Genomic DNA, 144,179 nt, shown 5'->3' with positions numbered 1-144,179 from the left:
GTAGCGCACGAAACACGGCCACCTTCGTTGGGGGGGATAAAAGCCTGCTGCCCCCGGGACGATTCCTATCCTAGGAGCGGGGAAAGCAGCACGAGGAGAAGAATCATTGAAGAAGGAGCCAGGACCGAAGTATCCTATTGGGACCGTGCTGCAGGAGGAGGTGTCGCCGGCCGCGCCGCCAACTGGACCCAGGACCGAGCGTCGCACCAGAGGGGCTAGGAAAGTGGCGTCATCTGGCCGGGAGAGGAGACAAACGGACCCAGAACAGAGCGTTGGGATCACCCGGGTGACTTGGAGGAGCGTGGAAATCGGTGTCATCGGACCGGGAGCGGAGCCAAGCCGCGACGAGCACCACCAGGTACCCCCTGATACTCCCCCTCCCCCCGCAAAGCCGAGCAGCAATGCCTGGGCCTGACTCGACACGATGAAGGAGCGGCACGAGCAGCAAAGAGAGCGCCGCCCACCCTCCTCAGGCATCCGGCATCGAGAGAAAGCAGCGGGCCGGGGAAGCAGTTTGGCCGAAGCGGGCCCAGGCACAGAAAACAAGCCTTTGGGGAGCGAGGGGCCAGAGCAACCCGGGTGACCGGCAGTCCGGGAAACAGGGGGAGGCATACAAACAAGGAAGGGGGCCTCGCATTTAAACAAGCCCCCCGGCACAGCTTACCATTGTTGAAGACAGAGCAGGTGGTAGGAACAACCAACCAAGCACGACGCGGACGGGCGAGCAAGCGGCTAGTTAAGCCCAGCCCACCCCGAATGAAGCCAAGGGAGAGAGAGTAGAACAAGCATAAATGACCGTCAGAAGAGTAAAAAAAAAAAAAAAAAAAGGAACAGTAACACTTGCCAGCTTAGTGCATATCAGGACGCGGCAGCACCCCTCAGGCGTGTGCTTTTGTTGCACAGTTGAAGCAGCAGCACCCAGCAGGCAGTTTGGTGCACCTTTGAGGCGGAAAACACCCCACAGGCAGTCTTTGGTGCATCTTTGAGGTGGCAGCACCCCACAGGCAGTCTTTGGTGCATCTTTGAGGAGGCAGCACCCCGCAGGCAGTGGGTAGTGCACACTTGAGGAGACAGCACCCCGCAGTCCCCGTGCCCAGGCAGCAGGAAGACCTGCTTAAAAGAATGCGAGCGGCATCGCGGGAGCATGGAAGCAATTGGATGGACCAGTTTGAGGCCAGTGATGACAGCGACGAGGGGCCAAGCGGGCGGCACCAGAAGTATACCACACCACAGCCCGCCAAGAGGACAAGGAAGACGCCAGCCAAGCTCGCGGAGGCGGCACCATCAAGAAAGGCCCCCCCAGAAGAAGGCCCGACCACCTGGAGCCAAAACGGCGGCGGCGGGACCCAGCACTGAGACCAGGACTGCCGCAACAGAGGGTGAGCACATTAGCGAAATTGTAAAGGAATGCATAAAATCAAGGACACCACTATTGTTGCAAAGTTTCAGTGCAGGCAGTGGTGGGGCGACCACACAAGGGGAGGTCACAGGACAGCCGTGGCACCTCCTAGAGCCAGGGCAGGCACAGGCACAGGCGCTCAGGGGACAGGGCACAGCGGCTCCCGGGGGAGACGACAGGGCGCCACTAGCGGCTTGGGTGGACACAAACGCACTAAGCAGCAACATAACAACTCCCACAGCAACCGACCCTTACAAGAGGCCCTCACCTGGCCCAGCGTCAATGACCACGAGAGCGGCAGGGTTGGCCTGCCTCATACCACTAGCAATAAAAGAGAGAATATGGAGGAAAGAGTTTATAGACATATTTTCCCTGCTAGAAATACAGCTGGAGGGGCTGGACCTGATGACATGCGATAAGAAGGATGAGGACAGAAGGGAGAAGCGAAGGGAACGCAAGGAAAGGAATTTTGACAACTGGCTAGATGCGTTCAGGATCATGGCATGCATAATAGTTGAAAAACTCCTGCGTTGCGCAGCAGACCTATGGCTCTATGAGGCTAACATCCACAGGGCCCAGGGGCAATTCCCGGTCGTCGCCTGGCTTGAGTATGACAAGGGCTTTAGGTTTATGATGCAGACACACCCGGAGATGGAGTGGAATGAGGAAGATGTATCAGGCTTTATCCATAAAATGATGGTGGCTAAAGATGCTAGGTCATGGGCAGGGAAGAGCGAGCAGCCCTTTCGGGCAGCTTTCCACAAGGGGAAAGGGCGCCTCTTTCAGAGGTCCAGACAAGCCACCACGTGGAAGACAGGGCATGCTAGCGGGACGCCAGCAATATGCTGGAAGTTTGAGGTGAACGAATGTACTTATGGAGCGACATGGAAATTCCAGCACTCATGCTCGTCATGCGGGGTGGGGGGCACCCAGCAGTGGCATGCAAGCATAGAAGGGAGCGAAAAGGAGACAAGAACGAGCCAAAGAAGCAGTAGGGAGCCCGCAGGGGCGACTGGGGGGACCAGGCCAGGTCGGCCTACAAGCTAGCATGGTCCCCGATCAACACTCACCGGCTTCGCAGGCTAGCTAATAGGTACCACAACAAAACCGACGCTAGAACACTAGTACAGGGCTTTGAGACAGGCTTCCCCATCCCGTTTTCGGGCACCCCACCCCACCCCAGGGCAGCACCAGGAACCTAAAATCAGCATTGCTTCACCCAGAGGTTGTGGCTAAAAAATTGGAAAAAGAAAAAGCCCTAGGTAGAATAGAACGCCCCCTCTCCCCCGAGGGGCGCAAGGGTGTGGTCATCTCCCCGTTGGGAGTAGTACCCAAGAAAGAATCAGGACAATTCCGGCTAATACACCACCTATCCTACCCCGACGGCGAGTCAGTAAATGACGGGATTGACGCCGGTGTATGCTCAGTGAGCTATATATCAATAGACGACGCCATCGACCTAGTTAGTGCAACCGGGCAAGGGGCGCTCATGGCAAAGGCAGACTTAGAGTCTGCCTTTCGTCTGCTCCCCGTCCACCCCAATAGCTTCTACCTGCTAGGCTTCCAATGGGAGGAGCAGGTCTATTTTGACAAAGCCATGCCAATGCGGTACTCAGTAGCATGTGCTTACTTCGAAATGTTCAGCACCTTTGTAGAGTGGGCCCTCCATGACAGACACCCTACGGGCAGGAAGCTGCACTACCTGGACGACTTCCTATTCACAGGGATAGCAGGATCAACAGAATGCGAGAGCACACGGGCAGCATTTCAAGGCTTAGCAAGCGAGCTGGGCATCCCACTGTCAGCAGAGAAGACGGCGGGCCCAGCGACAACCATAACATTCTTAGGAATAGAGTTAGACACCCTCGCCGGGACAGCCAGACTCCCCCCCAGAGAAGGTGGCAGACGTCAGGGCAGAAAACAAAGGCCTCTGCGGACGCGAAAAGGCCACCCTTAGGGAGCTACAAAGTCTCATAGGCAAACTGAATTTTGCAGTCAGGGTGATTCCGGCAGGCAGGGCATTCGCCAGGCACTTAACACAGCTAACAAGTGGAGTGACCCACAAACACCGCCATGTCAGGTTAGGGGGGGCGGTCAAGAAGGACCTGCTCATGTGGGACACCTTTCTGAAAGACTTCAATGGGACTCTGATTTGGAGGGAAGGGTGGGTGACCAGCAAACAGATTGCACTGTTCACGGACGCTTCAGGCAGCACAGGCTTCGGCGCGTTATTAAGCGACAAGTGGTGCGCAGAGCAATGGCCCACCAGTTGGCACAGGGAGGGAGTAACCCGCAATATCACGTTCCTAGAGCTATTCCCCATCTTAGTGGCACTCACCATATGGAAGCGCTCCCTGCGAAATATGAAGCTGGCACTCTGGTCTGACAACAAGGGGGTGGTTCAAGCCATCAACAGATACATTGAGACTAATGCGCCGACTGGTTAAATTGCAGTTGGAGGGCAACATAGACGTGAGGGCCCGCCATGTCCTGGGAATAGACAACGAAGCCGCGGACGCCTTATCCAGAGCACGAATGGGGAGGTTCAGAGAGCTAGCCCCCAGCGCGGATCAGAACATGACCCCCTTTCCGGACCAACTGTGGGACCTGGCGGGATCGACCTGTCAGAATTATTCAGCCAAGCCCTCGCTCCAGAGGCAGCCAAGAGGTACAAAAAATACACCGCCACAGTGATGAAAATAGGCGGCATCCAGTCACTGACCAACGCGGGGGCAATGAACAGGGCAGCTGAGGTATTCATAAGGTAGGCTTTCGACGCCAACAAATCCAGGTCATGGGCCGGCGCCCACCTTTCCGCGATAGCGCACTACAGCAGATTAACAATAGGACACGACCCAAGGGCATCCCACTACGTTAAAATGGCCATGAAGGGCTGGCGACGCACCGAGGGAACAAAGAAGGACAGCCGGTGCCCAATAGATTACAACAAGCTGGGCAGGATGCTACGGGCATTAGAGGGCATCGCAAGAGAAACATTTGAGCTCCGCTTACTGAAGGCGGCATTTACCACAGCGTTTTTCGGGGCATTTTGAATCAGCGAGCTGGTGGCCCCCGCCAAAACGGGGGCAGCTGGCCACTGCCTACAGGCAGGCGACGCTGCACCAGGGACAGCGGAAATAGAGATCTTCCTCAGGCGATCAAAAACAGACCAGGCAGGCAAGGGTGCACTAGTAAGACTGCGCTACATCAGGGACCAGACCTGCTGCACCATGTGTTGCCTGTTAGCCTACATGGCTAAACACCAAGACGGGTCTCACCTCAGCAGATTTCAATTCAAAGCGGTCCTGCACATCGCGCTCAGCAAGGCAGGGCTGCCACCCAAAGGCTTCGGGTCCCACTCTTTCAGGATAGGTGCAGCCACGACAGCCGCACAACAGGGCATGAGCGAGGTAGTGAGAAGATGGCGGTCAAGGGCATACCACCCATATGTGAGGCCCCTACTAGTATAGGAGAGCGGGACTGGCTAGGGGCTGGGAGGAAGAGGCGCACCACCAAGTGACAGATTTGTATGTCCTCTCCCCAGCAGGGAAAAGACCGCGGCTAGTGTGGGTAGTGGGCCACTCCTACATAAGCAGGATGCACAGCTGGTGGCGAGAAGGGGGCCACAAGCGGGAGGGGCGGCCAGTGGATACGTGCGTGTGGTGGTACGGCCGACCTTGGATGAGATGGGACCAGCTCCCAGCGACCCTGATGGAGCTGCTGGGGGAAGTGGCCCGGCGGCCGGATGTACTGATCATCCACCTTGGGGGAAACGACCTGGCCAGGTTAGGGAGGTGAGCCCTCCTCCACGACATCCAGAGGTACCTCACGGAGGCTGCCAGAGCCTTCAAGCACACGACAGTGATCTGGGCAGAGCTAATCAGCCGAAGGGCATGGCAAGGCGCAGAAGCCGCGAAAGCAGTCCAGAACTCACAGAAGTAGTTGAATCTCACCGTGAGCAAATTCTGCAGGACCAATGGGCTGGAGGCAATCAGGCACGGGCTCATCAACACAGGCCGACCAGAGTTCTACGCACGGGACGGAGTGCACCAGTCCGAGGCCAGCATGCAAATGTTCTGGAGCAATCTGTGGGGCGCTATGGCCTTGGCAGGATGCAGATAAGGCGAGCTAAGGGAAGGGGGAGCCCCCAGGAAGACGGAAGCCTCCCTGGCGGCATGGCGAGAAACAACTGGGAAAATGGTTGGCACAGAAGCACACCGGAGGGCGGTGTGCTGAGACAGGACCACTTACCTTAAGATTCCTCATGGCTGGGCGAGGGGACCGAAGGACAGTGGGTAGGACCGTTCACCTTATGATGCCTCACGGCTGGGTGAGTCGGACTACCAAGAGGGGTAGCAAATGGAGACGGCGCTCGCAGCTCAGCCCCCGTCGGTTGGCAGGGCACAACAGGAGTTCAACAGGCAGCGAGTTGGGCCAAACCCCGGGACAAAGCTACACCACCCCTCCTTCAAGCCGATATCAAAGTGATATGTACAATATGTCATGCCACACTGCCATCGACAGCTGAATAAAGGGGTACTGAGTACCCAGAATTGATGTGTAACCCTAATAAAAACTGTGGCCAACAAATGACCACAACAAGAACGTGTATATTGGCTTATTTGCAAAATAAGGTGCAGGGATCAGAGGGAACACAAAGGGGGAGAGTGGGGCCAGTGCGGGAGTTATGTAATGCCGGAATCGGCAACTACATCAAAGCGAGCCGCGTACGCCGTCTCGAGTCCTGATGAGGCTCAGGGCTAAAAAGGGGAAACATACAGGGTAAATTAGCCAATGCTGTTTGAGCAGCAAGCCCACAAACCGGCGTGCAGGGTTCGCGTGCTTACAGATTTGGATTCCAGTCATGTCACAGCGTCTGCTTCCAGTCACAATGTGAAATGAAGCTGGGCTGTAGAATTTAAGGAATTTGGATTGGCGGAGAAGCAGTCAGGTGACCGGGATTGAAGGGGTTAGGGATTGAATGTGAGATGGATGCAATTATGGTGGCTATCTTGGAAGGGGAGAGAGTTAAAATTATACACTAAACAAAAAGGATTAGACATGAAGGACACAGAGTGTGTGATTTAGATGTAGAAGAGGCGAGAATACGACAGTTGCAGCATGGCAAATTAGAAGGCATAGAGACGGTAACAATTGTTGTAATGTGAAAGCTACATTTCTTAAAAACCAATATAGTCCTGATGAAAACATAAAAATACATAAAAGAACAATTAAAACGGTGGCAAAAATCAGATCAGAGAGGTCCAGTCCTCCAGACGGTTAAGTCCAGTCTGAATACTGCCAGTCCTCAAAATCCGTTTTAGCTCCTCATTGATAAGGAGTTGGGTAATGTCAGCGCCCCTGGGTGGCAGTTGATTATGCTGATAATTGTCCATCTAATATCTTGTTCAGTATGTCCTGCTGCCTGGAAGTGATCAACAAGCAGGGCATTTGGAGCGTTGAAGCGTACACGGCTGAGGTGCTGACATATCCGTATTCTTGCCTTCTGTGTGGTCTGACCAACGTAGATTTTGTTACAGGGGCATAAAATTGCATAAATGACATTACAAGTGTTGCAATTTGAGAAGGATTTACGTTCAATTTAGATTTTATCATAGACAAACTCTTTACCTTCGATCGTGCTTTGGCAAACAATACAATCTCCACATTTGGCATGTCCTGTTAAAGGTGATAAACCCCAGAGTTCATTGAGTGTACCTGTAGCTTTTATAGATGGTAAGGCGGCACGTACTAGGTGGTCTTTAATGTTTTTGTCTTTGGGGAATACGAACAAGGGACGTTCTAACTTGAGTATCCCTGCATTCAAAACTCCCCAGTGCTTGATGATACTCTTACGAATAGCATGTGAGACTGGTGAAAAAGTTGTGACAAGGACCATCCGGTTCTGTGGTAGTTTCTCTTTGGGTTTCAGGAGTACCTCCCTAGGACAGTACCATGCTCTCTTGAGCGAGTTGAGGAACAACCCGCGGGGATAGCGTCTTGATGTTAGTTTATTGATGAGGATTTTGGCCTCATGAAAATAATCCTCCTTTAGTGCACAATTTCTTCTAATTCGGAGAAACTGGGAATAAGGGAGTGAGTCCCTGAGGGCATGGGGATGATGACTATCATATCTAAGGAGTGTGTTACGCTCTGTGGGTTTCCTGAATAAACTAGTTATCAGTATTCCATCCTTGTGTTGAATATTGAAGTTGAGAAAAGGAATGGTGGTTTTATTGTGTGCCAAAGTGAAATTCAGCCTTTCGCAGTTGTTATTGAGCCAATGAAGGAACTGTTCTATGGCTGTGTCAGAATCTTACCAAATCATAAAAATGTTGTCTATGTATCTCCTCCACAATGCAGTGCAATTGTAAAAGGAGTTCAAAGGCAACAGTATACGACTGGTTTTGAGGTCATCCATATAGAGTATGTCAAGGTGTGGAGAAAAGACGGCCCCCATAGATGTTCCCTTGACTTGCTCATAGCATTGGTCATCAAAGAGGAAGAAGTTCTTAGTGAGGCAAATTTATAGAAGCTGGAGTATAAAGATGGTTGGTACTGCGTGTGGACGGGGACGTCTATTCAGGACTCGTTTAACAACGAGGATGAAGTCAAATTGGGGTGTATTAGTGTAAAGGGACTCCACATCCAATGTGCACAAGGTGTTGGATGTGGAGTGGAATGGGTATTCTTTGATTAGATTTATCATGGCCATACTGTCACGTATGTACGAATGGGTTTCAGGTACAAAATACTAAATGAAAAAATCAACATACTGTCCCAGTGGTTCTAAAATAGAACTGGAGCCCGATATAATGGGGTGGCCCCGGGGTCTGTCTTGGTTTTTGTGTATCTTAGGTAGAGTGTAAATTACGGGTGTGCGAGGTGATTTGGTATTTAAAAATTCATGTTCATGTTTACTAAGAAACCCATGTTCTAAGCCTTCATAAGTTACTTGAAGGATGAGTTTCTGTTGATCCGAAGTCTGGTTGGTCGGAAGTCTACAGTAATGATCAGTATTTGCCAGCTCTCTCAAAATTTCATTTTTATATTCATCTCTTTCTTGGAGGACAATGCCTCCCCCTTTGTCAGCGGGTTTTATGACAAGGGTGGTGTTGGTTGTCTGAGTGGAAAGTGCGTTTTTCTCCTCCATCAAGATATTGTATGGGATGAAACACTGTTGCGTTTCCATTTGGGTCACATCTTTGAGAACTAGTTTCTCGTATGTGAATATTTCGCCTGGAATCATGTTGGCAAAGGGCGAAAAGGTAGAGGGTGGCCTCAGCGGGGTGTGAGGATTTTTGCTGGGTTTGGGATTGAGTAGGAAGTGTCTATATAGCCTTATTTTCCTAAAGTACCTAAGTAGTTCCGTCTGCAAATTAAGGAAGTTGGGGCGAATAGTAGGCACAAATGGAAGTCCCTTAGTTAGTAAGGACTGTTCAGGGTCAGATAGTTGGTGCATGGATAAGTTAAAGATGGGTAGTATAGAGCTATTGCATTTGGATGGTTCAGAAGCAAGTATCAACACTTATATTAGTTGACTGTCAAAAGACAATTTAAAGTAATCAAAAAAGTTAAAAAAATTACTTAAGCATTAAAACATTTTTTTAACTTTTATTTATTAAGATTTCTGCAATATACATAGGTACAGCATAATATCCTTCAAGAGACAAATTCTCAAATATTCTCAGATTGTTGCTTTAGAACACCAAATGAAATTCAAACAACAAGACATATACAGAGTGCTTCCCCAATACAAGTATTAACAGTCCTAGCCATACATCATGTTCAGACAGTCTGTCAATTATTATCCAATTATTTGGCATATATCACATGTTTAGTCCCCTACGGCAGCTGAGGCAACATAAAATGGGTATCATAAGATGTGTTATGGTCCACAACCACTCTCCCAACCGGAGTCTCTTCACTAGTATAGAGCCAGGCCCCAGATTGCCTGCATGCATCTCCCTCCCTCCCAACCAATATATTACATCAGCAACAGCAAAGGACAACATATGGTTATGAATCTCACCCCGTCTCCTGGGATAATACCGCAATTCAATATCTGTACAGAAGTTGTAGTCCCTCTAGGGGATGTGTCTGCAAGTAGGTCTTTAGAGGTTACCAGATGTCATTCGGGCATTCAGTTGGTGGTTACAGAGTGGCATATATTTCACTTGTGGTCTCACAATATATCAGGTCACGGATCGAGGGCTTCACAGTGGTCTGCACACTACCCCTATGCAGGGAGACCTGCTGTTTCGCAATAAGCAGGGCAATTACAGTAAACCACCACACTCTTTTCTGTAAAGGCTTAAAATACCCCTGCATGGCCATCAGTGGTGCAGGGTGTATTGTATGTTCAATCATCAGGGACAATTTTTGGAAGACCTCCCCTCAATATGCCAGTATGGGCCCACAGTGCCAGGCCAGGTGTGAGAAACCCTCTTCATCTGTAGCGTGTCTGGTGCATGTATGTGGGATGCTGGGACCCGTTTTTTCAAAAAGATACGATGTGATGCATGCACGATACAGATATTTAAATTGTAGCAGTTTATGACAGTGGTTGTTTGATACTTACCACGTTTATTTGCAGCAGTAAAACCACACCCGGTCTGTCAGTGGGAGGCCTCAGTCCTGTTCCCAGGCTTGGCGTGCTTTAGCTCTTGACGCTGGGTGGAATGCCAGGGATGAGTGGTTGGTAAAGACGCAATACCAAGTGCGCTACATCTGACACTGTGAAACTTAATTTAAGCGGTGGAAAATCTGGTGGTTCAGTTGCTGCAGTTGGGAGTGCCCTCTTTAAGGAACATTGGGGCATATTATCAAGGACAGGCGATACATTATTGCCGCTTTTATCGTCAGGAAACTGCCGATAAAGCGGCGATAATGGCCTTGATAATATGCTCTATGAATTCCAATCGAAGCCCATGTTAGATGTGAATGTTAGATGTGAATTTCCTCCCAATAAGAGCGGCGATAATGTATCGCCTGTCCTTGATACTATGCCCCATTGTGCTCTGTGTAGGAGTAATCTCTACTAGAGGTGAGATCCTTTACAGTTCATAATTGGGAATCTTCAAAAAGGTCACCATGGTGCGCAGTCTGTATCGGGCTAAGGTGTGTTTAGTGAGAGTTTCTGTTGCGGGGTTAGCCAAGGATTATGAGCTAATGGTATGTGCGGGGACGCTTCTGTCTTTGCCTTTGTCACCCCCAGTCAACTGATCTGGGTTTAATCCATCATCATTCTTTAGCTCACTCCACCACTCCAGTTCAGATATGGCGATATGCAATTCAGTCTGACCCTGTGCCTTGAATCCAGTGGCAAAGTGAGCAAGGGACCCACGTCTGGGCATACCCTGCCAACTACGGGCGAACAAAGCGATACCAAACGGGATGATGGATGGAGTGTTTGAGAAAATCAAACACTCACCCCCAGTCAACTGATCTGGGTTTAATCCATCATCATTCTTTAGCTCACTCCACCACCCCAGTTCAGACATGGCCATATGCAAATAAGTCTGACCCTGTGCCTCATGGGAACAGTCCAGCCCGAACTGCCAAGCCATGCCTTCCCTGGACCGGAAACAAGCATCCTGGGACCGTTTTTGGGTTCATAATCCTCATCAGCCAGGCTATCTTGAAACCAGTGGCAAGTGAGCAAGGGAGCCACGTCTGGGCATGCTCTGTCAACTTTGGGCAAACAAACAATACCAAAGGGGATGATGGATGGAGTGTTTGAGCAAATCAAACACTCACCCCCAGTTAACTGATTTGGGTTTAATCCATCATCATTCTTCCGCTCACTCCACCACCCCAGTTCAGACATGGCCATATGCAAATCAGTCTGACCCTGTGCTTCAATGGAACAGCCCAGCCCGAACTGCCAAGCCATGTCTTTCCTGGACCGGAAACAAGCATCCAGGGACCGGTTTTGGGTTCATAACCCTCATCAGCCATGCTATCTTGAATCCAGTGGCAAAATGAGCAAGGGACCCACCTCTGGGCATACCCTGCCAACTTCGGGTGAACAAAGCGATACCAAAGGGGATGATGGACGGAGTGTTTGAGCAAATCAAACATTCACCTCTAATCAACTGATCTGGGTTTAATCCATCATCATTCTTTAGCTCACTCCACTACCCCACTTCAGACATGGCCATATGCAACTCAGTCTGACCCTGTTCCTCATGGGAACAGTTCAGCCTGAACTGCCAAACCATGTCTTCTCTGATCCAGAAACAAGCATCCTGGGACCGGTTTCGGGTTCATAACCCTCCTCGGCCAGGTTATCTTGAATCCAGTGGCAAAGTGAGCAAGGGATCCACATCTGGGCATACCCTGCCAACTTCGTTTGAACAAAGCAATACCAAAGGGGATGATGGATGGAGTGTTTGAGCAAATCAGACACTCACCCCAGTCAACTGATCTGGGTTTAATCCATCATCATTCTTTAGCTCATTCCACCACCCCAGTTCAGACAGGGCCATATGCAAATCAGACCGACCCTGTGCCTCATGGGAACAGTCCTGCCCAAACTGCCAAGCCATGTCTTCCATGGACCGGAAACAAGCATCCTGGGACCGGTTTCGGGTTCATAACCCTCATCAGCCAGGCTATCTTGAATCCAGTGGCAAAGTGAGCAAGGGGGTGGCACTTCATCATCTCAGCGCTTAAAGGGCAATCTCTCCCAACACGGCGCAGTACTCGCTAGGGCTGCTCCTCGGCAATGCCCAGGCCAAGGGCGGACCCGTCTAAGCCCATCCAAGCCTGGAGGAGGCTGAGCCCCCTTTTTTGGCTTGTGGACCCAGAAAACGCTGAACACCTGCCAAACTGGAGCACATTGTGGGCAATGAAAGACTCTACTGTCCTGGAACTTTAAGTAAGGTCTTTTTGTTCTGAACATCGTGAAGATCAAAGGGCATGGTTATTATTGACACCAACAAGTTGTCGATCTATTTCAGTTGAAAGTCTAAGTACGTAAATTTGTAGTACTGTATTGTTTTACCAGTGGCCACCCAGTTCTCAGGGTAACGTAGGTGTCTTTGTTGAACTATAACTTCTGGGTGAATCAATTTTGTTAAGGATGGGCAAGAGAAAGATTACCGTTAGTCATTCACCCAAACCCTTTAGTAAGTCCAAGGGAGCAGGTTTAACTTTGCTCAATTATGACACTGTAGGATCTTCTAGGTTTACTATCTGGAATGTGCGTGGACTTGGGGCAATACAGAAGTGACATCGAATACATTCCTTCCTACTTAGACACCAAACGCAGGTCGCTTTGCTCCAGGAATCCCACCTCACTGCGTCAGAAGCTCTAAAGCTGAGGAAAAATGGAAGGGTACTATTTACTCTACGACATACTCTGCCTTTTCCAGAGGGGCGACTATCTGGGTCAGACATGGTACACCATTTGAAGAGTTTGAGCGAAAGGTGGATGAGCAGGGCCCATTCATATTGGTGAAGGGCACCCTAGATCGTGCACTGATAGTGCTTAGTTGTATCTATGCCCCGAATTTTGATCAGGATACATTTTTTACTTCAGTAGGCCTGGCGCTCGCAGATTGGGCGGGAATCCCCTGGGTCCTAGGGGGCGACTGGAACATGGTTCTGGACTTGGGCCGGGACAGATCACACCCCCCCCTACAAATGGACGGAGTCTCTCGACTGACTGAGGTGTTTCTGACATGGCCAGAAGGCTGGGGTCTGACAGGTATATGGTGAGCCTTATACCCGGAGCTAAAGGAATACTCTTACTACTCACACATACACTTGTTGCACACTAGGATTGACAGATTCATGTGTTCTGGGTCATTGGTCTTGAAGGTATGGAACCCAGAGTACTTGGCTTAAACCTTTTCAGATCACAGACCTCTGTTGTTCAGTCTCCTCTGGGGCCGAGTTCTGACCCCGGTCACTACCTGGTGGCTAAACCCGCTCGTGCTGGAGGACGGCCCCTTCCGGGCGACCTTGTCTGATACTCTGAGTAAATACTTTACAGAAAATTGGGACTCCGCCACCTCCAATCTAGTGGTGTGGGACGCCATGAAAGTGGTGGTGCGGGGCACAGCCATAGGCCAGTTAGTGGGAGCCAGACAGGAAATCCACCAAAAGCTCTGCGAGATAGAGGATCGGCTAAAGTTACTTGAGAGGGAAGCGAGTGAGGATCCCGAGAAGAAGGGGGAGTTGCAAAAATGGAATATAGATCAAGCCGATACATTGGAAACGTTGAGGGTCATAGACCACAAAGAATACCTTCGCCGACAACATACGTAGGCGGATAGATCGGGGGCCTTATTGGCCCGCCTAGTACGAGACCAACCCGACCCTCCGGTGATAACCCAAACACGTACCCAGTCGGGTGACCTAGTTCTCACACAATTTGAGATCAACAGAGCGTTCCATGACCATCTGAAATGGCTGTATGCGCCTTCTGACCAAGAGGATCCGGACCGGGTGTCCGGGTTCATCTGCGACCTCCCTTTCCCAGCTTTGATGGCTGACGTCCAGCGGGAACTAGAAGGGCCCATCACACAGAGTTAAATACGGACCGCCATCAAATCCCTTAACAGCAATAAAACACCGGGTATAGACGGGCTCCCCGTGGAGTTTTACACAACCTACTCTGACACCCTGGTGCCTGTTCTAGAAAAAGTATATCAGACGGCGCTTGAGGAGGGACACTTACCTGAATCAACGATGCAGGCACTGGTTATCTTTATACCCAAACCTGGCAGAGATACCTTGGACATGACGAACTATAGGCACCTGTTGATGCTCTCCACGGAGTATAAAATACTTAGCAAGGCAATAGCATTAAGATTACAACCCTATCTTCCTACCCTAGTCCATCGTGACCAGTGCGAGTTTTTCCCTGGATGGAGCACCTCCTTGAACACACGGAGGTTGCATGCACTCATGACAACCACGCCGCAGGAATACCCCAGAGCTGGATGTGTAGCGCTGGATCTTAGACAAGCATTTGACTATTTGTCTTGGTCATTTATGTTTGCAACCCTGAAGAGATTCGGGCTTCAAGATTCCTTCTTAGCATGGATCAGATTGCTTTACACAGATCCTTCGGCTAGGGCGCGCACAGAACGGCACGTCTCTGACAGCTATTCAGTACACCGATGCACCCGGCAGGGCTGCCACCTGTCCCCACTCTTATTCGTCCTGGTCCTCGAGCCCCTGGCCATAGCCTTACGTGCCCATGGAGAGCAGAAGGGCATCCCAATTCGGGGAACGCATAACTTGATATCGAACTACGCAGATGATATCTTATTGTACTTCAAGGACCTAGAGGCGGATCACACTGCTATATACGATATCTTTAACAACTTTGAGGAGATTTTGGGTTTGGTTATTAACCCAGAAAAATCACATAGTTTTTATTTCAGAGAAACACCAGGTCCTGTTTACGTTCCTTTTGGAGCTTACATAATCCCAGTAGCCCAGATCACATTCAATTACCTGGGGATCCAAGTGTATAGGTCACCAGAAGACCAAATTGACGGGAATATTAAGCGAGCTATTACACGTCTTTGTAATACTGTGGGCTTCTGGACTTCTTTGCCCCTGTCTGTCATGGGCAGAGTTACAGTATCTAAGATGGTTATGTTACCCCACATGCTGTATTTCTTCATCAATCTCCCTGTAATTCTACCTCAACAAGTGTTTGATACACTGAATGGTCTCTTAATCAGCCTCATTTTGGGTGTAGGTAGGAGATGGATTAGCCTGCATAAGCTGCAACTAGGGACTAGATTGGGAGGCCTAGGAGCCCCGGACTTCTGGGGCTATTACTATGCTAGTCAACTCCAATGGCTATCCCACTGGACGGCAGGTAGGAATCTCCACAAAATGTACTATACACCGGAAAGAATTGGACAGGGAGAGCTACACGCCCTGCTGCTCCCAAAGAGTCGAATTTCCACAGAATGTCACCCGCTTCTGCGCAGGGCTCTGGTGTGCTGGACGAAAGCCCTGGCTTACACTTCACCGGCTGTACCATAAGCAGCAAACATCCCCCTACTAGGAATCCCGATGCCACAGGGTAGGCTCACGGAAAGGGTATTACGCCCCTGGGTGACGGCCAGGATAACAGGGGTGGGCGCCTTTTTCGAAGACGTAACTTATTAGACCATGACACCTGGGGGGGGCGTTCAGGCCATGAACGCCCCCCCCAGACTCTATCTGTTTCACGCCACGGTCACACATTACATTAGAACCATGTGGGCGCCACAACGACTCCAACCGGCGCAAAATGAACTGGTTCATTTGTTATATTATATGGGAGTAGGGGTTACTTAGTCCGGTGGCTGTACACAGGGGTAAGAACACACGCATTAATCTCAATCATGACACTTAGGGACACCTGGGCTCAAGACACAGGCACGATGCTAACTGATAAAAAGTGGCAGATGATCCTGGTACACCCTAGGCGGGTTTCACGAAACGTTAAGTTCAGATTAATTCAGGTGATGGTCTTGCACAGAGCCTATTTGACCCCTAAAAGGCTACACAAAATGTTTCCGAACTCCTCTCACTGTTGCCCACGTTGTGGAGAGGACGAGGCCGGGTTCCTCCACATGGTCTGGTCCTGTACACGCATACAGGGGTATTGGTCGGAGGTATGCCAAACATTACGGACAGTCACTCATTTACCAGTACCAGAAGAAGACTGCCCAGTCTAATAGGGTCTCGTAGGCGATCTAAGACACTGAAGGCCCAACTGAAATTCCTTGATTTGGCACTCCTACTGGCAGTCAGAGCATTGACGATGAGGTGGAAGTCTCCCAGACCACCGGGGACACCACTATGGCAGATGGAACTAGTGAGGTGGGGGCAAGCAGAAGGGACAGCTCTCTGACGGGAGGAGACGCGAGGTCATAGGAAATATCCCATATCACAAGAATGCTTTGATTTGTTCTGCATTCCATTCATCAATTGTGTGTCTTTCACTACTGTAAACCAGTCTAACATTGTTCTTCTTTCTGTCTTTCTGCGCAGTTTTATATAGAGCGCCAACACCACCCGAAGGTATTGGAGCACCTTACATGAGCACCAGTTCCTGTACACAAGCACACATTAATTTTTGTAGGCATGGGGAGATGAAGTGATTTGCCCAGAATCAAGCATGTTAAGCCAACGTGGAAACTCAAACCCGGTTTCCAAGCTCCACATTTGGCAGCTGTGAGCCTTTGACCACATACTCTCCCAAGAGCACCCAACAATGTCTCCCTAGCTCTGGCCTCAGATCCACATTTTGTGATTTTGGCCAAATCACTTAATTTCCCTGTAGCATCTCACATTTGCTCTTAATTGCCCATCCACCTTACACCAGTCGTTGCTTGCCCCTCTGAACTCCATTGCATAGATCCCCTCTTCCCCGACTCTGCTTTTCACAATTATTTTAGTGGTTTATAATATATAGCTGGAACGTCACTCGAATGTATTGGAGCACTTTACATTAGAACCTCTTACTTTTTTGGGCAGTTTTCAAAAGCACAAACAATACTTAAAGGTTTTAGAGCATGTTATATTAACACCAGTTACTTTTCATGAGGACACCGTAAATGTAGGCAAATCACTTAATGTCCCCGTGGCAGCCCGCATTTGTAGTTGATTGTCCGTCAACCTCCTGTCTGTCACTGCTTCTCCACGCCGAACTGCCATTACACAGATCCCACTTCCCCCAGGGATCCTCCTCCATGAAATCTGCTTTTCACATTTTGTTTTGCAGTTGTATGCAGCGCAAACACCACCTGGAGGTACTGGAACACTTCACATAAGCACCAGTTAAATTTTTTTGAGTGCAGTTTCATATAGCACCAAACACCACCTGAAGGTATTGGCGCTCTTTCCATTAGCACCAATTACACAAGGACACAATAATTTTTGGAAGCACAGAGAGATTAAGTGATTTGCATGGGATGAAGGATGTTAAGTCGATGCCAAAACTGAAACACTGTGTTCCAGCTCCATAGTCGGCAGCTCTGGCCCTTGCGCCACATCGCTCCCAAAAGGACACCACATTGTCTCCCTAGCCTCGGCCTCAGTTCCACATTTTGCGATTATGGGCAAATCATTTAATCTCACCATGGCTGCCTGCACTTGCTCCTGGTTGCCCGTCGCTGCTTGTCCCCGCTGATCTCCATTGCACAGTCTCCTTCTACAACGACTCTATTTTTCTCATTTTTTTGTGCAGTTTTATGTTGCGCCAACACCCCCAAAGGTATTGGAGAGCTGTGCATAAGCACCAGTTACTTTTTTTGTGTGCAGTTTTATATAGCACCAACACCACCCAAAGGTATTTGAATGCTTTACATTAGCACCAGTTACTTTTTCTGTGCAGTTTTATATAGCGTCAACACCACCCAAAGGAATAGGAGCACTTTAAATTAGCATATTACCAACATACCACGTATTAGTTTACACAAGGACACATTCGTTTTTGTAGGCACAGCAAGATTTAGTGATTTATCCAAAATCAAGGATGTTAAGACGACACCAAAGCTCAAACCCTGTTTACCAGCTCCATAGTCGGCAGCTCAGGTCCTTTTGCCACATACTTTCCCAATCGGATGCAATATCATCTCCCTAGCCTCTGCCTCAGTTCCACATTTTGTGATTACAGATAAAAGACATAGCAGGATATGTACAAGGAAGTGACGGAGCGCAGCGTTAGCCTTCTTGGCTTAACGAAGCGCTCCGCCACTTCTGAAAGGCAAGGCTGCACCATATTTTAAAAATGTATTGCAGTCTTGCATTACCCCCTGCGATACCACTACATTTAGCAACTTAGCGCCAATGCAGGCATAGAGCAAGGGTGTCTGCGTGCAGGGGAGGATTGTATATGTGTAGGAAGGTATCCCTTCCTGCACATAAACAATACTAAAATGGCATTCTGTTACTTTCATGTGTGCTGCTTCATGCAGTCCACATAAAAGTGACAAAATGCCATTTTTTCTAAAGGTTTGTTTATGTACAGGAAAGGACACCTTCCTGTACATAAACAAACCATGGCATTTGTGAATGGCTTGCACAAGGCAGCACACATTGAAAAAGCAAAAACGAGGAGAAATAATGCATTTTTACTCGTTTCGCCAACTTAAGACCAGGGTTGCCTGGTCTTAATTTTGGCGCTGCCTCCTGTGTATGCCACCCTTGTACATAGGGTCAGCCTCAGATGGAATGGGAGTCACGGTGGAACGCCCACTGCAACATCCACTGCCCACCCCTTTCATACTAACCATAGCATGAAGGGGAGCCTTAAGCCCTGTTAAGTAGCTTAACGCTGCCTTGTACATAAGGCTCATCCCCTATTGCCACAACATTGGTAAAAGTGACATTGTGGTGGTGATAAGGGCATGTACATATGCCCCTTAATCTCCCAGTTTCTAACCACAACAAGCATTGGCTAAGCCAGTAGGTTTCACCTGTGTAAAATCTATTATTTTTAGGTCTCGGCTATACAGCGTGTAGTCTGCTAAGCTAGACTGTGCATGCACTCTCTCAAAGAGACATGTCTTGTGCTATCTGAGGGTGCACAGGACACCCATCTTCAAGCATTGGTAAGCTTCAGCATCGTTCGCATTTTTTTTTATACCATTCATTATGGGATGTGGGTGTCATGCCTGTGAGAAGTTGGCCTGGCATATGCTGTCCACTATTCTAGTGGGCACCTTGCACCAGTCCAAACGACCCTTGATTGTAGGTTTAAGACAACCTTTATAGAAAGCTATCCTAGTGGTAGTTGTGGAGAAAAGCCTTCAGGCTAAGTCTTGAAGCAATGTAAAGCAGCTTGTTTTACCAGTCTATAATCTTGTGAATGACCAAATGAAAGGAGATTTTAAAAAAAACAAGGGGGGGAGAAAGATAGGGGGTGGATTCCTTCTCCCGGATAATATAAATAAACAACAAGAATCCACCAGATTTGGGTGGTGTGTTCCCTAGAGTGGTAGGGAGCACATAGTGTTTTTAAAATACCCCTCATACACCAAAAGGACCCTTGATGTCATGCTTCATCATTGGGGTAACGCACCCCTCCACAGGATGCGGCGTGCTGCAACCTACGACTACGCGGGAGCACTGATATTTTGACTATGCGTGGTGCATGTGAGGGTTAGGTGTGAGTATGTGGTGAGGTAATATGAGTGAGTGAATGTTTAAAAAGTGCCTGGCTCGGAGGGTAGGTCAGAACTATTTTAATGAGACCCCGGGCTAGTACTATTAAAATGGGTGGAGATTGAGGTGATTATCTGATATTAAGCACATCACCTCTTGGGTGCGTCGGCATGTTTCGGATTTCAACTCCTTCTTCAGGACAGGGTGCACCACACCCCACCTTATTCACGTTTTCTTATGTAAAAAAGTGTATTTATAAAAAGAGTGGAGATGTAGTACTATTATGTTCCTACAAATTTGAATGAAGTTCTTTGCTAATATGAATTATCCTAAAAGGAAAAAAAGAAAAAGAAGACCACAAATGTAGAAATCCACTCCTTAATATTGTACAAGGTACAGTGACCTGTAATAAATATATAAAAGGTGTGGGTCACTAGACAAAATTGATGTCATGCTACTTGTGCAGGTGACCCTGTAAAAAAAGGACAAAATACAGTACAAACACACACATAACATGAAACACACACTCTAGAGCGTTAGATTGCTTGTGCCTTTGGGGCATAACTTTATAGGGTGAAAAGATAGAGTTATAGAGGGTAAAAAATGCATACTTCTTGTCCTAGGTACACTGCCCCATGAGCCTCCAAACGTTGGGGGTTGCTCTGGCCCAATAGCTCCTGTAAATAATACAGAGTATAGCAGTTGTTGGTACTTACAGGCTGGAGAAATACAATGGCCCCATCTCTCTATGAACATTTACTCACGAAATACAGCAATCGTAATGTCCTTTTTCCCCCGAACGCGGCTCCGCGGTGAATGCGGTAGAGCGTCCTGGGGGCAGTATTTATAGTGATTGGAGATCTCCTTTGTCAGGTTAATTGGTAAGTTAATTGGCAGAAGAGCCTAATATGGGTATTCCGCTTGCCAGTGATATTTGCGATATGATCGAAGTAGTGCCTAGTAGTTCGGGAGTATTAAGGGCTCATGCGTGATGCTCTCATGGCGGCGTCTATGGAGTGCGCATGCGCGTTAGTGTATTAGAGCTGCACATGCGCGAGAGAGACGTCTCTCCCGCGTTCCTTAGTTTTTTCAAACTTAGGGGTCTGTGGTAGCGTATTATAGCCGCACATGCGCGAGAGAGAGACGTCTCTCTCGCGTTCCTTAGTTTTTGCCAACCGAGGGGTCCGCCCAGCTGGAATATTTCCCGGGTAGATTTTAATATATAAATACCTGGGGGCATATTACCAAGCAATAGCGATAATTATCGCTATTGCTTGGTTAGCGGGAAAAATTTACCGCTGAGCTGTGGCGATTTTTACCGCAAATAAACCTTGCTATTACCAAGGTTTAACGCAAATGCGATAAAAATCGCCGCAAAGCATGAATATCGCTGAAAAGTCAGCGATATTCATGCATTACCGAGCTAATGCTCTTAGCCATGTTATCCACCTCCGATTGGATAACATGGCTAAGAACTGCTCAGGGCAGGTGTTAGCTTTTGGAGATATTCACGCTTAGCGCGAATATCTCCAAAAGTTGGTAATAGGAGATAGCGATGTTAGCAACTGTTTTTAGTCGCTAACATCTTGGCACGCCCACTTTGCATCTCATTAGTGATAAATATCACTGACATGCAAAGCGGGGCCCAAAATGGTCGCTATCTCCTACTAGCTGTCACTAACTGGTGTTAGCGACAGCTAGGTAATAGGGAGATAATTTTATCTCCGCTTTCTTGGCTTTTAAAGCCAAAAAAATGGAGATAAAACCCCTTGATAATATGCCCCCTGGTGCATAATAATTTCAGCTCGATAGAGAAGGTAATGAAAAAATAGTTATGCAAAAATTGGGAGCCCAAAAAACTATATACCAAAACAGAAGATGGAGAATCTTCATTTTCTAGTTTTGGAGCTGTATAGTTCAGTTTTGTAGGAGGCAGAAAAACGGAGGTGAATAATCCCATAGTCAGATTTTGGATAGTCATTCAAGTGACTTGGCCCCAATGGGTGTCATCATTGAGTCCGTCAGTGTGTGTTCCCAGACGGAAAACCCAACGTTGTTCCTTTTGGAACAGGCCCCTATCCGTTGGTAGTTGTTCAATCACTGTCCATTTGATGTCATTTACACAGTGTTTTGCTTTTAAAAAATGCGTTGCCATTTTTGTAGTACTTTTTTTACACATGATATTGCTCTTGTGCTCATTTATACGCGTTTTGATTGCTCTGGATGTCATTCCCACGTACTCCAATGCACAAGGGCATGTAATCATGTAAATTAAATTTTTGCTGTTGCAGGTTGTGAGACTCCTTTGTTCCCATGTTGTTCCGTTTTTGAAGGTTAGGTGTTTGCTCTTGCTGGTGAGGTGGTAACTGCTACAATTCCCACATGGGAAATGTCCATGTATTCCATGCAAAGAGGGTGTGGATGGTTGGCGCTCTTTTGGTCGAGTATGGTCCAAAATGTCTTTGAGATTCCTCCTACGTTTGCGGGCGAACATAGGTTTTTACAAAAATCAGTTTGCCGCAGGTCAGGATTCGTCAGTTCTTAATAATGATTTTAGTGACCTCATTTGAGTGTGTGTTGTTCCTTACCCGTTTCATCGCGGTGTCAATTACACGGTCTGGATATTGCCTGTGTTGTAATTTTGTTTTGAGGTCCTTTGCTTGTGTCTTAAACTGGGCAACGTCAGTGCAATTACGCCTGAGGCGGATAAATTGGCCATATGGTAAGTTTGTTCGTAGGTGCGAGGATGGAAACTGTCAAACCTCAGTAGGCAGTTCCTGGCAGTTGGCTTAAAGTGGGTAGTTGTCTTAAGTGTGCCTGCTTCTGGGTATATGTTCAGATCTAGAAACACTAGGGACAGAGCTCGTGAATTTGAGGAAGGCATTCTGATTGTTGAGCCATGTCATGAAGTCAGAAACTGACTGCAAATCACCTTCCCAGATTACAAAGACATCGTCTATGTATCTCCTCCAGATGAGGATCTTGTCTCTGAAGAGGTTGGTCGGATTTAAGATCTTATTGGTTTCCAAATGGTAGTGACTTATAGGTTTATATGTGTCAGTGATTAAAGGTAGATATAGGTAGCGTATATCTTAGTAAGTGGTGCATGCAGCACCTTACCCAGGCTGCAGTAGCAGACCTGTGGTGCCATTTTGGAAGGCTTCCCAGGGGTGGCATCATACCTGCTTCAGTCCCTGGCAGGCTTCTGGGGTACCTATGCCCTTAGTACCTAAGACACCATATACTAGGGACTCACAAGGGTAACCCAGTAACCAATCTGGAGTGTACCTAAAGTACATGCAATCAATTTAGAGAGGAAGCAGCTAGGCTGGGGTCCTGGTTGGCAGGGCTACATCCAGACTAAAGTCGAGAAACAGTGAAACACCAGCAAAAAGTGGGGGTAACCATAGTAGGCCGATCCTACTCTCCTACAATGCCCGTGTCTTGTATTTGGAGCTCCCATAGCACATGGACCAAGTACATGTCTCCTTGCACTTTTCCTGGTTTGAGAATCTATTTTTTCTTTGTTTTCAAGCACAGACAGTGGGACTGGTAACTTTCAGAGACTGGAACCCCCATCTATCCTTGCGCCAAGAGGACCTCACAGAGGTTCTCTTGCCCTTCTGCAAGCGCTTATTAGGGCATTCAACCTTCTGCTGCACGGGACACGCACTGCAGGGCCGTTGACTTTCAGGAACTGCAACCCCCAACTATCCTTGCCCCGGGAGGCACCCACAGCAATTCTTCTGACCTTCTGGCTCTACTCATTAGCGCATTACCCATCTTGCTGTGCTGGACACAGACAATGTTATTTACAACAAGGGGTGGTGAGGGACAGAGTCTCTGAATTAAACAGAATACTCTCACCCAGTCAAGAGATCAGGGCTAGATCCAACACCGTTTTTTAGCTCACTGCACCATCCCAGTTTCAGAACCTGGCTGTATGCAAATTAGTCTGTTCCTGTCCCAGTGCATGATGGGAACAGGGCAAACCAAACTACAAAAGCCAATTCTTACACTGGGAAGGAAACAAGCTACCGGGGACCGGTTTTTGGCATTTCAGCCTCTTCGGCCCGGCTTGCTTGAATCCTGATGGTGCAATGAGCAAGGGACTCACATCTGAGTATACCCTTCCACGCTTAGGGTGGACAAAAATATTTACAACAAGGGGTGGTGAGGGACAGAGTCTCTGAATTAAACAGAATACTCTCACCCAGTCAAGAGATCAGGGCTAGATCCAACACCGTTTTTTAGCTCACTGCACCATCCCAGTTTCAGAACCTGGCTGTATGCAAATTAGTCTGTTCCTGTCCCAGTGCATGATGGGAACAGGGCAAACCAAACTACAAAAGCCAATTCTTACACTGGGAAGGAAACAAGCTACCGGGGACCGGTTTCTGGCATTTCAGCCTCTTCGGCCCGGCTTGCTTGAATCCTGATGGTGCAATGAGCAAGGGACTCACATCTGAGTATACCCTTCCACGCTTAGGGTGGACAAAAATATTTACAACAAGGGGTGGTGAGGGACAGAGTCTCTGAATTAAACAGAATACTCTCACCCAGTCAAGAGATCAGGGCTAGATCCAACACCGTTTTTTAGCTCACTGCACCATCCCAGTTTCAGAACCTGGCTGTATGCAAATTAGTCTGTTCCTGTCCCAGTGCATGATGGGAACAGGGCAAACCAAACTACAAAAGCCAATTCTTACACTGGGAAGGAAACAAGCTACCGGGGACCGGTTTCTGGCATTTCAGCCTCTTCGGCCCGGCTTGCTTGAATCCTGATGGTGCAATGAGCAAGGGACTCACATCTGAGTATACCCTTCCACGCTTAGGGTGGACAAAAATATTTACAACAAGGGGTGGTGAGGGACAGAGTCTCTGAATTAAACAGAATACTCTCACCCAGTCAAGAGATCAGGGCTAGATCCAACACCGTTTTTTAGCTCACTGCACCATCCCAGTTTCAGAACCTGGCTGTATGCAAATTAGTCTGTTCCTGTCCCAGTGCATGATGGGAACAGGGCAAACCAAACTACAAAAGCCAATTCTTACACTGGGAAGGAAACAAGCTACCTGGTAAAGAATTGGCTTGGTAGTTTAGTCTGCCCTGTTCCCATGATGCACTGGGCCAGGGACAGACTGATTTGCATATAGCCATGTTCTGAGCTGGGATGGGGCAGTGAGATAAATAACGGTGATGGATCAAGCCCTGATCTTTGGACTGGGTAAGAGTGGTCTGCTCAATTCAGACACTCTGTTCATCACCACCCCCTTTTGTAAATCGATTTTGGCCACTATAGGTGTGGCAGGGTATACTCAGACATGAGTCCCTTTCTCACTGCTCCATCAGGATTCAAGCAAGCCGGGCTGAAGAGGCTGAAATGCCAGAAACCGGTCCCCGGTAGCTTGTCTCCTTTCTGGTAAAGAATTGGCTTGGTAGTTTAGTCTGCCCTGTTCCCATGATGCACTGGGCCAGGGACAGACTGATTTGCATATAGCCATGTTCTGAGCTGGGATGGGGCAGTGAGATAAATAACGGTGATGGATCAAGCCCTGATCTTTGGACTGGGTAAGAGTGGTCTGCTCAATTCAGACACTCTGTTCATCACCACCCCCTTTTGTAAATCGATTTTGGCCACTATAGGTGTGGCAGGGTATACTCAGACATGAGTCCCTTTCTCACTGCTCCATCAGGATTCAAGCAAGCCGGGCCGAAGAGGCTGAAATGCCAGAAACCGGTCCCCGGTAGCTTGTCTCCTTTCTGGTAAAGAATTGGCTTGGTAGTTTAGTCTGCCCTGTTCCCATGATGCACTGGGCCAGGGACAGACTGATTTGCATATAGCCATGTTCTGAGCTGGGATGGGGCAGTGAGATAAATAACGGTGATGGATCAAGCCCTGATCTTTGGACTGGGTAAGAGTGGTCTGCTCAATTCAGACACTCTGTTCATCACCACCCCCTTTTGTAAATGGACACAGACAATGTGGCTTTCGGGGACTGCAACCTTCAGCTATCCTTGCCCCAGAGGGAGCCCATGACAGTTCTCCCGCCATTCTGAATGCACTTATTAGCACATTCACCCTCCCATCTGTGCCCGCCCACTGCCGGCCAAGGCAGGGCTGCGCCACTCCCTAAAATCTGACCTTTGGGGTGAGTTACATTTTCTGTGCTTTCCTACCCAGAGAAATATTTTCACGGTGTTCCTGGCTACCAATAGTTCTTTCTCAGAAGACTTTCATTTGTGTTAGGATGGGTGAGAGAAAAGGGTATGCTGTAAACGCAGTGGAAAAGAGGCAGAGAACTCACAACTTGATTCTGATTTTTTCAAATAATGGTGTTGGGGTAATATCGTAGGACATCACGTAGGTAGAAGATCAATTAGCCTCCTTTTTCTCAAATGCTAACACTATGGTAACCTGTCCTTGATGTCTGCCGAGATTTCCACAATGACATCTTGTATTAGGAGGGCTTAAGAAGAGGTGCGTTCGGAAGAGTCAGACCCTGCGACTTGCGGCACCCAAATATCACTCAGGCAGCTGTCCCAAAAGTGAGTGAAAGACTAAAGAATATGACGGACTCCATTGGTTAAGAAAACTGGTAAAAAAAGCAAGAAGTTAACTGTCAAAGATGCAGTTTCTGTGGTCCCTGTTAGCATTCAAACACTTTTACAGGATATTGCCTCAAAATTCTTGGGCTCTGTTGAGACCCTTGATGCTTGTCTGACTAGTCTTGAGGATAGGATGCTATAGATGGAGAGGGCACTGGGCAATATTGCTATTTTGGTTGAGAAATTGCAGTGTGGAATTTGCCATTTGCCATTTGCCTTTACCGTTTAGCACCCCCAGAGGTTCTCAATACACAGCACCAGGGGACACAAACTGTTCAAATCGCTAGAGGCCCCTCAGTCCCCAGAGAAAAGGCTATTTGTCATGATGTTTTACCACAGAGTGTTCAGGAAGACTTTCAAAGTTCAAATACTCAGCACACTGCAGGAAAAGTATCTTGTCCTCAAATAACAACATCCCCATCTGGGTCCCTGTAGCTCCCAGTGCTTCTGAGTCAAATGGAGGGGGATGTTCTCAAAACCCTACCTGCAATTCTTTATGAGAGCACATATCTTGCACTTACATCTCAAATGCCTCAACTCCCTCAAAGGTTGTTTTACAATTGCCCTGTGTTTCAACACCCAATGTCTTTGTGAAGGTCACTGTGCGGCCTCTTACAGGGGGGGGTGGAAAGCATTTTATCCAGATTAAAAATAAGGTGTTTCACTGGCTCTTGACCCGGTTTGGACTTTCACTTTCCTCTTATCCACAGAGATCACCATGGTTTTCTGAGTGGGCAGGATTGGGACACCATTAGACATGGGTCTGACAATTGTATTGTGGTTAATTTCTGAAACCCTAAATTGGTGGAACAGATTCTATTCAATAGCGAGCCTAAATTGTTAACGTGGACTGATATTTTACTCCGCCCCCTGTAGTCCTGGCCCATTGATATACCTATGAAAAAACACTGTCCAGAGATTTTCATTTTGCATTTGTGTTTTTGTATCATTAGAGAAGTATTTCGCTTGGCTAGACATTGCTAATCCAGGTCGATTTTTTTCTGGACAACATTTTTAAAAATTGTGAATCTGTTCCAGTCTTGATTTAATACTTCAGGAACCATGAGACCTATATACTTCATTTTGGTGCCAGAACATAGGTTGTGGGGGTCAAGTAGTCTTATAGAGATATAAAATAACTCCTCAGAACAAACCTTCTGCCATTTTTCAAAACAGGGGGTCAAAATTATGTGTTTTAGAAATCCTATTGGCAATTTGTTTTAATACAATTTTTGTTTTAGGTTTTCCGTTGATTCAATGCGTAAACATGAGTGAGGCAGGTGTTAGCAGAGGATCTTTACCTCCTGACAGAGCGTTGCTTACTACAAAATCTGAGGACTCCTTCAGAAAAATGTGCCTTATGCTAAACTAATCCAAAAAAAAGCTTACATCTTCTGCGGCTGGAAAGAAGAGAGTTTGAGATGCTATAGAAATATGTCAAGACGAAGTTCACAAAAGATTGATACTGATGGGTGAAGAGGATCTTATATTTTATCTTTGTAACCCCATGTGCTACAAGCCTTATACAATGGAAAAATTCTGGAAAACGTGTAAAAAAAATAGCAGAAACCAGTGAATCACAAAAAGATTCAGGGCCATATGTATCATACAAATTTGCATTCGCAAAGGCTGAAATTCGCAGAATTTCGGCCATTGTGAATGCAAATTTGGTAAAGGGGATGTATGAATGAAAATCCGGTGCAAAATAAGGAATCGCAAAATTTGCGATTCCTTATTTTGCAATTGCATTTAAGGAATCGCAAATTTTGCGATTCCTTAAATGCAATGTATGAAGCTAAAAAAAATTGCTAATTGTCCGTAAGGAATCGCAAATTACCACAAACTTCAAGTTGGTGGTAATTTGCGAATTTCTTGAAAAATGCCCATTTTTGCATTTTTTAAAGTGCCATGTGATGCACATACATGCCCTTAGGGCATGTATATGAACCACATGTGCAACCATACTTATTTCAGGGGTGCAACAGGGTGTCCTTGCACCCTCGAAATTATTCTCAATTTGCGATTAGCAAATTGCGAATCACAAAATTGAGAATAAATTCCCATTCCTTCCTATGGGCCAGGAGGCCCATAGAAATGAATGGGGAAGTATTTCTTAATTGCGAATTTGCAATTTGCGAATTTGCAATTAAGGAATATCAAGGAATCGCTAAAAAATTGCAATTTTCTTGATACATACCAATTCGCGATTCTGAAATAGCAATTTCTTAAAAATCGCTATTACAGAATTGCTAATTGGTATCTAGATACATATGGCCCTATGTGTCTTCTGAGAAAGCTGTGACAACCAAGTCCAAAGCCCATCCACTTAGAAAATCATTGGTTACACTTCGTCAACCTCCAACAACTGATCAGAAAGCAGAGGATCTTCAATGTGCTATTTGTGGTTTAGCCAGAACAAGGGCCAAAGTAATTGATAAAAGAACAGAGTATAGAGTATGTGAGTCTCAAATGAGCGAACATGTTTTTATCTGCAGCTACTTTCTTCAAAGATTATGTTTTAAGCTGAGTAGCTAATCTAAACAGTGAGGTGAATGCATTTGAAGCTGATTTGTAGGCCCACCCAAACTGCATGATTGCATACATTTGAAAATATGAATGTACAATGAGTTCTAGCAACAGCATAACTTCCAGCCTTCAATTATGTTTGCTGTCTTTGAAAAAGAAAATGAAGTTTTAAAGCAACTCTTGAGTGCTGGCTACAGGTTCACACTCAGTGCGATCATAGAAATATTCGTGAACATTGATGACACCGTACTGAACCATACATTTTTTTCATGAGAATGCACAATGACAGAATTTGTTTTTGTCAGTCTAACAAAAAGATTGAGCAACTTATGTTGTTCCCAGCTGATTTGACTCCTGATGTTCATGCTGCCAAAATAGGATCACAGGATGCAGAAAAATCAACAGGAAAGGTTTTAAGAAACGTCCTGAAAGATTTAGATTTTATACTTAATTACAAATTTTGTGATGCCCCAGAAAATCATGGGTGTCAAAATGAATGCCTGATGTATTCTTAGCGTTTTTTACATATTTGTTTATTATCAGCAAAGCAAAACTGTTAAAAACGAAAGTTCTTGAGTTCAGAACTGAAGCCGACAACATTGATGAGGGCTTTGAAGATATAAGCAAAGAAGATGAAAACAATTCTTATAACTAACATGCTTTTGCAGTGCAAGTGTACTGTCTTTTCCAAATCATGTTCTACGGCAAAAAAAAACTCTGCTACAAATGATGACTGCCCACGCAATCTATGACAAATGCAAAGGTAGACAGCTAATCATGTCAATGAATAGGACTTCCAAGTCACTTTACCAAGAAAGGATCTACAATTGCAGCTCTTGATGCATTTGATTATTTTTGTTTAAATCTCTTTTATTGAATTTATACACAACAAGAAAATGCAATGCGGCAGGTACCAGGCAGCAAGCATTAATAAGCCATTACCGAGTGAGCAGAATATATCATGTACTTTGATGGTTCATAAAAGGTAGGCTACAAAGGTCATTATACAGGGCCGGGCAACAGGATGTATTACAGGAGATCAGACGTGTATATCATGACAGAAGTTGGGCTGGAAGTGATTAGTTAGTGCCATAGCAGTGAGGATCAGGCAGAATGAGTCGTGTAGATGTGTGCAGCTGGGCTAGCCAGGCGGACGTCGTTTCAGAGCTAGGGAAGCCTCGAGTAGCAAGGTGCACAGGGTAGAAACACGTAAATTACTCAAGAGGCCCTAAAGAGTTGAGCGTGTTAGGTGTGGCAAGGTATCCTGCGGGACGCCACTCAATGTGCCCGTTGGGTATGCTTAAGTTGCGTGTAGGTCTGGGAGCCCATATACATAGAAGCTCCTCGCTATGAAGTTGCCTAGGGGTAGCATATGCCAACTATATTTGCCCCGTCTAAAACTTTTGATGCATAATGGTGTCTGTGGTGCCTGCAACTAATGGTCATGGTAAACCTCAGGACTGCTGGTCTGCAGGGAACAAGGAAAAGAAAGGGAGAGGGTAGAATAGTAGAGGAAGAAGTACTCCTCCAGTTAGAGGTCAGGTGGGGGAAGGATAAGAGAAGAGAGTGAAGAGAAAAAAGAAGGGGAGAGAGCGTGATATGTCAGCTCCTTGGAACGGAGAGAACTCGGGAAGGGAAGGGCTGCATGCAATGGATCTGTGGCTGCATAGTAGTGAGTGACAAGAGGGGTGTGGATTCCTTCTTTCTTCTGTCTGTTTCGTCTTCATAGGTTTTCCCCCATAGGATCGGCAAAGAGTTGAAGGGCTCACCAGCAAGGAGGGATAGATTGAGCGTGTTCCAACCGAGAGAGATGTGAGATCAAGGGCTGCCAGGTGTGTCCAAATTTAGCATCAGGGTGTGCCAATCTGTGGAAAAGAAGTTCCTGCACCATGACATGCCAGAGACGTGTAAGCCAGACTAAGGGAGTGGGAGTGCAAGATATCTTCCAATGGAGTGCAATGACCTGTTTTGCAGCAGTGAGCATGTGGAAAATCAAGCGCCAGTCCGTGTGTGTCATTGCTTTAAGAGATGTTGGACAGAGCCCCAGAATGATTATCCCCGGATCGCTTGGTAGGGGAAACCCCACCACCTCCTGAATGTGGCCCAGTACCTCTCTTCAGAAAGGAAGAATGAGTGGGCATATCCACCAAATGTGAAGGAAGGAGACTTGGGCTGCCTGATATCGCCAACAGAGAGGGGTAAAAGCAGGGAACATCCTCTGGAGTCTAAAGGGAGTGTAGTACCAGCGAGTCTTGATTTTGTATGCTGACTCTTGCTGTGTTATGCTTTTAAAAATGCATGGGACATCCCGCCATAGCTTGTCCCATTGGTTAGGGAGAATATCACTGTCGAGGTCTAGCTGCCACTGGCATTGGTAGGTATGTAGGGGCACTGTGTGTGAATGTTGAAGTACCTTATATGTCCGGGAAATCAGCCCTCGGTTTCCATCAAAGGAGCAGACCAGGGACTCTAATGGTGTAGGTTTACATGTGGCGCCTTCTGTGTATGAGGGGGCACGGAGCTAGTGGCAAATTTGCAAGTATTCTAGGCACGTGGTTTAGTGGAGATTAATATCATTACTGCTTTGTTTGAATGGTTTAAAACATCCTTTATCAAACAATTGCTCTATAATACGGTACTCACCGGCTGACCACGCCGGGAAGGATGCTGGGTGCAAGGCCGGTGGAAATTCTGGATTTAGTGGTAATGGTGTATTAGGAGAGGGGAATGATGTTAGACCACGGGGCACCACTTCTCTATCCCATATTTCAAAAACCGTCTTTGTTGGGGTGGCAATATAGGCATTTCAATGCCTAGCAGTTCTCTGCAACCAGGCCAGGTCCCACAGCGGACGGAAGGCAACGGCCCTATCCATATGGAACCAGTGCTTTTCGCTTTCATGAACCACCCAATCTGATATGTAGCGTAGGTGCGTCACCCAGTAATAGATGAGCAAGTTGAGGCAAGCCAATCCTCCCTTGTCTTGCGACGGCATTAGAAACCTTGTGGAGAGACGCAGTCTTCCCCCTCCCAAATGAAAGTGGTTACCTCCTGCTGGAGGCCCAGAATATCCCTATGGGGGATCGGCGTAGGGAGCGCCTGAAAGAGGTACAGGACTTTCGGTAAGATTGCCATTTTAACTGCATTAAGTCTGCCTAGCCAAGAGCCAAGTTCGTATTGAGGCTCTGCAGGTCGAGCAGCTCGCCTGCCTCCATGTGTCTAGGGTAGCCGTAATATTAGTACCGAGATAGTGGATTGATAGTGGGGCCCATTGGAAGGGATTAACATCCCTCAGGTTGTCCAATTGTTGGGGGGAAGGGTGAGATTAAGTTCTTGTGATTTAGGGAGAATAATCTTAAAGCCTGACACTAATTCAAATTGGGAGAGTATATCTAAGAGTGCGGGCCAGAACTCGCAGGGTCTGCGAGCGTCAGGAGGAAGTCATCAGCGATGATGGCAATCTTGTGTTCGGTCCCCCCCAATTGAATGCCTCTGATGTTCTCCGATTGCTGGATGGTGATTGCCAGGGGCTCTACAGGAAGAGCAAAAAGTAGAGGTGAGAGCAAGGCACCCCTGGCGCGTGCATCTGCGAATGAAGAAAGTGGTGGTAAGGAGACCATTAACACGGATGCGTGCTGTGGGCACCGTGTATGGGGCCATAACCTGTGCGATCATAATCGGCCCAAGACCTGTACGATGGAGGACCGCCCAGAGAAAAGACCAGTCAACCCGATCGAAGGCCTTGTCGGCTTCGAGGGAGAGGAGGAAGACAGGTATATTGCGGTGTTGAGCTTTTTGCACTAGATGGGCTACACGGCGGATATTGTCAGCTCCCTGACTCTCCTGTAAGAAGCCTACCTGGTCAGGCTCGATTAGGCCTGGGATATGGGGAGCAAGTCGTTGGGCGAGGATTTTGTTGTACAGTTTAGCATCTACATTTAATAAAGGAATAGGTCTGTATGAGGCTCATACAGTGGGGTCCTTTCCTAGTTTGGCAATGAGTGCGATCTCCGCTTCGGCCATCATCAGAGTTACAGACTCAGTCTTTGCAAAGGAATTAAAGAGGTGCAGCAAAGGGGCCTGGAGCTCCGGAAGAAGAAGGAGATAAAATGCCAGCGTTAGGACATCAGGGATTTCCCTATAGGCTTGCTTTTCAATGTTTTTTGAAGTTCCATTGCTGTGATGGGTTTCTCCAGCTGCTGTGTATAACAGGGGGTAATGGCGTCCAGGGGCAGGTTGCCAGTAAGGGGACTATCTCATCCACACAGGTTTCTCCCTGGTTATACAGGTTGAAGTAGAACGTGCTAAACTCCAGCTGTTTAGCTCGTTCTGAAATGGCCCATTCCCCTCCTGGCAAGGAAATCTTAGAGATGTGGCCAGGGGATACTTGAAGGCTGAGGAGACCCGCTAGCATGGAACCCACCCTGTTACCTCCTCCTTAAAATTTCTGTTTTAGAGCTAAGAGGGAATGTTCCGCTCTTTTCACTCGAAGAGCTTTAAGCTGGCCTCAAAGTGAGGCAAGCCTCTTTTACGCTGAGAGAGATGGTGCCCTATGGCTTTTCAGTTCCAGTGTTATAATGTCACGGACAAAGTTATCTTCTACTAAGCGGGATTACCGCCTGCGGGCTATAGAGATGGAGGTTATGGTACCCTGGATTGTGGCCTTAAAAGCATCCCACAAAGTGTGTTTGTGAGTTTCCGTGAGGTCATTAGTAGCGAAATAGGATTGGATGGCCTGTCGTATTTCAGCTTAGTCTACCTGGTCAGAGAGGGCATGTGGGGGAATTTACCACCAAGAGGTGGAGCCTGGGTGTCTTCCCACACCGGACAGGGTGATTTCCAAGTGGGCATGGTCTGAGATGGATATGTCCAAAATCACAGCAGAATCCAAGGAGTGAATGAGCAATTGGCATATAAAGTAATAATCAATACGGGATGAAGAGCGGTGGACATGGGAATAGAAAGTATAATCCTGTGTTTCCGGCACCCAGTAGCGCCAATCATCTATGAGGCACAGAGCGTTTATGTCTTGTTTGAGCCCTGCAGACATAGCCCCAGCTCCTTGGAAAGAAGGGGAGGTGCTGTCCAGACTAGGGTCCCATACTAAATTAAAATCGCCCCCAAGAATAATGTGGGTAGGTTCCCGAGAGAGTAACTTTCGAAGTAGGTCACAGAGAAAAGCATCTTGTGTTTGATAGGGCGAGGATACGTTAAGCAAGGTAAGTGGTTTACCCTGCATTAAAAGCGCAAACTTGAGGAACCGACCATCCTTGTCCCGTATGGTGTGTGTGATTTGCCCAGGAAGGCCTGCTTTAAAATGAACAGCTACCCCTGCTCGTAGAGGCCCAGGATTGGATAGGGAATTTAGGGTGAGACATGCGTGAAGTGTCAGTGCATAAAAGATGGGTTTCTTGGAGCAAGATAATGTCTGGGTCTTGTAATAGAAGGTAGCACCAAATTTGCCTCCTCTTGTTTGGGGTGTTTAGGCCTTTGGCATTAAGAGAGAGACATTTAAGATGTGCCATGGGTCATCACGGGTGAAGACACTCGTTTACAGGGATGCGGATCGTCACAACTCTCTCCCGCTGGGCTCTGGGTCCAAAGAGTAAACGCTAATTGTAGTGGGGTGTAGGGGAAGCGTGTGAGCCTGCCCCAACACGGAATAAGGTAGAATTTCCCATTGTTCCCCAGAAGTTCTGGCCAAGGAGCTGGGTGTCTTGTCGAGTGTGAACTGTCTCTCCCCAAGAGTCCAGGTGGAGAAAAGGAAGAAATTAGAAAGTATAATAAAGATACAAGCAGAGAGAATATAGAGTATCAAACAACAAAAAGGCCAACAGTCCAGGAGCGGCTCTGAGTAAGTCACTCCTCTTGGGGACTAAGGAAATGATAGGGTGGGCCATGGAAGTACAAGGAGCAGTCAGCGTTCTCCCTCCAGTGGCGAGCTTGCTTTACTAGCAGTGGGGAGGTACAGGGGCCTACTCTTAAGTGCTTTCAAAGTCCCTCAATGTGGTATGGAGATAGGTTCTTGGGGTCGTAGACTGAAGTCGTAGACTGAAGGCTACAGAAAAGTTAAAGGGAGGTATAGATGTATATGCCGTGGGAGTCGCAACAGATATGGAGGTACTATAATAGCACTCATCTATGTAAGCATTTATCGTAATTAATTAGTGTCTTGACAGTACTCACTAGAACTAGGCTCTATGTAAGAGATCAGGACTTGCTCAGCAGGACAAAGAGGGAATTTCCTCCTATTTCAATAAAAGTATATCTGTCAATGAATCAATCCCCGGCTCCTGAGCCAGAGAGGGAGGAGGGGCCCGATCACAGACCTCCCCCTGTTGAGGATTGAGAGGCCTACATTGCTTTCAAGTGATGGATGATGTCCTGTTTGAATTGAAGGGCTGTCGCGTTGGCTTTAGTGTGGAGGCTGCATGCTCGACCATTCGGGGTGGAGGGAAATCCGGTAGTCCAAGTTGGCAGGTGTGGGGGAGGAGGGCCGGGATCCAGGCAGAATGTGAAGCAGTTGTAAGGCCTCCCTAAGGTATCCCAAGGATCTACAATTTCCCTCCCAGTGGAAAATCAGGTCAAAGGGGTGGCCCCATTGGTATTTTGTATTAAATTCTATCAGTTTATCAGTCACTTGTTTGAAATTCCTGCGGTGATGTAGGGTGAGGGAGGCTAGATCTTGAAAAAAGTGAATGCTGTGCCCTTCGTATACCAGTTTCTCAGCTGCCCGAGCTGCCCGGAGGATTGCCTCCTTCTCTGTAAAGAAATGAACGCTTGTCAGGATGTCTGGGACCAGGTTGGTGTTCCCATGCAGGGGGCAACTCGATGGTCTAAAGTTGGAGGCGAGGAGTCATCATCTTCCCTGACTGCTTGGAGGAGGTCTGTGACATAGGTCAGTATGTCCTGTGCTTCTGCTCACCGTGGCACACCTCTTATGCGGAAGTTGTTTCGGTGGCTTCTATTTTCTAAGTCCTCCTGTTTAATTAGAAGCTCTATATGTTGCTCTTCAAGTGTTGGGACACGGTGCCAGGCCTGCTCCTGGTCTTGTGTGAGCGAGCCGAGGGTGCGTTTTAGGCCGTCCACTCTGGTGCCGAGTTCGGTGACATCTCCCCGAATGTCTGTAAGACAGGTTTTGACCTCCAGCTTGCGAGAGGAAATCTCGGATTTTATTTCTTGAAGGAAATTGGACATGAACACCTGTGTAATGGGGCTATTATTGGGTGCTTCCAGCTTGGTGGCAAGCGAAGAATCCTCCTGCTAGGGCGCCGGGGTGTGCTTGTTCCATAAGTCTGTCACCGACGTGTCCTTGGATGTCGATTGTGCAGTGGTTTTCCCTGTTTTGGTTTTAGTCATAGCTCTAGTGAAGGGGGGTGCAGCCCGTGTGAGTGTATACCTGTGTCCAGTCAGGGGGCCCCACTGCCCATGTGGTGGTACAGCATGGGCTAGCAGAAGAGAGCACCACCAGGCAGAATCGTGGCCGGTCAGTGTCTAATGAAGCGCCAAGCTGCGGCTCAGTAAGGGTCGAGGCTCATAAATTGCAGGGTCGATAGCCAGTAGGTATATATAGTTATATATAGTTAGGACCTAGCTACCATAGGAAATCTGCAACATTCTATTGGGAATAACTTTGGCGCCCATTGAGGAATTTGCGTGTAATTTTCCAAAATTTAGGCCAGCTCCGCTCTGCTCCTTCCCTGGAAGTTTTGGGGGGATTTGTCATGCGGGGGCCGAGAAAAAAGGGGGGTCTCAAAACGGGTTTTCCCCATGTTAATTCCATAGGATGATTAGACACGGCTACAGCCCGAACGGCTGAACAGAATTTCACCAAACTTGGCAAAATTGTAGGGACTGGTACGCAGAAGTGCCTTTTCTATATTTGGTGAACGTTGCTCCAGTGGTTTTTAAGAAAATAAACTTCAAAAACATATATATATCTATATGCGCGCTTCGAGCGCTTACAGGTACGCGTACCGGGGAGCGCACCCGGCGCAACACGGAAGTGCACGAGCGGAAAGTTGATTGGCTCACAGGTGTCTGTGAACATTCCAAATGGTACGGAGAGTCCGCCATCTTGTGTCTCGGTAGAACCCAGACACAAAAGGTAAAAAACAAAAGGGGAAAACTATAAAAGGGGGCAGGGTAGAGACCCCCTGACCCCTAGGTTTTATCAGGGGGGCCTAGGAGGACCCCGAAGGTCAAAAAAACTAAAAAAACAACAAAAAAATTAGAACATTTCGCAGAGTACACGCTGGGTGCGATGCCATGTACGCGTACCCTGAGCGTACCATGAGAAAAATCAAACAATAAAATTATTTTTGGGCCTGGGGGGTCCTTGTGGGACCTCCTGAGCATGCCTAGGGGGTCAGGGTGCTTCTACCCTGCCCCCTTTGCGTGTTTTGCACCTTTGTTTCACTGCTTTCTTGTGCCTTGGTTCTACTGAGGCACAAGATGGCTGCCAACACTTCCTGGTTTGGAGTGTTGACAGACAGTGGCAGCCAATCAGCATGCCTTTCGCAGGAAAGCAGCATGCTCATTGGCTGTCAACACTTTTAACCAGGAAGTGTTGGCATTTATTTTGTGCTAGGTAGACCGAGGCACAAAAGAAGCAGAAAAACAAACGTGTAGAATGCAAAAAGGGGGCAGGGTAGAAACAACCTGACCCCCTAGGGCTGCTCAGGTGGTCCCACAAGGATATTAACATATTTAAACGTTTTCCGCTAATAGAATTACATTTAAAAAACCTTGCGAATTCACTGAAAAAACCATAGGTTTCAGGCCTTATATAGTTAGGAATTAGCATAAAAAAAACTTGCAAATTCACTGAAAAAAACATAGGTTTCAGGCCTTATTTAGTTAGGAATTAGCATATAAAAAACCTTCGAAATTCACTGAAAAAACCATAGGTTTCAGGCCTTATATAGTTAGGAATTAGCATTTAAAAAACCTGTGAAATTCACTGAAAAAACCATAGGTTTCAAGCCTTATATAGTTAGGAATTAGCATTAAAATAAACCTTGCAAATTTACTGAAAAAAACAGAGGTTTCAGGCCTTATATAGTTAGGAATTAGCATTTTAAAAACCTTTGAAATTCACTGAAAAAAACATAGGTTTCAGGCCTTATATAGTTAGGAATTAGCATTAAAAAAACTTGCAAATTCACTGAAAAAACCATAGGTTTCAGGCCTTATTTAGTTAGGAATTAGCATATAAAAAACCTTCGAAATTCACTGAAAAAGCCATAGGTTTCAGGCCTTATATAGTTAGGAATTAGCATTTAAAAAACCTGTGAAATTCACTGAAAAAAACATAGGTTTCAAGCCTTATATAGTTAGGAATTAGCATTAAAAAAACCTTGCAAATTTACTGAAAAAAACAGAGGTTTCAGGCCTTATATAGTTAGGAATCAGCATTTAAAAAACCTTTGAAATTCACTGGAAAAAACACAGGTTTCAGGCCTTATATAGTTAGGAATTAGCTTTTAAAAAACCTTTGAAATTCACTCAAAAAGCTATAAGTTTTAGGGGTGCTATAGTTAGCTGGACATTTCACTCATACAAAACCATTGAAATTGCTCCTATATAGTTAGTTGTACTAACTATATTTCGTGCACCCGCAATGCACTGCTGATGATGTCACATATTAGATTATTTATGACATGGTCAGTGACATCACTGATGACATCTCAAATATTGGTTGGAGTGTCCGTGTTGGCTACAATATGTGGGCAGCACCAGGCTGCCCACTCACAAACGGATACTCCAACACATAATTGCGATTTTGGGACACAACCAAAATTATCTGGTTGCCATGCATTTTGAAGCTAAACATCTAGGCATTCCTGATCAGCTCCATTACTTTGTTGTAGATGCAGTGGAGGTATCAAGGAGGGGAGGTGACCGTGAGGCCAAACTCCGTCTCCTTGAGACCAGGTACATACTGGAGCTCAACACAAGAATCCAAATGGATTAAATGACAGGGAAGATCAATACACCTGCATTTAGGGTTCTCAGGAGTGTCTGCTTGACCTGTCCGGATAATGTAAATAATGAACTGGTTTTTAGCTATTTTTTAAAAGATATGTGGTGACTCTTTTGGATAAATTCTTTGTAATTTTTAGACATCCTTGTAAATATCAGGAATCTGTACTGTTTTTTATGTATTTTTTGCACTTTATAATATTTTTGCACATCACTTATTATGCACTTTATATGATTCAGCAGACAGCTTTGTGTGACAGGCCCACTTGGGCTCCATGTGTTCAGTCACTATGCGTACTGTAAAAAAGTTAGTGTGCAGAATCACGCTTTTTTTCATTAAAATTGATGGTTATAACTGGCTAGCTAGAAAATTGGTGGTATTATGAATTTTCAATCTGAATATGTATTACCGATGTACCATATATTTTAAACTTGGCTATTTAAGTTTATTAATGTACAGGCGGTTTTAACAAACTTTAGCATATTTTAGCAATGTTTTTGCATTATTCTGACCATCGCGTATTTTGCACAGTATTTCATCTATGCCCATTGTTAATTATTCTGCACTGTCACTTTAAATAGTCTGCTCGAAGGCTAGCAGTTTGTCATGTGATCAAGCCTCCTTGGAGGCGAAACGAGTCATGGCGGCAGCGCTGGCAATCATGGAATAAATTCACTTGTTTGCTCCAGCAACTATTGGGTTCACTCTTCGTCATTTTGGATTTGTGCAGTGGCAGTCTGCAGCATGGCAATTTTACAAAATATATATATATATATATATATATGTATATATATATATATATATATATATATATATATATATATATATATATATATATATATATATATATATATATATTTCCGCGAGGAGAGACCCTGGAGAATATATATATATATATATATATCCCACAGATTCCTTCCAAAGAAAAGACAGAGGCCGCTGCGGGAATAAACAGAAATACTTTAATCTGCAGCCAACACAGGGGGCGAATGCATTTCGGCATCTAGCCTTCGTCAGCGCCATGTGAATATGGGGGAAAGAGAAAATGTCCACGCTTGTAATTGTCCCGCTGCCTGTAGATAGGCTACGGCAGTTCCTCCCTCTTTAGGCTCCGCCTCAGGTAGATAGCACAGTCGGTGCCAAGACTACGGGACCCAGAGTGCACCAATTTCACTCGGGATCCTAAGGCAATGATGGCAAAAGGACCAGCCAGAATACAGGACAGCATGCGACCTTGACCTTCCTTTGGTCCCCTACCGCATCAACCTACTCCGCCCAGGATTTTCTTCCGCGGGGACATGTGGGAATCCAACTAGCCCAATGTGAGGCACAATGGCCTCAGCACCGCTTCTCTCCACCCCGGACATCGTGGTGGGCCAAATCTGGTCAATAACTTGACTGGAACAAAGTTGCCGAAGCGTTGTCAGGAAAGGTAAGGCCACTTGCGAATGTGGGAACCTCTGAGCACGTCTCCTGGAGACGTGAATTAATGGCACAGATTCCTTCCAAAGAAAAGACAGAGGCCGCTGCGGGGATAAACGGAAATTCTTTAATCTGCAACCAACACAGGGGGCGAATGCATTTCGGCATCTAGCCTTCGTCAGCGCCATGTGAATATGTATATATATATATATCAGAACAAAGATTCTCCCACTCAGAAGAACGGCACAGGCTACCTCTGGATGCTTCAAAATGTATTTATTAGAGGCACAAAATCAGCAGCTCCCTACCGACGCGTTTCGCCACTAAGGCTTGGTCACGGTTAATGTGCTCATTACTCTGTGCTATTTACATAGTGAAAACAAAGTGCATAGAAGAGGGACTACAATCAATCCACTCGGCCGATTTTGGACCGCCATACTTGAGTGGTACAATTCAATAAACATGCATTGTCACAGTACTGTATTTTAAAGCAATTTTCGAAATGAAATTAATCTTGCCCGAGTGGGCTAAACATAATAAAACATTCGTGAAATCAAACAGGAGAGTCAGCTCATACTCGCGAGCTTTTAGAGACCAGTTTAGGCCGCCATCTTGGAGTGGTATTGACGTACCACATTAGTTAATGGATAAATAACCAAAACAACGTGACCAAGCCTTAGTGGCGAAACGCGTCGGTAGGGAGCTGCTGATTTCGTGCCTCTAATAAATACATTTTGAAGCATCCAGAGGTAGCCTGTGCCGTTCTTCTGAGTGGGAGAATCTTTGTTCTGAAATTAAGGGTGTCCGGCACCCACACAGGCTCGCCGTGATATGAGACGAGGAACAGCCGGGAAAGGTTGTTGGAATATACGGAGCAGATCTCCACATCGCTCCTTCAAACCTCCCCAGCCCTCTCTTCTAACGCCAACGAAGCCGCCTCCAACCTCACCCTTTGGTTATCCAACACCGCCGACACCTTAGCACCACTGAAAAAACGTCAACACAAACTTGGCATCAAGAAGGCCTCATGGTTCAACGATGACCTCAAGAAGTCCAAGAAACTGTGCCGCTCCCTTGAAAAGGCCTGGAAAAAAGACCCATCCACCAGCAACAAGGACGCCTTCAAAAGCGCCATCCGTACTCACCACCAACTGATCCGAAAAGCCAAGAAAACAGCATTCAAGGATCGACTTGACAACAACGCCCACAACAGCAAGGAACTTTTCAACATCGTCAAGGAATTTTCCAACCCCTCGGCCAACTCCAACGACATCACCCCCTCTCAAACCCTCTGCGATTCCCTAGCCTCTTTTTTCCACAACAAGATTGCTGACATCCACAACAGCTTTGACAACCAACCCGGAAGCCAACCCACCCTACCATCAGCTGACCATCTTCCCCCCGTTAACACCCTTAACGCCTGGAACCCAATCTCCACTGAGGACACCATCCGCCTAATGAATTCCATCCACTCTGGATCCCCCACAGACCCATGCCCTCACCACATCTTCAACAAAGCAGTCTCCGTCATAGCCCCGCACCTCCGAGACGTCATCAACTGCTCCCTCAACTCCGCTACCTTCCCAGAAGACTGGAAACACGCTGAACTCACCGCCCTTCTGAAAAAACCAACAGCAGACCCCACCGAACTCAAAAACTACCGCCCCATCTCGCTTCTTCCATTCCCGGCCATAGTCATCGAGAAAGCTGTCAACAACCAGCTCGCCGCCTTCCTCGAAGCCAACAAATCACTCGACCCCTCACAATCTGGCTTCCGAGCCAAACACAGCACTGAGACCGCCCTCATCGCAGCAACAGACGACATTCGAACTCTACTGGACAATGGAGACACAGTCGCCCTCATCCTCCTCGACCTCTCTGCAGCCTTCGACACAGTCTGCCACAGCACCCTTTTACAACGCCTCAGAAACATCGGAATCCAAGGAAAGGCACTGGAATGGATCACCTCGTTCCTCACCGGAAGAACCCAGAGAGTCCGCCTCCCACCATTCAAATCCGAGGCCTCTGAAATCATCTGCGGCGTACCACAAGGATCCTCACTCAGTCCCACCCTCTTCAACGTATACATGAGCCCCCTCGCGGCCATCGCCCGCCAACACAACCTCAACATCATCTCTTACGCGGATGACACTCAACTGATCCTATCTCTCACCAGGGACCCCAGCACCGCCAAAACTAACCTACACAAAGGAATGAAAGAAGTCGCCGAATGGATGAAACAAAGCCGTCTGAAACTGAACTCAGACAAAACAGAAGTCCTCATCTTAGGTAAATCCCCCTCTGCATGGGACGACTCCTGGTGGCCGGAAGCCCTCGGAAATGCACCCATCCCGACAGACCACGCACGGAACCTTGGCGTCATCCTGGATTCTTCACTCTCAATGAACAGACAAGTCAGCGCCGTATCCTCTTCCTGCTTTAACATTCTTCGCATGCTCAGAAAAACATTTCGCTGGATCCCCTCCGAAACAAGGAAAACAGTCACCCACGCTCTAGTCACGAGCCGACTGGACTACGGAAACACCCTCTACGCAGGTACCACCGCTAAACTCCAGAAGAAACTACAACGAATCCAAAACGCCTCAGCCAGGCTCATATTAGACATCCCACGCAACGAACACATCTCTGGTCACCTTAAAGACCACCACTGGCTACCCGTCAATAAGAGGATTACTTTCCGACTGCTTACCCACGCACACAAATCACTCTACGACATCGGACCAGATTGCCTCAACTCTCGACTGTCCTTCTACACCCCCTCCCGCCAACTTCGCTCTTCCAGCCAAGCCTTCGCCACTGTACCTCGCATCAACAAGACCACCATGGGAGGCAGATCCTTCTCATACCTGGCTGCCAAAACATGGAACTCACTCCCCGCTTACCTTCGCCTCACCCAGAATCACCTAGCGTTCAGAAAGCAGCTTAAAACGTGGATATTTGACAAATAATCCTCCTCCCCTTCCTAAGCGCCTTGAAACCCTCTGGGTATGTAGTGCGCTATATAAATTTTATGACTTGACTTGACTTGACATATATATATATATATATATACACACACCTATATACAAACATATATTTGAGGTTTTAATAATGTACTTTTACAATGTATATGACTTTACCACACATGCATTTTTGTTATAATGGCATGTGTGATAAAGTCATATGCGGGATGTTGGTTTGCGGAATATCATCACATATTCCCGGGGAAGGGATAGTCCCTTGCTTGCTATTTCCGTGGAGGCGGGCCTTGTGTCCGGATGTGCGTGGCGCGAGGCCTGTGCGCAACAGAAGTGGAAAATCTCCAGTGTGCGCTTCAGGCGTCACTGGAAATTAAGGCAAGATTACATTTCCTGCACATTGGCCCCTGTTTGCGCTTCTTCCGGCCCTTGGGAATAGCGCCATGCCTGACCTCCATACAGTAAAGCAGGTGCACGTCACTGGGAGCGCGGGGCAAGCACACCCGGAGCTGGAATGCACAGAACCTGGGAAGAAAACCTGTGAAGAAAACACAAAGAAATATTGGGCACAATGTTCGCTTTTTTTTTTCCTAATCACGCGCCCCGCACACGCCCACGCCCCCAGCACACGCCCGCAGCACACAATATGAGACATGGCACGAAGGACGGAACGTACCACACGCCCCCAGCATTTGTCACTCCCCCCAGAACACGCCCACAGCACAACGCAGACACGCCCACAAAGGACTACTTTGCTGCCACGGTTCTTTTACCTTTTAGTATTAAATCTTTTTATTGAGCAGTAAACAAGCGCCATGCACCTCACAAAACCATTAACGCCGACCCAGATAGGAGGCGGCCTAAGATAGACGCACTGCTTATTCCCAACACGCTGACTCAAGGGCCAACACAGTTAACACAGCAAGCCGCCTACAACCCATTCGGGCCGGCCGCGTCAAAAGAGGTGCCATAGAGGTGCAAGCAGAGCAAATATTAATGCAAGGACGAACTGGAAGCCCCAACATCGGACAGAACAACCCCAGTAGTCCCTCCCCCCACCCTCTCCCTCCCCTCTCCTTGTCCATTAGTCGTGTCTAGGGTAACAGGTCATCACCGACTCTTCTACGAGCCAGCCGGCATCGCGCGTGCAGGGCCTCTGCGCCTATGTGAGTGTGTCTTAGGCTCTGGGAGTGGGGTATCTGCGAGTCGCAGCAGCCGCAGGTAACGGGGACAGCTCAATTCCTTGAATTCTCCGGTCAGCAGGGCAAGGAAAGTACCATGCTCCACTACTCGGGACCGGAGCTTCGCTCTTGGCAACAGACTAGTGGCTCCTGCCGTACGGTATTCCCTGCGCGCCACAAGGGTAAGAGTCGCTGCCCTGAGTGTGGTTCGCGCCCGCAGAAACATCTGGCCTGCGCGCCGCAGAAGGAGGCAGTCAGCGTCAAACATCTGGGCTTACTGCTTAATACTAGATCTCTCGGCCGGCATGCACTGGACATCTATGACCTGTTGGACTCAGAAAAACCGTTGTTTTTGATGCTCACGAGACTTGGCTCGGCGAGTCTTCCAACCCAGATATTGCCACAGCTATCCCGCCTGATTATAACATCTTCAGGCAGGATAGACTGAAGGGGCGCGGAGGTGGGGTGGCATTGATAGTAAACAAAAGTGCCACTTGTACCATCATTCCCTCTGACGTGATTAAGGATTGCGAATCCCTCGCCTTTTCTATTGTTTTATCACCGCACCAATCTGTGAAAGGTCTTCTCATGTACCGCCCTCCAGGGCCCACAGGCTCTTTCTTTGAAGAGTTCCAGTCGGTAACCTCATCTCTGCTACTTACGTCGGAGCATTGTATAGTCGCTGGGGACTTTAATGTCCACATGGACGATGAAGTGGATGCCGACGCGATTAAAATGTTGGATGTTACAGCCCCTCTGGGCCTGGTGCCCTATCATGATGGACCGACCCATGAGAAGGGACACACCCTGGATCTGACTTTCTCTACGACCCCCATAGAGATGCTTGCTCCTATCCAGGTGCTTTGGTCTGATCACAGGCTGGTTAAATTTTTTATTTTTGAAGTCAGGAAGCCCTCCGGTGCCCCTCGGCAGGCTTCCCAAGGATTCAGGGCACTTCACCGGGTCACCCCGGAATTACTGGCACAGTCTTGTGCGGATCATCCCTGCGTTCTGACTGGGGATCTAGACGGGGATGTAGAGCGGTTGCAGGCCTGGCTCCTAGAGAGGCTTGATGATCTTGCTCCTGTGAGACCCCCTCGCAAGCTTGACAAAGGTGCATCCGCCCCTTGGTTCACGGAAGCGTTGGTGGCTTCACTTCGACAATGCAAGGTAGCGGAAAGAGCATGGCGCGTGAAATATGACCCGACGGCCAAACTTGCTTACAGGTCTTTGGTGAAAGCTTATCATCGAGATATCCTTTCTGAGAAGAAGGCTTATTTCGCGAGAAAAATCGAAGCTGCCTCTAATTCCTGTAAGGAGCTTTTTGCCATTGTGGGGGAGTTTACGACCTCACGCGCTGCGTCGACTCAGACTCCCTCTCTTGCGCCTTGGGTCAGCGCGATCGCTGACTTTTTTACTTCTAAGATCCGATTGATCCAGGACTCCTTCCCTGTGCAGGAGCCTGAGGTGCCCTGCCGGGCGGAGAATGCCGCGGCTACCCTGCCTAGTGCAGGTCCGGCCTTGGCAGTCTTTCCTCCTCTCTCTATGGCCTCTTCGTTTGATCTGATGGCCTGTCTTAAATCAGGTTCTCCCCAGGATGCCTGCCCCGCCAAGTTTTTGGCGAAAATGGCAGTAGCCATTAATCCATATGTGAACCCCCTGCTGAACTGCTCTCTTGTACAGGGTGTGGTTCCCCAGTCATGGAAGCAGGCGATGATCATTCCCCTGCTCAAAAAGCCCGGTCTGGATGCGGAGGTGCTGGCGAATTACAGGCCTATTTCGCTTTTGCCCGCTTTCGCTAAGATCATTGAAAAACATGTGCACAAGGTGCTCGCCGATTACCTGGAGTCCCATGATCTACTGCACCCCACTCAATCGGGTTTCCGCACCAATCTTAGCACCGAAACAGCCCTCCTGGAAGTTTCGGAGGTGATTAAGGAGGTGCTGGATTCAGGTGGCAGGGCGATGCTGGTGATGTTAGATCTGTCGGCGGCCTTCGACACCGTCCCCCATGAGGGTCTCCTCGCAAGGCTCTCTGAGATTGGTCTCAGGGGGACGGTGCTCAATTGGTTCCGTTCGTTCCTGGCGGGCCGTCGACAAATGGTCTGGGCCTCTGCTTGCTCCGCCGAGATGTCGCCACTGGGTGTCGGAGTCCCTCAGGGCTCAGTATTGAGCCCGACTCTATTTAACATCTTCATGACCCCTCTGGCGGCTCTGGCGGAGTCTTTCGGGGCTCAGATCGTTTCCTATGCTGATGACACCCAGCTCCTCTTCACCTGTGAGAAGGGTGTGGACTTCGATGGAGATAGGATCCGGGGTTGCCTTGAGGCTGTATTTCAGTGGTTCCAACATAACAGCCTCAAGTGCAACTCGGATAAATCCGAGGTCCTCTTTTTCAGGTGCAGTTCTGATCCAGACTGGAAAGTGTGGTTGAACATGTTTCCACCAGCAAGCTCGTCCCAGGTGGCTAAAAACCTTGGGATTAAGATTGACAACGGCCTAACATTGCGTTCACAGATAATCGGCCTCACTGGCACCTGCTTTGGCCTGCTCCGGATGCTGCGTAAGTTTCTCCCTTTGCTATCGGAGGAACACAGGAAGATCACAGTGCAGGCGATAATTGGTTCGAGAATTGACTATTCGAACATTCTTTATCTCGGCCTGCCAGAATATCTGCTTCAACGGCTTCAGGTGGTCCAGAACTCGGCAGCACGGGCCATCTTTGGACTATCTCGCCGTGCCAGAGCCTCGGGCCTCCTGCAGGCACTGCACTGGCTTCCTGTCTGGAAGCGGATAATTTTTAAGACCTTGACTCTGGCGCATAAAGCTCTGCATGCCTCCGGAGCGAAATACCTCCAAAAAAGGCTGGCCTTCTACCATCCAGCCAGGCCCTTGAGGTCATAATCCTTGTTCCTTGCTGCAGTGCCTCGTGTTAAGAGGGCACGCATTGGAGGCCGTTCTTTTAGACTGCTGGCGCCCCAGTTGTGGAATACGTTGCCAGTGGCCTTGCGCAGTACTTCAAACTTGTTGGCCTTTAGGAAGGGGCTTAAGACCTGGCTTTTCACTTCTTCGTTTTTTCCTGGGCTTTTTTTCTCAATTTTCTGTCTTTTATCTGTTCTTTTCTTGTTATGTTATGAGATAGGTGTGCAAATCAAAGCGCCGGGACACTCTTCGAGTAGCCGTGCGCTATACAAAACCAAGTATAACATAACATAACATAACAGGCTGCCAAAGGGCTGCAAAGTCCGGCCCCCTCCCTGCCGAGGCTAGGGACAACTTCTCCATCCCCAGAATCGCCCAGAGACGATGCAGCCAACCTAGATGCTGCGGGGCCTGGACAGCTCTCCAGTGGGCTACTATGTTCTGAACTGCCGCCCCCAGAGCCAGTGCGATCCGCTTCCCCCTCCAGGACTTCAGGGGGTACATGAGAGCGTTAGGGAGGCCCAGTAGAATGTATGATGGGAATCGTGGAAGCTGCGTGTCTAGATAAGAATCTATGAGGTCAAGAATAGGAGTCCAGTAGGGACGGAGTCTATCACAGCTCCATAGCAAATGTTCTAGTGCCCCCACTTCCCCGTAACCCCTTCAGCAGCGATCGCTAACCTGGGGATCCCACCTATGTAACCGCTCAGGGGTATGATACCAGTATGTGGCGACTTTGGTCATTGTCTCAGTGAGACCTGTATGGTGTGCTGAGTGTCTGGCCCTGTAATAAACCCCCTCCCATTCCTTTAATGTGAGTTGGCGCCCCAGATCTCTCTCCCACCTAGCCCTTCCTGCGTTGTATGTGTGCATGTTGGTGAGGAGCAGCTGCTGATATAGGTCTGAGATTAGCTTTTTGTCTGATGTGCAGGTCAGCAGCCATCGCTCATAGGGTGTGAGGTGTCGCTGAGCTCCGGGCTGGATCGAGGGGTGAAGAACCCAGTGTCGTACCTGCAAGTATTGTGGGCGGTCTGTCTCAGCAATGCCATAGTCCTCTTTCACCTTGTGGAACGGAAGGATACCTTTGAGGTCAAACATGTGTCCCACATCCCTGCAGGGGGTCGCTCTCCATGCCGCGTATGCTCTAGAGTCCAGGCCCGGTGTGAAGTCTGGGTTATCGAGGATCGGGGTCATCGGCGAGGGAAAAGTGGTCAGTCCTCTACTCACGGCCACCTTGTCCCACACCTCGAGGACCGTGCTCGTGATCCTCGAAGCGTACAAGTTGTGGGGTCTATGACGTCGTGGCAGGAATGGGACACCCTGCAGTGGGCGGCCGGCCACCGCCTGGTCCTGAAAGAGCCAGTGTTTGCCTGACTCTAGCTGATGCCATTCCACTAGTGTGCAGAGTTGTGCCGCCTGGAAGTAGAATTGGAGGTCGGGGATGCCTACTCCACCATGATCAGGGGGCAAAGCAGCAATAGTGTGCTTAAATCGCGGACGGAGGCCGTTCCAGACAAACCGTGCTAACTCCGATTGCGTTTTCTGCAGCCACCCGGCCAGTGGCCGCAAGGGAAGCGTCTGAAACAAGTATAGTATCTGGGGTAGCAGAGTCATTTTGACAGCCGCGATCCGGCCAAGCCAAGACAGCGTGAGAGGTTTCCAACTCCGTAGTTGGTCCCGGAGTTTCTTACTGAGTTTCGAGTAGTTTGTCTCCGCGGTGTCCTGCACCGACGGGGCCAGGAGGACACCCAGGTAGGGGATGGAGGTGTCAGACCAATGCACATTGAACTCCGCTTTGACCTCTTCCAGGGTCTCCGGCAGCAACGAGATGTTCAGGGCCTCCGATTTCGCCACATTGATCTTAAAGCCTGACGCTAGAGCAAAGGTGTGGAGTTCAGTAAAGAGCGCCCGAAGTGACTGCATCGAGTTGGTAAGGGACAACAGGATATCGTCCGCATACAGACTAATCTTGTGCGTGTCACCGCCGAAGGGAATACCAAAGATACGTTCGTGGTGTCGCACTCTCTGCGCCATCGGCTCCATATAGAGCGCAAACAGGAGGGGGGAGAGTGGACAGCCCTGCCGCGTTCCTCTGGTAATGTCAAATCTCGGGGAAGTATGGCCATTAACTCGCACCGCCGCATTGGGTCGGCGATAGCAATTGAATATACAGTGCCGGAGGGTTTCTCCGAACCCAAAGTGTCGCAGCACCTGGTCAAGGTAAGGCCAGTGCACTCTATCGAATGCCTTTTCTGCATCGATAATAAGGGGCATACAGCCCGGTCTCGTGTGGGAACCGGCCTCAATAGGATGTGGGACCCTCCGGGTATTGTCGCTAGTCTGCCGTTGTGGAATGAAGCCTGACTGGTCAGGCTCCACTAATTGCTGCATGTAGGGTGCTAGGCGGCTCGCAAGAATCCCGGTGTAAAGTTTCAGGTCTACGTTGAGCAGGGAGATAGGTCGATAGGAGCCACAGTTGGTAGGGTCGCGTCCGGGTTTGGGGATCACCGAGATGGCCGCTTCCAACAAGTCAGGGGAGAAAGCGCCGGCTGGTCAAACGTGTTAAAAAGGTCAAGTAGGATAGGGGCAACTTGTGGGCAAAATATCTTGTAAAAGGATGCCGTATAGCCATCGGGCCCTGGGGATTTCCCCACTTTAAGGCGAGATATCGCCGAGATGACCTCCTCAAGGCCAATGGGCCGATCTAGGAAGTCCACTTGCGCCTGGTTTAGGGAGGGCAGCGCCGCGCCTCACAGGTACTCCAGGCTATCGTTCGGGTCAAGGCTGTCCGCATCATAGAGGGCGGCGTAGTAATTACCGAAGGCTGCAGCTATGGCCGCATCTTCCGTGACCGGGGTGCCTTGAGCGGATTGGAGAGAGCGTACCTGCCGCTTCTGATTCTGGTCCCGCAGTCTGCTCGCTAAGAGTTTCCCACCGCGGTCACCCCCGGTATAGTATGCGTGTTTAAAGCGCATGGCAGCGTACTCGGCTACATCTTGATCCAGGGCCGCCAGCATCTTCCTTTCAGTGCACAGCTGTCGCCACTCCCGCGCAGCTCCGGTGCGTTGGTGCATCTGCTCCAGTTGAGCTACCGGTTGAGTGAGTTCGGCTCTTTTCAGCGCTCTTTCTTTGTTGTTGGCAGCGAAGGACAGCTTTTATTGCCGCCCATTGTGTGGTTTTAGTTGTGTCCCCATTCGCATTGTGAGTCAATAATTGAGTGATCGCAGCTTTGAGTCGTTCTTGTGTGGCCGGGACCTGTAGAAGCCCATTTTGCAGCCACCAGTGTCGTTGAGGTGGCGGCGCGGACGCCACCTGGAAGGTCGCCACCACTGGTGAGTGGTCAGACAAAGAGGCCGGGAGTATCTCTATTGGGAGGAGCACAAAAAATAGTCCAGTCTTGCATAAGTCTTGTGGGCCGCTGAATAATAAGTGTAAGCCATCGCACCTGGGTGGGAGTGTCTCCACAGGTCTGTGAGGCCCATATCTGAAATGTGTGTATGTCCTGATGTCGAGAGTGCCCCCACCTGTCCGAATCTCTGTCCAGAACGGTCTGCTGTATTGTGAAACACTAAATTGAGATCCCCACCGAGTAGTAAATGTGTGTGTGTGGTGGCTGTGGCTGCCTCTAGGACTGTGGGCAAGAATTTATCCTGGCCTTCGTTCGGCGCATAAACAGTGCCTACTAGTAATGTTTGTCCCGCAACCTGAAAGCCGTGGACGAGGAGCCGCCCCCTGATCTCCGCCTCTTTCTGCATGACTCTCACCTCAAAGGATTTGGTTACCAATATCGCTACCCCTGCCACTTTTTTGTGGGTGGATGAGAAGAATTGCCAAGGGAAGGAGAGTGACTTAAGTCTGTGATGGTCCTTAGATACTAGGTGCGTCTCTTGTAGAAGGCAAATGTCGGCTTTCGAGTGTTCCAGGAAGGACAGTATCACCTTGCGCTTGACCGGGTTGTTAAGTCCCCGCACATTAAGTGAAAGAATGGTTAAGTGGCATGTCGTGGCGGGCGCAGGGCGGAGGAAGCTAGGCCCAGCACCTGTGCCGCGGGCGCCCGTGGGAGGACCTCCCCCGCTTGATGCAGGCCTGTCTGCAAAACCACTGTGTGAGGTCAAAGTGCCCTGGACAAGGAGAGCCCCCTCCCCCCTCCCATCCCCCCTCAACTCCCCCCCAACCCAAACTGCCACAACTCCCCCCAACCCTCCCTCCCCCCGACCCTCAGTCCCAACAATGAAAAGGTCTTGGTCAAATATAGTCCCAGGTTCAGGTAGCTGTCCACCTGTACCCGTGGTAAGGTATATCCTGGTAGGTAGGCAATGGCGATGGCAACCCGTCGGCTCCCCACCCCCGCCACCGTCCCACGCCAATCAATGGCCTTGCACTACAAAGCGTAGAGTGTTATGTTTCATGGCCCGCTGGCTGTGTCTTTGGACACCTCTTGAATGGCGGCCGCGTGCTCCAGGGCAACCGTCTCCGGGTCCGGCTTGTTGACTTTTTTCTTCTGACGCTTGTGGCGCACTTTTTGCCAGCCGTGTCAGTCACCTGTATTTGTATTTGTATTTGTATGTCGATTTATAGAGCGCGATTGCTGCCCGGGGGCGTCCAAGCGCTAAGAAACCAACAGAACAAGAGGAGGTAGCCAGGGCGTTATTGGGCAGTATTGAAGAGGAATGTTTTTAGCTGTTTCCTGAATGAGGTAAGATTAGGATTTTTCCTTAGGTGGAGGGGTAGGGTGTTCCATAGCTTGGAAGCATTGTAGGTGAAAGTCCTACCGCCAGTTCTGGATTTTTTTATTTTGGGAATTGTGGCCGTGAAGGTCTGGTTGGATCGCAGATTCCTAGTGGGAAGGTAGTGTGACACTAGGTTGGGAGTGATGAGAGGGCCCGTTTTCCAGAACGCCTGGTGCGCAATGCATAAGGCTTTGAATTGTATTCTTTGGGGAATGGGTAGCCAATGCAGTTTTTTCAGTCCATTTTTGACTGATTGACGTCGAGGAATCTGAAGCAAAGTGCGCGCGGCACAGTTCTGCACCGTCTGTAGTCTCCGTATCGTGTACTCTGGGGCGGCGAGATAAAGGGCGTTGTTATAATCCAGTCGTGACTGGATAAGGCCCTGAATGGCTACTTGTTTTGCCTCCATCGGTAGAAGATGGAGTACCTTCCTTAGCACTCTAAGGAGGCCGAAGCAGGTGGCTGCCAGTTTGGTGGATTGGGTGCCGAAGGACAGAGATCTGTCTAGCCACACCCCAAGGCTCTTGATGCTGTCCTTTGGGGCCGGAGGGGTACCCAGGCAGGGTGGCCATAGAGTGCTGAGGGAGTTAGGGTTAGCAGGGCCCAGGAGCATAAGCTCTGTCTTGTCTCCATTCATTTTTAATGAGGAGGAGGACATCCAGTCCTTGACTTCCTCTAGGCATTTCCTCAGCCCTCCTTTCGAGGTATGGTTAGCCTCCTGTGCCAGTGAGACCACTAGCTGAGTGTCGTCAGCATATGAAATGATCTTAATTCCATGCTGACGAACAACTTCAGCCAGTGGCCTCATTTATATGTTGAAGAGCGCCGGGCTCAGTGAGGAGCCCTGCGGGACTCCACATTTTGATGGTCTGCTGGTAGAGGAAGATGTTCCATCAAATACCCAAAAGGATCTGTCCTGTAAAAAGGATTCAAACCAGGACAAAGCTTTGTCCTTTATGCCGATGTTTGCCATGCGGTCCAGCAGTATGTCATGGCTGACCGTGTCGAAAGCCGCGCTTAAGTCAAGGAGGATCACTGCCACTGATCCTCCCTGATCCAGGATGTTTCTGGATTCCTGGGTGACCATGAGGAGCGCGGTTTCGGTGCCATGTCTTGGTCTGAAGCCCGTTTGGGTAGGATCAAGAAGCTGGTGGTTTTCGAGATATTTGATCAACTGGCTGTTAATGTGTCTCTCTAGGATTTTACTAAGCCAGGGAAGGAGAGAGATTGGCCGGTAGTTACTGAGGTTCGAGGGATCCAGATTGGGCTTCTTTAATAGTGCTCAGACCATGGCTTGTTTCCATTGTGGCGGGACTACGCCAGTAGTAATGGAGGAGTTAAGGAGGTCCATTATGACGGGCAGGGTGATAGCCGAGGCTGACATAATGATGTCTGGCGGGGCTGGGTCCCCCGGAGACCCGGATTTGACTTTTTTTGCCAAGGACTCAAGAGTCGAGAGGTTAAGAAGAGCAAAGTGGTCCAAAGTGGGGGAGGAGTTCAGGTCAGAATTGCTCGCGGTAGAGAGGGTGTTGGGAGGAGCAGGGAATGATTCATAAATGGTAGTAATTTTTTGCAGGAAAAACTCTGCCATGTTGTTGCAGTGTACTGCGGTCTTGGTCTCATCTAGACTGGGTGGTAATTTGGTGAGGCTTTTCATGATACGGAAAATTTCCCTGGGTTTGGATTTCGCTAGGATAATTTCGTTGGCGAAATAGGCTGTTTTGCTGGCCTTGATTTGTTCTTTATATATTTTGAGTAGTTTTTGGTATTCGATTTTGTTTTCTGGCAAAGAGTCCAGGCGCCATTTCCTTTCCGCTTGTCTACACTGACGTTTTGTAGTTCTGAGGGGCTCAGAGTACAATGGAGCTGATTTTTGACAGCGTTTTGTGGTGGTTTTCCGTTTAGGTAGGGAAAGATCAAGTGACTTGGTGATCCATTCCTCATAAGAAAGGTTTGCGAAGCATGGGTCCTCATTAAGCGGGGGTGTGTTGCTGGACAGTTTTTTGGTCCATGTCTCGATAGGGAGGCGGGACCACGGTCTGGCTATTCTTATAGTGGGTTTGGTGGCTGGGGGTCTGGGGGTGTGCCATAAAAAAGGGACCAGTAGATGGTCAGTCCAGGGGAGGGGGAGAGGTGGACTAGTTGTCAAATTAGTACAATTACTGGAAACTGGGTCAAGCAGGTGTCCTTGATCATGGGTAGGGGAGCTGACCAGTTGGTGTAATTGTAACGCGGCAAGGTCGTCGGTAAGAAGAGCTGCTGTGTGATCTAGTTTGGAATCGAAGTGAAAGTTAAGGTCACCCAACAATGTGAAATTGGCGGTACTGCTGACACGTTCTGCCACAATCCGTGCTAGTTGGATGTGGAATTGTTTTGGGGGGCCGGGGGGTCTGTATATGAGGGTGCCTGAGAAGCAGTTGTTCGGCGAGAGCTCCAGACTAAACGCTAGGCTTTCGCAGTCTGGGATGCTTTCTGCAATAATTCGGCAGAGGAACTGCCCTTTGTGAACGATTGCTAATCCTCCTCCTCTGCCTTTTGGGCGGTCTTGGCGGGAGATTTGAAAGCCAGGGGGAATGGCTGTAACCAAGGCTGGGTCCGAGTCTAAGGTGAGCCAGGTTTCCGTTAGGAAAACAATGTCGGGCTTGTGCTCCTCCATCAAGAGTGCAAATTCGTTCTTATGCTTGGACAGAGACCTACAGTTCAGCAAGAACATGCGGTGCTCATGGCACTGGTCCGAGGGTGGGAGGGGCTTGAGGGTGGATTTGCAGAGGTTGCATGTATACGGGAGACATTCAACGTGGTAAGGATGCTGGCTACAGTTCTTTTGTAGGAGTCTTAGCTCTAAGAGTTTTTCGGGGCTGTATTGCCTGGGTTTCGTAGTCAGGGGTGTAAGGGGGGTGGCCCTAGGCCCGGACTCGGCGCGGACGAGCGCAGACGAGCTTGCCTTATGCGCGCCTTCGGTGCGCATTCGTCGCGCCCGCTGCGCTCGTCCGCTGCTCTTCCGGCACATGCACATGTTTATAGCAAGGGGGCAGTGAAGAGGGCGTGGCCTCGAGTGGGCGTGTCCCCGTCCTAACGTGAGGGATCCAGCTGGTGGGACCGGCGATTTCGCCCTACCCAGCGCTCGTTTTTGCTCTCCAATGAGTGCCTGTGCACAGTGATCGTGCTGCAGACAAGTGGGTAAGTTTTTAAGCAAAGTTAAAATTTTTCAGTTTTTACACAGTTAAAAACACAAATTACACTGCTGCTCCCGGCTGTGCCTCAGGAGCTGACTGGCTGTCAGGGCGCTTGTGGTTCAGCGCGCTATTTGAGTGAAATTGACGAAAAGGGGGTGTGGCCTCGAGTGGGCGTGTCCCCGTCCTAACGTGAGGGATCCAGCTGGTGGGACCGGCGATTTCGCCTTACCCAGCGCTCGTTTTTGCTCTCCAATGAGTGCCTGTGCACAGTGATCGTGCTGCAGACAAGTGGGTAAGTTTTTAAGCAAAGTTAAAAATTTTCAGTTTTTACACAGTTAAAAACACAAATTACACTGCTGCTCCCGGCTGTGCCTCAGGAGCTGACTGGCTGGTAGGGGCAAGGACAGTGAAGGTGCCATCCCGGAGTCGTCCCCTGACTCCTCCTCCTCGTGTGGGATGCCCAGGAGGTCGCAGGTGTCCCGCAGAGATCGAAGTTGCTGCAGTGAGCCATTCCACTTGAAAATGATCCTGAAGGGGTGCCCCCATGAATATGGAACCCCTTTCTCCCGCAGGAAGGCCGTGACTGTTTTAAAGGCCCGTCTCTTTTGAAGGGTGATTGCAGACATGTCCTGGAAAAGTTCCACCGTCTGTCCGCGGTACACAATGGGTTGGTGTTGCCGGGCAGTCTTCAAGATCCGTTCCTTGAGGGGGAAGTCCGGGAGGTAGGCGAGGATGTCTGGTGGGGGGTTGGACGCCCGTCTATGGAGGCCTACCCTGTGCGCCCTGTCAATATTGACCTCAAAATCGTCCGACTCCCCCAGTACTTCCCTGAATAGGCCCTGTAGGTAAGCTGTCACGTCCTCCCCCTCCGCCTTCGAGGGGACATTCCGGACGCGTATGTTATTGCGTCTCGAGCGGTTCTCCAGATCCTCAGTGTGGGTCTGCAAGTCTTTTTGCTGCTCCTGGAGCCGTATGATCTCCTGTTGTAGGATATGCACCTCCCCGGCCCTGGCGGCGTCCGTCGATTCCACTTCGGCCACTCGCTCCCCTAGCTCATCCACGTTTTTCCGCAGTTCTTTGTACCCTCCCGCCATTTCCTGCTTCAGTGTTTGGATGTCATCTCTGAGGGAAGCGAATAAGGTCTCCATGAACGATTTCCTGGCTGGAGCCTCCCCATCTCCCCGATCATCCGGCTTGGGCTGTGTGGCTTGTGCAGGTTTGTCAGGGCTCTTGTCTCCTTTGGTCGAACTTTTCGCCAGCATGTCCGGAATAGTACGGCCCACGCGGTGGTTGGAGGAAGACATGGTCGAATCGCGGCCTGGGCTCCAGGGCTCCGGGATTCCAAGCTGTCCGGGGTTCCGGTATCCTTTCCGGGGCTAGCAGGGAAGCAAACAGATCCTCACGTTCCACCGCTGTGGGTGGCCTGGGGTGCCTTCCGACCCTTCTGTCGCTGTGCCTGGGTAAGCCGAGGTGAATGGGTGGCAGCACCTAGTTAAGCATTGTCTCCCGGCAATGACCTCACCGATCCCCCACTATACGTATGCAGCGTGGAATGCCATCCCCGCTCCCGGACCGGGCGTGACGCTCCTCGGGGTCCAGCAGATGTGACAACGGACTGCCTGTGTTCTTGGGGCCGGGTGTGTGATGATTGGGAGCTCCTGAATGCTCGGCGCGGCGTCGCGGGGCGCGGTGGGGCCTATCCGGGCTTTGTGTCCAGCGCCCCCGTGCTGTGCCTAGGTGCTCCTCCCGTGGATTCGGGACTGTCAATTGCCTGTCCCACCACTCCGTCTGCAGCAATTGGGGGTCCCGTCGTGATATCTACCCCGAGGCCTGGTGGCACCCCGGGCAGTCCTCTTGAACCCAGGACCCAGCCACATGGCTCCCTACGTGGCTGGTTGGCGAGATGAGTCCTCGTGACGGGGGCCTGGGGTCAGCACCCCCACCCTCTGAGTACGTTCGTGGGCTGCCGCCCGTGCTGCCAGCTGCCAGTCGTGTTGTGCACCGGGGGCTCAATGGTGCCCCCCCGAGCTTCCCACTGCCTTCCCTCGCCCCAGCTCCTCACCTCATAATATCCGCGCCGGCTGCCACTCTGACCGCGGTGCTGCCGGCCGTCGCACCGCTGCAAATGTCTACTCGCCCGGTCACCGGCCGGTCCACCAGATATCAGGGCACCTAGGGCCACCTGGTTCCAGGCCCCGCCCTGCGCTGTCCAGTGCCACCTCCAGCCCCTAGGCCTGCTGGTTCCTGCCGCTTCTAAGGCCCGAAAAGCCGGGGTCCTGAGTCACTGCTGCCCGATCGGCAGGGAGGAGGCGGGGCAGGGCTTGGGCACCGGCGTCTGAGCTGGAGGGCGGTGGTCCTGGATCTCGGGCTGTCTCTCACCGCAGTTCCTCACCGTCCCGGCTTCGCGCCGGCTGCCTCTCCGATCGCGGCGCCTCCGGCTGCCGCACCGCCGAGCACGCCCACTCCTCCGGTCACCGGCTGGTCCGCAGGGCGTCAGGATACGTAGAGCTGTCCGGTCCCCGGCCTTGCCCGGTGTTGCACAGCGCCACTTCCCGCCCCTAGGCCCGGTAGCTCCCGCCTTGTCACAGGCCCGAGAAGCCGGGGCCTGGAGTCACTGCTGCCATACTGGCAGCGAGGAGGCGTGGCAGGCTTGGGCACCAGGGTCCGGGCAGGAGGGCGGCGGGTCTGGATGCCGGGCACAGCTCCCGGCCCGGGGATGGGGCGATTGAGCAGCAGGCCAGTGCGCTCCTCAGGCCGATCGGCGTATTTGCAGGGCAAGGCGGCCTCAGTGCAGCATCATCCCGCGCGCCGCAGAGTCCGCCATTTCTGAGCTCCATGGTCTGGGTCACCTCCGTCGTCGTCCCTGTTAGCTCGGTCGCAGTGGCTCCAAAATCGCCCTAGCGAGGAGGAGTGCACTCGCGACCCTTGAGTGTCAGTTTCTTGCCACTGGGTCCACTATAGGCGCTATGGGAAGGCCGATGGCGGGAGCCGGGGCAGGGAGCCTCAAAGACTTGCGTCTGGTCAGGTCGCCATCTTGGCCACGCCCCTCCTTTTACCTTTTAAATGTATATGGTGGGCGTCTGCATAGCCTATGTCCTTCTGCTGGAACTGCCCTTCCCAATGCTGTATTGGGTGTTGTGATTGGTGCTGTGGTTCCTGAGATTACCCGCCTCAAATATTTGGGTGCTCTCTTTATTATAGTAGTATAGATTTGTCAGTTTTAATGAATTATTTCTTAAGTACATTTATGATTTGCACTGTTCAAATCGAGTAAAGTGATTACTGACATAAATGATTTTGCTTCTTAAACAGTTCTTAAAACATGAACAGCACTTGTTTATTTATTTTTTTACGATCCAATGGTATATTGTAGTGCTCACTCCATCCTTCGTCTTGCCATAGTCTTCCTTGTAAACATACACAAATGCAATGAAAATGCATGTATATGTACATATATGAATGCATTTCTTAAAAAGTTGCTAGAACATGAATTGAACTTGTTTCTATTTTTTGCATCATCTGATGGTATTGGAACTCTTGCTCCATCCTCTGTCTTGCCATAGCGCAAACACTAGTCAATAGTATTGGAGTACTTTAAGTGCTCACCAGTTGTATTTACAATGACACGTTCATTTTAGTCACTGGTCCTGCTTCAATTAAGGAATTTTTTTACCCCTTTATTGTTGCTTGCTCCAGCTCTCTCCCGAAATTGCTTGCCCGTATCCCATCCCCTCCTGTTTACCTGCTTGACCAGTACCCCCACTACCTCTCTTGTCACAAAGGCAATAAAGGGTGGGTGCCCTGGAGGTCACCCAGGGCAGCCACTGACTTATTGTTGGGGGCAGTGGGGGACCCCAATATCCACTGCGGTCCCTGTCAGCTCTAAGCCTCCATCGGGATCTGGAATTGCTCCTGCAAGCAGGGAACTGTAAAAAATGCTGCACCCTGCATTTGGGAGCAATTGTTTTTATATGTTTCCCTGATCACTTGACAGTGGGCAAGCAAACATATGAAAAGTCCGCTGAGCATTTGTCCTGCCTCCGCTCGCTGGGAGTGGACTTACTGTTTGCGCTCACTTGGTGGGAGCTTTAAATTGCTCCCGTCAAGCAAGAGCAAACTGAGGTTTCCCTGCCCACACCTCAGGACAAAGCAGGTGCTGACCGAGTGGATTGCAGTTCCCAGGGTCATAATGGCCTGACCCCGGGGAGGTGGTCGTCCTTGGGACCGAAAACGGCCCTGGGAAGGGGGCCATGTGGCCCCCATCCCCCTTTTACCATTCGGCTATTTCCCAGAGTGGTGCTGGATTCTGGGGCTGAATTTGGCCCTGCAGGCCCCCTGTTTTAACATTCAGCCTGGCCCTTGGGAGGTGGCGGTCTCTGGGGCCTATTTTTTTTTATTTATTTAGGAAAGGGGCTGTGTGGCCCCCCTTACCTTGGTGCTTTTGGGCCCCTGGGACCCCATCCCCAGGGCCTGACCCACTTTTTTATTTTTATTTATTTAAAAGGGAGGGGGAGCCATGTGGCTCCCTTCCAGAGGCCGATATATGCCCCGAGGACCGCATCCCCTAGTGCTTGCATCCTCTAGTAGATCCAGCCCCCTTCCCTATTTAACCTAGAGGGAGGCGCGGACACTGGCACCCTGACTAAGAGGGTGAGTCGCTTTTGGGATAAATCACACACAGGCAGCATACTCACTTCCACTTCCCCAGACGGAAGAGACAGGTAGCGCTCTAGTAGATCAAGCCCCCTTCCCTATTTAACCTAGAGGGAGGCGTGGACGCGCGCAGCGGCACCCTGACTAAGAGGGTGAGTCGCTTTTGGGATAAATCATCTAATGAATGGTTAAAAACTGTTGGACGCTACTTGTAGATGTCATATAGATTTCTGTACTTATTTTAAAATTTCACATGTCAATGTTTTTCTTCGCTGTAACAATCGACTGTACCACTTTTTAACAATTGCTTAAAATGTCACTGATTAACTGGTGAACTAACCTGCCCAGACCCCGGTCTGCCGCGGCGTATGCCGTTTGTTGCGGAGGGTCACACAGGCAGCATACTCACTTCCGCATCCCCAGATGGAAGAGACAGGTAGCGCTCTAGTAGATCCGGCCCCCATCCCTATTTAACCTAGAGGGAGGCGCGGACGCGCGCCGACGGCACACCGAAGGGGCGCCAAAGGCAAGCCCGTCTGCGACCGTCCGGGCCAGAATGCTGCCAGCTGCCACACCACTATCGTCAGCATTGTCCGGCCTTCTTACTTCACCCTTACCCTTGAAAATGGCTATAACAACCTCACCTCACATTAGGTATGCACGAAACGAACTTATAGAGTTAAACTGTCCTCTTTTCATGGCATCAGAAAGACTATTAACTGACCTCCGGAAGGCCCCCTGTGCTGTCAACCTAGAGCCATTAGTGAAGACTTGCACTAAGATAGATGATGCTCAGACCACTTCCACTAGCCCCACACAGGCAAAATATACAGCCATATACTTCAATGCCAGATCCATCCCAAGACACGCTTTGGAGACATGGAGCCTTCTTGACCTCGAAAAACCAGACCTATGCTTTATATCTGAGACATGGCTACATGAGCACGCCAGTCCCGATATTCATATAGCCTTTCCCCAGCAGTACTCTAAAGTCAGATCTGATAGAATAGGGGGGAAAGGGGGAGGAGTACTGGTAGCAGCTAAGGAGAGCATGAATGTTCACATTATAGAAAGCCTTGTGGTAAATGAATCTGAAATCATAGTTTTCAGAGTGAACAGCCTGGGAAAAGAAGAAACATGGAAAGGAGCTTTGCTATACCGACCCCCAGGGAATAAAGGAGACTTCGCCAACACCTTATTGGAAACTATAGTCCCTCACGTATTGACAGCGGACTATTTTTTCTTATTGGGTGATTTTAACTATCAGGCTGAAGACCCATCAAATACTGACACAGAAAAATAATCTCTTCTATGAACACCCTTAATTTGACACAAAAGATCACTGGCCCCACCCATCAAGCTGGTCATACGCTCGATCTCCTATTCACCAACTCTCCTAATGTCTCGACGGCCACCCCTATTCCACTACTGTGGACTGACCACTTTCTGGTGAAATTCGCCATAAATAGCCACAGACCAGAAATTACAAGTAATAAAGACAAAAAATCCTGCATAAATATGAAAAAGATAACGTCAGCTGCCTTCTCTAAAAATTTTGTGATAGATCAAACAGATCTAAAGGAAAATGTTAATCTTGCAGCTATGCACCTGGAGTCTGCCGTCGGCAAGGCACTGGACAAGATCGCCCCTCTACGAATGGTGCACTGTAGGGAGAAAATTTCGCCCTGGTTCACTGACCAATTAAAAAACCTTAAAACAGGGGTCTCCAAACCGGTCCTGGAGGGTCAGATCCATGCCAGATTTTTAAAATTACTACATGTATCTTAATGGGGATATCCAAAAAATCTGGCATGGATCCGGCCCTCCAGGACCGGTTTGGAGACCCCTGCCTTAAAACCTTAACAAGAAATGCGGAGAAAACCTGGCGGAAAAGTAAAAATCCAAACGACCGTAAAACCTATCAAACCCTACACACTAAATATATGAGGGAAATAAAAACAGCAAAAAGAACACACATAGCCGAACGAATAACCAAAGCTGAGAACTTGTCTGAGGAGCTTCACCACATTTTAAAGGAATTCACTTCCTTTAAAAGTCCACAATCAACACCAAAAACTGAAAAATGGACGGAAGACCTTTCCAAATTCTTAGATGATAAAATCATAAATATATGCAAATCCTTCTAAATGGATAATACATCCCTCCAATATTTAGAACAGGATCCATACACAAAAGAATCTGTATACACAAATGACTTTTCCCCGAGATGGGCCACTTTCGATTTGTTGGACAACGAAAAAACTATGCTACAAGGATGTAAAATTAAATCAGGCTCCCCTAGTGACCAGTTAACCTCTAAACTATTTGCCACCCTTGCCCCAGCGCTAGTATACTCTCTTTCCGGCCAAATCCCTGAAAGAAGCGGAATTCCCAAAAATTTGGAAGGCGGCAAGAGTTAAACCCATATTAAAAAAAAACTGGCGCTGAATCAAATGCTTTTTTAAACTATCGCCCTATTTCCTTGTTGCCATATTCAGGGAAAGTGTTGGAAGCATTTGTAAATGAACAACTGGTAAATTACTTGGAGACGAACAACTTACTCGATCCCTCACAGTCAGGTTTCTGGGCTGCCCACAGCACGGAAACAGCACTGATCGAAGTAGCAGACAACATTAGGCTTGCTCTTGACAAACGTCAATCCTCTATACTTGTGCTTTTAGATCTGTTGGCTGCCTTTGACACCATCTCCCACCAGATCTTGATTAGAAGACTGTGGGAGTGTGGTGTCAGAGGGCAGGTTACTTGACTAACCGAACAACCACATTACAAGTAGGCAATACTCTGGTGAGTACCCGGCCCGTCATAAGAGGTGTGCCCCAAGGCTCTATTTTGAGCCCTTCGCTTTTTAACGTTTATATGGCCCCCCTGGCCAAAGTGATCAGGGCATGCGGGTTTGACGTGTTATCTTACGCGGATGATACGCAAATATTGGTCACACTTGGCCCTGATGCAAACGACACCAAAAGGTGTTTTAAAATTTGTATGGTAGAGGTAAAAAACTGGATGGGCCAAAACCATCTCCAGCTGAATGGCACCAAATCTGAAGTCATGCTATTTGGGTGAGCAAGTGAACACTGGACCCAAGATAGGTGGCCTTCAGAACTAGGGGAGTGTCCCGTCCCAAAAGAATCAGTCCTCAATTTAGGGTTCCGCATGGAAAACAAGTTGTCCATGAAAGACCATGTAAATCATACGGTGGGCACTTGCTTCGGAATTATGCGGGGTCTACGCAAGGTCTTTAAATGGATACCAACCGAAGCACGCAGAATTCTGATTCAGGGCCTCATAGTAAATAGGGTAGACTATGGCAATTCACTCCTCCTCACCATAAACGAGTGCGATATTAGGAAACTGCAAGTTGTACAAAATACAGCTGCTCGTCTAATACAAGGTCTACCCAGACGATCCCCCTCTTTGCCATGCCTAAGAATCCTACATTGGCTCCCTGTAAAAAAAAGAACCATTTTCAAAACCATGTGTTTGGTTCATAAACACATGTACGGTCCAGGACCAAAATACTGGAGAAATTGACATGGTACTGGCCTGGTCGACAGCTGAGATCAAGCACTAAGTCACAGCTCACGCCGCTCAGAGTTCAAACTGCCAGAAATGGCGGTCGTGCCTTCTCTTTCATGGCTTTTTCAAAAACAAGGGGGACCCTATAATTGGCTGTGGACCGAGGGTTTTAGACAATTGCAAAGGGATAGTGGTCCAAAGCAGTTCGGAGATAAAACACATTGATAATAAGACAAGCCTTGATGAGCTGCTTCTGTATTTGTCCAAGTCCAGCCGGTCATGGAATTTATTTTAACAATGAAGAAATGTTTAGTGCATAAATAACATTACAAGAAATAAAGAGCACAATCCTGCGCCTTACCGCAGAACAGAAAAAAAGAGAAACAAAATGAATATGAGAAAGGAAAGGTTCACAGGCAAAAGAGAAGAAGAGCAAACTGGACACTTTTGGATCGGTAGTGCAAGTGTTTTGCCAGAGTAGTAAACACAGCAATTGATACACATTGGTTTGTACTGTATAACTACTGTAAAAGGTCGACGTTTCGATCCCGTGCTCTAGGATACATTGGGATCATCATCAGGACTTTATACAATTATATTGCCTGTTGGGAACATTCATACGCCTGTGGGAGAACAGGAGGATAAAAAGGAAGAATTTTTCAGGTTTTCACCATATTTACAAGAGGGAGGGAGAGTCAGCAACGCTCCACAGTTTCAAGAAAAACTTTACTCGGAATCACAGTGAATTTGTGGCAAAAAGTTTTTGGGTTTGCGGTGAGAATACATTCATACAAACAAGGTGACAATTTTGATGCTCTGAGATACACAATTTAAAAAGACGGTGCAGTGCAGTGTGGGCCGTGCATAAGGGAACTTAAAGACGGATGCAGATTTAAAGTGATGAAGTGACTAATGGTGCGGCAGATATTGGCTGTCCTTAAGGGTCTAGGTGGTGAGGGTGGTCATCAGTCTGATTTATAGCGTGCCTGTGATGTGACTTCCTCAACCCCTTGTGAGCGTGATCGATTACCTCTTAGAAAGAAGACTGTGCGCTTGGCGGAACTTGGATGCGCCAATGATTTCGATTTCGTGGATGTACTCTGTGAGTTCTGGATGGCATACAGAGTTTCAGCGCACGTGGTGGCAATTCAGGGTTGGATGGTTGAGGCAGGGTGTGAGCGGTACCTCGGTCGGCAGACTCAATTCGTTGCCGAGTGTGGGGTTTCCACGTGGGAAATCGCCGGTAGATATGGTCTTCTTCCACGATGGGAGACTGTAGATCTGGGGGAGCCAGCCCTGGGAGGTGGCAGTCCCCAGGGCCATGTAGGGCCCTTCTCCCATCTTCTGTGTTGACCCAGGGAGGTGGTAGTCCCCAGGTCCCCGGGGCTGGGGGTCCACAACGGATTAACTTAATTTGCACCCCGGGGAGGTGGTGGTCTCTGGGGCTGTGTGGGGGCTCAAGCCCCCCACACTTCATTTTACAGATAGCCCTGAGGAGGTGGTGGTCCCCAGGGCTGCGGGGGTCCCTGTGGCCCCTGCATTTAATGAATATAACCCCAGGCAGGAGGTGGTCCCTGGGGCAGGAGGCCTCCCATGCTTTTTTTCTGAAATAAACCCCCAGGGAGGTGGCCATCCCCTGGGCTAGAGGAGGCTGCATGGCCCCCACATTTCATGAACATAGCCCCGGGAAGGTAGTATTTCCCACATCATTATTGCAGAGAGGTGTAAAATGGGGCGGGGCCTCGGACCACTTCTTTTTAATGCAGCCCTGTGGCGCTTTCCAGAGGTTTCTGGTGGGCTAGCTGGCTTCCAGGGACCCTCAGGATTCAATGGGACTTAATTCCCCGACTTAAAACATGCCACAGGGCACATTTGCACTGTGGTGAAGCCAGGGGGGGGCCTGATATTCATGCATTTCTTTGCAAATAGCTATACATACCAATAGAGATACCATTTCATGGTCTCTTACAGGTTAAGGGACTTTTTCCATGTGGTAACTGTAATATGTGTCACTTTACAATGGAAACCAATACCTTGCATTAGGCAATGGGAAAACCTTGGAAACAATGGAACCATACAAGCCGTAACACCACGAAATGCATCTACAAGATCATGTGTGTGTAATCTTAGATACATGGGCATGACAACCAGAACAGTGAGAGTTAGAATAAATGAGCACAGGAACAAAATTAGATGCAAACAGCGTACAATAAAACTTACCACATATTTCTTGGACCAACATACACCTAATATTTTACAATGAACTGTATTAGAGGTAGTACCACCATGTCACAACATTAAGAATATACTGTGGAAAAAGGTACAACATTGGGTCTTCCGAATACGAAGGGGCTTCAATGATGAAATCCTGTGGATTCATCTGAGGAAGCGAGTCCCTTCATGAGCGTGACCTCTACATCCCAAAATTAAGAGGAGGAGAGTATTGGCAATATTACCTACCAGAGTTAGATCAGCATCTGTGTCCCCTTGTTCAATGCCTACTACCACCTTTCTCATCATTTCCAGATAACTACGTCTCTGTTTTGATGATGATGTCTCTATCCACTAGTGAAGATCTAATGTCTAGTACATCCCACTTGGGGCAGTTACTAGGATGAAAAGGGAAATGATCAATGTATTGCAATGCACTTAGTATACGCCTACCATATTAGAATATGATAGCACTTAGTGGCATACAGTTTACCCAAGGTATACAAGATATTCCTGATAGGTCTCCGATGTACACTGTGCTCCCAGGTTACGACCGTAAATTATTTTTTTTCCCTCTCTCAACAGCTCTTGTTGATTGCTTTTACCTCTCTTCATCAGCATAACTCCATTTATCCTTTGAGCATTAGTCAGTTAAGATGGCCACAGCGTAGAAGACGCATGCCCTGAGTTTCTTCACTCAAAGTCATTAGGTATCCAATGACGTAAGTGGAATCAACTGGTGTGGGTGAGATTGTTTCACAGTATAAAAATAACAGGAAATAAGCGTTACAACGCATGCATTACTCAACATGCCATTACCCTGCATTTTTTACACCGCAAAAACTTTTACATTTCAGGGCTTTACACCGCAAACTTTTACATGCATTCCCTAAAGTAACGCCCCCGTGGAGTTAGAATAGTAATTGTGTTGGAAAGGGGAATGCGTTGTAATGGATTGCATTGTAAAGCCCTGCATTGTAAAAGTTTTTGCGTTGTAAAAATGTGGGGTAATGGCTTGTGGAGTAAAAGCATGCGTTGTAACGTCATACAACCAAAAATTACTCACTCACTTTTCTCCTGAAACCCAGGAGCTCTTCTAGGTTGTTCAACCAGCAGACCAGGGAAAATAATAGGTGGAGTAGTATACCAGTCTTGGTGTCCAGAGGGCCTCCAGTTTTCTGTGTAGTAGTTTTATAAGTGCTTCTCTGTCCTCAGGGTACTTTGGCTGCAGGGTTTGCGATACTCCAGTTGATTTCAGTGGGGGCCTTTAGGATCATAAGATACGTTAAATCTACATAAACTTCACAAATTGCAGCCTATGACTTACAATGATGTGTCACGTGTTATGCATAGCCTAGCTGAATCAAGTCTTAAATCATGTCATAACTTCATATTATTTTATACACTAAGCAAGCAGATTTGCACAGCAGTGGTCCGTTATTCCTGCACATGTAAAATTGTAATGTGTCATTGTTGTATTGCAGGTACTTCTGGCCCATTTCACAAGACTCAATGTTCAGTTTTTGGGCAACTCTAAGCGTTGCACCAGCAATGAGCACACACAGATTATGGATACTAGAATGCATGCTTTTCCCTGCAGGGTACGGTGAGCAAAGATGAGGTCCTGAAGAAATACCATTTGACCTGGTTGGTTATTTTAAGGCCTAAAACGTTTAAACCAAAGCTTAGGGAACAACAAAACGTCTATGAATTGGTCATCTTAAATTTGTCTTAACCTTGGGATGAACCCCCACTGAGTGAAGCAATTGTATTTAGGAATTATTTGTCAAATTTCTCATTTATCACATTAAACTACCCACCAAAATCATAGACACACAAACATCTGTTACAGGTAGTTAAAAGACCTCCCATTTACAATGTCACCCTTCTTTGGGTGAGGCACCCGCCAGGCATTACACTGTTTCCTAGTGTGGAGCTGAACCCAATGATGAAGCATGCCACCTAGTTGTATGAGGGTTCATATTCCTGAACAAGCAATGTCCTAAATAGCACCTGTTATACTAATAAGGGCACTCCTCACAGCAGAACCCATGCTAAAACATTTTGGCCTAGAATGTCACCTTGGAAAGTCACATCTTTTGATTTTTTGTTGTTAAAACAGTGACTTACCAGCACAGAGTGAGAGTCCCTCTCATTGCTACCCTTAACTCTGAGGACACACTTGCTCATGGTCAGTGTCACAAACCCACCAAGAAGTGTTTACTCTAGGGAGCAGTGATTGTGACATTAGTAAGGCACCACTGACAGAAACTGCAGAAAGCCCGGCTCAGGCATTCACTGCTAGGCCCTTGACTGTTTACTGTGCTGCACACACTGTGTTGTCAGATGGTGAGCAGCAGGAGACTAACTTCACCAGAGTCACTAGTTGCTACTCAGCCTTCACTGGTGCAGAGCCTTCACTCACACCCACCCTAGTAACCCTGCCTATCTTCACGGACTGACAGATGGTGCCAATACGAGTGGACGCTAGTGTAAAAAACAAGATTAACCAGGCACGGGAGTTGTTTGTAGTAAAAGAAGATACATTTATTGAAGAGAGTAAAGATCCCAACCATCAGGTCTCAGCAGTCAGTTGCAACTGACTCTCAAGCCTTCCCAGTGTTCTATCACGAAAGAGCTACGCTTAAAACAACATGAATGAGCAACACTTAAAGGAACAACACTACTATGTACACACTAAAATAAACAAAAGGATAAGCACTATGTTACAGCTAGGCTCCTGGCTGACCAGGGATGCCAAAAGGAAGCACAAAACTCAATAGCAGTCATGAAGGATGAATCAGACTCCATGATCACCCACCTAATAAAAAATGCTGATACATTTGCTTGATAGTATGACATCTCTGCACAATCCAAACCTTCCGTGCTGGAGGTGAAATTCTCCCAAGATATTTGTACTCTTTGGTTAACTAACTAGTGCAGGGCGCTTTTGAAGGGATAAGTCACACCCAAAGAAATTTCTATATGTATCGTTGACCTCCCTACTGGTAAATCTCTGAGAGAGGATGGATTTTCTGAGGAATTATATAAAATGGGATCACCCCTACTTGCGATCCTGCTTTATCTATATCTATACTAATATAATAAAGAGAGAGCCCAAACCTTTGAGGCGGGTAATCTCAGGAACCACAGCACCAATCACAACACCCAATACAGCGTTGGAAAGGTCAGTTGCAGCAGAAAGACATAGGCTATGCAGACGCCCATCATATACATTTAAAAGGTAAAAGAACCGTGCCAGAAAAGTAGTCCCTTGTGGGCGTGTCTGCATTGTGCTGTGGGCATGTGCTGGGGGCGTGACAAACACTGGGGGCGTGTGGTACGTTCCGCCCTTCATGCCATGTCTCATATCGTGTGCTGTGGGCGTGTGCTGGGGGCGTGGGCGTGTGAGGGGCGCGGGATTACGGAAAAAAAGCGAGAGTTGTGCCCAATATTTCATTGTTTTTTCTTCCCAGCTTCTGTACATTCCAGCTCCGGGTGTGCTTGCCCCGCGCTCCCAGTGACGTGCACCTGCTTTACTGTAAGGAGGTCAGGCATGGCGCTATTCCCAAGGGCTGGAAGGAACGCAAACAGGGGCCATTGTGCAGGAAATGTAATCTCGCCTTAACTTCCGGTGACGCCTGAAGCACACACTGGAGATTTTCCACTTCTGTTGCGCACAGGCCTCGCGCCACGCACATCCGGACACAAGGCCCGCCTCCACGGAAATAGCAAGAAAGGGACTATCCCTCCCCCGGGATTATGTGATGATATTCCGCAAACCAACATCCTGCATACCATCACTCCGCAATTTTTATAACGCAGGACTATTACTCCGCAAAGACATCATTTCTAAAACTTTTACAATGCATATGACTTTATCACACATGCCAGTATAACGCAAATGTATGTGTGGTAAAGTCATATACATTGTAAAAGTACATTATTAAAACATCAAATATATGTTTGTATATTGTGTAGTTATATATATATATATATATATATATATATATATATATATATACCTTTGAATCCTTGCGCCTCCTCTCCTCCCACCAAGAAAGTCACAGCACTGCAGCAGGTAAGTTTCAATTGATTTATTTTTACAACACCATGTGCAAAAAGTGCAAATTATAGGACGGCCTACGCGTTTCGGCTACACCTAGCCTTCAACTGGACCATGGAGTCCTTAGGCGTCAAGATTGGTTTTAAAGTGTTTACGTGCAAGTACCCTTCTCTATTTCTTTTAAAAACACTAGACAGGTAACCTCTTTCTCAAAATATGGACTAAATTCGCCGCCATTTTTTCGTTATTGTTGTTATTTTGCATTAAAAGTAAAGTACTATCGGATGTGCAAAATGCTTTCGCCATTTCATTTGCGTTTTTACATGTAAAGTACATTAAGCCGAAAAAGTAATGCAAAAATTATTACAAAAATTATATACATAAAAATACAAATACAAAGACATGCGATCATCTCATGAAAATCAATCTGTTAGCCATGTTTGTTTTCGTCTTCTTCTTATGCAATTAATATTTAAGATTTAAAAGGTGCATTGAAGGGTAGGTATTCGTTTATCATAAGTCCTCCAGTTATCCTATAGCTTATTTCAGCTTTTCAGAGTCTTTTCAGGTTTTTTTCATAAAAAATTTAGAGAATTTTTAAGGAAACAATTGAATGCAAAGTACATGTTCAAAAATTACTGAAGCTATCAGGTTCCTAAGTACACATGGACTATTCACAAACTACCCCTCTTCATGTTTTGGGTCGCTATTCTGGATAACATGTGTACATACATCTCATGTAGGAAACATTTACTTTAAAGAATTCCTCTATTTATCTCAATTGTTCCCTCATAATTCTCACCCCTGATGTGTGACATCCAGGTACAGATCAATATTCAATTTCCTAGGTTGTCCTTATTTTCTGGGTCCAGTGCCCAGATATATCTTACCTTTTCTTATACATACATGGGCTCTGAATTCAAGGGTCCTGCAACATGGATATACATGAAAAACTAAAAAGAAAACTTTTCTTCTATTGATGATTCAAAATTATGTATTCCTATTTTCTGAGTTTATATGTGCAAGTATCGACTATACAAGGAAATGGTCAGTTCATATTTACACCCTATTTACAACTATTTATACCTCGTAAGGAAAGGTCTCCTAGTTATTTACTGATGTTACATGGTTTTAACTCATACTAATATTTACAAATGTACATACAGTTCTGCGTCTAGATTATGTCCGTGTGGGTACCCTGTCCCCATTGCCAAGATCATTCTTGATTCCATTTTGCGCAACTTCAATTTCTGATCGCCGCCTCTCTCTGCTGGTTTTATGATTTTAATACCAGAGTATCGTAACTTGCTACAATCTCTCTGATGACATTCATTGAAGTGCTTGGCCATTGGGTAATTCGGGTCAATGTTCTTGATCGCACGGAGATGCTGTAAAATTCTCAATTTCAATGTATTAATTGTGCTCCCTATATAATGTTTCCCACATGGGCATGTCAGTCTATAGATCACATATTTGGATTCACAAGTTATGTGATCTATGATTTTTTCAGATCTCCCGTTCAGCAGTATGTATTCAGATATATTTACACCATGGTCACAAGCTTTACATTTCTTACACTTCCAGCAGCCAGGATTGTTTAACCAAGATATTGCTTTAGGTTGTTTTATTTCAAGATGGCTCTGAGTTAAAATGTCTCGTAAGGAAGCTGTTTTCCTGTAGGTAATACATGGATGAGATGTTATATTTTCTTTTAAAGTATCATCCAAAAAGTAGAACTTTCCAGTTCATGCTTATTACTCTTTTCAGATCCTGGCTGTGGTTGTTATAGTCCATGATTAGGCGTGTTGTGCCATCTGTCTTTTCTTTTTTCACAGGTTTCAATAATTCATTCTGTTGTTTCAAATTCATTCTTGATTTTGCTGTTCTCAGTACATCCAAAGGGTACCCTCTTTCCAGAAAACGACTACTCATCATTTCTATTTCCGACTCCAAATCATCCATTTCCGAACAGTTCCTTTTTGCCCTGAGCATTTGACCATAGGGTATGCTCCATTTGAGCTTTGTTGGATGTCGACTATTTGCTTGAAGGATACTGTTACAAGATGTCGGCTTTCGGTGTATTTTAGTGCATAATTTGTGGTTCTTGATGAAAACTTAGATATTCAAGAAAATGATGTTGGTGTTACTTATATTTGACGTGAAGTGGAGATTGTATTTATTTAGGTCTTCTGGACATCATTCTCAAATTACGAATAAATCATCGATGAATCGACACCATGTTATTATTCTTGAATCATGTCTTTTTTCTTCCTCCTCCATGATTTCCGTCTCCCAGAGCACCATCAAAAGGTTGGCATACGTTGGGGCAAAAGAAGCCCCCATTGCCGTTCCCTGTTTTGTAAATACAGGCTGCCCAGGAACAGGAAGACATTATGTTTCAGACAGTATGTCAACATGTCTATTAACATGGCAGAATGTTCCAAGTACCTGATGGATCTTCCCTCCAGGAATGTCCTCACAGCTCCTATGCCATCCTCATATATATACATATACACATTTTTTTAATTTAATTAAAACATTTATTGTTTAAAAATCGTTATTTATATTATTTTTATTTATTATTTTATTTTATTTTATTACCCTTTACACCCTAAACATTAATCCCGTCCCTGCTGCCTTTAAATACCCCTGCACCCCATAATCATAACCCACCCTTACTCCTTAAAATACCCCAACACCCTTAAACACTAACCCATCTTAACCCTATAAATATACCCTGTACCCCAAAACCCAAACCTATCCCTAAACCCAAAAAATACCCCTGTACCCCAAAACCCAACCTACCCCTGAACCCTATAAATACCCCTGTAACTCAAACCCAAACTTACCCCTGAACCCTAAAAATACCCCTGTACCCCAAAAACCCAAACCTAGCCCTGAACCCTAAAAATACCACTGTACCCCAAAACCCAAACCTAGCCCTGAACCCTTAAAATACCCCTGTACCCTAAAACCCAAACCTACTCCTGAACCCTAAAAATACCCCTGTACCCCAAAACCCAAACCTAGCCCGGAACCCTAAAAATAACCCTGTACCCCAAAACCCAAACCTACCCCTGAACCCTAAAAATACCCCAGTACCCCAAAACCCAAACCTACCCCTGAACCCTAAAACTACCCCTATACCCCAAAACCCAAACCTAGCCCTGAACCCTAAAAATACCCATGTACCCCAAAACCCATACCTATCCCTAAATCCTAAAACTACCCCTGTACCCCACAACCCAAAATATATACCTCAGTACCGCAAAACATATACCCCGATACCCATACTTACCTTATCCAAACATTAAAAAAAATGCTTTTACCATTCATGCATTTACAATGAATTTCGTTGTAAATGTATGCGTAGTAAAAGCATATAAAATGTAATGCCATGCGTTATAATGGCATTGCGGAGTCAAGGTACTATTGTAATCAAAGTATGCGGAGTGATGGTATGCGGAAAGAAAGTTGCGGAATAATGGGTGTTTACCCTCCTCCGGTAAGTACATTGGTGGCACGGCAGCCCAGATCTACAGCAACATACTCATTTTTTTTCACCACCCATTTAAAAAATGCACAGGCCAGCACCAACATACACAGTCAGTCAGTCAGTCAGTCAGTCAAATATCTTTATTCGGTTTATAAGCAAACCATAAAAGCAAGAAAAACAGTATATATAAACAGTTGTAAGTACCTAATCCACTCGACACAATCACGACTCATAAATATGTTTAAAATCAATCAATAAAACCAGTAAAAACAATTTCATTTTAGAAACAATGTTAAAAAGGAAATATACAAGATATAGTGTTTAAGTTAATTTTCTCAAGATTCTTACAGCTGCTGAGAAAAAATTAGCAATGTTAAAAGTTTCCCAGACTTCAGTCAACATTTGCAAATAAAGAAGGGGTGGTCTCACTTGCACAAAGCCCTCATCACTTAGAATTGGGAGGATAAAACGTTTCCTAACGACAATAAGGTGTTCACAGAAAAAGAGGAAGTGTATAGTGTCTAGTAGCGAAAGGTTGTCGCAAGTACAAGGGCCAAGGTCATCTGCCCTCTTTCAACCTTTCTGTTCGCCAAGAAGAAAATGTAATTGGTTAAATCTGAATCTAGTTAATAAGAAACAATGGTTTTTGTTTGTGACATAGCCTAGATACGGTTCCATGGATAGTGTTGTTTTACATAGCTGGTGGGCCCTTACTGTCACCTTTACCAGCTCTCGCTGTTCCCTGTCCATGGTGGCTATGCACAAGTACGTTTCCTTAGACACTTTTATATCTCCCTTCACTAAGGTTTCTGGGGAGTGATATAATTCTGGTCGACCCAATTTACCTGGAAGCTTCTGAATGTATTTGAGCCAGGGTATACTCAGCCCGCGGTCGAATGACATACAGTCTTTCAGAATGGTGTGGTTAAGCACTAATTCAGGATTTAACCAGGTGGCTATCCATTTCAGAAGAGGTGCCACAGCAATAGCATCTTCAACAAAGCCAATTCCAAGCTCCTGATGGACAATGTAATTAGCTGTTGTCTTAGGGACAGATAAGAGGTTATTTAAAAACCTTTCTTCAACCGTCTGTATGTTCTTAGTGTTTTTTATGCACCACAGCTCGGCCCCATACATAGCTAGTGAAATACACTTGGCTCTGTATATTTGGATAAGGGCCTTCATTGGTCTGGCTCCTAACGTTTCGGCAAAACCCAGTACAGCCAGGGTAGCCCTTATCAATACAATGTTTTTCACTTTTAGGCACAACTCCCGCACAAGTTCTAGAATTGCGGACTTTAGAGCGGGGGAGCTACGTTCGAATCTCGCCAACAGCCCAACATCCTGTGATTCCAGGCAAATCGATTTGTCTTCCCGTGCCTACCACAAGTGAATGTGTTCTTCTGTAATGTAAATTGTGCTCATGCCATGGTGTCGAGTTCGCGCCATATAATATTGCAAGGAAAAATAAAGTAGGGAAAATCGAGTTCACACACTACTGAAGGCGCACTCTTAAGTGCATCAGCAGTGCACTGGGAATCAGAGCGTTTCACAGGCCTGTCACAGATAAGAAATGCAATCAAAACAATATACTACTGGCCGGCAACCAAATTCATACCCGGACAACGTCAGGACGGGCTGCTAGTACTATATAAAGAGGCTGAACATGTTGGGTCATCGGCCCCCATCTTGAACAACATAGTGATTTCCTTGCTGCCTAAATCAAATAGGGATTCTTTGGAGTGTAACAACTGCCATCCTACAACCCTCATCAATGTGGATATTGAAGTACTTGCAAAAATATTAACCGCCAGATTGACAGGGGTAACATTGCCGCTCATTCATAAATCACAGGTTGGTCTCATCCCTGGGAGATGTTCAAAGGGCTTTTTGAGTACACTGGCTCATTACCCTTGGATCACAACGAATCAAGACTTAGAACCCCAGCGCTTCTCGGATGCAAAGAAAGCATTTGACCAAGTAGACTTGGGTTATCTTTCTCATGTGCTTAAGAGCTTTGTTCTAGATCAAGATTGTATCTCAAACGTTGAAGGGCTATATAATACTTCTATGGACAATGTGAACTGTAGGGGATTTCCATTCGAGACTGATGCAGTTCTGTAGGGGACCCCAACATTGGTGTCACTTATCAACTTTAATATTCCTGCAGGCCCGGGATGATTGTCTATAGTGGTTAGAAACTCAGACTACATATGTGATTTGGCCAAATAAAGTTGTTCCTTTACACAGACAACATACTGCTCATGCTGACATCCTGGACACATCTCTTCAGACAATGTTTACAGAAACAGTTGCATTCCAAATTAGTTAGCAGAGATTTATTAGCCGTATGACTTGCATATCATGTTAAACTTTGAAACAAGGGATTAACACACACATTCTTATTCCAAGTAGGATTTTAATTTACGTGACTTGGCTGAGTTTCGTTGACTTTAATGATATGGTTTAGCACCCTCAAAGCAAACTCAGTTCTCTTTCTTTGCATGACAAACATGGGGCGCACGTTAAGCCTGTTTTCCCTTTCTATCACATCGGATCATAACTTACTGATTATTACCAGCTGGGGGCACGGTGAGGTTCTGGCCATGGTTGAATACTTCATGAGTTTCAGCTTGCCACCAGTCTGCCGGTCTTCTTACGGGTTAGGGTGAGTTCTAACTGCCACTTTCAGTCCCCTTACTTTTTTGTTTACACCGCTTTGCAGCGTGTGCATTTCTTTAAATGTTGTATTGTTTTATTTACCTAGCTATCACACCTGATGCCGTGCGCATTTCCGGAAGTTCTAAAACATTGAAGTTTTCCAGTACCTGTTCGATTACCCTCACGGCTCTTACTGGTACCTAATAAGGTTTTGTCTCAGGCGCCTTTTATATTCCACTGGTGTCGTGTTCTTCTGGCACTTTGAGCTTTTTAGAACACATGTAGGAGACTGAGCACACTATTCTTTAATTCTTTTTCCACTCGGCATTCATCATATTTGATTTATGTTTGCTGTATCCCACAGCAATGAATGCTGGATTTTGTAGTTCCTCACATGTTCATTCACAATACAGGTCTGCTCTTTCTCAATGGGACTTTTTGTGCATGTTGCATTTACTGTGATCTGATAGACACAGATTACAATTTTTCTTCTTGGCGTACACATGATGGCACGCTGCATACAGGTTGTGCCGGTGGATTGAAAAATGTCTGTTCATGTTGTAAAATTGGTTGTTTTATTTTATTCTTTCAGTCACCCCCAATGAAGGGTTATATTCACGAAATACATTGGGATCTCTGCATGGCTATTGTGGACACATAGGGATTTATTACAATGTTGGTCGGAAAGGCCATCCAAACAGCGCGATACCTTCCGCCCGACTAGTCTGCGATGTCTCAGTTTACCATATTTTGATGCAGAGCAGGCAAGGCAAAAATCCGACCACATTGGTTGGAGACGATTCCAACCTGACTGTGTCAGTCGGTAACGAGCCCGAACTGAGGGGCTCATTAGGATAGCGGATTCTCCGCATCCTCTGGGCCGGCGGAAGCAACCGCCGGCCCGGAGGATGTGGAAAATCCACTGCGGACCCACCAAAGACCCACCGCCACATTAGGATGGCTGGTGGGTCCTGGTTTCAGTCCGCTGCTTTTCCGCCGCGGTTGGCTTACAACCGCGGCTGAAAAGCTCTAATATGGTGGCGGTGTCTCTCAGACACCGCCAGCCATATTAGGATGGGGTTTAAAACATGCTTTTCCGCGGCGGGTTTTCCGCCGTGGAAAAGCATGTGGAACTTCACTGCAGGGGCCCGTTGTGGCCCCCTGGATGAAGAGGGTGTGGGCGGTGCACATGGGGGGTACCTATGGTACCCCCCTGCATTTGTATGCAGAAATCGGCAGGCACCGCACGGTGCCTGCCGCTTTCTGCATACAAATGCAATGTATGCATTTTTACCATGGCGGCGGGTGCAGCTTGAAGCCGCACCCGCCGCAATGGTAAAAATAGAGGATGTGACCGCCAGGGTGGCGGTCACACCCTAATTTCACAGGAGGGAACTCCGCAGGCCATGCGGAGGTTCCCTCCTACTCTGGGGTCGCGGACGGACGCAAGTCCGTCCGCGATCCTAATGAGCCCTTGACTGTGTCGGTCGGAAAGGCTGTCCCATAGGGATCCCGAGTATGATCATGTATTGGTTGTCCCGCTGAGCAGATTATGATGCATCCGGCACACAGTTGTGGAATCATGGTTGTTTGTGTCCCACATTTCAAGTGCTAAATAGAAAAACGCAGTGTCCACCGCATGAAACTGTGGCAGGACTTGAGTGACTGGTCCAAGAAGATCGCATGAGTCCAACCTGAACCTGACATCTCCAATTGGGGGAGAAGGGGATGCATGCTGCACATTGACCCCCCCTAATGCTACGTGTCCTGGTGGTGGATTACCCAGATCTAGATGAGCTATTGAGAACCAGACAGAAGCAAGGAGGGGTGAGTATGTGCCTTGTTGCCCAACTAATTAATCCATGCATGTGCAAGTATTTGAGCCTGGCTGCCCCTTTTTTAGGTTGTAAGATGCACAAAACCACTGTTCAGTCTGAAAAGATGCATTTGCAACATATTTTGAAGATGCATGGTTCGGTCCCTTTCATCTGGGTCATGGAAGGCTAAGATAGTCAGGGTATTGCCAGTAGTGCTATTGTATTGAAATATGAACGCATGTGAACACCATCTGCAGGGAGCTGACCTTCAGTATTTTCTGTTATTGCTCAACATGGCTCAGCACATCAGCAAATGTTTGGCCTGTTCTCTGTGTGGCCACAACAACAATGTATAGTCAATTGATGTTGCCTCACTTAACTATGAAATGCCGTGACACACATCCAGGTAGCAGATAATGTCCATGTTGAGCTTTTGGTGATTAGTGATTGTCCATTGTGGCAATTGTAGTTCCCAGCCCTGGTGCTCAGTGTACTCAAATGTATCCAATGGCTACATTTTACACTGGCCATTCCCAGGTGTTATATATTGTCATATCTATTCCAATGTTGAGTCCATGTTCCTAACTATTTAAAAGTGATGACACATAATTGATTGGCTACCTAAGTAGGTCTTTGTTGGAAACAGGATTTTGAGTAGAGGGATGATGAAAAAAAACATTCCCAAAGGTTAGTAGAATGTGTGAAAATGGTCTTCATTGGTCATACATTATGCTTTGAAATGCATGGTTTAGTTCACCTTACTGGTAGATTAAAAAAGTCACATGAACATCATTTTGAGGTACATGACATTTTGAGCTGAAAAGCTATAGCATCTAAGCTATACATTGTGTGCATGACGCAAGAAATAAAGGGGGGCATGCTGACTAGGCCTTCTTAAATGTGTACATCCGCAGAGTTGACACAATGGTATGAAGCAGTGAACACACGTTTTCAAGTATGATGCTCAGGACTGCTATTTTGTACATACAATGCATAAAGCTTGCCTGGTGGTATAATGATCCACATGAAGCATAAGGAAGATTCAGCTATTGATTTCACATATTGCTTTGCTGCATTTACAGCCCAAACTGGTAAAATGTTTATAATCTGAAAAACAATCTGATTCATTCACCTATGTGACACTGTGCCTAAATGCCACAAGACTTGGGGTCAAAACCTTTTAGCCTAGCTATGCCTATTTCCTATGTGTGTCCACAATAATAGAAAACCATGTGACACTGCAAACAACTACATCTGCTACTGGACATATGAGCAACTTCAATGTCATCTGTGTGACCTGCCCCATTAAATGACTACACCACCTTGATGTATGACAATCAAGATATGCACACTGTGACACTAGACCTGCTGTTTTCCAAGTTGATGAATCTGGAAAGCAAATTGGATACCACATCTAAGATCTAGTTTGTGACTCCTGTTTTTATTATGAGGTCTAAACTGCCTTGGATTATATGAGGCAAGTATGTTATGACACAAAACCATCAGTAGTGATGGTCAGCTGGTTCATACCTTTGCTCAAGATATTGTGAAAGAGGAAGTAAAAGTTGTTGCATAATCAGTAGAGGGAGAAAGACCTGAGATCCATTTGGCTTCCAGGCAATAGATAAATAATCAATGGAGACTGGATCACTTGTCCTGTATTGTAACCAGTGTCTGAGGTTTTGACCGTCTTAGAAAAAAAAACAGTCACGTACAGAGGTGGCGGAGCGGTATATCCTGATTATCTGCTTCTTAGACTAAGTGAAAGCATCATCATAGGGTCTTTCATAAAGTATGCTTTCCTCCACCTGGAGGGAGATCATCTGGTGATTACAGTAGTGACCAGTAATTGTTTGAGTGCAAGTGAGGTGAGTTTAAAATTACCTACATCTCTCAACAACAACGGTTTATTCAGTTGGAGATGGGGCAAGGATAAAACAAAAGATGTGCATATTTAGAAGTGTTACTGTTCTATAACTCCTATGAGTACATGTGAGTGGTCGACATGTTTCAGCCCTTATGTCCTGTGCTTCAAAGGAATATCTTTTAAGTCTCCCCGCTGCAAAGTCATAACTGTATATAAGTACTGACAATCTCCCACCGCCAAATCAGAACACTTCTGGTCTATTGAAGACTCTACCAGGAAGAAGAACTGTTGTGCTGTTGAAAGGATTGCCACTCTGCTAGACTACTGCTTTGTTGTGCTAACCTGTTGGCCTGCTGCATTCCTGCCTGGATGAGAAGGCCAGTTGACTGGCCTCCTGATCTGTAGCCTCAGGGACATAATAAATGTCCACCTAACCTGCCTCTGCACCTAGACTCTGCCATCTGTGAGTCTTCCCTGACAAGTGGACTACTCCAGTCCTGGACCCTTGGAATTTGGCCAAAGGTGTATCTCCAGCAGATCCGATGCAACGCCACTGTTGCGAGGATTAGACCCATCACCAAATACTTGTAACACTGCAGCCTCAAGCATTTCGTACCAGTAAATCACCTTCAGAATTGTCGCTCTGTTACACATTACTTGGCGCAAGTTCCTCGCAATCCATCGTTGATGGCAGTCTCAATGAGGACACTGGATATCTGCATTGCAGCTTCCCTGCATCACAAGCCCCATTAACAGGATCCTCAACATCATGCATCAGGACCTCGCACTGCAGCCTCTCCGCACTTCATAACCAACACATTGCCTTACTGTTTGACACATCTTCGCTGCAAATCAACGCAAGCACTATGCAAGCAGGATTAAGGTACTTTAATTCAAATGGCATAACTGGATCCCTGTAGTTGGACTGTGCTCCATCTATGGTGGACTGACCTTTTGACTTTGTTCTGGTCCATCGCGCCTGGAGTTCCCAATTTTTTTGCTTCTCAGCGCTATTTTTACCTAACAACTTTGAAATTCAATATCTCAAGTTTTACTTATTGGATTTTTGTTGTTTTGCTTTCGCTTTTTCTGATAAATTAAGTTCTTTTTTTCTAACCTGGTGTGAGATATTTTTGTGTGTTTTTTTCACTGTTTTACTATTAAAAGTTTTGCACAAATACTAAACACATTGCCTATAAAGTTGAGCCAGACTGCTGTGTGCCGAGCTACGAGAGGTTGAGCACAGGTTCATTTAGGGTGTACTTGAGCCTCACTGCTGGAACAGGGCTCATAACCCAGTCAACCAGGAACCCAGTTTCTAGCAGAGCTTTATTGTTTTTCATATTGTGTATCTTGCCTTTCTGACTGTAAGAGGTGCTGGGCATAGCACTCTCATGAAATTCATGGGTTCTTGTTCATGGAGATGCCATATGGAGCCCTTTCACATATTTCTCTAAGCTGTTTCCTGAAAGCGAGCTTTGAAATGCTATATACACTGCCCCTTTTAAGATGCTTCTGATATCCAGCCCTGCAACAACAAATAAAGTATAATATATAGTCCCTCAAGACAGCCTTCTGACATGCAATCATTTAACATATCGTAAACCAGGATAGAGTGTAATGCCTTTTCTTATCAGCTTGACTTGCAAGCTTTTCTTATCAGTCCATTTAACATTATCAGCATTGTTCAGGCTTTGTATGATTCAAGCCTCTTGCTTTATTGGTGCTGTGTATTAGAGAAAGATTTGGAAGCACTAAGGGCACTGAAATATTTACTTAAAGTTGCATTCCTAAAGTTAGCTCTCTGGTGTTGTTTAATTAACACAAGGGTCTCTTTCAATAATATCTGAGCAGCAACCTAACAATGAAAGTCTAATTCATAAAGTTAACTTACACCTTTAAGTAAGATTACTACTTGCGGTATTCACGAACGAATAGTATTAACAAACCAGGTCAAACCACGAAGTTAGTATTAACAAACCAGGTCCAGCGCTATGTATGGCCAACCACTAGCACTACAATGCCCTCCCATCGAAAACAATGGATGTTAGATTTGAAATAAAGTCCAGTAGGAATGATTAAATTAAACTACATTCTTTAAAATACTTAAGATTCAAATAAATATGAATTCATGTTCAACTAACATAAATAAATTTAAAAATGTTTCATAACCTATTTTGAATTAAAAAATAAGGTTATGTATTTTTCATGAAAACATTATTACATTTATTTTATGCAATTCTATGAATCTTTAAAGTAATTATTAATGAACCTCAAAAGTTAAGTGGGGATTTGATTTAAACTTCGGAAAAATCATTGTAATTTAATGTATAATTCAATTATTTCAATTTTTGATTAATAAAATAATATGTCTTGTAGCATATTTTAAAAAAAATTCCAAAATAAAAATGAGTCTATAAAATACATTTACATAAAGTGAAACATCTTTTAATATTTAAATTCATGTTAAATGACTTTTATATTATTCGCTCTTCTTTACCGGGTGGAGATCTCTCCCCAGACCTCGAAGTTTTTGCTAAAGCATTGGGGAAAATAAAACAGTCATTTATCTCAAAAATATATATAAAAATATTTGCATGTTAAATAATAGTATACATTCAAATAATACATTTACTTTAAATATCGAACAAAAAATGCTACCTCACTATTTAATTAATGTTGAATTTGATACTTTAATGAATTGAAATAAATTAAGTTAAAATTATTTTCTTGGAGTGTAAATTAAAAAATGAATTCCTACCTAAGGGCAAAACATATTTTAATGTCTATTAATAATGATTAGAAGCTGTGCATAAAATCTATAAAAATCTATTTATTTTTTTAAATTAAATATATTGCTACATTATTTTCCGAATTCAAAATAGGTATTTCAAATATTTTATAATTAAATAATACAAGATACAGTTTTTTTTATATATATAAGCATTAATCCATGTGTATTTGTTTTTACCAATTAAAAACTATTAACTTTTTTTCCAATGGGGTTTTATTGGAAGTCGTCTCTTCCCTTTTTTTTCAGTGGGAGTGTGTTGCAGTACCAGTGACTGGCCATGTGCAGTGCTGGATTTACTACTGTTTTCTTTATTAGTATCTTACAGTTTGAGATTGTGGATACTGAAAAGTAGTAAACTTGCTTACAAGTTTATATCACCTTTGTGAATCAGGCCCTAATAGTTTAAATGCATCTTGAATTTAAATACAATTCTCAAAATAAATTGCAATTTCACAGACACTATCTACTGATGGTCTACTGAAAATTAAGAGTTTGATTTTCCACTGGCATTTACAGTTAAACTGTAATCCACAAACAAATATTGTCTGTACAACAGGGAGCCATGAGAGAAAATACATTGCAATGAAAAAAATTCTTCATAAGAACTTACATCCTCATGCTTAAATAAATCACCAAGACTTTGCATGAAACTTCACATAAAGGAGAAAGGAACACTCTGGGGTATATACAGAAGAAGGTGTCATAACTACCGCAAGAGTAGCGTAACGCAACTTTCATCATCGCAGCCCATCGCAGGAAAATAACCCTGTGGCAATGTGAAATTCACAACACAGCGGTAGCGTGCAATAGATACCAGACAACGCGATAAATGTCCTTGTGAAAATCTATGCCACGCCGCAAAAATGCGATACGTGAGTGCAAAAACAATTTGACGAGGCCAACTGCGGTACAAAAAGTAGCGAAAACCTGCCACAGTCCTGAAAATCCCACGCGTTTGTGGGACAATGCACCATCAAAACCCCGGGAAAAACACACCAGAGACAGGCCAAAGCACGTAGCAACATGGATGCACCCTGACCCAGGGCAGAGCTTAACTCGAACGCCCGCAAACTACCAGCAAGAAAAAATGGGATTGGAGAAGGCCAAGGAGAAGAGCGAGAGGAAGACGGGGTGCAGACCGCAGGAAAACAAGAGCAGTGTCACGGAGGTGACAGAACACTACTAGCAACAGACCCACAAGCAGAGTACTCTAGCACCCCCACACAGACACAATGTACACCGCCATACAGTCTGCATGCAAACTAGCACAATGCGCCAACATATATGCCAACAAAAAGACAACAAGCACCTCCCCTTCACATCGCAGAGGGTCACACAACACCTGCAGCAGACCACATAATACAATGCATCAGTGATGCCGAGAGGACCACCACACCGTTGACACCAACGCCCTACAACAGCCCATGGATATACCATGCAACCCCCCACCTGGACCCGGACAGCCAAGAGACCCAGAGGAGAACACTGAGCCTGCAACAGACAACACATCAGGAAGCAGCCGCAGGCAGTGCTAGCTCACAACACTTCACCCACCCACACATGGCACCCCAATGGCATGTGTCAGCGAACCAAAAGGAGGTGGCCCAACAGGTGTTGGAGGGGGGCAAACCCATGGAATGTGAACCAGGACCCATACATAGGGGTCTATTACCCTACAGTGCCCACCCACACCCCACAAAGGATACCCACGCTGCCAAAGAGAAACATGCAGATGCACATGCACAGCACAGAACCTCACCCAGGGTTGAGCAATTAGCAGTCACACACCCATGTTGGCTGTGTGTACGACTGCCCTGGCCACTCCCCTCACAAAGGGAGTGGGTGAAGACAATGCTACATGTCCAAGCAGCAACCCACTGTCTCTGGTGACATGTCTGCACCCCGGTACACCACACAATGTAAAGTCGTAGGACCACATGCATACTACAAGACCACAGGGACACACAGAGATCATGTTGAACTGGCTACAGGCACGTGCGCTCGGCCCTGTTATTAGCAAGGCCACATGTACAGAGCCGCCTGTGCTGGATGTGTGTGGGGTGAGTGTAAGCCATTCCACAGGGAATGTCTGATGTTGGCAACCACTTGGACATTGGCACTAGTGCAACGCAAACAGAAAACTCATGCAATACAGAGTCAACTGATGAGCAACATAGGGTGATCCGGATAAAGTCTAGAGGACAGCCAACATGCAAACAGAAGTGTCCGTGAGTGGCAGTGCAATGGGCTGTACACAGTAGAGATGAGCGCTCATGTGCAGAAAAGTCTCGGATTGTGTTCCTATGATATATTCCTGATGCAGATGCAGTGGGGTATGTCAGACCTGTATCATCTTCCCCATCAATGTCTCAGGGCCCTCACACTGTTTGAGGTGACACACCTGCATAACTCCTCCACAGCACAAAACACAATCAGCTACAGACAATGGCATGCGGTGCACTGAGTCACTGGCACCTGGAGTGCTGAGCAGGGTAACAGGCTGATGATGGCAGCCACAACAGGCCTGAGCAACCACAAAGTCAGTGAGGACCACCGCTTCAACTGTGGCAGATGGCTTTTGGAGGTGGTCCTTGCGGTAGTGGCTTGTGCCTCCTGCAGTGATGTGTCGTCCGAGTCGGTCTGGACTTGCATTGGTGTGTGAGCCCTGGTGGGACACATTTGGGCCTGGAGGCTGCTTACAGCGCAAGGCCACAGTGTCATGGCATTGATGAGCCCAAAGCCCACGCCTCAGAGCCCAGCCTATATCTCCGGAGAAGGTGTCCCGCACTTGACCAGCACAGAGTTCGTTGCCCGTGATGCACTGTGGCTGACACAGGCACCCATCCACGGGATGGTGACTTGCAATGAAGTCAGATGGGTCATGCAACCTGAGCCGGTAACCATCATTGTCCGAGGTGTAGGTTTCGGAGTGTTTTGGGGACCAGTGGAAGGTGCCTTCCAGGGCAAGATGCCGAAAGGTTTGATTTCATCTGGAAGCACCAAATGTAGGAGTGGAATGCAACAGCCTGTTGCCACCACTAATTCTGTATCAGCTATATGCCCCTAGCATATAAGCTTAGACAGCACCGCTGTTCCACCAGAGAGTGTCCATGAATGTTGGGAAACAGACTTAGTGGCACCGGGGCTGAGTGAGGATGCAGACTGTGATGATGCCGGTACACTGATATGGACTCCGCCATTGCTGAATCATGACTCTGTGACCAACTGGACTGCAGTTTAGGCCGTAGACAGCGGTCAGCAGTGGCCCACAGCCACGTGTCTTTGGCTCGCGATGCGCAGTGCTAGTGACACCTGGGCAGTTGTCGGTAGTGCACGAACACAACTTTACCTATGATCCTTTTCTATCTGCCAAGTTTCAAGGTAACATCCTCTTAGGCCTTCCCTTGCGTGCAATGATGTGTAATCAACCTTCGCATACTCAAAGTTCAGTTTCAAATCTGTGGCCTACTTGAGCACAGCCTAGGCTGAGAGCAGTGTAGGCTGGAGGCAGCGGACAGCACGGGCCATTCACCGAGTGTCGCAGTCATAGGTTGGTGGCCCCACCGCCATGCGTAGTTCAGGCTCAGGGGCACCACATGTCCGGTCACCTCAGTGACTCTGACCCACCTTTTCTCCGGACTGAGCCCCATCTTCCTCTTATTCCTCTCCGTACGTCCCCTGGTGTGGACTCAGCCAATCGTGATTCGCGACTAGGTACTGGATGTGAGACTGGTCCACAGGGTTGTCCTGGTCCTTCATTTATAGTTCGCCGGATGATGTTGGACAGGGTTTGTGGCAGCACGGCTCGCCGGATGGCGTTGGATAGGGTTTGAGGCAGGTTGTGTCGCAAGTAGCGTATATGGCACGATGCTTCACTGATTGAAGGGAGTCTTGAGCTTGGAGCTTACACTGGCACACAGTGGGCCCTCCATGACACACGCAGGTGTCGGATGCTGATCAGTGTGGCCTTGCTGCATCGGGCCGGGCCTGACAGGTTTGTGGTCCAGCAGGCCTTATATCAGGTGCCTGGGATCTCAGGCAACTCCGCTTACGAGGATGGCGTCGGCCTCGTTGCAGGTGCCACCCTGGCAGAGATGTTGGGCTTTCCGGAAGAGGACAATGCCCAGGGCTATGTGCTTTTTATTCACACCCCTACGCTGGCCTGGCATACGCCGGCCCAATGTACACCGGCCCATCCCAATCTGCTCACGCTTACGAGTGGGGCATATCAGGCAATTTCTGCAAGGACACGCACCTGCTGGGGTGACATGGTTGCGTCCACTGTCCACTACACTCCATTCACCAGTGGTGTTTGTCATCGTGGATATTAGTGTGTTCTGTATACTGCGGTTTGTTTAGTACTTCGCCTCCACTCTTGGCATTGTGTACTCTCACAATCATGTTTCGACTGCATCCTTCACACATGCCTGGTTGAAACCTCTCCCCACATTCGGATATTGTGTGGCTGAGGTGCCTTGCCGTTGATGGCTCATGGTCACGGCTTGCCCAGGTTACCATTGTGAGTTTCTCTGTTATATCTGGTGTGCCGGCATGCTGTTGTGCATGTTGGTTGTGATTTTGTGACATGTGCATTGCAAGAGGTGTGGATTGCATGGTTGTGGAGTTGAAGTGAGTGGGGTGTTAATTGGGAAGTTGACAAGGGCTGTGCATTTCCCTTTGTGCGATCTTGGGATCGCTGGATGCTGTTGGACTGTCGGAGGGTGAAGGGATCATCCACACTGGCTGTGTATTTGGAGGCGACATTGGTGAGGGTCCCACGGTGTTCGGATGTTGCCTGCACATTGATGTGTGATGGGTGCTTCCTGGTGTGCTGTGTCACCAGGGGGACAGGTGGGACATGTGTGGTGTGGATAGCCCCCTACACGTGCGTGCAGGGGGCTATCGCGTATGGTACTTGTTTGGTCACCAGTGGGTCCTGCACATTGTGTTGGCCGTACGGGGACTGGGGTGCCAGGATAATGGTGATGTCCTGACAGGTATGGGGGACTTGGATGTGGTTGGCTGTGAGACTCCCCCGACTCTGGTGGGTGTTGTTTGGGGTGTGCCAGGGGCCAGCAGGTGGTGCACAGCCAGCAGCTTGGTGTGGGGTGGGATGTTAGTTGTCCACTGTGTTGGTGCCATAGGCATGTTAGGCAATGATGGCCAGGATGCGTAGGATGGTTGTCCCTTTCAGGCTGTAGTGGACAGTGACATTGTCAGATATTGGGCCTGTGAGGCAGGTGGGTTTTCTGGGGGGGGGGGGCGCTGTAATTGTCTGTACTGTCCCTGTGGTGGTGCGGGGGGGTGCCGGGTGGGTGTTGTTGCCCTCTTGGGTGTCCGTGATGCATGTTCAGTTGCTCCATGGCATCTGTTGCCCTTCCGATGACGCCATGGGCAGGGCACCCTATTGTGGTGCAGACTGCTGTCAGACTTTAGACCAGGTCAGAGCAGGTGTAAAATTCCTGCTGCTAACACGCCTTATCGCATGTTTTGTGTTCTTATGGCCAATCTGTCTGGTCGTTGTGAATGTTGAGATGTGATGTAGTTTCCGCTTTTTGCACGGGAACGCCTACTCTGCGTCTCATTAACGGTAGTTGCAGGGGTCCTATGTGGCAATGTATTTTGCGGCTGCTATTGCAGTAAAAGTGGTGCTGTGGGCTGTTAGCATCTGCTTGTGAATGGTGGGGTAAATTTATCACGACTTTGACTGCGATAAAGTGCAGTTAATTCTGTGATAGATCCTTGTGAATATGCCTCTCTATGTGCTGGCTAACGGCGCATACTTCGGTGCCACATGCAGTTCATGGCTGGGCGTCCTTACTGCCTAGATGGTTATGGTGTCTTGTCACTTGCAACTAAGCTGGTTGGAGCTTGACGTGTGGCAGTGTGAGTACATAATTCAGAGTGGCAAGAGGATATTTGCCTTGCACTTCTTCTTCATTATCAAACACTGAATATGCAATCCAGGAAAGTGGTGTGAATAAACCTTGTAAAAAGCCACTTACAAAATGATGGTCAGTCAACAAGATGTTAGCAACAATGAGTAGAGCCTTTTTCAATTCCTATTTAAAGCATATAAAGATGGACAATCATGGGTGAAAGATGAGTCACAACACATTTTTTCGTTTTTCCATGTCATATTCCTCATGCATTTGTTACCATTTTGTCTCTATTGTCTTGCGTATAGCTGTTGGAACTACTGGATTCTACTTCTGGATATCATGCCTGAATCTTTTCTCTTTCATGCTGTCAGGGGGAGCTTGCTGATCATTTTGGTGCTTATCTTCATAAGCTACAATATTGCTATGGTGATTTTATTATTTTTGTTTTTTGCTCTTAAGTGGGATCGCTGTAGGAATCACACCTTTCAAGTTAACTAGTTTGTTTTGGGTTGCACCGTGGTGAGTGGGAGGAGTCACCCAAATGTGACTCAATAAACATTCTGAGCATCCAGTCCTTGGTACTTTAATTTTGTGCTGCTCCTGGCCCCTTAAAAAAGCTTGGGAAGAACAAAAAAATAAAGTAGACAACGTTTCCATACATTTTGCATCTACTAACCTTTATTTACATCAAAATAGTGCCTGCAGTGTCCCTTTCCTACACAATCCAGTCTTCATTAAAATACATGGGAATACCCAAACAACAGTTTGAAAAATGTATAATGTCATTGCTTTCTCAAAAAAGAGATGACATGAAACACTTTGTGAGCAGATTTAATCAATACAGACATGAAATCCTATCCATTTATTATTCCCTTGAATGATGATACCCTTTTCATAACCACCGACATATTAACGTTTTTCCCATTGAGTGCTATTTTGAGCTATGTTACTTTTTCTGACTGTAGTCACCACCCAGTCTCTGCTGCATCCATCTACATTATTGAAGCTACCCTGCGATCTTCACTTCAGCCCACTGATGATATCCTCTGGTAGCCTGATCATGCCTCCTATTTTCATTTATTTGCAAAATATTCATTTCCAGCTTGAACTAAGCTGGATTTACTGGATTTTAAAATGTTATGGTTCCTTGAAAAATTGCATTATTGCTGCTGAGGAAATTTAACTCTGATAGTGTACAGTTGTTTATTTCCGGAGATTTTCTATTACAGATGTCATAGAAAATGTTGTTGAATTCATGTGTGAGGACTTAAGGTTACGCAAAGCGTCGGTTATGTCCCTTTTAAATAGAGTGTATTTTTGGACTTTTAATGTTTTGTGTTACGAATTAATGATTTTGCAGACAAATAGATCTTGCTTGCATTGACAAGATTTATTTGGGCATGTAGTTCGGCAAACAGAGCAAGGTGGTAAGTGACTGGGTAGTGTCATTTGGAGCTGTTTTGTAAAAACAAAGAACAGCATGTTATTTGCTTATTGTCTAGACTTGAAAAGTACGCCTACCTTAGCACATGTACTAGGAAAATTAATAGAGTGGAGCAGGTAAATAAAAATATAAATAGTCATTCTATTAAGAATATAACACATGAAAGTAAGAGGTGACAAATGTCTGGATATATAGGATAACTTTGGGTAGTCAAGATTGTCTTGTCTATATTGTGATCTGTCTCCTGCAAGTGTAAGGGCATCATTAGGATGGCGGGCGGACTTTGTTCGCCCGCCATCCTCGCGGTGAAAGGGAGCGCCCGCCATAAAGGCCGGGGTTTCCGTCGGGGCAATTAGGATGCCCCCGCCACAGTGGCCGGCACATACTGTATTTTTAACATTGTGGCGGGTGCTGCTAGAAGCTGTTCGGTGCCAGCCATGTTTCACTTTGAAAGGCAGGGGGGTACCATAGGTACCCCCCATGTGCACCCCCCACCGAGTCCATGGGGGCCCGGACCCGGCCCCCCAAGCAGACTCCGTATGCCTTTCCCTGGCGTCAATGCCGCCAAGGAAAGGCATTCACAAATGCACATGGTAATATGCCTGGCAGTGTCTGAAAGACACCGCCACCATATTGAACCCTCTTCCGCCCTGTCGACATGTCTACTGGGCGGAAAAGCGGCAGACGGTCTTTTGGTCCGCCGCGGGCCCCCCAGCCATAGTAATATGGTGGGGGGTCTCTTCTACAGGGATGGCAGGCAGATTGCCCCTGCCAGGCCGGCGGTGACTACCGCCGGCCCGGCGGGGGCAATCCGCCCACCATCCTAAGTGTTCACAAGCCACAGGCTTAGAAAAAGTGTTTTACTGTATATATTACTGTATATAACAGCAGACAATATACCATAATAAAGTTAGACACGTTAAGGGCAGGTCATGAATAGGGAACTGTTTGCATCAAATATTAACAAATTAATAATTATAGTCAACAAAACACTACAGGCCAGATGCATTAAGCATTTTTTGGCTTTAAAAATGGCCAATCCTCCTGATTGGCCGTTTGCAAATGCAAAAAAATGCTTTTCTTATGCAGCAAACCTTATTTTGCGATTTGGCAACCTGATCACAAATCGCAAAATGGGTTTGAGATTCGGGATTAGGAAGGAGCGTGTTTAGGGCGTCCCTTCCTAATACCGAATCACATTGCTATGCATGAATGTTTTGCGACCGAAATGCGGTCGCAAAACATTCAGATTTTACCACCTACTTCAAGTAGATGGTAACCAATTTGCAAATAAGAAGGAGTCCCCAAGGGACCCCTTCCCCTTTGTGAATGTCTGTAAATGCATTTTCTAAGAGCAGGCAGTGGTCCGATGAACCACTGCCTGCTCCTAGAAAATGAAAGTAAAAGTCTTCATTTTCGCTTTTGTAAAGCATCCCTTTGTCCTTTAAGGAAAACGGGCTGCTATACAAAAAAAGATTGCTTTATTTAAAAGCAATCACGGACATGGTGGTCTGCTGACCCCAGCAGGCCACCATCCTGTGATTTTTGCGATTCTTAGGGGGGCGCAAATTGCAACCTACCTCATAAATATTCATGAGGTAGGTTGTTTGTGATCCCCTAGGAATCGCAGAAAGTGTTCAACACACTTTCATGCATTCCATTTCATGATTTTCCAATTGCAACGCACAAAGGGCCCTTTTATGATGATGTCGGATGGAGTTTCCTTCACCAAACATCGTCTCAGTTATGGTACTGACTGATACCCGGTCGGACGTCCAGATCGACTAATTAGAATGCAACCAAATACTGTTTGCTCGCATTACTATACTTTATAAGGGGAGCAAGTATTCCAGCCTGAATGCATGCTCCTATTGTAAAATAGGAGGTTCATCCCTGTACCCCGTGGGAGGACCATTAAGGGGCCTGCCACAGGGTGCGGGGATGTGCTCCCTCGGCCTCCAACCAGAGGCCATGCACCCCTAGGGGCCCCCAAAGTCAGGTTCCAACAGCCTTTCTGTGTCGGATAGTCTGGCAGAGAAAGGCTGCCAAAACCTGACATCCTAATCCCAAGGGTGGAAAGAGCCACCCTTGGGATTACTGGCAGCATTCCGACTGGCGAACAGTCTCGCCGAGCCCATCGGAAGCCAGTCAGAATGACCGGTTGGATTCCTTTCTGGCCACCTCTCTTGTAAGGCGGGTGGAAAGGAATCTGAACGGCAAATTACAATGCTGTCGTTGTAATCGGCCATATAGTGCGGTCGCATACTCCCATTTTTTCAATGGGAGCTTGTGCTACGGCTGGAAGCCAATGTGTTCATACCTGCACCATGTGGCATGCACCTCAAGCTGCCTGCCACGCGGTGCAGGGATGAACAGGGGGGCACCCTAGGTGCCCCCTCGGCCCCCAACCAGAAGCCAAGAGGAGAATGGGGAACTGCTAGTGGCCCTCAATCTTGCTTCCCCACAGCCTTTCCATGTTGGAAAGCCTGGCATGGAGAGCTTGTGGGATATCGAGCATCGTAATTACAGCAGTGGAACAGTCGTCTATTGGGATTACGGGCTGGTCTCACAGTAGCTGACGGGTTCAAGGAGCCCATCGGAATCCAGCCAGAATAACCGGCAAGTTTCAATTCCGACTCCCTAGATTGTGTTGGAAAGCCTCTATTCTGAGGTCGGAGGCTTTCCAACACTCATTGTAATCGGCCCCAAAATATGATATGTACAAACACATCGATATGACATTAAGAAACAGAAAAGTATTGCAAGTTTTTCCGGACATTAATTGCTACTACTACATTACTTACCTGCTCAATACCCACTGCTCCTTTTCTATTCGTTCTACTGAACATGCAAATTATTTATATATACTAATGTTTTTATAGATACTACAACTAGAGAATATTCTACACAAAACAACTGTGAACAAAACATAGGAATACAGATAATAATAACAAAGTAAGTAAATTGTCAGTTTTTATTTAATTGTAAATAATTATAAACACACACAAAGTATTACATTTTCCCACATATTTGGTGTTTTCCTCCAGATTATATTACTGAAAACTGCACTACAAATGAACTAAGGACATCATTACTATTTCTACATTACATATTACTAAGTAAGTATGTGTAAACTGAAATAAATGTGGAAAAAACCTACAAACATTTTCATTTGTTCTAATCAGTTGCTATTATCTATTTTTTTTACACAGCTAACACTACAAATAGATATACTGAAATTGTAAAGATCTCCAAAATCGGAATACCACATATACTACTCACTAAGTAAGTATATTAAAGAACATTATTAACTGTTAATCTGTTAAAAACCTACCAACATGGTGAATATTCTAACACATATGTTCCTTATTTTTTTAAGATAACACTACAAACTACTCTCCAGAAAAAGAACATACAACTATACTGGAAAACACTAACAAAAATAAAAATGTAAGTATCTTGACAATGTAAATGAAAAATCTACACTTATTAGTATCCACTTTTCTAGTCGAAATTAGCTGTAACATTGTAAATATACACAAAAATAGGTAATAATATACTATTTTCATGTTTTTCCTAACAGCTACAACAACATCACAAAACAGTATCCCCAACAAAAGAATAAAGCAGATCAAAATTTGGCACTGATTTATAAAACATGTAAGTATATACATTCCTACTTATCACTTACTTAGATTCATAAACACATTTTCCTTGACATTAAATATTATGTATATATTTTTTAGATATGCAAAGTACAAAATGACAGAAGGAGCAGAATTTGTTTCCAGCCAGAAAGGAAAACTATTACTGTGCTACATGGGTTACACTTATACACAAGAAAAGCAATATGGCATGAAAGTTAATTGGAAATGTTGTAAATATTATTCTAACAAGTGTTATGGAAGAGCAACAACTAGAGAAGCTACAGTACTGTATACTAGGGAACACAATCATCCACCAAATGTTACTGAAATTGAAGTTAGAACAGCTTTGGAAAATATAAAAGAGGCAAGTACAGGTTCCCAAAAACAAACTAACGTCATAATAAAAGAAGCCATTCCTAAAATCCCTAAAACTGCCACAACTCAAATGCCAAATATTCTCTCCCTAAAAAGAACTATAGCACGAACTAAAAAAGCTACTACTACTACCACACCACCTCCCGGAGCATATCATGATATAAATTTAAATGCTAACCAAATTATAACTTTAAACAAACAACCATTTATAGTGTACGACAATGAAAACAATGACAAAAGACTTATTATATTTGGTACAAATATGAATTTAGTTAAACTTCAGCAAAGCCAATATTGGATGATGGATGGAACATTTAACATCTGTCCCAAACCATTTTTCCAATTATACACAATACATGGCCTCTACCACAACTGCAACATACCACTACTATATGCACTATTACCAAACAAAAATAATTCCACATATATGGAATAATTAAATATTATTAAACAAAAAACAAATGATTTTTCTCCAGAAAAAATAATTCTAGATTTTGAGCAAGCAATGCTTTCAACAATCCTAAAAATCCACCCCCATACCTGCATTCAAGGCTACTACTATCATTTAAACCAGTGTTTATGGAGACATCTACAAAAAACTACCTTAGGTGTAGAATTTGTACTAACTCATCTTTTTCATACCAAATTAAAAAGCTAATTGCACTGGCTTATGTCCCAGAAACAGACGTAGCAGAACACTACAACATTCTTATAGACAGCCCCTTCTACAAACAAAATGAAGCAAAGTTGAGTCCATTTCTGGACTACTTTGAAGACACCTGGGTAGGCCGACTCCACAGATCTGGCCACAGAAGAAACCCCAAATTCCTAATACCCGGGTGGAACGTTTACAAAAGCACCTTAAATGGAGAATCTAAAACTAACAACGCAGTAGAAGGTTGGCACAATGCATTTGTACAATCAACTGGCAGAACACAACCTACTCTAGAACATTTTATTAAATGCCTACAGAAAGAACAAAGCTACCAGGAATTCAGAATGGACCAATCCATAACTGAACTAGTCCCTAAAACGTCAAAACAAAATAGGCAAATGCACAAATACCTAGAAGAACAAGTAAAATTATACCCTAGTACAAAAGGCATTGAATACTTAAACATCATTGCCAAAACCCTACTCTGAATAATTACCAAAACCAAATAAAGCCCTAAAACTATCACCTAAATATGCATAACATTTCAAACGTGATCTTTAAAAGTATTTAATGTATGCAATATATAGAGACATTATTCACATATATGCACACATTAAATAAAAATAAGAACTATAAAACAATGCCATATTAATAATCACATTACCCACCCACAAAAGATAACACAGAAATGACTTACCAATCATGTTCTAAATCCAATGACGTCCTTCTCCACCAAAGTAATCCAGGTAGTGCAAAAGTAACCCCCAAAAAAATGCAAAAATACAACTGTTCCCAAAATACCAAATCCACGGTGTGAATAGCCATCGAATAACCATAAAAAACCCGAACATTTTTAATAAATAAAGAAACGCTCCAGGAAAACTGAAAAGTGATAAGAAGTGTTTGCAAAGCAGTGGTGAAGAAAACCTACAAACACTTCCTTTAAAAAAAAAACGGAACTTCCGATTCAGCGAACACCTATAACAAAAACATAGAAAACAGACATTCCCACCCAGATAAACTAACACATAATTAAGTACTAACATTATAAAACACATAAATTTGGTACTACATATACTTTAAACCTACAAAAAGTAACTCTGAAAACAATCCTATAACTAAGTAAAACTACGTGTATCTACCACACGGAAATAATCGTTTTCTAAATGTAAAACACAACTCCCTCACATTTAATAACACTAAATAGAAGCACACTACTTCCAAAACATCATTAAAATACACATAAAACATATAAAATAAACCTTACCTGAAGCGACGTGAAGTATCTTGTGGTAAATAAAATATTACCCTGTCGGAATTTCTATACTTAAACAATGGGTCATGCATATAATGAGAGGCAGAGTCTGTGGTGTCCGATTCAAAAGGGCTTTATTTCAGTAACTCGAGTTAAGGAAGAATCGGGTTCCATCACCACTAAGGTTCAGGAAGGGTCTTCTAAACTTTATTCACAGAGTACAATATTTATACATGGAATATACACTGCATTGCATAGAGAAGGAGGAGCGCTCCAGGCAGAGCAAGAGAAAGAGAGAGATAAGAGCATGTAGGCGTACAAGTGGGCGTACATGTGGAGTCATAGGTGAGTCATAGGTGGGTGGATACATGGAGGGGGTCTGCATGGTCAGCTGGAACCTTTACCCTACTTGTGTGCGCAACTTGGTCATGACGTGCAATTAACGTGTAACTGGGGGAAGCTGGGGGGAGCTGACTTTCGATCTAGTAGAGAAGCCTTCAGTGTCAGGACGACCTGCACGTCTGGTATTATCTGATATCTTAAGTTTGGAGGATGTATTGTCTGAAGTAAAGGTCGCTCAAGCAAAGGTTGCTCATCACCAAGAGCCAGTGTGTGCATATATTTCTTCGTGCATTGCGTGGGGGCCATGGGCTTTCTATGGATGCGAGCTCTGCAAATCATTTAAACGGAGACAGGAAGGCTAGGCCCTATCTCTGCAGTCGGGTTCTGTTTACCTTCTTCACTAGGCAGGAATGTGTTTCTGTGGAGCAAGCAGATAACTGTGTGCAAAATACTGTCTTGGCAGGCCGGGCTGGGCCCCTTTCGGCTGAGCAAGAAGTATGCGAGAGGTCAGGGATACGTAGCTGCAGCCCTCAGAGTGTCTGGAGGCGAGAAACCTGAATTCGGAGACTGGCTCAGGCTGAGCCACAAAACGGGTTCATCTCGACTTTTATTAAACGTGCACAATGCAAATACATTTGCAACCTAGCAACATAGGTAGAATTAACATTTCTTTCATGGAAGGCTTGGTAACTGACATTCTAATGTGGGACGGAAATACAGAGGCATTATTATTACAGGCATGAGAGGGAAAATGCATGGGTGACATGCATATACACTAAACGTGGGGTACACGCAGGGGACACATTGGCCACGCAAAATTTCTATTTCCTCATTCCCTCCTTGTCCCCTACTGTGCCCTTTGGACACATCTATATTCATGAGACCTTATATCTGATCATACAGCATCATTTGTTCGTCTTTTTTCTTTTGTATACGTGGATGGGGAATACAGGCAGTGGCACACAAGCCGCAAATCGCCGGGCCACATTGCAGACAGAGACAGCAGCTTAATATCATTAGCAGTATCATTCCTAGGAACGACAACACTTTCCATCCCCATGCTGATATTACACCCCAGAGCCAACTGGACCAAGTCCATGTGCCTGGGTCTTGATGTATATCATGAGCAATCTTGTGGAGTCTTGTTATTGCTGCGTACACGGATGACGCGTTATTAGGAATAAACACGCAACAACTGGAGCCGATCACTCTACAAGCCCCGCCCCTATCTGCCAGGATGACGTCAAGAACAAGTCGATTCTGTAGAACAACAAGTCGCATGGCAGACTGCTCCTGGGTCAAGTTCGCCAGGGCAGCTGTAGTCTCATTCACTACTGCTTCTAGAGTTCTTGTTAACCTGCGTATGAGTTTTGGACGGGATCTATGAAGAAAAAGAATCCTCTATTGAAATCTGTATATTGCTCCCAAGCTGTCTCAGTCTGATCAACCACTGGGGAATTTATCTCCCTCCTGTGTCTAACATGCACTAGTCGTGAATCTCGATGATAATGGGATGGGGCTAGAAAGACAGGGGGCAGAAGGAACGATATATAGCATGTTCCACCCCAGTCTAAGGGCAGATGTGCATAGGCTGTCTGACCGCAAATAAAATAGGAATGGCGAGATGTGTTGAAGGAAGACTTTCCTTGATCATTAAACTCGACTACAGTATTACATTCACTGTGTCCCAAATGTACCGGTCCTTTCTTTCTGACGCACAAATCACCTTTTACTGGTAGGACTCTAATAAACGGTGGACCTACATTTTGCTTGGGCTGAACATTCAAGATCATGAAGTTAAGGGAAGCATTTCCTTGCTCGTACTCTTCATTTTCTAGATCGGTCCCCTTCCTTTGGGGAAGTCCGTCTTCGTCTGGAAAACATGCCTCATTCATTACTTTATTCAAATCTCCCCATATCCAATCGCCCTGGGAAACTGTGGACTTTCTGTCTAGTGATGTCATTAAGGCAAACCATGCTCCGCACGAACCATTGTGGGAGAACGGAAAAGGGAAGAAGGGCAGTACTCCCTTCGTCTTTTGAAAAGGTGGAAGTTGGCCACATACCCAACAATATGTCGCATTGCTGGTCTGATGAGAACGGTGCAACATCCGAATAAAAGTATTGTTGTGCAGGGCTAGTCGATATGACAATTCATGGGGTGGCAGATCACTAAATGTATGCTCTGCGGTGTTATTAATGGAGAAGTGTATACGTGAAGAAAGAGGAGGAAAGAAGACATGTAGTGTCAAGCTGATACATATGATAGTGATGCACAGAAAAGACATAAAAATCAGAGTTACTATACATCTACTGCATAATATCTTGCAGTATTTCTCTCTCATCTTGCTCTTTTTACTATTCTGGTCTACGATCTTATACATGTCAGGAACCTGTCTAACCGATTCACCACCTAGTGGACTTAAACAATTAAACGCTGTCTGACTTACTAGATCGTAACTTGGACCTATACTCTTGTTGCGGAGTCTTTTCTAGCAAAGGGGGCTTAGAGTCTGTACTATCGGTACTATCTTTAGTCTTTATCAAAGTTCCAGAATCTCCAAAGTATCTTTTGCAATGTTGGGCATGAAGCCATCCTTTACGTCCTTCGACCTTGACGGCAGTCCTCGTGGTGAGCAGTACTAATTTCGGTGTCTTCCAGCGCGGCTCAAGGGGGCTTGATCGATCAAAGTTCCGTATATAAACAAAATTTCTAGGGACTATGGTATGCTCCTTGACTTGGGTGTTGTCAGGGAAGGTGGCGGCAACCTGTGAACGACAAGAGAGTAGTGCAGACATCAAGGAAGCCAGGTAATCTGTCAGCATGTTACTGTCAACATCAGTTATTTTCTTAGGCATAGGCGTACCCCACATATTCGGTGGTCTACCGAAAACCACTTCATAAGGTGATAGGCCTGTTCTGGAATGAGCTACCATACGCATGTAAAAGAGGGCAACCGGCAAGGCTACCATCCAATCCACGCCTTTTTCTGCACAAATCTTTGCTAATTTTGTCTTAAGTGTCTGATTATGGCGCTCTACAAGTCCAGCTGCTTCAGGGTGTCGTACACAATGAAACTTCCACTGATATCCTAACAGAAGGGACACTTGTTTCATTAATTCAGAAGAAAAGGGCTGACCATTATCTGAATACACGACAAGGGGCAATCCATACCTGGGGAAAAATTCACGCACCGATTGCCTGGCGGTGGTCACAGCAGTATAATCTGGGACTGGGTACGCTTCTGTCCATCTAGATAGTGCACACACAACTACCAGGACATACTTGTAACCTCTACATCTGTCCATTTGGATATAATCCATCTGGAGGACTTCAAAAGGATGGTCAGGAGGATGAAATCCGCCTTGTTCCACCGGAATGCCTTTGCCTGGATTGAACTGGCAACAGATCATACAGGTACGTACTTTCTGTTTCTCTGCTGCACATAGGTGCTTGTTAAACCAGATATTCTGTAAGCTGTCTAGCATTGCCTTTTCTCCTAAGTGTGCTGGACTATGTGCTGTGTTTATGATCACTTGTACCATAGAGTCTGGGAGAAACCATGTAGCTTTGCCTTTAGTCATCCAACCTTGGTCAGTTTGGACCCCTCCTTGTTCAGTCCATTTCTTTATTTCATCTGGAGTGGCATGTGTCTGTATGTCGAGTACATCTTGTGAAGGATCCCTGACTGTCATATGTTTTGTCAGTAATGGCACCTCTGTCCTTGTCGTGTCTGTTGGTGTCTGGGCTGTAAGTTTAGCTGTTCGATCTGCCAGGTCATTACCCTGGGAAATGGTGTCTGTAACTTTGGTGTGTGCTTTGCATTTCAGGATAGCTATGGCTGTAGGCAAATGTATTGCTTCTAACAGAGCCTGAATAAGCGGGCCGTGCTGAATTTTAGCCCCATGAGAGGTTAAGAAACCTCTCTCCCTCCATAACACTCCGAAACCATGAACAACACCGAATGCATACTGTGAGTCTTTATAAATGTTCACTTTCAAGTTCTTGGCTCTTATGAAGGCTTGTGTCAGAGCGATGAGGTCTGTTGCTTGTGCTGACAGTGTATCTATTCTGTGTGTCTCTATGACTTCAGTATCAGTGGTCACGGCATATGCGGCCACTAACTCTCCTGTGCTTGTTCTCATGCATGAACCATCAACATAAAGTGTCAGGTCAGGGTCTGGCAGTGCAATATCTGTCAGGTCTTGTCTTGGTTTCGTCACTGTATTCATTACTTCCACACAGTCATGTGGTGCAGTGTCTACTGTGCTTGAGGGCAAAAGTGTAGCAGGGTTGAGAATATTGCATCGTCTGATCTCTATGTGTGGCTGAAATAACGTCAGTTCATATCCTGTCAGTCTCGCTACAGTCAAGTGCTGTGTCTGTGTCCTGTTCAAGAGAACTTCCACTGCATGTGGTACCTGGACTGTCAGGGGGTGGCCCAGCACTATGGAGTCACTCTGTCTTATGGCTAGGGCTGTTGCTGCAACTGATTTCAGGCACGCAGGCAGAGCCTGGGCCACTGGATCTAGTGTACTAGAAAAATAAGCGCAAGGCTTGTGTTTTCCTGCTTGATCTTGTGTAAGGACAGATAATGCTGTTCCATCTCGCTCAGTGACAAAAAGCATAAAAGGTTTGCTGTAACAAGGAGTCGCTAAAACTGGCGCTTGACATAAGGCTCTTTTTAATTCTTCAAATGCCAAAGTATGTTCTTGTGTCCAAGGGAGGACAGTTGAAGACGCTGCCTCCTGGGTTGTCAACTGTATGAGTGGTTTGGCTAGATAGGCATACTGGGGAATCCATTGTCTGCAGTATGAAGTGAGGCCAATGAAGGCCCGTACTTCCTTTTGTGTCTTGGGCTGTGAAAGGTTAGCAATTAACTGAATACGTTCTTGTGTCAGCTGTCTACCCCTCTTGGACAGCAAGTGTCCAAGGTATACCACTTGCTGTGCTCAGAATTGCAACTTTGAAGGGGACACTTTGTGCCCCTTGTCTGCCAATAAGTGTAAAACTGTCAGTGATGCATTTTCGCAGTCTGGTTCTGATCGTGCTGTAATTAGTATGTCGTCTACATATTGGAGCAGTGCAGTGTTGGTAGGCATATGAATACTGTCCAGCTGTCTTTTTAATGCTTGGCTGTAAATGCTAGAACTCTCTGTAAAACCTTGAGGAGCTCTCGTAAATTTAAAGCTGCGTCCATTTAAACTGAATCCGAAGAGATACTGGCTATCTGGATGAATTGGAACACTGAAAAAGGCATTCTTCAAGTCAATGACAGTAAAGAACGTTGCCTCAGAATCAATAGCAGTCAGTAATGAAGAAATGTCTGGGACCACTGGGTATTGAGGGACTGCACATTTGTTCAATTCTCGAAGGTCAACAACTAGTCTGTAAACAGGTGGTGCATTAGGGTCTGTTCGTTTAAGAATAGGGATGACAGGTGAATTACATACATTCGAGTCAGTCTCCACTACCACCCCTTGTGCAATGAGTTCGTCAACAATTTTCAGTAAGGCTACTACGGCATCAGGTGGTAACTTGTATTGTCGGATACGTGGTAGTACTACTCCTGTTTTGAGAGTGACACGGTGTGGTGTAATGTGCATGTAACCTACGTCAGTCGGACCTTGTGCCCATAGGTGCTGTGGTACATTCTGGAGTCTGTGGTCAAAATCCTTCAACACATAATGTCCCTTAAAATCACGTAAAAACAATCGTACTCCTTCCGGAGAACAACATATAACTGCTCCTAGTTCTTTTAATGTCTTTATACCAAGCAAGTTTTCTGGACATGACTTAGTGAGTAACAAGTCTGTGGTACGTGACAATGGACCGACTCCTAGGGAGACTGGTTTCGATACTTCGTTAACAATAGGCTTTCCTGAAAATCCCAGGGAAACATTCTGTGAGCCTGAAAGGGGTGCCCCTGGAACCTCGTCATGGCTGATGGTAGTTCTGCTCGCCCCTGTGTCAATCAGAAATTTTCTGTCCATTCCCAATACACGACTATGTACATAGGGACCCTCTTGATCTACAGGAACCTCAATAAGGGGCAAGCCAACTTCCCTCTCTAGGCTGTTTCATGAGAACTGTTGGTATTCTGGATAGTCTGACTCCGTGTACTGATACATTTGTGTCGGGGCAGTAACAGGTGACGGTGGGGGTGGAAAATTCGCTACTGTCTGGTTTGTGTTCTGTGGGGTGCTATTCTGCCTAGGAACGTGTGGTCGTTCTTTGGTTCTGCATGTAGCTATATTGTGTTTCAGGACAGCACAATCTTTTACAAAGTGACCTGGCTGTTTGCAATAATTACAGTTCCCTTTAACAAGTGTTGTGGCATTTTTGTTCGTATTTGCCGGCACCATTTGGGCAACCAGCACTTTCATTTTCGTCTCTTTCATGCGTCTCTTTTCATGATCCTGCTCTTCTCTAATTCTGTTCTGGTGATATTGTAGCATTTGCCAAAAAGTTGTGCTTCCCACTGACAAAGTGGAAGCATCCCCTAGCGCACAGCTGTTAAATCCTGCTGGGAATCACCCAGAGTTCCTCAAAAGTTCAAAACAAATTTTTTGACTGTTTGTATATTTCTTTATTTTTCAAAGAATATCATATTTGATTAGATTCATCAACTTTTTACTTATGGATGCATTTTTTTAGTACTTAAGTCCAATGCATTTCGGTCATTTAGACCTTCATCTGGGACCACATGAGCTGAAACAAGGTATAACAAAAAGACGTGTCACAAAACTCATTCTACATAAAAATCATACTACATAAAAAATAACTTAATACATACTCAATAATCATAGTGACTAATTGTGAAATACACCCCAGTGCGTGAACCAGCTTCTGTGTAATGGTGACAATTTATCGCAAAAAACGCCCATGTGGGCACTCACATTTCTAGTATTAGCCAGCGTCTCGTATCTTATGCTTGTGGTCGCATGGATAAAACTGTCAAGGAGAATATGTGGATAACTTCAATACAAAGTTCACGTTCGTGATTCTAAATGCTCAAAAATAAATTCACACTCGACGAGTGATTAACAAGTTATTCACTTACTTTCTCGACGCAAAAAAACAGCGTCTTCTCTCTCCTAGTTTCGAATGAACAGCTCGGTCAATCTCCCGGCATCCATTAGACGCCGGACCAATCCGTATCCATATAGCTCTCGCTGCGCTAATAGTAGTTCACACAGTTACTGTGATTGGGCGATTCCCGGTCATGTGATCGGGATAACGTCCAATCCCAATCTGTTACTAGTTCAAAGGCGAGTTGATAAAACATTTCAAAACGTAAATATAAACTTAGACAGTATCTGATTTCATTGGAATGTGAACGCTTTGATAATGCATGAACTATGTTAAAAAAATAGTGGAAATAACAAATAACATGAATCATCTAAAATGTTAAACAAAAATCAGAAATGGATGGCTTTTGCATCCTCCAGTGTAGGTAAGGCAAAGCACAAAATGTGCTTAATTCAACATATTACCCAGTTCATAAATAGCACATGAATTCTATCCGATCATTGAGTCCACAGGGCTTATGGGTATTCAACAGGTACATCCAGCTATTCTCCCTCTGAAGGAGAAATCTGTTGTTATCACGACCTTCTCTTTTTTCAATTATTTCCAAGATCGTAAATTGGAGTTGGGAAATATTATGTTTAGCTTCGTTGAAATGTACTGCTATTGTAGACTTGGCATTAGCCGTTCTTATATTTGATTTATGTTCATTTAGTCGTGTTTTGATTTTTCTGGTTGTTTTTCCCACATATGCCTTTCCGCATGGACATTTAAGCATGTAGATAGCGTTGCTCGTGTCACAGGTAGCATTGACATGTAATTTTATGTTAATACGTGCACAATGCAAATACATTGGCAACCTAGCAACATAGGCAGAATTAACATTTCTTTCATGGAAGGCTTAGTAACTGACATTCTAATGTGGGACGGGAATACAGAGGCATTATTATTACAGGCATGAGAGGGAAAATGCATGGGTGACATGCACATACACTAAACGTGGGGTACACGCAGGGGACACATTGGCCACGTAAAATTTCTATTTCCTCAATCTCCCAACCGCGAGCAGCTCTTCATCCAAATCACTCAAAACAACCTAACCCGGTTACAAAATAAAGAACCCAAAAGCACTAACATAGTCCAAAGTAATAAATATAATATCAATACTTTAAACAATTGCCTAAAATAATTTATAAATTGCTATTATTTGGAAAAAACGTTTTACTTTTGTACTACTCTGATTTTATTTACAAATATGTATAAAAACTTAATAAATAAATATTATGAAAATAATATTATTTATTTAAACAATGTATTAAAATATTACTAGATTGTCACAAAATGTCTAAATGTAACAAAATTGTTAAACAAATATTGCCCTTATTTTATAAAACTTTAATGTTCACAATTAAAGTAGTAAAAAATTATTATGAATATAAAACTTGTTATTAATATTTTTTTATTTATATATATAATATGTAATACTATACAAAATATTATTACATATTAATAATGAGAATTACAAAAATTATAATGCTTCTGTAAATTTGCTTGTCATTGTGTTTAGAAATTAATATCATAAAAATAAATGTTTCATAAATTTGAAATTGTTATGATTTAAATTATCTCTGGAAAAAATAAAAAACATAATACAATTTCTTTTTACAATCATGTTGCACATTTTATGTTATTGTATTACTATAATCTAACAATCTTATTATTGGGAAAAACTCCAGTGTATATAAAATTGAAGTAGGTGCTGGACACTAATTAATTAATAATTACTATTCCAACTCCAGTCTACATTAAATTGGAGTAGGTTCTGGACACTAATTAATTAATAATTACTATTCCAACTCCAGTCTACATTAAATTGGAGAAGGTGCTGGACACTAATTAATTAATATTTACTATTCCAACTCCAGTCTACATTACATTAGAGTAGGTGCTGGACACTAATTAATTAATAATAACTATTCCAACTCCAGTCTACATTAAATTGGAGTAGATGCTGGACACTAATTAATTATTACTATTCCAACTCCAGTCTACATTCAATTGGAGTAGGTGCTGGACACTAATTAATTAATAATTACTATTCCAACTCCAGTCTACATTAAATTGTAATAGGTGCTGGAAACTAATTAATTAATAATTACTATTCCAACTCCAGTCTACATTAAATTGGAGTAGGTGCTGAACACTAATTAATTAATAATTACTATTCCAACTCCAGTCTACATTACATTGGAGTAGGTGCTGGACACTAATTAATTATTAATTACTATTCCAACTCCAGTCTACATTAAATTGGAGTAGGTGCTGGACACTAATTATTTAATAATTACTATTCCAACTCCAGTCTACAATAAATTGGAGTAGGTGCTGGACACTAAATAATTAATAATTACTATTCCAACTCCAGTCTACATTAAATTGGAGTAGTTGCTGGACACTAATTAATTAATATTACTATTCCAACTCCAGTCTACATTAAATTGGAGTAGGTGCTGGACACTAAATAATTATTATTTACTATTCCAACTCCAGTCTACATTAAATTGGAGTAGGTGCTGGACACTAATTAATTAATAATTACTATTCCAACTCCAGTCTACATTAAATTGGAGTAGGTGCTGGACACTAATTAATTATTAATTACTATTCCAACTCCAATCTACATTAAATTGGAATAGGTGCTGGACACTAATTAATGAATAATTACTATTCCAACTCCAGTCTACATTAAATTGGAGTAGGTGCTGGACACTAATTAATTAATAATTACTATTCCAACTCCAGTCTACATTAAATTGGAGTAGGTGCTGGACACTAATTAATTATTAATTACTATTCCAACTCCAGTCTACATTAAATTGGAGTAGGTGCTGGACACTAATTAATTATTAATTACTATTCCAACTCCAGTCTACATTAAATTGGAGTAGGTGCTGGACACTAATTAATTAAAAATTACTATTCCAACTCCAATCTACATTAAATTGGAATAGATGCTGGACACTAATTAATTAGTATTCCAACTCCAGTCTACATCATATTGGAGTAGGTGCTGGACACTAATTAATTAATAATTACTATTCCAACTCCAGTCTACATTAAATTGGAGTAGATGCTGGGCACTAATTAATTAATAATTACTATTCCAACTCCAGTCTACATTAAATTGGAGTAGGTGCTGGACACTAATTAATTATTAATTACTATTCCAACTCCAGTCCACATTAAATTGGAGTAGGTGCTGGACACTAATTAATTATTAATTACTATTCCAACTCCAGTCTACATTAAATTGGAGTAGGTGCTGGACACTAATTAATTAAAAATTACTATTCCAACTCCAATCTACATTAAATTGGAGTAGGTGCTGGACACTAATTAATTAATAATTACTATTCCAACTCCAGTCTACATTAAATTGGAGTAGGTGCTGGACACTAAATAATTAATAATTACTATTCCAACTCCAGTCTACATTAAATTGGAGTAGGTGCTGGACACTAATTAATTATTAATTACTATTCCAACTCCAATCTACATTAAATTGGAATAGGTGCTGGACACTAATTAATTAATAATTACTATTCCAACTCCAGTCTACACTAAATTGGAGTAGGTGCTGGACACTAATTAATTAATAATTACTATTCCAACTCCAGTCTACATTAAATTGGAGTAGGTGCTGGACACTATTTAATTATTAATTACTATTCCAACTCCAGTCTACATTAAATTGGAGTAGGTGCTGGACACTAATTAATTATTAATTACTATTCCAACTCCAGTCTACAATAAATTGGAGTAGGTGCTGGACACTAATTAATTAAAAATTACTATTCCAACTCCAATCTACATTAAATTGGAATAGATGCTGGACACTAATTAATTAATAATTACTATTCCTACTCCAATCAACATAAAATATATGTAGGTGCTGGACACTAATTAATTATTAATTACCATTCCTAATCCAATGTACATTAATTTAAATTAGTTGCTGCACACTAATTATTGAATAATTAATAATCACACTCCTGTCTACATTAATTGTCTTCATTAATTGTGAATAAAAATATATTTTAAAACACTTCCCACCCTTATCCCCTATTAACCCTATTACCCGCTCCTAAAACGAAATAATATATTTTATGAATTATTTTTTTATTTAATATTATTATTATATTTTTATTATTTAATTTATTTTGAACATACATTTTAATACACCCCCCACCCTTATCCCCTATAAACCCAATAACCCGCTCCTAAAACTAGATATGTATTTTTAAAATTTATAATAATTATATATTTTTTTATATTTTTTTATTTATTATTTTTACAATAACTTTTTATACTAATTTCATTACTTTTTTTAACTACTTTTTTTATATTTTCCAATTATAAACGATATTTTTTTTGTCGATATTTTGTCATACGATATTATTAATTGCGATATTTCATTATACTTACCAATTACGATATTTTTGTATTCGATATTTATGTTTCCCAATATTATTGACCTTCGATATTAAAACTTCGATATTTTGTCTTTTCGATATTTTATTTTCGATATTATGTCTGATTACCATGGAAGTCATGTCTTGCAAAGAAGTGACTTTCATTCTCTGTTTTTAAAAATCCTCTGTCTATGCAAAAAGTTGGCAAAGACAACAGAATCACCCTGTGCTTTAGAGTTGATCTTTTGGCGTTCTGCCTGTTGTTCAGGGGGGAGGGATGTGTTTGTTGATACTTTTAAAAAAATGTTTTAATTTATTTATTTGCGGTTTTTGTAGAGCACAACACTCATCCAAGGGGATATCACAGCGCTTATACCAAGCAGAAACTACTGATGACTGATACTGAAAAGTTTAGAAATTGGGGAAGAGGTGGGTTTTCAGCTTTTTTCGGAACAGGAGATAATTTGTGGTATGTCTTAAGTCGATAGGAAGCTCATTCCACCTCTTTGCTGCCAAGTAAGAAAAGGAACGTCCACCTGTTCTAACTTTATAAATACGTTTAGTCCTAACCAATGCCGATTGAAATGAACGTAGGTTCCTAGTGGGGACATAAAATTCGATCTTCCCTTGAAGAATAGTGGGACCAGTCTTATGCAGAGCCCTATGGGCATGGCTGAGCAATTTAAAGGCAGCCCTCTGGCACATCGGAAGCCAATGAAGTTTCTTCAAACATTCCAATGCCGAGTCTAGCTTGCCTTTGTTGCAAATAAGTTTGGCCGCCGAATTCTGCAGTACCTATAGGCGAGAGAACAAATGTTCAATCATCCCTACAAACAGCGCATTGCCATAGTCTAAACGACTAACCAATAGGGCCTGTGTGACCGAACGTCTGCAGTCCAGAGGTATCCAGGGAAATAACCTAGCAAGAAGTTTTAGGATGGCGAAACCCTTGCCACAGAGGGATCGCACATGATTCTTCATGGACAAGGTGTCATCCATGATGATCCCCAGGTTCCTGGCATGTTGTTTTGGAGTGGGGGCCAAACCCAATGAGGGTGGCCACCACGAGGCATCCCACACCTGTTTGGCGCCACCAAACAGAAGAATCTCAGATTTTCCTGCATTCAACTTTAGGCAGTGTGAATGCATCCACTGGGCCATTTCTGAGAGGCAGTCATGGAACTTGGTTTTAGTGATATCAGGCTTCACATCCAAGGCCACCATCAGCTGTGTGTCATCCGTATAAGAGCAGATGCCAATGCCCCACTTCCTTCCAATGTCGGCGAGAGATGACATATAGATATTGAAAAGGGTGGGGCTCAGTGAGGCACCCTGGGGGACCCCGCAGCCGATGGAGCTAGGCCTGGAATGGAACTGACCCATATGTACTGCCTGAGTGTGGTTGCTCAAAAAAGAGTGCAGCCAGCTCAATGCAGTGGATTGAACTCCTTTGCTCCGAAGTATGTTCAACAGGCAAAGGTGGGATACCGTGTAAAACGCTGCTGACAGGTCAAGCAGTATCAGTGCCACTGCCCCACCTTGATCGGTGGAGGATCTGACACTGTCCAACACTGCCAGCAACGTTGCCTCAGTGCTGTTGTTAGCTCTGAAGCCCATCTGGGAGGGATCCAGGAGGAGGTTGGTTTCCAGGTACCTTGTCAGTTGTACATTGACCAATTTCTCCAGAACTTTGGAGAGATAGGGAAGCTGGGAGATGGGTCTATAGTCAAGAGGGGGATCACCGAAGCATGCTTCCAAGCATCAGGAAAAATGGCAGTTCTTAGTGATTTATTAAGAGTTGTGTGATCAAGGGATAGAGCGTGGACGCAATCTTTGAGAACACAAAATGGAGGCAGGGGTCCGAGGTGGAACCGGATTTGACTGTGTTCATGGCTGCTAGGACCTCGTCCACTGAAAGTGGTTCATAGCCAGTTAAAAGGGGTGTAGCTCCAGAGTCTGGCGGGACTGTTGATGCTTCTGTTATGATCACAGTATTGGGGGGTTTATCTGTGTTACTGTGAGCATGTTGGGGGGTGAAAGTAGAGTAGATTTTCTTAATTTTCTCAGCAAAGAAGGTGCTAATACGGTCACAGGCCTCAATCGAGGTGGTGAGTGTTTGAGAGATGCTAGATGGTTTGCTAAGCTCCTTCACTATTTTAAACAGTTCCTTAGATAATTTACTGTTTTCTTGGATGCGCTGGGTAAAATAATCTTTCTTTCCTTTTTCTATGGCAAGGGTATACAGTTTCCGATTAAGGACATAATTTAGTCTGGCTACCCTGTCCTTGGACTGTCTCCAAAGATGTTCAAGTTTTTGACATTCCCTTTTAAGATTTTTTAATGGGGGGTATACCATTTCTCCGTTATAGCTTTTTTCCTAGATTCCCGCATCGGGCTAGTTTGTTTAATATTTGCAGTATTCCAGCGTCTAGTAAGGTGACATCAGTACAGACAGAGGAATCCTCCGGGAATTTAAAATTGGCCTTTTGAAAATGATTATCAAAATTAGATTCATTAACTAACCTCCAGGCTCGTTTGGAGATCTGGGGAGCTGCCTTGGATTTCAGAGACTTGCAGGTAAGGTCGAGTGAGAAAGATATAAGGGAATGGTCCGACCAGGATAAGGGCTGGACCTCACGTATGTTAGTGGATTCAATGTTGGTTAAAAGTAGGTCCAGTGTGTGGCCTGCTGTGTGAGTGGGGCCCACTACCCACTGCTTAAGGTTAAGGATCTCCATGTCATATTCCAATTGGGAAGCTCCCAGAGCATCCATTTTCTCATAGTGAATATTCAAATTGCCAACAATTAGGTAGTTTTTATATATTAAACAGAGTGGCAGGAGTTGGTTGAGTAATTTAGCGCCAAGATTGGCTTGCTGTCCAGGGGGGTTGTATATTACTGCGCCAGCTAAGACCCTCATGGAGTACTCTGAAAGGTAAGGTCTGATGTTCGTTGTGGGCAGCTATTGGTTCCGCAAAGCATGCTAAATGCTCCCTGAATATCACAGCGACCCCCCTCCTCTTTTACCAGATCTATCTTGCGTAATAGTTTTATAATTAAAGGGGAGGGTGTTTTCTAGTTCCGGGGCATTAGTATCGGATAACCAGGTTTCGGTAATGAAAACCAGGTCCGGGGTCTTGGACGTGAGTGAGTCCCAAATATCCAGAGCATGTCTAGGTAGGGATCTGGTGTTGAGGTATAAACAGTTAAGGCTCATGTGATTGTTAACATGGATTGTGTGATGGCCTAATGGAGATTGACCCATGCTAGACCAACGACAAGCGAGGCAGGAAATAGGTCCATAGGATGATCCTGGGCCGGTTTGAATACATAGCCTTTCATTATTGCCCTTTTTTTTCAGCATAGGCTAGCAACTCGCTACGGGAATAGCGGATGGGCGTGGACGAGTTTCAAATGAAACCAGCAGGGGGTATGGCCCCTGGTCCCGGCTGGTCGTGGACAGGCGCAGACGGGCTTACCTTAGGCGCACCTTCGGCGCGCCATTGACGCGCCCGCTGCGCCTCGGCCAGCACATTGGAGTAAATAGGGGGGAGGAAGCGCGGTGTCCTGGCTCCGCCCTCCGGCTCGCAGGGGCTGACCCCTGATTGGTCTGCCGGTCTGCCTAACTCCCCTTTGGCTCTCCCCGCAATCGGCACTCAGCCATTGTGGAACGGAGCCCAGGGATTGGCACCCAGAATTATTAGGGGAAGAGGAGCAGCCTAACTCGCTGTCGTCCTCACAGTATTCGTGCAAATCCCAATTTAAAATGGAGGCAGGTTTGAAATGCGGGCAGTGCAATAAACAATTTTAAAAGTGATCAGAATCGGTGCAGGTAATATATTTTAAAATACGAGCAAGGTCAGTGCAAATATACAATTATAAACAAACACAGCGCTTCTGCTACAGTAGCGATTCCACAGAGGTATGCTGCGTGACTGCTGAGGCCTAAAGTTAAATAGGGGGAAGCGCGGGCTCCTGACTCCACCCTCCGGCTCGCAGGAGCTGACCCCTGATTGGTCTGCCGGTCTGCCTAACTCCCCTTTGGCTCTCCACGCAATCGGAACTCAGCCCTGGTGGAACGGAGCCCGAGGATTGGCAGTCAGAATTATTTGGGGAAGAGGAGCAGCCTAACTCACTGCGTCCTCACAGTATTCGTGCAAATCACAATTTAAAATGCGGGCAGGTTTGAAATGTGGGCAGTGCAATAAACAATTTTAAAAGCGACCAGAATTGGTGCAGGTAATCAATTTTAAAATACGAGCAAGGTCAGTGCAAATATACAATTATAAACAAACACAGCGCTTCAGCTACAGTAGCGATTCCACAGAGGTATGCCAATTCCATTCAATAATTCAAGGACTTATGATTTAAACATATGGATCACAAATGATCTGGCACTGCTGCCATCTGAGCCCTTCTGCAATGCCTAAAATTCTTAAATATTTCTGACATTTCTTATTTTCTAAATCCTCTACTGTCCATTGAGTATCTCAAATCCGAGCTTCTTGACCTGTCATATACTAATACTTCTAATTATTTAATTCTCTCAACAATGTTTATACATGTTTTTAGCCACTTTATATACAGCTTCTTGAAATTTCCTTGCAGATGTGCATGCTCTTTGACTGTCCAGATGCGTCTTCTCTCTATGCACCAAAATCATTTGATAAATTGTCTCTGTTGTGTATGCTCTTTCTACTTCATTTTGCTCATGGCCAATTTTAAACTTTGGAAAATCTGGAGGAGATGTTAAGTGAGTAGCTGTGTAGCATATTTCAAAGCTGCTGAATTGTGCATGTCAAATCACTTTGCAATAGCCTTATCTCGTTTACAAACAGTTTGTTTAGAATCGTTAATGTTTTTTTATGAAAGAGGCTATGTCCCATTTCTCTGAAAGTTTAAGCTCAGGCTACTGATCAGGAGTAAAAAAACTACTCAGGCTGCTCATGCTCTCTAATTTGTTTCTGTTCTTTTCTATGATGTGAAGTCCAAAACTTAGCTTGTTGGTTAAATATGCACATATGTGTTCTTTTATTTATTAATATCACGGCTGTCTTGAATTTGTCAAGAAGGAATTTTGAAAAGCGATTTGGTTTCCCACCTTCAAGCCCACTGTCTGCTAATGCTTTTTTTATTTTTTTTATTTTTTTCATTTTTATACCAGGCAAAAAACAGGAATCATTTTACAATAATGTAACATAAAATACAAGTACATAAGGCAGGTAGTACAAAGAAACAGCAGGTATTAAAATCCAAGGAATGATTCAAAAGGTCATGATGAAACAAGGAAGATAAGATAAGAGATCAAAATTAAATACAACACCAGACAAATAAAACCTGAGATCACTTGCAAATATTTTTCAAAGTCAGCCAATACCGCTGGGGAAAATACAATTTTTCAATTCAGTTATTGGACGTCAAAGTGTTTCCCCGCGTAGCTTAGAGTGTATTCCTCTTGTTTCAAATATAGCCATTTCATATCTATAAACTGCCAAAAAGCGCGCTAGCCACATCTGGAAGCTTGAAGGATCTACCTCTTTCCATCTTGCAGATAAGATTATCCTATATACTGACATACCAATAAAGATTAGTCTTTCTTCAGATTTCGTTAGATTTAAAGAATGGTCCTGGCCGAGTTAAAACAAAGTTTCTGATTCTGGTATTTTGTGCCTGAATATTTCTTCCCAAAAGGAAATTATCATATTTTTAATTACGATCAAATCGGGGCAAGTGTAGAACATGTGAGTGAGAGTTGCCGGCCCTTGAGTACATCTAGGACATAGATCATTCTCACGTTTACCCCACATAAACAGTTTAGCGGGGGTGAAGTAGAGGTCAAAAACAGTTTTATAGAGTTGTGCTTTAAGATTACTCGCCATCAATAATTTTTGGCTCATATCTAATACTTTATTGATGTCTACATTAGGATTATTTAATTTTAAGGCCCATTTTCTTTCCGTTTTATCAAGATCATCATTCTTCATGCTTAAAAGAATGTTATATAAGGTTCCAATTCTAGTATTTGATCTAAGTATTACATCCATGATTTCAATTTTAGATAGACAAATTAGGGACTCTTTGGCCTTTAATTTAGCAAATATCTGTGCAAATTTTAAAAAATCTCCATTGGGTAAATTATATTTTACTTTTAGATCAAGAAAGGTGGTGTCAAAATCATTTATTAAAAACTCACCAATTGTTCTAATTCCCCGCTTATCCCATTGCTTTAAGACGCCAGTGAGGTCCTGTCCTTGAATGGCGTTAGAGTGTCAAAGCGGCGTATATCGATTAATTTTCTCAATTTGCATATATTTAGCAATTTTATTCCAAGTTTTCCATGCATTAACCATAATTTCTCCTTTAAAATCTTTATAATTTCTTGTCTCGGTCTTTCGTAATAGTAAGCCCTTAGCCTCCTGACCTACAAGAAGCTCATATATTGAAGGTATTTCTTCAGAGCCTTCTGAGTTCTCTAAATTATAGCCTCTAATAATAGGTGTAAGTTGTTTTATCTGTGCTGCCCAGTAATATAGTATCATATTGGGTATAGTAAGGCCGCCTTTATCAAGAGGAAGTGATAATGATACAAGGGATCTCCTAATCTTCCCATTTTGCCGCACAAACTTGGATATAAGTGAGTTAATCAGTATTAATGTTTCATGTTTAATGGCTAATGGAATTGCCCGAAACAAATAGATTTACAAAAAGTGAGCAACCCGAAAATACCCTTGAGGGCTTGGGTAATTGAAATGGAAAGGTAAAAGTGCCTTCAAGGGAATTTATTTTCTATATGTTCAGTAATTCAAATTGGTTATAGAAGGATAAATCAATAGTCCTTATTATGAATCAACCCAATACTATTTGACTCGAAATTCAATATAGATACTTTGTTTCATTAAAACACAACATATAAACAAAGACACAAGGTGTATTAGAAAAATAGTTTTATCAAAAATTCATTGAGATAAGTGACTTCATATACAGATAAATAAACAAATAGGGTTTAGGACTGTGGGTACATGTATAAGTAAATTACTACGTGACTCAACAGAACCTAAAAAACACCTATCCCACACCACATTGAATAAAACAAAGATAGGGATAAGATGTACTGTCGACGTTTCGGTTTCCTAAGAGTCAATTGTAGAAACCATCCTCAGGACTGCTGTCAATTATAATCTGTATAGAGGTATTATAATCTGTGTGGAATGCTCCTGCACCTTCGTCACATGAAATACGTGTAACGAATTACACTTGATTAAAATTGAGATGTATCTTTGTTGATTAACTGTGAGTCGTTATCTTGACTCAAAGTTCGAAATCAATCAATCCGGAATGTATGTGAAGTCGTGTCTAATCTTCACATATGTGAAACGTAGGGCGATGGTCTAGTTAAAATGGGGTGCATTCTTTGTTACAGTCAAAGTGAACATAGAGACAGCGAATTCGTCTCATATAAGAAGGATTGTTTTTGAGGCAGACACTCGCCAATCCTGTATCAGTAATCTAATTTCTGATGTCTGTGTCGAAGAGTCAAGCAGTGTGTAGTCGATTGACTATCAATCGACTACACGCTGCTTGACTCTGCTGTATCTTCTCAAAAATTAATTTTATTCCTGCTATTAAACCTGGTTTGTTTTTCTCATTTTCCGCCTCCCGCCCTTTCTCCACCCCCCCCCCTCCCTTCCCACTGTCCCTCCCCCAGACCCGCCCACAAACCCTCACATTTTCCCTTCCCCCCCCCCTTACACAGGCATTCAGACTCTACCAGAGTCTGTGTGAAGTTGCTGCACTTCTACTGAGCTACCGCTCCTTGCCATAAATAACAAAGAAAACTTTTTAAGTGAATAAGATTAAAGCTTAGCATAAACAAGAAAAAATGGCATTATATATCATATATATCATATACCATATGTCATAACTGTGACCATCCTGTCATCCACATCTAATCTACACATAATCAGGCTTCTACCTAATTTAAACCAAACAGTTTTTTAAAGTATCAAAAGAGCTATCAGAAAGAAGCACAAAGAGATACTGAAATCTTGTTCTTTCCCTCCCTGCGCATATGTAGATTATGTAAATATATAGATTATTGCTGCAGTTATCAATGAATTATAACCAGAACTGTCTAAGATATTTCATCTAGATACGCTTTTGCTTTTATCTCAGACTGAAAAAACTTTGTCTGACCACCATGAATAATCTTAAGTCTAGCAGGGTTGTTCAAAAAAGCCAGAGCACCCTTTTCCTGAAATGGTTTATTCAGCAGTCGCAACCGCCATCGTCTTTCGACGGTTGCGTGACAAAAATCAGGTCTTGAGAAAAAGGAAAAGTCACTAACAGTTAATTTGCGATCTGGTCTCGCTTTCTCCGCCACTGCCTGCCAAAGTAGAAAATTACCAAAATATACTAAAATAGCACGTGGGTATATCCCTGGCTTCGGTGGTGGATTAAATGGGACTCGATGAGCCTGTTCTATTTCCAGTTCCCAGTTCCAGTTCTGTATTTCAGGCATAGACTCGCTAAAAAGTTTGATAATGAAAGCTCGCACATTCTCCCCTTCTATTTTCTCCGGTACCCCTAAGATGCGGAGATTATTGCGACGTTGTCTGTTTTCGAAATCTTCAAGCTTCCATTTAATATCCATCAGCTCTGCCTCCTGAACTTGATTTTCTCATGATTCTCTGAAGAATCTTTTTCCGCTGACATCACCCTTAGTTCCATTTCTGTTACTCTTTCGCCAATATGATTACATGTTTTGGAGAGTTTCTTGACAACCCCCTGCATTTTACGCAATGCTGCGCGAGATCTTCTACTATTTAGAGCAGTCTCTTCCCTATGGGCTGCTATTGCTTGTAGAATGGTCTCCACTGCCGTGGGAGTTATCTCTGGAGTGTCTAAGCTGGCGCTGGCGCCTTGGTTAGTCTCAAGATGACCTTTAACTGATTTATTCTGTGTGGTTCTAGCACTAGTTTTAGGCTTAGTCTTTACAGTATTGAGATTCTGTCTTCCCTCTCCGTGGCTGTCTTCTGAGGAATATAGATGCGGTTCTGATTCCTCATCATCATCCTCGCCCTCCGTGGATTCAAAGCTCTCTGACCACTCCCCTAGTGCATCTACTTCAGCCTCCCCGGTTTCGTCGGAAAAGGAGTAGAACTTACTGAGGTCTTTTTCCCCCTCCGGTTGTTGTCCAGTTTGCCCAGTTTGTAGCAGAGCTGTACTCGGTAATAAATCATTAATACCTTCACTTGTTATAATCTGCTCAGAGGTTGGTTGTGGGGATGCACATGATACCTCTTCCGGGGCTATTAAGCGTGGAGTTAGTGCTGATGTTATAGACACATTCTGATTAGTGATTAGTGTTGCTTCTGCAGTCAGATTAGCCTGATCATTTTGTACACCTAAAATATTGCCACCGGGGCCTGAGAATGACATTGCGCGGCCCTCCTCAATTTGCTTCTATTGATGCATCAGTTTGTCCGGAATTAGAAATCTCGGTAGCCGCAGAATTATTAACATTAATATCAATAGTGCTCAGGTCTTCCGTACTACCTGTAGACAAAGAGGTGGCAGGAGCGTTTGAGGGGTCAGACAATCCTTTATCTAAATCTTGTGTGTTATTTGGTTGTAAAGTGGTTAAGTTATTCTGCTCGTCATTCATTGGTGGGGTAGACACAAGCTAAACCTCAGTCTGTGAACTAGTTTGAATCGGTGTTTTTTTTAACAGTAAATCAAGCACAGACCTCCCTCCCGCATTACTTAAATTTCTGCGTGATGCTAGGATTTCTTGCCTTGAGGTGTTGACTGGGGACACAATCGTTTGCTTCTTTGTTCTTACAGTCGCAGTTTTTACCTGTAAGTGATCAGAGTCTTCCCCATCCAATAAGCCTTCTCGTTGTTGCCTTTCTGCTTCCTTACGAAGCACCCTGGCTGCCTTTGCGATCCGAGCTCTGGTTGCAGCGGCTGAGGCACTTTTTGGCGGCATTGCTGCTGTTTTTGTCTCCCTCGGTGTTCTTCCACTCACACACCGCCGCACTCGCCAGACACAGCCACACACCGTAGAACCGGAACTTCGCCGTGAAGATCGCAGCGTCTGACACACCCCCTGAAGCGCCGCTGACAGCGTCGGTCCAAATCCCTCGAAAACGCCGTGCAGAGAAACCGGAGACCACCAAACAAGCGTGAGTTGATTTAGATGCTGCTGATGATTTTTACTTGCATTGTAATAATGTAGCATTATACAAGTCCTCGTGGAACATGTGTCTTGTGGGTTTATATCGTAAAGCAGCGGAGCCGAGGAGCCGTGATCACTCGTAGTCAGTGTATCAGCAACCTAGTAAATCAGCGTGTTGTTCATTAGCAGGAGCCTGGCCAGAGATTTTCCCCATCACTCTCCGTAACTCGGTAACTTAATCCTCAATTCGGAAACCGATCCGGTTCAAAGAAACCCTGCTTCAATCGTTCGGTCATTCAAAATCCATCGGAGCTCAGTAATGTGCTGCAATCGGTCTAACGCTTAGACGGCCATCTTGCCCGCTACTGCTCCACTGTCTGCTAATGCATGAAGTACAACACATAAAATGTATTGAAAAACTTGTATAAGGAATGCCTCCAGGAACATTCTCCCGATTGGTTAGGGAGTGTCAGGAAATCACCCCTTCCAAATGGCTACTGCACAATCCAAAAGTGGATCTCATCACCAGCTGCTCAGAACACTTTCTAAACCAGTAGAACACAGAAGACCTGCACCTGCTGTTTAAGACCTATGAGGAGACCTAAAAGGATAGACTTTCTCTGGTTTGCTCCCAGAACATAGAGCTTGATCCAGGGGTCGATTGGCTGAGCATCTGTGTGCCTACGCTGCCAACTTTTCAATCCATCAACCATGTTGTCCATAAATTAAGATTTCAATGGAGAGGAAGTTGGGCATGAATGTCTAGATGTCTCAGACTTATACACCTAGCCAAGGCCCCCCTTAAAAGTTGAACCTTTGATCCATCCGGATTGTGTATATCTTTTTGATGGAATCTGAGAAACAATGAAGGTGCATTGAGAGTAGCTTATGCTGTATTCACAATTCAAGAAGTTGTAGAAGCTTCATGGCTTCAAGATGTTAACCTCAGCACAGGTTGCAGAATGAATTGTCCTTACAAGATCCTGCAGTTTAACAGCCCGATTAAGAATGACTATATTTACAGTTGTCAGAAGTTGCAGTTGTTAAATGTGCAGCTCATAGTAGTGAAAATGGATATATCACAGTTGGAAACCTGTCTGCAGATGAAGTTGCATGGTTTTGTGCTCTGGTAAACTGCACATTTAAAAGGGCTTACTCAAAAAAATCCAAAGAGGGCACTGTCTTTTTGATGCTCTTGTAAATAGCCGATACATGTGAAGCACTCAAAGGATTGCCGGAGGATGTTTCAGAAGCAGAACAGCAAGATTGGAAATACACAAATCATAATTGGATGTCAGCAGATTGAAGACCAGTGTTGCCAATTTACTGTTTCCCATGACACAATACTTTCATGGTCCAACACATCTAGAAACAGATGCAGAGGTGAGGATATTCAGGCAGAATTGGTTTTATCCCAGATTTAGGATGCTTGCAAAAAAATTATGCCATAGTTGTTTGGCATGTCAGCAGATGAACGCAGGGAAAAGGACACCGGTAACCCTAAGCCATATAGGAAGGCCAGGTGGTCTCTTCATCAGGATGCAAATGGACTTTACCAAGAGGCCTGTTTGTAACAGATACGCTCTGGTCATAGTGGTAATTTTCTCTCGATGGGTGGAGGTTTACCCAACACAGAGAGATGACAGTGTCACTGAAACTAAATTGGCTGCAGGATGTGTTCTGTTGCTTACCACGTTGAAGCTCGCATACTAAACCTGCATTGAGAACAGTGCCACAACCTCAGTCCTGGTGACTGGGTGTTGGTCAAAAAATGCATTCAGAAGTCTTCTTTAGAAGCAATCATTAGCTACAGAGGAGAAGACTTATCACCACATACCTTTGTCATATGCATTCACATATAGTATTTGGTTAGCTTAGTATATAGGTGAGAACACTGAATATTTTTATTCTTATTCTGACTTAGGTGAGGAATAGGAGGCTGGTGGGACCACCACCAACAGCCTATAGGTGTCAGTCCCACCGACATCAGACCACGTAAGACTGCCCACCGCATTAGGATGGTGAGCAGATGGTTGGGAGAAAAAGAACCGAAGCCCGTTGGACAGTCTGTAATACCTTACAATATCAGGTAAACCCACCCTGGGCCTCCAGTATGTGCCCTGGGGGGAAAATATGGTGCCTCCCCACATATCCCTGGACCAATGCAAATGAAGTTACATGGTATTGTGCTCTGGTAAACTGAACATTTAAAGGGACTTACTCAAATAATTCCGAAGAGGGCACTGTCTTTTTGATGTTGTTGTAAATAGCTGATACATGGAAAGCGCTCAAAAGATTGCCTGAGGATGTTTCAGAAGCAGAACAGCAAGGTTGGATCAGGGCAGTATGTGGGAAATTCACAAATGATAAATGGATGTCAGCAGATTGAAGACCAGATTGAAGACCAGTGTTGCCAGACAATTTACTGTTTCCCATGACACAATACTTTCATGGTCCAACACATCTAGGAAGCGATGCAGTGGTGAGGATATTCAGGCAGAATTGGTTTTATCCCAGATTTAGGATGCTTGCAACAAAATTGTGCCATTGTTGTGTGACATGTCAACAGATGAACATAGGGAAAAGGACACCGGTAACCCTAAGCCCCATAGGGAGGTCAGGTGGTCTCTTCATCAGGATGCAAATGGACTTTATTACCAAGATGCTTGTTTGTAACAGATACGCTCTGGTCATAGTGGGAATTTTCTCTCAATGGGTGGAGGCCTACCCAATACAGAGAGATGACAGTCTCACTGAAAATAAATTGGCTACAGTATGTGTTCTGTTGCTCCCCACATTGAAGCTCGCATACTAAACCTGCATTGAGAACAGTGCCACAACCTCAGTCCTGGTGACTGGGTGTTGGTCAAGGAAGACATTCAGAAGTCTTCTTTGGAAGCAATCCTTAGCTATAGAGGAAAAGACTTTTCACCACATACCTTTGTCATATGCATTCACAAATAATATTTGGTTTGCCTAGTACATAGGTGAGAATACTTTGAATATTTGTATTCTTATTCTGACTTAGGCGAGGATTAGAAGGCTGGTGGGACCTCCACTGACATCCCGTAGGCGGCAGTCCCACCGACATCAGACCACGGAAGACTGCCCACCACATTAGGATGGTGAGCCGATGGTCAAGAGCAGAAAAACCGGAGCTCGTTGGACGGGTCTTTAACACTGTAAAATGTCAGGTAAACCCACCCTGGTCCGCCACACGGTGCAGGGCTATGCAGAATGTGTATTTTATGTACTGTGGTGTGTGCTGCAGCCCGCAGCACAAGCCGCAATGCAAAAGATACACATTGAAGGTGGTCGTATTGTGATTACAATTGTGGGACCACCAACAGATAGTCTGGCAGTTGCGTTTCCAAAGGGATGGCGTTGGGCAAAAGTCTGACCACCATCCTATTGAGGCCCTAAATTCTTTCTGGAATTCCATTACATAACAGAATGAATTTACACACATATGCCTAAGAAATGGATTGAGCTAGGCATTCTTTTAGCCCGTCCATACCTATAGGTTACAAAAACAATTTAACCTGCTTATGAGACCCTTAAAAAAAGTATTTATCATGACATTAGGGGGAAGAAACAAAAATATTTCACTCAGCAAAAATAGAGGAAGATGTTTTGAAAAATGTATGGAAAAGGAAAAAGATAAATACAAAAAAAAATGATTTAACCTAAATTAAAATTATAGAAAAGGGAAAATGTGTTTATAGAAGAAGATCCCAAACTAGAAGCAAACAGAGAGGGATTAGTAATTGTGAACCACACATTTGAAATCATGGGAGGAACGTGGCACATTTTGCAAGGATAAGTAAAAGTAATTCAAGAAGTTTACTTTGTGGGCAGAATGCTTACTTCCAGTTATTAGCTGATTGGGAGGGTATTTAGTATTTAGCTCTGCTGTTTGTTTAGATGCATCATATATATAGCATGGAAGCTTTAACGATGACACCTTCACGCAGACACACACGTCACGTGGGTGATGCAACACAAATAGTTGGAGACATCATACTACCAGTGGGAGTTGTTTTAAATGACGAGAACATTTGAAATCTTTCAACAGTTGTGGAAAACCTGGGACCGGTACTTCTGGAGCTTTATTAATTGCAAATCAAAAATGAATGGCTATTAGATCCATGGTTTTTCAAAATTGCCTAGCATCAGGTATGGTACTATTAGAGAAAGGTGGAGTATGCAAAATGCTGAGAGTTCAGCATTCTTGCGCATACATACCTGATGAAAGAAAGGACATTTTAGAATTCACAAAGAACATTTCTTCACTGAAATTTAGGTAAAGGAGTTTCTGTTATTGGAAATTGATTTCCAAACAGTGGGAAAAGGAATTGTTAGACCAATATTTATGCCCGTACTAATTGTAGAGTTTTGTTTATTGATCCTGTTTGCTTTTCATAAAGGTTGTAAATTTTCTATAAACAGAAGAAATATCAGAAGAAGAGACAGACAACTAGTAAAAAGTAGATTTAGATGAAGTTATGCAGCGTACAGAAAGGCAAAACAATATGAGAATTTTAAAAGAAAGAGGAGAAACTGAGCATTAGCATGAACTTTAAAAATGAACTCTAAAGATTAATTAGTGAAATCTGTTAGATAATCAGCAGATGGGGGATTTTGGAAGGCATTTTTGAAATATCAGATGAATTAACACATTTTAAAATAACAGCAAAGGGCAGCAACGGGCCTTAGAAATGCTGCACCTTAATCCCAAATCCAGATATGTATTAGTAGATGTGCTGCCAACCCTGACGTCAGCTGCTGAATGGCGTCACTGTGTTTCCAGATCATAGAACATTTTAAAGATAGTGGAGGCGCACAATCACAAAGTCCAAACGAGCAGAGTGCGTATGAATATTATTCCTTCTTTATTTGTTAAAAATTGTAGAAAAGTTCATCATTTCAATCATGAAAGAATCAGCCAACGCATCTCTCTCCCTCACAGGGAGCTTCCTCAGGGCTAAAAACCTAACATACAAACACAAACATAAATATTACTAAAAGACATTCAACAAGTACATAAACCATATTTTTAATAGAAACACAAGAACATTGCTAGACTACATGGAAGAACATTACAAAAGAAATCACAAACATAAATATGTACATATATTTATGGGACATTTCGTTTGAGCACAGGGCATAAGAGATAACATTTCTTCAAACCTATATTCAAATCCCACGTCACTTCTAATGGATATCAAAAGATAAGAATAAGACATGTATGAGCCACAAAAAATATTATTAGGATCCTGTTGTTGTGTGTGACAGCCCACAGTCCTCCCTGTATTGCATAATCAGAGAAGTGGGGGAAAGGGAGACCAGAAATGGTAGTAAGAAGGAGGGGGGGCAGCGAGGGAGGCCAACTGCAAGTTTGCAGTATCAGAAAGAAAACAAATCAGCCCAGAAATAATGGGAGAAAAAACGGGAGAAAAAACAGGAGAAAAGACGGGGAGGGGCGGGTACGGGGAGGTAGAGGAACACAAAAGGAAACATTGTTCACCATCCGTCACTGAGTCTGCCCATATCAAGGTAGCCCATTCAATTAACTGGCCATTACGTCCTACAGGTTGTGATAGTTCGTGCCAACCACTAACCGCACAGTCTAGGAGAACCTAGTGGTACCCAGGCTTACCAGTTTAAGTTGGTGATCTCCGATCTGGATTGAATAATATATCAATATGAAGAGTGGTGACGAGTATAATTGTAGTCCACCGTCACTTTAACCCGTTGCCAGCGCTGAAAATATTCCGCGCTAGTGTGGAACGTTCCATTGAGCGAATGAGATTGGAATGTTCAGCGGACGTGCGCAGCACTAGCGAGGTAGTGCACGCGACGACCGCTGAACGTTCCCCGCACTTAAGGGGTTAATAAGATGACTAAAGGGACAAGGAGATTGTGATATTTTAGCTAACACAAATATTTATGAGAAAATAAACAAAAAAATACATGATAGTTCCCAACTATTATGGGCCTTGAATATCTAGCCGGTGTACCCGTTTCAATAATGAGCGTAATAAAAAGGGGGGATCTACTGTATTAACGTAGAGCATATCTACTTCACATTTCTAGGTTAGTAAAGCAAAAACAGTTATACAAGATAGTGCGCCTCCACTATCTTTAAAACATTTTAAAATAATTTGCAGAATGAATGTGCAAGCTTTATTGAAAATAATGTGTTTAAAAATGAATATATGCAGCAAGCACTCGCATTTACTCATATTAGGCCTCACATGGCTAAAGCAACATTGCCTGACGTGCTCACTCGCAATACAAAATATAGGCATTGCGACCGCCGTGGTGACAGTCGTATCCTAATGCCCATGGCGTGACTGCCGACAGCCTGTCGCGCGGTCCATCTCCAATAGGATGGCGATCGGACCCCATCCTAATCAGGCCCTTAGTCTTTAAATAGGGTCGTAGGAGTTAATATATGAAGATGCAGCATTCATATATTCATACATGATTTTCTTTGCTAAATGTTTTTTATTTGTTTTAGTGTTGTTTTGACTTCTACATAGACAATTGATAGCAACTTGATATATTAGAAGGTTAGAAATGTATGGCGATCTTAGTGGATGGGGCACTCCATCACAAATGTGACAGATATCCCATCCACCATATAACATGTTCAATAGGTTTGAATGGAATTTGTAATACGATGAGTGGGACATCGGTCACGCTTGCGATGGAGTATCCCATCCACCAGGATCGTAATCAGGCCCTGATTCTAACATGGGGAATAAATCTGAATGGGAAAATAACCAGCTTAAACTTAGAACTGTTACAGGTAGTTGGAAATTTTATTTTGCTGTCTGTGGGCTATTGTATTTCTGTCAGAAGGCGACGAGTGATCCCACTCCCATGAAAGCATCACAAGATGATTGGCTGATTGAAAAAGGAGAAAGTCTGAAGCTGTTACATTTGCAAAATGTATTGTCTATATTAGTGTGTGTTCTTAGAGTAGGTTACCACTCATCCCCATGCTTTTTTACCAAACACTTGTCTGGCTACTTTCCTAGACCCAGACCTTCATACCATGTTGCTTGAGATTCTCTCAGAGTTGCCTGAATCTCCCTTTAGGAGAAGTTCTGCTTTATTGACTTATTTTATACTAGCAGCCCGTCCTGACGTTGTCCCGGTATGAATTGCTGCCGGCCAGTAGTATATTGTTTTGTAGGATTTCATTTTGATAGCATTTCTTATCTGTGACAGGCCTGTGAAACGCTCCAATTCACAGTGCACTGCTGATGCACTTAAGAGTGAGTGTTCAGTAGTGTGTGAACTCGAAATTCCCTACTTTATTTTTCCTTGCAATATTATATAGCGCAAACTCGCCAACATGGCATGAGCACAATTTAAATTACAGAAGAACACATTCATTTGTGGTAGGCACGGGGAGACAAAGCGATTTGCTTGGAATCACAGGATGTTGAGCTGATGCCGAGATTCGAACTTAGCTCCCCAGCTCTAAAGTTCGCAATTCTAGAACTTGTGTTGGGAGGTGTGTCTAAAAGTGTATGTCGGTGCTGGCCATCAATGAGAGGGACCTGTGCATTTTTCAAATGGGTGGGGAAAAAATATGAGTATGTTGCTGGAGATGTGGGCCGCCGTGCCACCAATGTATTTACCGGGGGAGGGTAAAAACCCATTATTCTGCAATTTTCTTTCCGCATACCATCACTCCGCATACTTTCATTACAATCTCATGCCAATATTGCTAGAGTTTAGATAAATTAGTGAACATAAAGAACATATTGTAACCCAGCTGTTGTCAGTGAGGATAGTTGTCAACAGTCCGAAGCCCCTACCTAAATATTTTAACAGGAGTATAATAAAGTTTATAATGTTTTGTGTGCTGATTTTTTTAACAACTTGGCTGCGGCTCGAATTCCCCTCTAATCAGTGGGCGTGGTTCAGACGGCCCCCGGCCGTCATGCGCAGATGCCCATCCTGACTCATGACGGTCGGGGGCCGTCATGAGCTTGGAAGGGATTAAATTGGCAGAGAGCATCATACTTGAACCATACTTAAGAAAGTGCTACCTGAACCCAATCATTGATATATATTCCAAGACGACTTTACGCTGAGCCTGGCTGAAACCTCCTGCTCCGACCTACCCGCTTTCAGAAAAAAAGAACTTACAATAGCTCAATCTCCCGAGCAGCACCAAGAATTTGGAACTCTCTCCCGCCTGACATCCGAAAAATCCCTTCTCTATCACGTTTCAAGAAGGAGACCAAAACTTTCCTCATGGGTAAATTCCTAGGCTAATGGCATGCTCGCATCTACCGCAGTGTGTCTGTCGAATCCTTAACTATTGCTTCCTCCTCAGATTACCAACTCACCCTAATAAGTAATAGTGGGGCTCCTGTTCTGTTTTTACTGATCACATTATAACTATAACCATTCATTTGTGCCCCCTTTATCTCTATGCTCCTCAGCTACCCTACCCCTCCCCAAACTTTGTATATTTCTGTAATTGAAACTGTTTTGCCTTGTTTACCGTGGAAGTGTGTAAAGCGCTCTGATCCCCTCACGGGTCAAGTTGGCGCCCTATAAAACATTAAAATAAATAAATAAAATCATCCTGATTATGCTGAGTCTGACTGCTGTTTCGATTAGCATCAAAATGGCCCCTATCAGACATGACTAATGTCAATTATGAAAGGGGTCATTAATAATTTGTTATTAGATCTTGCAGCAGAAAGAAACTGTGAACTTTCCTGTGATATCCAAGGACTATGCACAACACAGCTTACAAATATATTTCTGAGAAGCACTAACCCTAATTTAAGGCATGTTTCTCTTCTTTGTAGCAGAGAAGACATCTTTCTCTTGTTGCATCAAATGACTGGAGGGAGTGTGAGTGAAACTGAGCAAAATGTTAGGATTGAAATACACCAACTCTTTATCCCGCCTTAACTAAGAGGCAATAGTCATAGGGCAGTAGTTGAACGAGCATGGAAATCACTATCCAATCACTTGTGGATATCATGGCTAATAATGTTGGGGTGACAAGTGTGACTGCACATTCTGTAATGTAACCTGTTTGCTGCCTGCTCTTAGTCACACACAGACACAGACACATACACACGAGCACGCTATGGTAGGCTGCTGAGAGGAAATCAGGTTTTATTTAAAAATCCCCACAACTGATATTCCTATACTTCTGATCAGCAGCCTGCCTTTCCCTTCACTCAATTCTGATCTCCATGTTTATTATCATGATTGATCAATATCAGACAAAGGCTCACATGTATGATGTCAGTGACAGCAGCACACAGCTCGTGTAATGCTGAAGTTCAATGTCCTGAATGCTCAACTAGAGTACAGTGAAAGAACTCTTTCATTCATTTAAACCGTGCTTCCCGAGTGAGGAACGGTAAGATGCACAAAGTTATCTTCATCTTTTTTTAGGCTGTCAGTTTGGTTGCTTGTCTTGTATATCTCTATTTTCAGATACTCATAACTCTGGGGTAAGCATAAAAAACAATCAAAGTGACTTTAATTGTGTTTATGTTTTATTTCTTTATTGTTTTGTCACATAAATCTCAGTTGTTAACCAATGTAACCCGTATGGGTATTTGCGTGCTTTAAAAATTGCAAAAATAAAATAAAATAAATAAAATAATGTATGTCCCACATTCAGTACATCATATCATATGTTACAGTATAACAATCAATTTAATATAATGTTAGTTCCACTTTTTCTCTGTGCTCCAAACTTGGAGACCATAAATGCAACCCATCTCGCTACCCCCCACCCCTCAACCAGCTCTCAGCTTCCAATGTTAGGTGTATGTTATTTATTTTTCCCTGCTCAGAAGTCATCTTGTAGGTCTCTAGCTTGTCCTTTCCGTCTTTAAGAGTCTTCTATAGCTCGTTCTCCCCCGGATTGGGTCTAGTTGTGAGGACTGGGGTGTGGCAGCTATCTCCTGAATCATCACCCCCTACATGCTAGAAGCACCTCTGGTAGTTTCTCATCTTGTCTAGTTTTCCTCATGTGTTCCTCTTCTGCCGTCACCAGTTCCTTAAGGTCTGTCCTCCATTTGTCAATAGAAGGGCCCTGCGGAGTCAGCCAATGTATTGCTATTCGTCTCTTTGCTATTGTGAGTCCTAGTATCAGAAAGCATCTATTTGTTTTATGCTTAGGCCTGCTAGGTATCAGTGCCAAAATTCAAGTCCCTACCTCCAGAACTATCTTCCAGCCTGTCACCTTATTGAGTTAATCTAGTACTGTCGCCAATATTCTTGTATATGGGGGCACTGCCATACCATATGTACAAAATTGGTCTGTGTGCACCGGCATCTAGGAAATTGTGGGTCACGTGTTGCAATGATCATGTGTAGTTGTCTGGGGGAAAGATACATCCTATGTACTATGTTGCATTGTATTAGGTTGAATCTGGCATTTATTGACACCTTGCAAATTCCCTCAAGAATTTTCTTGCAATGTGACAGCAATAGTGGATGTTCGCTAACCTCCTGCTATCTTTCTGCTCTCTCAAGGGGCTTGCCTTGTCTATCTTCCCTCAATGCCCAGTACAGAAGGGTCACAAAGTTACGCCCTTCTGCCATAGAGATTATGGTGATTAATGTTTGTGAATTTTCTGGAGCCTCTGGGAAAGACGATCACAGTTGTCTAGCCGTGGCAAGTTGCAAGTATTGCCCTTGCCCTAACTCATATGTTTTTCGACCACATCTTGGTAGGTTATAAACCTCCCTTCTGGGAATAGGTTTACCAACCTTAGGCATCCGCCATCCCTCCATTTTGCGACTGTCGTTGCTTGCTCTATCTTGTCGAACTGTGGTATGGCCCAGACATCTGCCTTTTAATTGTGTTGTTTATGTCTGAAAGCCGGATATGCTTAACGTAGAACCTTTCCTCAATGAGCTTCACAACAACAGTAGGATCATATATTGGCATAACTGGAAACCTTGTCTAAATACAGAAGGCAAGTATTGAAGGGGCATTCTAGCAATTAGTGACCAAGTATTTGGTTTACAATGCTCTCAGGTAACTGTAAAAACATTGTTTTAGAGTTTTTTTAAATTACCAATGGCCCACAGAACCAACAACAAACAAATTAGACCCTCATAATATTCACCTTTCTGATTTTAAGCCACAGGGGATTCGTCAATGAGATGCCTACAGTGCTAAAGACCAAAGGTCCAGATTAACAAAAAAGTCATGCAATGCAATAGATCAAGACAACTTGCTGCCTTGCATGACCGCAAGAGCAGGAATGCGCCATATATACTCAGGTATGACGCATTCTTGCTCTCTCCCTGCGCTGGCGCAATGAGTGCTGCCTTGACCCAACAGAGGTACCCTTGCTCCATGGAGCATTGGTGCCTGTGTTACAAGTAGGATTGTTTGTACATAGGAAGAGACACCCTTTGTGCACAAAAAAGTGCTTTGAAGCAGAATGCAGCAAATATAGAAAGAGGAAATAACGAGGAGATAAACATATTCCTCCTCGTTAAACCCCAGTTGAAGAGGTGTACCATTTTGACAAATTCCAAGTTTTACCAATCTTAGTAAATCTGGTGATGTGCCAGAATCCGTGGGTGGACACATTGGAACACCCATGCTTCACCCATGAAACACATTCCCAATGCAGAATAACTCAAGGCAGCAACTTGCGCTGCCTTACACTACTCTACATTTAGCCCTTTGGATCTTTCAGCGCACATCCATTGGCCAACACCAGGAAGGGCGGAAGGCTTTGCACATCCCCCCCCTCCCACCCATCTGTGACATCAGCCAGCCGCGCGGTGCTCTGACGTCACAGTTTTCACCATTGGTCCAATCTCAACTCTGATAGGGAAACCAGGCCGAAAACGGCCTCCCCAGCTTTCAGTGAGGCCTTGTGTGAAAGGGGAGAGTCTCCCCTTTCAAACGAGGACTTCCTGAGAGGGTATAATGCAGTGCTGCCACAATCCATGACTAGGTAACCCCACTAGACACCAGGGATGTCATGGGGGGTCGGCCATGATGGGAATAAGCTGTCACCCTCCCAGGGGCAAATATATATATATTTTTTTAACATTGGCTTTCCTTGCGGGCTGCTGGGGAATTGAGTCCTGAGAGAGAGATACAAGACCTCCTTCATTCTAAACCAAGGTACGGAGCTGATTGGACCCTTAGAGAATTCTTGGATAGATCCTTGGCAGAGAAATACTAAACTTAAGCTACTCCTCACTTACTTCTTCCCTTGTACTAGACTTATGTTAGGTACACCGGGGTAGGCGTATTTTAGAAGCACCAGTTGAGTACTTTTAGTCATTATTTTATTACTGTATGTATTTTTTTCGTTTTAGGCAACTTATGGCTTAGAAAACCATATCATGCTTTTACAGTACTACTTTATAATACTTTTTGTATTATATGCACTGCACTTTATAACCAGTATTACGATTGTAGCAGTAAGTTTCTTATGCTTGAGAAAGAAGACTGTTCAATAAATACCTTTTATTGAGAATGCCCGTCTCTCTATTTTCTCAGCACCTCTGGTGAAATGAAGCATGCACGATTGACTGAGTACAATAGTTATCTATTGTTTCCGCGACTCTAGAGATTGATTTCTTATTCTTGGGAAACACAGTTGTCATGTTTATGCGGTTGTCAGTAACTAATCCCTTCTTGTTGATTCGAGAAATTTTCTAGTGACCTCTGAGCTAGCTGGCACTCACAATTCAGTTTGATATACACGATAGAGACCTAGTCGACCTCAGTCCTACGTCTAAACTATAGCATATGTTATTCCAATGCGCAGAGCCTATTGGGAATATAGGAACTACACTACACTGCTGTCTCCCGGTCTTTCTATATATGCCTCACGCTTTGGACCGGTGGGCATCTGGTGACTGGGCACCATTAAAGCCAACGCTGCAATGATGAGGTTTGCTTGGCTTTTGGATTTTTTGTGAAATGTCCTCCCCTGATCCTGCACAATGACTATTTGATATGAAGTGCATGCTATGCTTACATCTGGAGACTGTTTGTTATTTAGGGTACCAGGGTGTACACCAATGAACATTCTAACATGAAATCCAGTGTGGAGCCTGCATTTGGAGCGTAATGACGAAGCAACGCTTGCACTATTATTGTTGTGGGAGGCATTGAACTTGTCCGATTGCCTGCTGATCTGTGCAGGCCATATTTCAATTGTCTATTCAGATGCTAATTATGTGTTCGAGGCCTGAAGTTTGTAGAGGCTTGTTCAGAAACCCATACATTTTTTAGATGGGGCTTGATGGGGCATTATGGGACTAGTAGTCCTGTATGTTTATTCAGCTGCTTACGGGTTGACATGAAAGCTTTTCAACACACACCAGTGTTTCATTTCAACATTTCAACAGTAAGTTAGTTTGCCCTAATGAGATCAAGCTCCCACTATAGGTATGGCTCTCAGTCACCTGAACATTTACTGGTTACACTCCATTTTGCAGCCCGTTTTCCTTTAAGGAAAACAGGCTGTATTTAAAAAAAAAGCAATAACTGCTTTTTTGAAAACCAGTCCCAGACATGGTGGCCTGCTAAACCCAGCAGGCCACCATCCCTGGGAGGGCCCGACATTCCCACTGGGCTCGCAAATTGCAAGTGGCTCATTAATATTCATGAGCCTCGCAATTTGAGACCCCATTGGGAATCGCAAACTGTGTCTGAGACACTGTTGTACATTGGATTTGGAGCCTCGCAATTTGCGATTCAGAATTTGTCACAAATTGCGAGGCTCTAAATCCAATGGTCGTACATCTGGCCCCTAGTTTCCATAGGAAAAGGGTTTTTTGATTTGCCAATATCTTTTGCGCCGTTTGAGAAATCTTCGCAAAATGTTTAAGACTAATGGCCTGCTGACTTCAGCTGCTATGTTGAAAGTTTTGGCGTTATTCATCAAGCGGGCCGAGAAAAAAGTGGGGTTCCAAAATACTTTTACTCCATGTTATTTTCCGAAGGAAACTTTAGACAAGGCTACAGCCTGAACTGCTGAACAGAATAACACTTAATTTGGCAAAAAGGTAGCTCTTGGTTTAGAAAAAGGTATTTTAGTTAAATTGTGTAATTCCATTCAGTAGATCCTGAGAAATTCATATATTTACAAATATCAATATCTGGTAGCCGTGAAGAATCCACAAACCCTCCCGATTTGTGGCTTGACTCTGATAGGATGTCAACACGTCAAACCAGGAAATGTTGGCAGCCATCTTGTGACTCAGTTGAACTGAGTCACAAGAAAAAGAGATAAAATAAACAAAAAGGGGCAGGGTAGAAACACCCTGATCCCATAGGCCTACTCAAGGGGTCCCACAGGGACCCTGAGGGCCAACAAAAGGTTTTTCTTAAAAACAATTCAGTGGGGGTCGTAATGGGTCCGCGAATCCCACAGAATTTTTTAATTACAAATGAAGCACGGTCTCCCGCTCTTTGTTTGATTAGGCCCCCGGGTGGGTCAGATCCCGGGGGCAAATGTGTTAGTAGATATGGAGCCCCCCGCCACCCCAGAGACCACCACCTCCCTGTGGCTACTTTTTAAAATAAAAATGTGAGGGGTGGGCTCCTGCCTGACCCTACTCTGCCCTGGGGACCACCACCTCCATGGGGCTTTGATGATTAAGTGTTGCTGGCCACATGGCCCCCTGCAGCCCCGGGGACCGCCACCTCCCTGGGGCTTTGATGATTAAGTGTGGGGGCCACATGGCCTTGACACTGCCCTAGGGACCACACCTCCCCAGGGCACACTTTATTTAAATATGAGGTCCATTGTGGCCCCTCAGCTCTGGGAATGACCACCTCTCTGGGGCTATTGCAATGATGGGGCGGGGCATGCGGCCCCCCCCTTCCAGGGGACCACCACTCCCCAGGGCGAGCTCCAGCAATGACAAAACCCCTGGGACATTGCAGTTTGCTATGGTATGGCGGAAGCACTGCTACCGCCATGCCATGGCAAACTTCTGCTTCGCTTCATGGAAGCAAGAGCAGGAAAACTGCTCTTGCTTCCATGAAATGAAGCAGAATTGCCTTTGGGCAAACAAAGCTGCATGTTGGCAGATCACTCTGCCCAAAAGCATGCCGGCTCCTGCGAGAGGGGGAGCTGGCAGGGATCGTTGGGCATTGAGTGCCCCCGGAGTCCCCAATGTTGTGGTCATGCCACGGGGGATGGGGTCCCCAGGTCCAAAAATGTCTCCCTCCCCTTTTTAATAAACATTTATTGTTGTACATTGATTTCTTACATTTGTTATGCAGATTCATGACAGGTTCGCAAATCCAGGAAATATTTAAAAAGAGCATACATGCTTAAAATTATATATCTTTAATTGTTGGGTTATAGGTTGGCTCTAAGAAGAGCTGTTGTGTTCATTATGACTATGTTCCAGCTACATGTAAGTGCGGATGCACTGGTTAAGGTTGTTGAGAATCACTCTGTTTTCTTTATCTGCAAAGTGAACTCCATCACTTCCGTAAATGTTATGCATGTGGAAACGTAGGTTGATGTTATACATAGATCCCATGTTATGGTCTCTAAGGTAAGCAGAAATAGCTTTATTGACATTCTTCCTAGCTTTCTAAATCTGTGGAGAGAATTGATTTGATCGGTGCACAGTCTAAATAGCCATTCCTAAATATCAACCTACAGAAATATCGAGTTGGAAAGATCGAAGGTTAAGAAATTCGAAGTCAAGAATATCGTTGGACAGAATATCAAACCAAAGGTAAGTAATATCAATTTTTTTTCATATCGATGTAAGTAATATCAAAGTTAGCAATATCGATATCAAATATATCGATGTTACTAATCTCGATGTTACTAATATCGATATTTGTATTATTGTTATGTATTTTATTATGTATTTAATATGTATGTGTTATATGTTTTTTGTTAAGTATTTTAATTGTTTTAAATTATATGTATAAAAATTTAATTATTAATTATTTTAAATATAAATATTATTTATACGTATGTTATATTTAACTTCTACGCTATCCAATGCTTTCCCTACTGTTGGACTTTCTGGAGTAGGAATAGTAATTTTACCCCTACTCTATCCAATGCTTTCCCTACTGTGCACGCACCGGAGTGGGAATAGTAATTTGTTCCCCTATGCAAGCCAACGCTTTCCCTACTGTTGCACTCTCTGGAGTGGGAATAGTAATTTTTACCCCTAAACTATCCAATGCTTTCCCTCCTCTTGCACTCACTGGAGTGGGAATAGTAATTTTTTTCCCTACGCTATCCAACGCTTACCCTACTGTTGCACTCTCTGGAGTGGGGATAGTAATTTTTACCCCTAAACTATCCAATGCTTTCCCCCCTCTTGCACTCACTGGAGTGGGAATAGTAATTTTTTTCCCTACGCTATCCAACGCTTACCCTACTGTTGCACTCTCTGGAGTGGTAATATTATTTTTTACCTCTATGCTATCCAACACTTTCCCTACTGTTGCACTCTCGGGAGTGGGAATAGTAATTTGTACCCCTATGCTATCCAGTGCTGTCCCTACTGTTGCAGTCTCTGCAGTGGGAATAGTAATGTTTACCCCTATGCTATCCAATTCTTTCCCTACTGTTGCACTCTCTGGAGTGGGAATAGTAATTTGTACCCCTACGCTATCCAATGATTTCCCTACTGTTGCACTCTGGAGTGGGAATAGTAATTTTTACCTCTACGCTATCAAACATTTTCATACTGTATCACTCTCTGGAGTTGGAATAGTAATTTTTACCCCTACGCTATCAAACGCTTTCTCTACTGTTGCACTCTATGGAGTGGGAATAGTAATTTTTACCCCTACGCTATCCAAAGCTTTCCCTACTGTTGCACTCTCTGGAGTTGGAATAGTAATTTTTACCTCTACGCTATCCAACACTTTCCCTACTGTTGCACTCTCTGGAATGGGAATAGTAATTATTACCTCTGCGCTATCCCACGTTTTGCCTACTGTTTCACTCTTTGGAGTTGGAATAGTAATTTTTACCCCTACGCTATCCAACGCTTTCCCTACTGTTGCACTCTCTGGAGTTGGAATAGTAATTTTCACCTCTACGCTATCCCACGTTTTCCCTACTGTTGCACTCTTTGGAGTTGGAATAGTAATTTTTACCCCTACGCTATCCAACGCTTTCCCTACTGTTGCACTCTCTGGAGTGGGAATAGTAATTTTCACCTCTACACTATCCCACGTTTTCCCTACTGTTTTACTCTCTGGAGTGGGAATAGTAATTTTTACCCCTACACTATCCAATGTTTTTCCTACAGTTGCACTCTTTGGAGTTCGAATAGTAATTCCTACCCCTACGCTATCCAACGCTTTCCCTACTGTTGCACTCTCTGGAGTGGGAATAGCAATTTTTACACTTACGCTATTTAATGCTTTCCCTACTGTTGTACTCTATGGAGTGTGAATAGTAATTTTTACCCCTACGCTATCCAATGCTTTCCCTACTGTTGTATTTCCTGGAGTGGGAATAGTAATTTTAAGTCCTACGCTATCCACCGTTTTCATTACTGTAGTTTTGTTTGGGACTTTGAATAGTAGTTTTATTTAATTAGAAATTTAATTTTTGGGTATTATTTTAGATAATGTAGTATATAATTAATTTTACAAATATGGAAAATATATATTTTTTTATTTATTAAACATAATTATTTATGTTATTGTTTTATGTGTGTAGATGTATTTGTAATTTATAATTTTTTTAAACAATTTATACGTTATTAAAATAAGTATTGAAACGTATCATTAAATTGTTTAAGTATATGTTTAACTAATGTTTCTTATATATGTATAATTTATTAATTTAATGCATTATTAAATATGTTTAACTATGTTTATTTTATTTATAAGTATTATTTACTTTATGTTACACATTTTTTAACAGAAAAAAAACGTTATTTTTAACATCGATATTTTGGGTTCGATATTTTTGTACTTACCATGTTGTATATAGGATGTCGATATTCTTGCCTTTGATATTTCTGCATCGATATTTCAGTAGGTTGATATTTTGTAGGGCGATATTCTGTTAGTGATTCGATTTGACCACTTCCATTTCTGTCCTTGGGACACATTAGAGTAAATGTAAATTGATACAAAGACAGTGTGAGCGAAGTGTCATTACCACCACAGTGCACAATCATGAGGTCAGAGGGTTGGAGATGCAAAAAGGTTTTAACCACATCGCTGCTGTGGTTATTTTTCCCCTGTGCTGGAAATTACTATTAGGCACTATTCATGACAAGCTCAGCTCGTCATCAGCACAGCTCAACTGGAAGGGGTTAACCAAAGGCAGCAATTGGTACCACTTCATCATCATCAACATTTCTTTATTCGTTTTTTTTCCATGTACAAAATCATAAAAACACATTTAGTATAAAAAAGTGTAACTTTTCGACATCTTAATGAATACAATTTATAAAAAAAAAATTATATTACAAATTTTAAAATCAAGTTGTAAACAAACTGTTATATGACGGAGGATTTGTAACCTAAACATGATTCAGATCTTTTTTACTTCTTGACTTTTTAGTTCATTTGATCATTCTAAATTACTTCTGTGATGAACAATACACTTCAAGAATTTGATAATGATCTTTGCCAGCCATTCCTCGTCCAATAACTGTAAGAGAAGGAATGCAGGGCGACATCTTCTGAAACCCAATAGTTTTAGTGGTGGTATAAGCCATTTATTTCTAGACTCTTTGTAAAACTTACAATAAAGAATAGTATGCATGGTTGTCTGGATAGAGATGTCATCACAGGGGCAAGGAGGTAAATCACTTTCCCAATTTTTTCTCATTGGAAATACAACCAGTCGATGGAAAAAGTTTAGCCTAAACCTTGTCAAGAGAAAGCGCTCATAGGTGGTGGTATCATGCATTAAGTAAGGCTGGATGGCAAATGATGTTTGGACGGCCAAACAGTGTTTAACTGTGGGTTTCAAGACCTCGATTGTGAGTCGTAGTTCATCAAGGTGGTTAAGACAATGCGCCTGAAAAACTTTCCTAGGTATCTCCCGAATTGAACTGGGATCATGGTAATATTTTTCTAACCCTAGATCAAGTAAAAACCTTTTCACATAAGATATCCATCCAGATTTATGTGCGTACTCCAAGTCAATACAGTCTAGGATTATCGATTGGGAAAATACTGTTTTTTCTGACGACAAAATTCAGTGCCACAGTAGAAGTGGCTGTATTTTCCCAATGTCTGACAGATGGGAAAGTCCCAGTTCCATGTGGCAGGAGAAGGTGGCCGTGCTCCTAGGTACTGCAAGAAGATACCTCAAAAAGGTATTTTCTACCCCCTGTAATACATCTGTAGCCACATGGCCCCACACACCCGCCCCATAGAGTGCCACTGTAAGACATTTTGCTTTGTAGATCTTGACAAGTTCCACAGGGGCTCTTTTCCCTAATTTCCTTGAGAAACTTACAAGGGCTGTAGTGGTTCTCATAAAGAGGAGTTTCCTTGTTTCAATTGCCGGTTTCCAAGAAAGTTTTTGGTCAAACATGATTCCGAGATAGGGGTATTTATGTGTGGTTGATATTTTTTCGTTCTTTAAATAGATATCCCTTAGTTTATGTTTACTGCCAAGCCAAGCTTTCATAACAAATGTTTTCCCAATATTGATATTTAGATCCAGCTCGGCCATGAAGGAGGAATATCTATTCAATGCCTTCTGTAATTCAAGGGGGGTACTGGCTAATATCACTGTGTCGTCCGCGTAAAGTAATGCAGGAATCGGGCAGTTGTTTATTATCGGCAGGTCCTGGCACCCCTTGATCATTTCCCTCTCCAATCCATTGGTATAGAGTGTGAAGAGGAAGGGGGCCAGGACACAGCCTTGCCTGACTCCCTTCTCCCCACCCAACAATGCCGTTAGCTCTCCATTAGCCCCATACCTCACCCTCGCAGCCGCATTTGAGTATAGTTCCCTCAGGAAATTTACAAGGTTCAAATCTACCCCATCTCCACAAGTATAGACCAAAGTTTGGCATGGCAAAAACAGTCGAAGCGGCTGATAAATCCACATACACCATATAAAGAGATCCTGCTTTAATGTTTACATACTTATCTAACAACAGTGACAGGTTTAAAGCTTGATCGATGGTCCCCAATCCCTCGCGAAACCCATATTGGAGGTCTGATAAAATCCTACCATTGTCCACCCATACCTGCAAACACTCAAGAATTACTCGACCAGCCACTTTTCCTAGGGATTCCAACAGAGAAATTGGACGGTAGCAGGATACAGACTGCCGGTCCCCTTTTTCAAAAATAGGGACCAGTATTGATTTGGACCATGACTCCAGAAGATGCATTTAGAACCCTGGTCAAAAGGGGGATCCAAAGCTCCATATTAGCTTTAAAGAAGTCTATTGGCACCCTGTCAGGGCCGGGGGCATTCCCATTTTTACTTGCTTTCAGGGCCTGCGCAACCTGCTCAACAGTAAGTACTAGATCAATAGGATAAGGGGTGGGTATTTGGTCGCTGGGATTTGTTTCATGTTCGATTGCGACCACTGAATCTTTGGAAAAAATCTTGGAAAAATGCTCAACCCAGTCCCTTTCGTCAATGGCTACCTCAATTCTAGGAGAATTTCCATTCTCAGTCAGGAAAGGAGATTTGACCACTGACCAGAAGGCAGCACTGTTTTTATGGGTGCAGCTTTCATGAAGTTGTTCCTTTATTGCGAAATTATATTCTTTTCTTAAGTTTATGATCTCTTGGGGGACCCTAACAGCCTTCCGTAAAGCAGATTTTAAGTTTGAGTAGGCTACTGTACACCTATGGTTAAACCAACCCTTCCTCTTCTTTGATGTACTATTAAGTTTTACCCATAGAGCTTCTGCGTCTGATATAGCCATATCTAAGCATTTCTGGATTGAAAGATACCCATTTTTTACCACTGTTTTGGTGATTTCAAAGGGATTGACTTTTCCCCATTTTAGCGAATAGACATTTTGTCTGTGTAATGTCAGATTATTTTGTGTCAGGATACTGACAATACTACAATTAGGTTTGTGTGACAGTGGCAAAGTGATGCTAAGGGGATAATGATCACTTAAAGCATTTATGTGTATGGTGAGATATGTATCTACGTTCTCCAGTCCATTTGAGAGAAGAATGAAATCTATAGTGCTTTGGGTGCCTCTCCCATGGAAAGTAGGAGCCATCACTGTGTTTGAATTTGTCATTTTGTTTGTTACTGCCAAATTTAAATCAAACATAGTTTCGTTTAAAGGATTTCCCTTTCTTGTATGTCTGAAGCGTGCAATTGGGTTGTCACTCTCGTCAATAATACCACATATTTTACGATTACTCGCTTGACATGGTCCCTGATTAAATTCGCCACCCCAGATAATAGTAGCATCTTTCGGTGACCTCCTTTTTCTGATTAATAATAAGGAATGAATCAGGCATACTAAGAGCACTGATTCTCCCTAAGGAAGATTATTATAAAAATTTACCAGAGAAAAATGTCTGTCTTATTTAGACGGAGACTGAAAACCTGACAATTGGGTTCAAGTTTTATAGGTATTATTTCAACTACCTGTATCATGTTTGAGATGTAAGTTGATAAGCCTCCCTTTGCTCTACCAGACTTAGGTGGTTGGGCAGGTGAAAAGTAGGTTTTATACCCTTCCATATGGATCTCTGAGGTTGTCCAAGTCTCCTGAAGACATAGGATTTTGACATTTTGAATAAAATGGTCCATATGTCATTTGCTAGTTTGGAACATTGACCTGCAACGTTCCAGAACAGAGCAACAATTGATGGCTTTCTCCCCTCCCGGTTACCTCTCGCCATCTCAATAGAAGTTATGGGGACTTGTTCGACGTTGGGTACAGTCAGTGCCACTATATCGGGCGTGAATAAATTTGGCCCAATGTCCACCATCAAAGGTTCTATACCTTGATCCAGATCTTGTATGGTCTTACTGAGGCCTTGGACAGGGTTGGGATAGGGGATTGGGTGCTTGATAATATCAGTTGCCCAATAATTATTCTCTGTGAACTCCTGTGAGCTTTTTAGACATGAGAGTCAATCCACTCCTTCCAAACCTGAGAGGGGGCTTCTGTGTGGTACATAAACAGTACCCGGGGCTTTGTGGGATTTGTCAATAAAGCCCAGGGATAGAAATAGCTGAGATCGTGTGCTATGATTTCACTCCTGCCCCCCTCTCTGAGTTCCAATCAACAATGTGTGTGGTTGCCCTACGATCTCTAAAGTTGATAATGATTATGTCCCCCTGGATTTCCTTCGGGCTATGCCCCACCCAACCAAGTTGCCGTACATGAAGGATTTCCCCGTTGATGTTAGGGTGAAGTGGCCTGTTGCGTCTTAACCAATGTACGACTTTATTCTTAAGGTCATAATAACCTTCTTTTTTCCCATTCTCTAGTGCTGGGACTCCAGTGAGTACCACGACATAGGGAACTGCCTCTGGGGGCAGGTCTATTTGTTGTTTATTTGCCCCTTCGATCTTTCCCAGTGCGCGAGTTCTAGCAGTATTGACCTGCGCGCTGTCCGAAATATGAGATTGCCCTCCTACCCTTACCCCCCTGTTGTTTATCTCAGTTTTGTCTTTCAACTGGGGTGCCATGGTGTTGACGTTTGGTACGGGAAGTGGATCCTTATTAATCGCTGCCTTGGCTGGAATTACTTCTGTACATAAGTTTGATTCTGTTGGAATAACACAGGTTGAATATGGTATACTAGAGATAGATAGTTTTTTTAATGAAACCGGTGTTGTTTGCAATAGATTTTTCGATTGACCACAATTGGTCAGCTACTCTTTTCATCCTCTCGATGAGTGGCAGTAGAAGAGATCTAACCAGTTTCTCAATACTCCCCATTAGGTCCTTAGTTAGTAAATCTTTTGGGGGATGGTGGTCAGGCTGGGGTTTTCTAGGTGTTGCGCTCGGGTCGTTTGGGGCACTCATGGTATTTTTAGATGTTTTAACACGTTTGCCATTGTAACTAATCCCCCCTCTTTCTTTTTTTTGGTGGAGGACCTTGAGCTGATGTTTTATCTTGGAGCTTCTGTGTCAGAATTTGTGTGGACCTAACCGTTGGTATACAGTTCTAAGTATGGGCGAATTTTGCGAATTCGCGATCTGCGAATTTGCGGATTTGCGAATTCACAATCCGCAAAATTTGCGAATTTGCGGATTTTTTATTTTTGCGTGTTTGCGGGGGTTCGCGGGGAACTTTGCGTGTTCGCGGGCCTTTTTGCGTGTTCGCGTTTATTTTTTTTGCCTGGTTCATCACTGCCACCCTCTCGTTTTTTATGCCCTTCTGCCCTCTGTACCACTTGTTTTTTTGCCTTTCTGCCCTCTGCCCCACTCTTGTTTGTGCCCTTTTTCCCTCTGCCCCACTGGTTTCTGTGCCCTTCTGCCATCTGCCTAACTCATGCCCTCTGTCCCACTTTGTGCCCTTCTGCCCTCAGCCATAAGTCAGCTTCAACAAGTTTGGGGGGATTAATGATTGTGTAACTGAATTTGAGCTTCAACTCTAGAACCTGCTTTACTTTATTTATTAGTGCTTCCTGTTGAAGCTGACTTTTGTAAATATTTTAGAGGCTCTGGCAGCTTGCCGGCGCCATTCTAAAATAGTTACAAAAAGTCAGCTTGAACTTTTGAACCAATCCGTTCCACTCGCGGATTTTGCGGGAAATTCGCGAATCTCGCGGACTGCGAATTTACCGAAAATCTGCAAAATACTTGAGCGGAACGGATTTTCCACCCATGCTTATACAGTTCCCTGATAAGACTTCCAGTAATGAGGCTGAATTAGAAGATGGATTAGAGGCGTCCACATTAGAATTGCTGAATATCTTAATTGGTGGGGTTGTGTCTTGTAAGAGCAATGGAGTACTGTTGTCACTTATTGAGTCAATGACCAGGCAATCCATTTGTGTTATGTTTTGCGGTGTAGTTGCTAACTGGATGGAGCCCATAGATGAGCGCTTGTTATAAAGATGCTCTGCGGACAGACGTCGCTCTGTTATGGCTATTTCCCTTTCTAGCACTGAGGTGGCCCTGGTGATGAAATTATCCAAAGTCCCTCTGACTGACCCTCCCACTAGCGAGTTTCTGCCTTTGGAGATATGGGAAGCCATAGTTTAGTATGTACTAAGACAAATTTCTACACAGTGTAGATAACAGGGTGAAGAGGCAGACAGATATCAACAGTAAGCATAAAAACTGCTAATAATAGTATGACCAGACAGAGTAAGATTCTAATAGAAAAGCAATTGTCTTACTTAATATGTCCGAAGCGGCAAACTACAGAGACATGGCACAGCCCAGTCTATGCCATAAAATGCCCATGCGGGTTGGTATATGTGGGCAAAACTACAAGAAAAATCAAGGTCCGCATAACGGAACATAAGAGTCTAATAAGAACAGTGAACCCTAAATCCAACCTAGCAATGCACTGGAAAGACAGACAACACACTATTCCGCAATTACGTTTCACAGTTTTGGAAAGCATCAATCAGGATGTACATGCTGACACCAACCGCCAATTATTGCAAAGGGAAACATACTGGATCCGCAGGTTGAACACGCTAGAGCCGCAGGGACTCAATGACAAAATTGAATTTGCGTGTTTTTTATAATATGAATACAAGTATTGCAAATTGTTATTATTGTTTGTAAAGCAACTTTGTCACAACAAGCACTCAATTAGTGGGACACAAAACCATCAGACTTCGTCTCTATTTATATCTTCAGGTGGCCTTTAGTGTAGGCTTGGTTAAGTTTAATTTTAAATTTTAGCATATTCCCGATTTATTTTGACTAGGCAAAGATGGCGCTCGATCCTAGTTTGAGAAGCTATTGATTAGTCCGTTTTCTGTGTTCACACGGAACCGGCAAGTAATATATGTAGAAGAGGTCGGAGTCAATGCGTATGAACGCAAGACGACGAGATAAGCCATGTATTACTGAGAGCGAGGTAAGAGCAGCTCTGCGCGCACGTTGAGGGTTGGGAGGCGAGGGTAACACTCTTAGCGGGACTCTAACAATGACGCGCATATTTTTTGTAGAATCCAGACCCTGGAACACCACACTTCGGGAGAGAGCAAACAGCCAAATAGGTAGGCGGCGGCCAGTTTCCGCATTTGTTTGACATCCAGTGTTTTAGATACGGTTAGGATAACCGGTTATCTCTCTGTTTCATTATTTAGGTTTTGTTACCGTGGCACAGTGCAGTTGTCTATAGCATTCAGTCAGGTACCCCTATATTATTGGTTACTTTGGGCTTGAGCACCAGAGGTGATTTTCAGTTACGTTGTTAGAGACACTGGTGGAGATAAAGCTAAGCAGGGACCTGTTTTGACAAACTTGCATGAGTGTAATATACTGTATGAGGTGGAGCATGGGGCTCCCTTGTTTTCAATTCTGATGAGTGTTATTGTATCGATTTTGTTTGTAGTATTCCCCTGATGAAGGTATTGCTATACCGAAATGCATTGGGACCTACTGAATAAGAGCAATGGATGTACATGAAGTAATGTACCAAGATTGAAGAATTAAACGCAAGAAAAGGAAAACTTCTAATGTTTTCAGTTGAATGATTTCCATTACCTGTTGAAAAAAACGCAAAAATGTGTTTATAATTTGTTTGAACGTTTTTTGGTATCACTGTTGATTGCACAGATTACAGTGGAGTACAGAGCACCCTACGGGGCATGTGAAAAGTGCGTCGTTTTCAGGCAGTTCTCTGTTTGTGTTTCATGTTACAGCCCAGCCTTGGCCAGCTCCGGACAACCATAGTTGGCCTGCCCTTTACCCGGGCTTCGCCCGGCTCGTCCCGCGCACGATTCCGCATCGCGGGGGCTCTCGACTGTTTTTAAGGGCCTCCTGGCGCGGAGTTAGCGGCAGCGGCCGCAAAGGATCCCGGTATACGTGGTCTTGTTCCTTCTCCCTCCACCCGGCGGCCGCAAGATGGTGTGCTGCGGCGGCGGGAGGGAGAACAGAGGTCAGGGCGCCCAACGAGGGTCAGGAGTCAGGGAGGCCAAGGTGAGTTCACATCCAAACAGGTTCCTCGGAGCACCTGCTCTGCCAGGGCTCTTGTCTGTTTTTAAGCGCCTCCAGACGCGGAGTTAGTGGCAGCAGCCGCAAAGGATCCCGGTATGTGTGGTCTTCTTCCTTCTCCCTCTAGCCGGCGGCCGCAAGATGGTGTGCTGCGGCAGCAGGAGGGAGAATAGAGGTCAGGGCAGCCAACGAGGGTCAGGAGTCAGGGAGGCCAAGGTGAGTTCACAGCCAAACAGGTTCCTCTGAGCACCTTTAATCCTCTATGTGCCAACCATTCAATATCCATATTTTGCAAACCTAGGGTCTTATTTATGAAGGCCTTGCGCCACCGGTGCGTCACTTTTTCCCATTTTATTTGTGACGCACCGGCGGCGCAAGGCCTTCATAAATAAGGCCCCTAGTGTAGTGTAGTTCCTATTTTCCCTATAGGCCCTGCGCATTGGAATTTCATAAACAGCAGTGTAGACATAGGACTGCGGTCTTCTAGGTCTCTACTGACTATGTTAGACTTAATTGGGTTTGTATCAGCTAGGTCAGAGGTCACTGGAAACTTTCTTGACTGAATAGGAAGTGATCAGCTTCCCTGGCTCAGACAAGAAGGGATTCAGTTTTCTAACAACCGCATTAACATGACAACTTTGCTCCTCAGAATAAGAGTC

This window comes from Lissotriton vulgaris, chromosome 1_1 (genome assembly GCF_964263255.1).
Source record: "Lissotriton vulgaris chromosome 1_1, aLisVul1.2, whole genome shotgun sequence".
NCBI lineage: Eukaryota > Metazoa > Chordata > Amphibia > Caudata > Salamandridae > Lissotriton > Lissotriton vulgaris.
The sequence above is the reverse complement of the archived record's forward strand: the minus strand, read 5'-3'. Positions refer to the sequence as shown.